The 124891-nt window shown below is 42.9% G+C and overlaps 1 protein-coding gene and 1 pseudogene across 6 annotated transcripts; one reads left to right on the top strand and one right to left on the bottom strand.

Annotated features, from left to right (window-relative positions):
- Positions 1–5838: 5838 nt before the first annotated feature.
- Positions 5839–96889, bottom strand: ACTN1 (actinin alpha 1). 6 transcript variants are annotated; one of them, XM_075282969.1, is made up of 22 exons: positions 96641–96889; positions 63092–63206; positions 62371–62490; positions 55931–56017; positions 55405–55492; positions 54988–55066; positions 54561–54642; positions 51014–51099; positions 36753–36845; positions 35604–35834; positions 33708–33855; positions 32442–32592; positions 31254–31362; positions 30288–30428; positions 27865–28047; positions 26488–26622; positions 26211–26390; positions 16815–16961; positions 13590–13670; positions 13187–13252; positions 8747–8905; positions 5839–6769 (listed from the first exon to the last, which is right to left on the bottom strand). In XM_075282969.1, the coding sequence occupies exons 1-22, from the start codon at positions 96737–96739 to the stop codon at positions 6611–6613; spliced, it is 2739 nt and encodes a 912-aa protein (XP_075139070.1). In that variant the 5' UTR covers positions 96740–96889; the 3' UTR covers positions 5839–6610. The 6 variants fall into 6 exon arrangements, with proteins under 6 accessions (XP_075139070.1, XP_075139073.1, XP_075139071.1 ...); XM_075282972.1 differs by lacking the exon at positions 51014–51099 and adding an exon at positions 43566–43651; XM_075282970.1 differs by lacking the exon at positions 13187–13252.
- LOC142213320 (paraspeckle component 1 pseudogene) lies at positions 24904–26165 on the top strand (annotated as a pseudogene).
- Positions 96890–124891: the final 28002 nt, after the last annotated feature.

Raw genomic sequence — 124891 nt, 5'->3', positions numbered from 1 at the left:
GGCCATTTTTTTTTTTATCAATGTCAGCTCGTGAGCGCCGGAGGAGGACGGGACCGGAGGACATCGGAGGAAGAAGAGGCGTGGAGGAAGAAGACGGCGCACCCTGAATGCCCGCCCAGCGTGTACAATGCGTAAGTAGATCACATTCTGTTTTAGGTTATTATTTTAAAACTGGGGAGTAATTTAATATAACATTTACGGTGCCTGAATAGCCTTTTTAAAGGCTATTCACGCATATGTGGGGCTCTATCAGCATGATTTTGCTGATAGAGCCCCTTTAACGTAATGTAGTACTGGTTGGTATACCCATCTGGTCCAGGGTTTTGTTTTGAATGAATATGTATATATAATGAATATGAATATGAATATAATGTATAGTTTTAATCACTTCTTCATTGGAGAATGAGGCATTTAATTTAGTTAATTGAGTAGGGGTGAATACTCTTTTCTTAAAAGACCCCACCCACGTTTTTATTAAATTTTGGTAAAATCGATATGTAAATGAGCCTGTCCGTGCACCCTGGGTGTTCCTCCAAGCCTCTGTGCACCCCCTGCGTCATACCTTCAAACCGCCCCCTCTTTTGCTTGAGCTCCGAAAATACCTCCTTCAACGTCTCTCATATTGCTCCTGTACATTGACATCTCGGGCATGGCTCCCTTCTGAGCGCTACTGCACATGCCCGAACGCCATTTTCTTGTGCGCTTTCTTCTACTGTCCCCAAGTGGTGTAAACTGCAGCGTTTCTAGCGAATCCCATTTACACATTACAGATAAATACACGCAGGGGAAATGCTGCGATTTTCTTAAAATGTTGCAGTTTTGGAAATCGCAGCATGTCAATTATACATACAGAAATGGCGCTGTTTTCCCTATAGGTATAATTGAAGTAGAAAGTTCACAGAGGAAACCTCAGCTGACTTTCCGTGAGAAACACTCAAGGAAAAACTGTGATGTGTTCCTGCAGTGGTTTTTCCCGCAGCAGCACTTTTTCACTGTGGCCTACTACAAGGGGCCTTAGCCCTAAAGGTTATAAATAGTATTCAATATCATATCTGTGAGGGTTTGACAGACAGCATCTCCACTGACGAGCTGGATCTTACACAGAGAATGAAGCAGAAAGCACTTGAATGAGAGCTCAGCTGCAGTAACCCAATCTGGCCACTATGTATAGAATGGAGCTGTGCTTCAGGTTCTGTTCTCTGTGTTATGGCGGAGGCTAGGAGCACATGAATGGTTGGGGATACCCGGGCATTTAACACTTCCATTGATCCCAAAGATATGTGATAAATATCTGTAACCTGGAAAAATCCTTTATTGTAGTGTCAAAAGCTTGCAATCTGTCATCATTTTTGTTAGGGTGCATTCACACTACGGAACGCCAGCGTGTATCACAGACGTACACGCCGGCGTTACAGCAGGGCTGCCGGACACTTCCCATTCATTTCTATGGGAGCCGGCATGCGAGCGCTCCCCATAGAAATGAATGGGCTGCTTCTTTCACTGCGAGCAGTCCCATTGAAGTGAATGGGAAGTGCCAGCGTATACGGCAAGCTCTGCTCATGCCGAGCCGTGCACGCCGGCACTTCCCATTCACTTCAATGGGACTGCTCGCAGTGAAAGAAGAAGCCCATTCATTTCTATGGGGAGCGCTCGCATGCCGGCTCCCATAGAAATGAATGGAGCTGCTTTATACGCCGCTTATTCTGAACGTGTTTTACGTTCAGAATAAGCTTCAAGAAACGTAGTGTGAATGCACCCTTAGCCATTAAAAAGGTATCAAATACTGAAGACTCTCAATCTTTATGGTAAAGAGTCTAAGGGACCTTTTATGTATCACAACCATAAAAATGAGGATGTGTATGGTAGGTCAGTGAATCCCCCGGTGGGCCCTGAGTCCTGACTACTAGTGCACATGTTTTCAATGCAGATGCATTGGTCAGGGGCCCCGATTGGGATGGTCAGGGGCCGGGCCCTTGATCAATGCATCTGCCTACATCCCGCCGCCCTGTGTGTCTATATCACTCACTAACGGGGAATCCGGTACTCATTGCAATATCATGATATGCTTATTTATGTCACGTTTCCCTTTTGCGTGGATTTTTATGAAAATACACACAAGTGTGATAAACAGACAAGGACGGTGTAAACTGGTACTCTGGGCAAAAGCTGAAAACTCAGGCAGCTACCCAACCCCAAATACTCACCTCTGTAGTCCCTGCCAATCCAAGGAGGCGTGCAGTGATTCATTCCCTATTAAGATTTTCTGGCATGTCTCAACAACCACTGTTTGGGACCTGAGCACAAAAAAACAGGAGAGGCCTGCTAGAAGATACATGTGGATTCCTCCCCCCCCCCCCATACTGGGATTTGTAGTTCCACAACAACTGGAGTACCTATGGGTGCCTATCCATTGCCTCAGTTTAGCCTCTCATATCAGATGTACAACATATCATTATCTATTTACTAAGAATCTCTTGTGTACAATATGTATACATAATATAATAATATAATATATATATATTAGGCCTGGTTCACGTCTGCGTTTGGTATTCCGTTTGGGGAGTCCGCTTGGGGACCTCCCAAACGGAATATCAAAGACCATTAAAAACCGGTTAGCAAAAAAGCACAGGGAACCTATATACTTTAATGGGGTCTGTGTGTTTTCCACACGAATCACGCGAAGAGAAAAGTTCTGCTTAAAGTACTTTTCTCTCCACGATTCGTGTGGACACCGCGCGGAATACACACGGACCCCATTATAGTCTAAGGGGGTCCATGTGCTTTCTTTGCTTATCCGCTTTTTAATGCGTTCGATAATCCATTCAGGCGGTCCCTAAGCAGACTCCCTGAACAGAACACTGAACGCAGATATGAAACGGGCCTTAGTTATGGAATAACTAGGTTTTGACATAAAAAAGTATCAAATACTGGACGGTACTAAACTGAAATATTGTTTAAGCGGATTTCCAGGCTAAATAACTGAAAATGTATCCTTAGAATAGGCCATCAATTAGAGATTGTCAAGGATCCAAAACCCAGGCCCTTGACTGATCAGCTGCTTACTAAAGCCTAGTCCTGTACATTTGTGCAGCAGCTGTGCTTCATATTGCAGCTCATCTCGTTCACTTGAATGGGACTGAGCTGTGATCAGGCCATGTGACCAATAAATGTGACCTCACATGGCCTATAAAGCAATGCTATTGCTTCAATCAGCTGATCCTAGGGGGTCCCGGGTGTTGGACACCAACAAAACCCCTTTAATTCATCATAAACCCTATTGGTAAGCTCTTCCTTTATAAATCAAATTTTAGTGATGTCACATTGTTTGCACAGTGTACTAGGTCCTGCTGGTCAATACAATCCTCCATTTTTTACATGATCATGAAATAAAATAGCTGAAAAACCAGCAAGATAACTTAAATGGGTATTAAAAGGGGTTGTCCAGTTGGAAAAAAGTTAAAATAAATATATAACACAAAAAATTGCTACACACCTCACCCATCTCTATCTGTTCTGCTTCCAAACCTTCCCAGGTCTCCATTGGTCTCTACTTCCTGGTCCCTGTTATTGGCTGAGCAGTCATTTCCTGTGACCTGAAGGGACCCAGAAACAGTGGGGGAGGTGGAGTGCTATGGGTGGGGGGAGGAGGCAGAAGTAGGTTGGTGAGGAGGGTGTCACTTTATTCGGGTTATTTTGACCATTTTATAAAATCTTACCAACTAGACACCCCCTTTAATAATAACGGAGTGAGATGGAGTACGGAGTAGAGACCAACAGGGAGAATGCTGGAACCCTTGGGGTATGTTCACAGTTTTTTGGCAGCGGATTTTGACGCGGAATCCTCTTCAAAAGCCGCCTGCCAAAATGGCTCCCATTGACTTCAATGGGAACCGATCGCTTCTTTCCACTAGCTAGTAGTGGAAAAAAGAAGCGAGATGACCCTTCTTGCCACGGATTCCACGGGTGATTCAGCCATGGCGTCCACGGCACAAAACTCCCTCCCGATTAGGCCAATTCATTGAGGCCTAATCCGGAGAGGAATGCCGGTGCATTGCATTGGACGTGGAATCCATTTTCTGCTGTGTGAACATACCCTTGGAATGGGAAGAACAGGGAAGGGGGGAAGGATTATGGGACTGGTGAAGACAGTATCACTTCTTGTGTTTGTTAATGTCATCCTCACCCATTTGTAAAGCTATTTTACCATCTGATCACCCCCTTCACAATAACGATGCGTAAAATAATGAGTAATGTTCTACAGAAAAGGTTCTCCTGGCAGAAGAAACAATTATGGGTCTAAGAACATAACCAAGAAGGTTACAAGATGGTGCCACAAATCCTCATGTAGGCATTTCTATAGTCTTTATTACTTAACATATTTGACTGCGATAATTGAAACTTGCTAAAAATAAAAAGACTTTTTGAAAGAAACCAAAATAACCGATAACTGAAAGTGATACTGATGGTAAGAACATGCCGTACTGAGACATTCAGTGTAATAGAGCGCTCCTTTAATATCTCCAGTAACAAACAGTTCTAAGAAACCCCAAAGGGCTTTAAGTACTCTATAGAGCCTTTTTATGCTAGGAACTGGCGTTTACCCAAGATCACAAACTTTACCAATGTGATCTTTTCACGTGTATGAACGACATATCAGAAGACCTTTCTGACTAGAGGACCCCCCTTTGAAAACAAAAATATCAGCGGACGCCAGTATACGTTAGAAAAACAACCCTACACAAACGATTGGGATTAATGGTAATCGATACTCGGCAGACATGTTTATATGAGCCAGTGGTCTTGTGAGCAGGCTCATGTTCACACTAACTGTCTCCATTTGGGAAATTTGTTCCTCATTCCACTTGAAAAATGCATTTTTCGGGCAGAAACAGAGTGGAAATTATAGTCTATGGGGTTCACGGGTAACCACTTTTTAAGCGGGTTGGGTTTCTGTTTTTTGGACCTGAAGAACAGAAACCCAAACGCTAGTGTGAACTTAATGTAGGTGTCAGCAAGCTTCGGCACTCCAGCTGCTGTGAAACTACAACTCCCAACATGCTCCATTCACTTACACAGTCCAGTCATATTAATGTGACCAGCGCCTACTTTTGACATCAATGTTAAATAACCAATCGCAGACGGCACGTGTCATCAGCCATCTGGGTGCACTCATCATTGTGGAAGGCACGATGGATCCACACAACTATGTATCTATCCTTGCGGACCATGTTCACCCCTACATGTGAATTGTTTTTCCTCAGGATGATGGCATCTACCAGCAGGACAATGCGACGTGTCATAAAGTTTGCAGTGTACTTGCGTGGTTCGTGGAGCACCAGGATGAGTTTACCGTACTCCCTTGGCTAGCAAATTCCCCAAACTTGAACCCAATCGAGAATCTGTGGGACCACCTCGATCAGGTTGTTCGCACCAAGGATGCTCAACCGAGTAACCTAGCACAGCTGGCCACGGCACTGGAGTCGGCATGGCTCAACATCCCAGTGATCATCATCACAACATCCCCTCTCTTCCTGCACGTCTCGCAGCGGTCCGCTCTGCCAAAGGTGGTTATTCTGGATTTTGACAGGTGGTCTCATTACTATGACTGGACTGGAAGTTTCAAGAACAGCAGAGTAAATAGGCATGCTGGGAGTTGTAGTTCTGAAGATTACTTACACCTGATCTAACATATACCATTAATTGTGGTCATCTGACCATATGAAAGCAACCTCATTATTACGGATCCTCACACGATCCATAGACTAAAGTCAAAACATACAACGTCAATGCCAGTAGACCTACACCATTTCTAAAAAGAATTCCAAACAAGCCATAATATAAATTGTCTTATTAAATGTCATTTATTGGAAAGTAACCAATAACACAGATGATTAAAACTGAAACAAGAATTTCTTTAATAAGGTTTGTGACAAGCAGATATTGAGGACAATTTATTATCGAAGCTTCAGGTCTCAAACAAACCATGTTTAGCGACATTAAAAATACGTTTATGAGCCGGTGACAGGACGCTGCATTCCTTATATTACATTTAAATATCGAAAACATACTAAATGTTCTTGCTTAGAAAAATATGGACGCTTTCCGTGAGGTCGTATTTCCACCTTGACATAGTTCACTTTAACTCAGTTTGTCAAAAAATTGCATTTGGTGGATGAAAAAAAAAATCTCAGGCTAAGCCACGGCTACTAAACAGTCATCGCTCCCCTTATGTGGTAGCAAAAAGAAGACGGGTGAAGGAGCTGGAACCTTCGACTATACTTGTCAGACAAACTACAAAGAAAAGTTAATTGCTCATTTGTGTTGGCAGAAAAATACATTTCACTTTTTTTTTTTTACTCTCATAATAAAATATGCATTTAAAGGTCTTTAGTAAAAATTTTATTTGTAAACCATTGCTTTAAGGTCAAAGATGGTTACCCTTCCTGCAGCAGCAGAGTGGCAAGGGCTCTGGACACTAGAGGGGTGAAAGAGTGACTTTTCATCTGGTGAGCTATGGAGACACAGAAAAGGCGTGAAAGCTGAAACCACATTGCGTACAGGAGTGGTGGATAGTCGGCGCTGCAGTGACTTCGCGGTGAGGAGGAAGGAGTTAAAGGTCACTTTCACCATACAGCGCCGTAGAGAATGACATATAGTCCAGAGCTCCTGGGACGGCATCATGTCCTATGTAAGGTGCCATCCTGGCAATGCAATACTCTGCTTGGTCTGGAGGAAGTTCCCGACGCAGCTCATCTGCAGTAATGTAGTTCTAGAATAAAATATTAAGTACAAGAGGATTATTTACTGGTGCATTATATTCTACGTCCATTCACATCAGAGCAAGTTTGGATTTATATCATGAGCAGAGACGGAGGAGAGGGAGGAAGTAATATGCCGTGTGATGTGGCACGTATACGGCGTGTGAGACTTTGTGCGCCGTAAAAGCTCCCATTCATTTCAATGGGAGTTAGTATCGTATACACCGCGTTGTTTTGCGGTCGCAAAATCACGGCCGCAAAATAACGCGGCATATATGATCCAGGCTCCCATTGAAATCAATGGGAGCTTTTACGGCGCGCAAAGTCTCTCACGCTGTATATGTGCCACATCACGCGGCACGTTACTCTGTGTGAATGGACCCTAAGGCTAAGGCCCCATGTAGCGAACTGCAGCTGAAAAATGCGGAAAAAACTGCGGCGGACACTCATCGTTTTATTTTTTCTGCAGTGTTTTTCACCAAAACTCAGCAAAATTTTCTTCTACAGACTTTGTGTTTATTAACCCTATATGGAAAACGCCAGGACATGCTGCAATTTGCAAAAACACTCACATTTCTGAAATTGCAGTATTTCCGCTGATGAATTTTTTCTGCAATGCCTGGATTAGCCAGAATCCCATTCACTTTGCATATAATATAAAACACCATGGCCAAAACACTGCGTTTTTTACAATGTGTGGCCCCGGCCTTAAAGCTTTTTTTTTTTTTTTTTAATTAATTAATTTTTTTTCCCCATATAGGCCTTGGCCCCTGTATGTGTAGCTGTAGAACTACTTAATGCAGCAGATCATATAACAATCCTTTATTAGGGAATATATAAAGTTTGGACAACCCTTATTCACATTGTTGGTTCCACAGAGGCAAAATGGTGCAAGTGGTTCTGCTGTCTTGTAGGGAAGCTGATGTGTAAGGACTCTATATAATGCTGATAACAGGATATTTAAAGGATCTGTGTCTCCAGAACCCAGAATGTCATCCCAGTCCCGCAGATAGATAGGTTACGGTCACCTGAAACTAACAGTGTTTTCATGGGACTTGATGCCATTGCTAAGATATCGCAGTTTTGCCAATATGCCAACGATTTCACTGAGGGCATTGCTTTACTTCAAAGAAATAAGGCCGGGTTCACATGGAGTATTTTGGTTCGTAATGTGGAACGTAGATGCCGCGGGAGCTTTTGTATTCAATGGAAGCTGGTACCGTATACGCGGCGCTATTTTGCGGCGGCCGTAAAATAGCGCCGCATATAAGGTACCGGCTCCCATTAAAAACATGGGAGCGTATACGGCCTGCAAAAGCTCCCGCGATGTCTACGTTCCACGTTACGAACCAAAATACTCCGTGTGAACCCGGCCTAACAGGTAATGTCCGTGTTGTAATGTCAGATGGGCTAATTTGCATAAATGACAACGACAGCTGTATCTTGGCAATGGAGGAACCTATTCACAAGGGAAAAACACTGTTAAGATTCAGATGACCCTAACAGATCTATCTATCTATGGGGATGGGTTCATATGCTGGGTTCTGGTGACAGTCTCCCTTTAAAGCCATGCTTTCAAATCTTTTGGCCTAAAGGGGTTAATTTCTATCTTATGAAATGATGCCATCACTTTATGCAACTTCTGAGACCCCAAATGATCCTTAGAATGAAGGGATCACAGTGCTAGTTTTGCGCCAAATTCCTTTTACTGTTTTCCCTGCACATCTGTGCCCAGTGACCTCCTGTACAAGACACTGTACAGTATTTTTGCTGCGGCAGAACAATCAGGGGCCTCAGGAAAGGGACACAGGACGCCACAGTGTGGCACGGACTTGTGCCAGAAGAAAACACTGGAGCAGCAGGAATTCGGCATGTTGGCTGCCTTGAAGATCTAATTTACTTAATGGTACATTGTTTGTGGCCACAAAACAGAACGTAAAACAGTTCAATATAATGAAATACACAGCGAATGAGAAATGTGTACAAACCTTATCTCCAGCCAGGACCTTAAAAGAAGCCATAACTTGGTCTGCGGTGTCTGTATCTGCGGTTTCACGAGACATGAAGTCAATAAAGGCTTGAAATGTCACCACTCCTAGCCTGTTGGGATCTACAATTCCCATAATGCGGGTAAATTCTGCTTCACCCTAGAGAGGAATGGAATAAGAATGAATACAAGCTGAAGTATATAGTAATATATAGGATCCATATGTGACCTAAACTTCACTGCAAGAAACTTACATTCAAGCTACCCATACATATTAGAAAATATCTTGTACAACGAACCAATGTATTCAAACCCAGACTGAACTGACCAATCATAGGACACCAGTTTAAAGGGGAACTCTAATCTGAAGGTTGCGGCTGATTACACACCTGTCGTGTGTGTGTGTGTGTGTATATATATATATATATATATATATATATATATATACACACATACACACACACACATACACTCACCGGCCACTTTATTAGGTACACCTGTCCAACTGCTCGTTAACACTTAATTTCTAATCAGCCAATCACATGGCGGCAACTCAGTGCATTTAGGCATGTAGACATGGTCAAGACAATCTCCTGCAGTTCAAACCGAGCATCAGTATGGGGAAGAAAGGTGATTTGAGTGCCTTTGAACGTGGCATGGTTGTTGGTGCCAGAAGGGCTGGTCTGAGTATTTCAGAAACTGCTGATCTACTGGGATTTTCACGCACAACCATCTCTAGGGTTTACAGAGAATGGTCCGAAAAAGAAAAAACATCCAGTGAGCGGCAGTTCTGTGGGCGGAAATGCGTTGTTGATGCCAGAGGTCAGAGGAGAATGGCCAGACTGGTTCGAGCTGATAGAAAAGCAACAGTGACTCAAATAGCCACCCGTTACAACCAAGGTAGCCAGAAGAGCATCTCTGAACGCACAGTACATCGAACTTTGAGGCAGATGGGCTACAGCAGCAGAAGACCACACCGGGTGCCACTCCTTTCAGCTAAGAACAGGAAACTGAGGCTACAATTTGCACAAGCTCATCGAAATTGGACAATTGAAGATTGGAAAAACGTTGCCTGGTCTGATGAGTCTTGATTTCTGCTGCGACATTCGGATGGTAGGGTCAGAATTTGGCGTCAACAACATGAAAGCATGGATCCATCCTGCCTTGTATCAACGGTTCAGGCTGGTGGTGGTGGTGTCATGGTGTGGGGAATATTTTCTTGGCACTCTTTGGGCCCCTTGGTACCAATTGAGCATCGTTGCAACGCCAAAGCCTACCTGAGTATTGTTGCTGACCATGTCCATCCCTTTATGACCACAATGTACCCAACATCTGATGGCTACTTTCAGCAGGATAATGCGCCATGTCATAAAGCTGGAATCATCTCACACTGGTTTCTTGAACATGACAATGAGTTCACTGTACTCCAATGGCCTCCACAGTCACCAGATCTCAATCCAATAGAGCATCTTTGGGATGTGGTGGAACGGGAGATTCGCATCATGGATGTGCAGCCGACAAATCTGCGGCAACTGTGTGATGCCATCATGTCAATATGGACCAAAATCTCTGAGGAATGCTTCCAGCACCTTGCTGAATCTATGCCACGAAGAATTGAGGCAGTTCTGAAGGCAAAAGGGGGTCCAACCCGTTACTAGCATGGTGTACCTAATAAAGTGGCCGGTGAGTGTATATATATATATATATATATATATATATATATATATATATATATATATATATGTTTTACCTAATATGTATGGGAAACTTCACATTATGGGATCCTATCATTGAAAGTCATATTTTTCTGAGTACCATGTAGAAATAGCTAAATTGCATACCGACAAGAACCGGGATTGTAGGCAAACGGGGGCGTGGAGAAGACGACGAAAGGTAGGAGATGAATAGCCTTTCTTAAGGCTATTCCTACTTGATACTCAGAAAAAAAAATGACTTTCAATGATAGATTTGGAATACCTCACAGCTTCTCTAAACAATACAGTTGAGAAGCTTCGAGTGGTTGGGGCACCCTGGGACTTGTATTGTGCTACCCGTGGTCTCTGATGCCCTTCCTTCCTCCTTGTGTCTCCCTGTCGTTGTCTCTTGTCAATTTTTCCTTTTTGCATTGGTTCTTATTGCAGCTTTGTATTGCAACTTTTTTCTTTTTTTTTGGTTGCTCTAATGCTAGGTTCACACTAGCGTCCGATCTCCGTTCTGTGGTTTCCGTCTTCTGCATGCAGAAAACGGAAACCTGTCAGACCGGGTCGGGGCGTGAGCGGCGGTGAGCGTTTTATGCTCTCCGCCGCAAAACTGTTTTTTTTAAATTGGACACAGAGTACTGCATGTCCGACACTGTGTCCGATTTTATAAAAAAACAGTTTTGCGGCAGCGAGCATAAAACGCTCACCACCACTCACGGCCGGACATCTTTCAAACCCATTCAAATGAATGGGCATGAAAGAGTCCTGCAGGTTTCCGTCTCCTGCCTCTGTTTTGTGCAGGAAACGGAAACCTGCAGAACGGAGACCGGGCGCAGATGTGAACGAGCCCTAATATGTGTTTTACCCGCCATTTCCGGCTCTGGCAGTAATCTTTACCTTGGTTTGTTGGTTTACTGTTTATTTGAAAATTTCAATAAAAATCAGTGTAAACCCCCCCCCCCCAAAAAAAAAAAAAAAAAAAAAACCCGTTGCCTTGCAGCATTGGGGTCCTGGGTTCATATCAAACCAAGGGCAGCATCTGAAAGGATTATACATGTCCTCACTGTGTTTGTGTGGGTTTTCTCCTACACTCCAAAGACTTATTGAAAGGGTATACTTTATTCCCATTGGACTGTTGCAGCCCAATGCGATCATTGGGAAGGGACTCCTTTTTCTTACATAATAAAATATGGGGTCGAAGGGTCTAGTACAACCAATGAGTTCTTACATTAAAAAAATCCAACCTCGTGCAAGGAGTGCAGGAAGCATCTAAATATTGAGGAGGCACTGACTCATCCCCAAAAGTGCAAAACTTTGGCAAATGTGTTTAGGGGGTACAGAAGGGGCCAGATGAGGCTTTGGTTTCAATATATACTATTGATTGTGGATAGGCAATCATTGTGGCTGGACAAAATCCTGTTCCTACAGTAACCAGGAAGTTAGACTGGTTGACCAATCTCCATCCCATGCATACATTACCCAGGAACCTGAATGCAGGAAGGTGAATGGTGTCTCTTCAGTGGCGTCCTAGATAGTCACCTACTCTATCTGCTCCATGCCATGGTCCTCAAACAGGCATTGATTAAAAAATATCCACTTAAAGCGGTTGACCAGGAAAAATGGGTAACCCTTTTAACTTTTAAGTTGGGCCAGAAAAAAAGATAAAAAAATGCATACTCACCTGTCCCCGATGCTCCTGTGTACTCACGCGCATCTCGGTTCTTCTGCTTTGGTGGGTTCTCCTTGGTCTCTTCCCGAGTCCCTCTGAAGTTACTGGTTGGCCTCAGCAGTCACATGATTGCTGAGGCCAATCAGCGGCCTCAGGAAGAGGACCCATGATGTCACATTGTAGGCCCGTCACTGATTGGCCCCAGCAGTGCCAATCAGCGGAACTTTGGATGAGACCCAGGAAAAGCCGCCGAAACAGATGAACCGGGATGCATTGAGGACAGGTGAATATGCATTTTTTTCCAATGCCCCTAGCTGATTTAAAATTTAAAAGGGTTGTCCGTTTTTGGCTGAACAACCCCTTTAAAGCCAGGGCCCCACATAGCGTAAATGCCACGATTTTGCCACGGCGTTTTACAGTAACTGCAAAATACATGGATTAATTCCATCCATACATGGACATGCTGCAATTTCAAAAACAGAAGCAAAATTGCAGCATGTCAATTATACCTATGGAAATGCTAACTTTTTCTGTATAGGTACAATGGAAGCAAAAAATCTGCAGAGACAAACTCTGTGGACTTTGGGGAAAAAAACTGTGATGCGTTTCCACCATGTTTTTTCCTGCATCACTTTTTGGCTGCAGCTCGCTATGTGGGGCCTTAGCCTTAAACCATTTTTGCTACAATTTCAGAATTCTGATCTGATATGCGCAGTTCTGAACAGCAGGATTTTATTTTTTTTTTTTAAAAAGGTATGGCTTTATTCACATGGCCAAAAAATCCAAAAAGAAACGTAGGCCAGTCTGTGTGTTCTTCAGATTGAGATCTCCTTGGACTGCACATTGAAATGTACTATTCTGATATATCTGAGCAGCAAGGGTATACAAAACAAAACCCAATAGGTCTATGTGCAGTTAGAGCCTTGGAACGGACGCCACTCAGTTGTCTATATCGGCCCTTGCTATACACTTAATAGTGGTCACACTTTCTTAAAGGCCAAGATAGAAAATCATGATGTATAAAATATTATCACACAGTGTTATTGAGGTCCTAGAGGAGGTTTTACTTTACCATGTTGTACCCCATGGAGATAAGACAAGCTCGGAAATCATCACCTTCCAGCATACCAGTCTTCTTCTGCAAGGTATCCAGTGAAGGAAAGGACAGAATACAGGAAAGAGCAATATAGATCAGAAACAGGACAGTCAGAAAGGTAAAGGGGCAGCAAGATATACATAGTAAGCAAGAAGACATAATATAAGAAGTTATTTATAGGAAAGTTTATAGCAGTTATGAAAGTGGAAGGGAGAGAAATTAGTGGAAATAAGCAAGATGTGAGAAGAGAAAACATAAAAACATCAAGAAAAAAAACACATTATTTCTTCTCAGTATGCAGTAAACCCATACTAGTCCAAGGTGCCTGGGAAGGGAAACGCGTAGGTTATTACACAATGTACATGAGATTTTTCAGTACCTGAGGATCGTTTCCAATATCGTAACCCAAGCTGATGAGGCAGGCCTTAAACTCCTCTGGGCCAAGCGTGCCGGTGTGGTCCTTGTTACAGTAAGTGATAGTTCAGGTGTCCGGGACATGCCATGCCAGTGGTGGGTGACAGGGTGAAAGCACAGGGGTAAGGAAAGGCAGGAAGAGTGGGTTGTGAATTCAGAGTCATGCAGAATAAGCAGAGGAAGACATGCACGGGGCAGAGGAGAGAAAAAAAAACACCATTAATACTTGTGATAAGGATGTGCATTTTACCAGTGACTACTTCAAGTTTCATGCACATTGAGCACATTCATCCTCCTCCACAACCACAGTGCATCTGCCTAACCTCAACAAGTGGTTATTAAGTATATAGTATATACCAAGATGGGAACTCTATAAACTACAGTCTAGGTTATTGTCTGTTACATTGTACTGATGACCAGTCCATCCTATGTGGAACAGACAGACTGCCCACTGCGGCTATCAGTAAAGTACATACATACACTTGCAAACCAAATTGTCACTATACTATGTGTACAAGTCTCCTGCCGCCCACAATATCTATGCTAAGGAACAATATTTAGACCTGTCATTATACCGGGTATATCTATTTTACCAAATGCTTGCATTCTCCATATAACAGCAATTCTGGAATATCATTTCTGTGTTATGCTTATGGAAATTTAGGAAAAATCTGACAATTGGTTATTATCATGTCTATCGTCAAATGTGAAAACACACAATTCTATCATAGGTTATTACACTTTGTTTTTATGGTGTTTACTCTGCAATAAAAATGACATGGCAGCTTTGTCCGGTGGGTCATTAGGATTATGGCGATACCATATTTATAGTATTACATTTTACTGCTTTTACGAATGCAACATCACTTTTGGAAAATGAATGATTTGGGGGTCACCTGGGGTCCCCGTATTCTGACGACTATAACGTTTTTACTGTACTGTTGATGAGATACGTCAGGGCTCTTTATTTGCGGGACAAGTTGTACTTTTTATTGGCACTGTTTAGTATGTATGACTTTTTGATTACTTTTTATTGCTATTTTTTTGGGGGGGAAAGTGAGGTGACCAGTATACGTTATTTTGCGCATTGTGGTTTACTTTTTTTTTTTTTACGGTGTTTACCTTACAGGATGAATAACTAGTTTTGTCTAATGGGGGCTTATATGTACATGGGAATGCCTGACATGCTTTGTTTTTGATTATGTTATGTGTTTTTTGATTACAAAGCTTTTTTTTACATTTTTTATTAATTGTTTATTTATTTATTTTTTTTTAAATACTTTTTACATGTCCCTTAAGGGGATTTGAATCGGAGATGTCTGACCCCCAGTGCAATGTACTGCATAGCACTGCAGCACATCACACATAGGTTCCCTTTGTGAAATGTGCATAGGCAGTCTGGTGGCTGTCGCTTGGCCTCCTGGCTGCCATGGCATATTCTCAGACCCCACAATCTTATCGCAGTGAACCTTGATTGATGGAGGCTGGGGGTTCGATCTTGACCCCGGACCCCATGGATGCTGTGATTGCTACTGATCTAGATATAAACTATATGTGTGGTAGGAAATATTACATGCTAACCTTTCTACAATTAAAACCAACACGAGCTTATAAAATAAAAGTATTAGGTGGTAACCGAATGGGTCCACCTATCAGAACACTCAGGGCTATGTGGAATGAATGTTTGTGCATGATTTTGGCAAAGTCATGTACAAAACTGAAGAATCTGAAAGCTTCTATGTACTAAAAGCCATAACGTAGAGATTACAGGGCGCCTCTGACCTATCTTTGTTGGGAGACATTTCATGTACGCCCTGGTTTCTGCATGGAGGAGTTTCGAGTTTCATCAAGATATAATTATCCTTAGAAGTCGCTCGCGCTCCCCCCTATATATACGCTGTGAGGAGTGCCTACACTACTTCTAAAAGGTGCACAAGGAGGGGACGTAGGCTTTTACTTTAACTACCTATTAACAAAATAACCAGGAATGATTCACTGCATTATGTAAGATGGATTCAGTGCTAACAAATCATTAGCAGGAATCATGTGAACAAGTGAAAAGCGTTCTTATGTTAACACAAAAGAGTAACACTTTAATAGAGAAAATACAGAAAATCAATATATAAAACCGATTCGGAATATGAAAGAGAAATAGGACAGTGCTTTTACTTGGAGGTGCATGCTTACGGTACTTTATACGTGTAGATGCATGCATCCTATTCTGCAAATAGCAGCGCTCTGAACACTCATGCAAGGTTCTCCTACATCCGGGCAGGTTGTGCTAAGTGGGTACAAGAGGCCTTTCTGGGGACTAACACTATGTTCACATCTACATTGTAGATTTCTTCAAAAATGATGAAAGAAATGGCTATTGTATTTTGGCAGGTGAAATAAAGGGTGCCATGATGGAAACCCAATGAACCCCATGATAGTAAATGGGATCCATCAATGCAGTCTTTATCCTCATGTGTCAAATCTCCAGATAACATTCCATCTTTATGTTCTAGTGATAGAACAGGAAAATGGAAAGCACAATGCAGATGTGAACCCAGTCATAATATCCTGCGTGTTCTTTATAGCTACTGTCATTTTCACTATGGGCCCAGCAATACAATGATTTAGGCGACTTTATCAAGTATACTTTATACTCTTATAGATCATTTTGCAGTATATATAAATACAAATTTGCTAACAATTTTCTTTAACATATTTTCTAGAAAATTCCTAGCAACTATACAAGGCACCATAATTTTCCACAGCAAAAAATTTGCAGCATTTACATCCCATGTAAATAACCCTAAAATCCTCAACTTGTTGCTGGTTTATATGTCTGATATTTTTTAATCAAGTGAATATTAAAATTCTAAGTATATGTTGAAGTTTCTTTTATTGAGGTGATCCATAACTGCATTATAAAATGGTACAAAATAAAAAAAAATATAATAATAATAATAATAAATAATATAAAATAAATAAATAATAATACTACAGTATGCATACCATGGCACTAAATGTGTTCTTGTACAGCCACGTCCTGCTATTTTAGGCCCCCTATAGCTACAGCTATGCAGTGAATATACATACTGCTCAGTTTGAAGTCACCTCTATAAAAAAAACATTCCCCACTATCAGATATAAATACTCTAACCATGGACCATGAAGATAGGTCTACTGAGCCATGGCTTCTTACCCTGTCAAAGTGGTTGAAAGAGTTCCTGAATTCATTCATCTGCTCTTGGCTGATTCCTTTGGCATCTCTTGTGAGAATCTGGTTCTCTACTTCATTGATGGTTCTGGCAATGGTGGTGAGGAGTTGTTCCCATCCCACACGGATGTGCTAGATTATGGAATAAGCATAAATATTAGGTCAATATTGTATAGTGGAGACTGACACATATTGATTGATGCTCAAAACCGTTCATGGTCACCATGGTCCTGTCAGACAAGCCTTCCTACATAGTCCTAATATGGGGGTCCTAGATTGGTACTATACTGGAAGAACAAGCAGGAAGGCACCTGTGGGACTTCTGTTTCCTTGGTGGCGCTCAAATCCTTCACCACCTTCTTGTGAGATCCTGCTCGATCCTTTTCTTTTATGTACTGGTCCTTTAAACTGAGCCTCCTCTTCATCATGGTTGCGACTAGAATGGAGTTGCTCCTGGTAGGTCCTCCCTCCAGCAACTCCAATGTAGTCACCTCACTAGTGAACGGTCTAAAATGAAGTTGCTGGAGGGAGGACCTACCTGGAGCTGCTGTTTCTCCATTTCTTACAGAGCTTTCCATCTAGAAGCGTATTCAAACTCAAATTTTTCCGTCTGAGCAAACCTTGGTGGCTCTTCCCTTTCCTTGAGGTACTGCTTCTTGAAATCCTCCTCTGTGATGTCGGTTGGCAGATTGTCCACGAATAAGCAGCACTGCAGGGTATACACATTATCTATCTATCTATCTATCTATCTATCTATCCATCCATCTATCCATCTATCCATCTAATATATGTATGTATGTATGTATGTATGTATGTATATATATATATATATATATATATATATATATATATATATACATACATACACACACACATATCCTATTAATATTATAAAGGTGAAAGTTTGTGAGTTTGGATGTTTGTGGATTTGGATGTTTGTTCCTCAATCACGCAAAACCCGCTCGACCGATTTGGCTGGAATTTTCCACAAACATAGTTACTACACTGGATTGCGCAATAGGCTACTTTTCGTCACAATAGCGCACATACATTTTTCCCCAGGACCCCCACAAAATCCAAACTCACATCACTATCTCTGCAATCTTACATACTTTGGACCATAGCAAGCCACAAAATTCATATTACCCTCTACAGCAGAGGTCAGCAACCCCTGGCACACGTGCCAAGAGTGGCACTCTTGCCATATTTCACTGGCACACCAGCAGCACAGGACCTGCAAGAGTTAAATGAAGTCCGAGTGTCCCTTCAGTGCTCTGCTAGAGCTGAGGCATAAGGACACTCCCCTTTGAGAGGGGTGCAGGAAACCCAGGGGGTGGAGCTTAATCGCTCAGGTCTGTGCCTGCTATAGTGGTCTGCATCCTGCAAACATTCCCCGAGGAGAAGAGGAAGCTGCTAGCAAAGTGAAACTGAAAAACACACAGGTACATAGGATTACTGTTCTCATTAATGTCAGGCATTTGGGGTTATTAGTTTAGTCTTAGTAACTCCATGTGCCTCACATTAATAGGAATAAACCCCATCATGTCCCTCATATTAACCCGTGTTCCCCATATAAAGGTTACTACTATGTGAGACATATGTAGGTACCATACCTCCCAACTTTTGAAGAACCGAAAGTGGGACAAACTGTGCGGCGCGCATAGCGCGCTGCGGCAAATTTAGCCCCGCCCACTTGTGTTGACTCCGCCCACTTGTTAAATTTTTATGTGCCCGCACACAGTATGATCCTCCTACTGTCACCCGTAAATTATATGTCCCCCCTCTATCTCTCCCCCAGTTTCATATACACCCTTCATCTGCCCCCAGTTTCATGTCCCCACTCCATCTCTGCCCCCAGATTCATGTCCCCACTCCATCTCTGCCCCCAGATTCATGTCCCCACTCCATCTCTGCCCCCAGATTCATGTCCCCACTCCATCTCTGCCCCCAGATTCATGTCCCCACTCCATCTCTGCCCCCAGATTCATGTCCCCACTCCATCTCTGCCCCCAGATTCATGTCCCCACTCCATCTCTGCCCCCAGATTCATGTCCCCACTCCATCTCTGCCCCCAGATTCATGTCCCCACTCCATCTCTGCCCCCAGATTCATGTCCCCACTCCATCTCTGCCCCCAGATTCATGTCCCCACTCCATCTCTTCCCCCAGATTCATGTCCCCCCATCTCTGCCCCCAGATTCATGTCCCCTCCATCTCTGCCCCCAGATTCATGTCCCCCCATCTCTGCCCCCAGATTCATGTCCCCCCATCTCTGCCCCCAGATTCATGTCCCCTCCATCTCTGCCCCCAGATTCATGTCCCCTCCATCTCTGCCCCCAGATTCATGTCCCCTCCATCTCTGCCCCCAGATTCATGTCCCCCCATCTCTGCCCCCAGATTCATGTCCCATCTCTGCCCCCAGATTCATGTCCCCTCCATCTCTGCCCCCAGATTCATGTCCCCTCCATCTCTGCCCCCAGATTCATGTCCCCTCCATCTCTGCCCCCAGATTCATGTCTCCTCCATCTCTGCCCCCAGATTCATGTCCCCCCATCTCTGCCCCCAGATTCATGTCCCCCCATCTCTGCCCCCAGATTCATGTCCCCTCCATCTCTGCCCCCAGATTCATGTCCCCTCCATCTCTGCCCCCAGATTCATGTCTCCTCCATCTCTGCCCCCAGATTCATGTCCCCCATCTCTGCCCCCAGATTCATGTCCCCCATCTCTGCCCCCAGATTCATGTCCCCCATCTCTGCCCCAGATTCATGTCCCCTCCATCTCTGCCCCCAGATTCATGTCCTCTCCATCTCTGCCCCCAGATTCATGTCCTCTCCATCTCTGCCCCCAGTGTCATGCCATCCTCTCCATCTCTGCCCCCAGTGTCATGCCGTCCTCTCCATCTCTGCCCCAGTGTCATGCCGTCCCCTCCTTCATCTGCCCCCAGTGTCATGCCGTCCTCTCCATCTCTGCCCCCAGTGTCATGCCGTCCTCTCCATCTCTGCCCCCAGTGTCATGCCGTCCTCTCCTTCATCTGCCCCAAGTTTCACGTTCCACCTCCACATTACACTTACCTTCTCCTCCGCTCCCTCGCTGCGCGCCTCTCTCGCTGACACATATGCGGCTGAAGCAAGGAGCTGACACAGGTCAGCTCCTCGCTTCGCGCCTCTCTCACTGACAAATATGCGGCTGAAGCGAGGAGCTGACCTGTGTCAGCTCCTCGCTTCGCCGCTGCCACCGGCTACTGGCTTGTAGACGCAATCATCACATCGCGTCTACAAGCCAGTAGCCGGCGGCAGCGGCGAAGCGAGGAGCTGACACAGGTCAGCTCCTCACTTCAGCCGCATATGTGTCAGCAAGAGAGGCGCGCAGCGGCGAAGCGAGGAGCTGACCTGTGTCAGCTCCTTGCTTCAGCCGCATATGTGTTCAACTCAGATCTGCGTCCTCTGGACGCAGATCTGAGTTGAAATCGGGACATACCTCCCTCCAACCGGGACCGCGGGACATGTCACCCAAATCGTGAATGTCCTGCGGAAATCGGGACGGTTGGGAGGTATGGCGCTGATTCTGCCGTGAGTTATCATGGCAGAATCAGCGCCACTTTACTCCATGTGAATGCCCCCTAATTTCCACATCCCCGCACACTACACATGTACAGCTTCAGCCACCTCCCAATATGCAGTCTCATGTAAAAATCATTACCCTCTCCCCTCCCCCACCTACAACATGGGACTGCATGAAGACAGCACTATCCTCTCTCTCCTTGCTTCAGCTCCATCCTGCAGGCAGTCCCATGAATAAAAAAGCCCTACAATTTATGCAGTCCCATGCATTTTAATAAAAAAAAACAAAACACAAAAACACGAAAAACCCCACAAACACCAGCCTCTCCAACGTGCAGCCACTACAACATGGAGATCCATATAACTTATTACAACTTCTTCCAAAGTATAGAAAAATGCAGTTTGCGTTTACATTTTGCAATGCGTCTTCCACTCGCAGACCACCTCCTCACCACGTCCTCTATCTGTAGGTGTCCCCCAGGGCTCCGTCCTAGGACCCCTCCTGTTCTCCATCTACACCCTTGGCCTGGGCCAACTCATAGAATCTCATGGCTTTCAGTACCACTGCTATGCCGATGACACCCAAATATACATCTCTGGACCAGACATTACCTCCCTGCTGGCCAGAGTTCCAGATTGTTTAGCGGCCGTAGCCTCCTTCCTCTCCTCCCGCTTTCTCAAACTCAACATGGAGAAAACAGAGTTTATCATCTTCAGCCCATCCTGTATGGCCCCTCCACCTGACCCATCTATCAAAGTTAATGGAACCACAATTACCCCTGTCCCACAGGCCCGATGCCTTGGGGTAACCCTGGACTCTGACCTATCCTTCAAGCCCTCAACACCTCCTGCTGCCTCCAGCTCAAGAACATCCACCGAATTCGCCCCTTCCTCACCCAGGAAACTACCAAGATGCTTGTCCAGGCCCTCATAATCTCCCGCCTAGACTACTGCAACACCCTTCTCCATGGACTCCCAGCAAACACCCTCGCCCCCCTCCAGTCCACCTTAAACTGCGCTGCTCGCTTAATCCACCTCACGCACCGATCTTCATCAGCTGCTCCCCTCTGCCAGTCCCTCCACTGCCTACCTATAGCCCAGCGAATTGAGTTCAAGCTACTAACACTAACATACAAAGCCATCCACAACCTGTCCCCTCCATATATCTCTGAACTAATCTCCCGCTACCTGCCCACACGTAACCTCTGATCCTCCAATGACCTCCTACTCCGCCCTCATCCACTCCTCACACAACCGTCTCCAAGATTTCACCTGTGCATCCCCCATACTCTGGAACTCCTTACCACGACACATAAGACTGACCCCCACAATCACAGGATTCAAGAAGGCCCTGAAGACTCACCTATTCAGGAAGGCCTACAACCTCCAATAACACTATCACCACACCACCATCTGCACAGTCTCCCCCTCTCCTTCTGTCTCTACCTCCTTCCCCCATAGATTGTAAGCCCTCGCGGGCAGGTCCCTCTACCCCACCGTGCCATTCGGTAATTGTTAGCATTATATCTGCCTGTATATTCTGTGTATTGTATGTAACCCCCAAATGTAAAGCACCATGGAATGAATGGTGCTATATAAATAAATAATAATAATAATAATAATAACAACAACAATGCCTACCCTGTCTGCCATCTCTTCTCTAGTGCACAGGTTTGCAGGTTTGTGAAGCACTAACACCGGACACCTGATGATGCATTCTCCACAGACACTTGTTAGTGTTTACACAGGAGACGCTGCGCTGCCGGGTAGTTCAGCTTCTTTCTTTGGGATGGACTTGATTGTAGAGGAGGAGGGGGAGGGCTCATAGGTCACGTGTTCACTCTCCTCTCCTGGCTCAACAGCAGTGGGGGGAGGAGACACAGCAGAGAGCCGGGAGATCGGGGGTGAGGGGGAAGTGAACTTTTAAAGCGACAACACTCGGGGGAGAAAGCGGGACAAGCTGTAAACTGTCGGGACAGCGGGACAGGACTGCAAATGTGGGACTGTCCCACTAAAATCGGGATGGTTGAGAGGTATGAGGTACTAATAAAAGACCTCAATAATGAAAATACTTAATTATTACCTCCAAGTCTCTCAGATATCAGTAACTCTTACACTGGGGTTAATGTGAGGGACATGATGGGGTTAATTGCTATTAATAAGAGGCACATGGAGTTACTAAACTGTCATGCACAGGGCCAGACTTTATGTTGCTTGCTCAAGAGTATCCTGTGCCCAAAACTTACATGTACTGGCGGAAAATAACAAATCATACAATGTCGTATATCAAAGTATATTCACTTGTAATCCCTCTGTCCCAAAGACACTATGTACAGTTTCTCAGAACACCGTATATATAGCAGCTGAAATACAAATTAACTTCAACACAAAAGTCTCATGTATTCTCAGAATTACGGCAAAAACAAGATACAAAGTTACATTTCATATCCCATACCTTATACACACTACGAAAACCTTACCCGCGCCTGTATATACCCACTTCTACAATCACCGGAGACGAAGTCGCAGGTACCAGCTATAATTTATAATTGCCATATGGTCTGAACAGGGCAGTGACACCGCGTCCTGATGTGTTTATTATAACTCTCGCCATTTTGTTGTTGATAGTGGAAGTATATGGCAATTAATAACTGACATACAGCTAAATTCTGACGTATTGTGGTGCGCCTGATTTATCAGTATATAGTTACTGCAGGCATTCCGCTCCGGTTAGTGGCAAATGAATGGGCCTAGTCGGGAGGGAGTGTCGCGGCGTGGACGCGCGTGGCTGATTCAGCCGCAGAATCCGCGGCAAAATAGGGCAGCCCCAATTGAAGTCAAAGGGAGGTGTTTTTGGAGCCAGAGTCTGAGGTGGATTCCGCTTCAAAAATCGGTCGAAAAAACCCCCAGTGAACTTACCCAAACAGTGGTTACCTGTGAACAGCGGACCCCACTTACTATAATGGGGGGTCAACAGTTTCCATACTGAAAGGGGCAGAGAGAAAAGTCCTCCGTCCAGGACATTTCTCTCTACCAATTTATGCAGCCGATGTGAACTTAGCCACAAATTAAGTCTAGTGACCTCCTTCGTTATTTAATTGAGCACCAGAATGTGAGACCTCCTCCTACTGAAAGGATAGTATCTCAAGATAGGCCATCAATATTAGATGTGCAGGGGGTCCCGTGCAGATCTCCGGTGCTGTCCAAACTGTAGTGGTAAATGTAGGTACCGCAGCGCTGCCCCATTACAGTCTCTGTACCGGAGATATTCAGGGGTTTCACGTGTTGGGTGTCCCTCTGCAGGTCTAATTTAACCGTAATACTGTGCTGATCCACAATTGCAGACCCACAAATTACAGTCATGTGAATGGGGCTTTACTGAGCTTTCAATGAAACAAACAACTTTAAACTGAAAGGTAGACATTTACTTTTGGTACTTTTGAACAATTAATGTTAACTAGTTACAGATCACTGGATCTGTTTTATAGTGATTGGCAATGTGATTACAGCCTGGACTAATATCACCTCTGCTATAAAACAGACACTTTGTGATATAAGTAGTAGGGGCTCTACAATCTGCCCTACAATGGCCCCCACTCAGTACAATCTGCCCCACAGTGGTCCCCAGGCTGTACAATGTGCTCCACAGTGGCCCCCCTGCAGTATTTAATGCTCCATTTTGGGCTCCCACACTTTATTATATGCTCTACAGTAGGGCTCCCCAGACAGTATTATATGCACCACAGTAGACCCGTCACACAGTATCCCACACAGTATTATATGCACCAAAGTAGGGCCCCCCCACACAAAGTATTTTATGCTCACAGTAGGACCCCCACACACGATAAGGCCCCAACGAGTATTATACTTACCTGAAGAAGTCCCACGAATAGCAGTGGCACGTCCTCCATATTCTGACTGCAAGCACTGATGACTTACGTCATCACACCTGCGTCAGGGCAGAGGTCACACTCTGCAGTCAGTGCAGGCCGTGGTCGCAAATGCACATACCGCTGAAAGCAGCGATCGCTCACTAACGGGGAATCCTGTATCGATTTCCCCATTACTGAGTGATATAAGCGACAGATGCACGGGAAGGCGGGAGGTATGCAGATGCATTGGTCGGGGGCAGGGCCCCTGACCATCCCGATCGGGCCCCTGGCCAATGCATCTGCTTCAGCAAAATGAGTCGGGACTCGGGGCCCACGGGGGGATTCACCAGTTCCCCGGAGGGCCACTCCCACCCTGTCCATTAACTCAATACAGTCCTCACTGCTTTCCGTTCTCCAGCTACATGTGCACGGCTCCTGCATCCTCTATACAGCACAGAGCTGTGATAGGCGAAACCCCACCCTCCTCAGAGCGTCCGCGCTCAAACCTATCAGGAGCAACTCTACTCTAGTCACGACCCTTCATCACCGCATGCTTCTTTGCTTGCTTCAATTTTTCCAAACTGCCGGTCTCGTGTCGCGCTTTGATGACATCACGATTATCCACAGTTGCTTCTGTTATAAGATGGCAATAACGGTACCGCCGGGGAAGAATAGCAAATGCTGTGTAAACTTGTCTGAGGAGGAAATGGCACTAAGGCCTCCAAAGATGGAAGAAGGGGGGGTGACCATTGACACCAAGAGCTTTCTGAAGCCGGGGGAGAAGAGCTATACCCTGTGATGCCGCTTATTTGTGGACAATCTGCCAACCGACATCACAGAGGAGGATTTCAAGGAGCTCTTCAAGAAGTATGGAGAACCCAGCGGGTTGTTCATCAACCGAGAACAGGGATTCGGCTTCATCCGCCTGGAATCCAGAACGCTTGCTGAAATAGCAAAAGCAGAACTTGATGTTAAAAACTTGTCTCCTGAGGTTTCAAATGAGCTCCTTGAAGAAGCTTTCTCCATGTTTGGCCCAGTTGAGAAAGCAGTAGTCATAGTGGATGATCGTGGCAGAGCAACAGGAAAGGGATTTGTGGAAATTGCAGCAAAGCCCCCAGCACGAAAAGCTCTTAGGGAGCATTCACACGGCGTAACATCCCGCGAGATTTGGCACGTGTACGCCGCGTGACCCTTTGCGTGCCGTACACGCTCCCATTCATTTCAATGGGAGCGGGGAGCGTATGCGCCGCGCTAGTTTGCGGCCGTGTATTTATTCACGGCCGCAAACTAGCGCGGCGCATACGCTCCCCGCTCCCATTGAAATGAATGGGAGCGTGTACGGCACGCAAAGGGTCACGCGGCGTACACGTGCCAAATCTCGCGGGACGTTACGCCGTGTGAATGCTCCCTTAGAGAGGTGCAACGAGGGAGCATTTATACTGACAACGACCCCTCAACTAGTTATTGCCGAACCAATGGAACAATTTGATGATGAAGATGGCTTGCCCGAAAATTTTATGCAGAAGACTCAGCAGTACCTCAAGAAAAGGGAGGAGCCACCAAGGTTTGCTCAGACGGGAACATTTGAGTTTGAATACTCCTTTAGATGGAAAGCTCTGTATGAAATGGAGAAACAGCAGAGAGAGCAGGTGGACAGGAACGTAAGAGAAGCGAAGGAAAAAATAGAGGCAGAAATGGAAGTAGCTTGCCGTGAGCATCAGCTGATGCTTATGAGACGAGTCCTAATGCGACGCCAGGAGGAGCTGCGAAGGCTAGAGGAGCTAAGGGATCAGGAAAGAGGAAGCAGTTTCCGCAGTTTCACACGAGACATGAAGAAGAGTAGAGGCGGCGTGAGGAAAAGATGATTTAAGATGTCAAGAAGGTTTCAAGTCAAATTACATGGACACTCGAGTTTATTTGAAAATCTTAATAAATAAAAAAGAGACTTACCTCCATGGTGTAGTTGGTGTGCTTGTTATCAAATATAAGTGCCTCCTGTATCTGCTGGTGATCGCCTTCTAGCTGGTCAATCTTTGGTTTGTAGTTCACAATACTCTTCTCATACTGTCGCAGATGATTGAGCTGATCCTCTAGTGTGCCATGCATTTCTATGGAAATACGCCCAATCTCCTATGGATGGCAAACCAAATGAAATTCATTTTAAAAGAGAATTAAAAATTGTCCATCTATATTTTATAAGGGGAAATACGCCCTTATAACTACACACCTGCATCTTTGTTTGTATCCATGGACCGATGACATTGGCCTGTGCTGCAAACTGCTTTCGCAGTCGCTCGTTCTGCTGCTGCCGCGCATGCTCCTCCATCAATGCTTGATCTCGACGGGGAACCAACTGTCTAACCTGCACATCAGAGAAATTATATCCATGAAATAGTAATATATGGAGCAATATCTGGTGACAAAACTATTAGTTATAACCATGAGAGATTTTCTTTCAAATTTAATTTTTCCATGTCATGTCATTACTAAAAAATTGCAAAAACTGGATGACAATTTTGGTATCAAGACTTCGCATAAATAAAAGACAAACAAAAACCCCAAAACTTCCCAGAATAAATTTAGAAATAATCTAACAAAAAAAATCCTGTTTTTTAGTATAACATATGTTCATGCTCCTACACGGAATAAAGCCTTGCCCTTATTATGCATCTACAAGACTGTAACAAACCTAATAATTAATTTAACCAATTATTTAGTGTGAAGCATGAACAATATAAAAAATAAACAAAATGATTAAAAAAATAGCTTTCTCTATAATGCCACAAAAAAACCCAAACACCAATTTATATGTATGCAGAGAAATGAATGCATAAGCCATGTCATTAAAAAAAAAAAAAAAAAAAAAAAAAAAAAAAAACTTGGCTGCAAAAACAAAAAATTAAATTGTCATTCAAGGGATTCTATCATTAAAATGCATTTTTTTCTGGGTACCGCGTCGGAATAGCCTTAACAAAGGCTATTCTTCTCCTACCTTTAGATGTCTTCTCCACGTCACTGTTCAATATAAATCCTGGTTTTCGTTGATATGCAAATAAGTTCTCTCGCAGCACTGGGAGCATCCCCAATGCTGCGAGAGAACTCTCCAGCGCTGCCTCTATCTTCTTCTGGAAAGGCCTCTCTTCGCTTCTTTCGGCGCTGGCTTCAAACTTCTAGGCCTTCGGGCAGCAGACTGTGCATGCCTGCTGGCCACAAGAAAATGGCCATTTGCAATACTGTGTAAGCAGCCATTTTCTTGTGGCCGGCGGACATGTGCAGTCGGCTTTGCCCTAGGCCTAGAAGTTTGAAGCCAGCACTGGAAGAAAACACGTGAAGACTCCTGAAGAAGTTGGAGGCAGCGCTGGAGAATTCTCTAGCAGCATTGGGATGCCCCCAGTGCTGCAAGAGAATTCATTTGCATACTGAAGAAAACCGGGATTTCCACTGAACAGCAGCCCGGAGAAGACATCTAAAGGGAGGAGGCTATTCCGACGGGATACCCATAAAAAAATAGCATTTTAATGATAGTTTCAATTCCCATTTAAGCATCGTATCAAATATATTAGACTGAAAGAAAAAAAAAGTGACTGAAGTCGTGTAAACTCACATGGTCCCACTTGCTGTTAATTTCTTGCGGTGAGATAGTGGAATAGGGGTTGGTTCCAGCCATGTTGACGTGGTAAGTCTGAGCTATCTTGGTAACCTCATTATGTATACCAAGGATTGCCATCCGTTCCTTATCAGCTTCTGGAAGTGTCGCCTTGAACTGTTCATGTGCCGTGCTCAGTCCCTGGATGGAGAGGTGATCATTTAGGTTATGAGTTATAGTTTGTATTTATCATCCCCTATCCTTACTCCTACTCCAATGTACATGGCTCTTGTATGTCTACAAGCTCTCTACATGGCCCTGCCATTGTGTAGCTGCTACCCCTACGATCAATAAAGGAGAGTACTCCATTAGGCTCTCTGTAATTCTATAACACATTAGTGAGTAAACCTATTAATTCCTGGCTTTAGGAATATTCTATTCTGATCATTTATCCTAATGGTATCCTCTGCACCTGGAGCAGAAAGTCATAATACAGTATATACCTGTAGCACAAGTTGGTTGACTAATAATTAGAGATGAGCGAGTACTGTTCGGATCAGCCGATCCGAACAGCACGCTCGCATAGAAATGAACGTAGCCGGCACGCGGGGGGGTTAAGCGGCCGGCCAGCGTCAAAGCGGAAGTACCAGGTGCTTCCATTCATTTCTATGGAGCGTGCTGTTCAGATCGGCTGATCCGAACAGTACTCACTCATCTCTACTAATAATACCTTAGCTTACAACATCATGCTACATTATTTTTGTATAAGGGTATCTGAAAACATTTCGGTGGTAAGACTAGAGAAGATAATGTAGGAAACTGATAATACCACCAGTGCAAGACAACTGGAGAAGAGGAGGAAATTGGTGATGTTAAGAGTCAGATCGGCTGCAATGTTCATTTTTTCATAAAATGTGCATTTTTAATAAACTAAGAAATACTACAGTATCTTTTCTATTTGTTATCCCTCTGTTATTCCTCCAGAAAAAATAAGAATCATTGACAACTCCTAGAGATGAGTGAACACTGTTCGGATCAGCCATTCCGAACAGCACGCTCCCATAGAAATGAATGGAAGCACCTGGCACAGCGACCAGCCGCCGGCAAAGTGTACGTGCCAGTTGCTTCCATTCATTTCTATGGGAGCGTGCTGTTCGGAACGGCTGATCCGAACAGTGTTCGCTCATCTCTAACAACTACGTTAACCAGTTGGGGTTGTAGTTATGAATTTATTCATAAATATTCAGGAGGAATAACAGAGGAACAGCACATCACACAAGTGTAGAATTTCTATATTATGGGTTATTAAGTTATATACTAAGACAGACATGTCAGGAGTGCAGGTAGAGGCTACACTAATGGCAGAATAAAAAAAGGAGAAACATAGGGAACGATCCAAGTCAGGCACATCACAAAGGTGACACGTACAATGTATCCTGTTATTTGTTCTATTTGCAGATGGATAAATCACACAATTATAATAATATATCTCAATTCTTATATGTTTATCCACCGGGTGCCTCTTATGTTCTGTAGATGGATGAATGCACACAGTAGTATAAGCTTACAGAGCAAACAGAATCAAGTAGGTGACATTATTGATACAATGGGGCTTTATAAAAACTTTCGAATAGCTTATCTCTGTCACATCCTTAGATATACAGGACTGATGTTTTACAAAACAGCGCCACATCAGTTCACAGATAAACAAAAAAGCAGAGGCAGCACCGAGCTGCACATTTTAATGTTGATTCTTGCTGCTCTAAGGTGCTGGGTTTGTGCGGACGATGTTGTTTAGCAACGTCCACCACTTCCTCACTGACTCCCGGTCTCACTGAGTCGATGAGGACTAGTATAGATAAACAAAAAAGCAGAGGCAGCACCGAGCTGCACATCCAGTTTGCTGACACCAAGAGTGGTACAGACCCCGCTGTCTCATCATCTGGGGAAATAACCCCCCCCTCTAAGTCCCATCCAGTTTGCTGACACCAAGAGTGGTACAGACCCCGCTGTCTCATCATCTCGGGAAATAACCCCCCCCCCCTCTAAGTGATTTTCGGTCCCCATCCACATCAGTTCACAGGATGTGAGTGGTATTACAGATAACCCATTCACTTCAATGTAGCAGTGCAGTGATACTAGACAACCTGTGGACAGGTGTGGTGGTATTTTTGGAAGAAAGAAGTCATGTTTTTCTAACAGAAAGCAAGGACAACATCTGTAAGGAGTTTGGATATTCTGCTTGTGTTTGTGTGGGTTTCCTCCCACACTCCCAAGAAAGAATACAGATAGTGAATTTACATTGTGAGCCCTACTTGGGACAGTGATCGATAACGCCTGTAAAGCGGTGCAGAATATGTTGGCTCTATACAAATAAGAGAAACTTGTCCATGTCCATCTACATAATTGCTTATTATCTTGCGGGTTAACACTGGGAATACCTGGATCTCCTCAATGGTATGAACAATGAAGGTGTCCTGCAGATCTTCCATGGCTCCTTCCATCCAGTTGTTAAATGGTGCAGCTCTTTTGGCATATTCCAGGTAAAGCTGATCAATGGTTTCCAACAACTTCTCTGTTCTCTGTTATAGACCAACATGAATACAATTATATATAGGTAAATTGCAAAGGCGATTTACACTATTCATAGAGTTTCCCCCAAGAATGTCTTCAACGAAAAGCTAAGACGTTTCATGCAAAATGCTCTGTACTATAGAAACAGGGCACAAGGGCTTTATTGAAATGTTTTTCCTGGACTTACATATTGATGACCTATTCTTAGGATAGGACGTCGATTTGTGACTGATGGGAGACCTACACCGGGGGCAATACTGTTCTTGGTATTCAGTGAAGAGGCTGCTGCACCCTCTTCAACCAGCTGATCAGTGAAGGGTCCTGGTCTCACCCAACGATCACATATTGGTGACTATGCTCAGGATAGGCCATCATTTAAGTCTTGGAAAAAGCTTTTAAGTATACTTTAAAAATGGAAACCATGCACGCACTTTAGCAAAACAGGACTCTTATGGTTGGGGCTCCATGTGGCGTAAACACAGTGGAAATGGCGAGGCAAAAACTGCAGCGTTTTACATTCAATTCAATGCAATGTGAATGGGATTCTAGTGAATCCACACATTGCAGAAAAGTACACATGGCAGAAGCGCTGCAATTGTCAAATCCGTCACAGTTTTGGAAATGGCAGTATGTCAATTATACCTACAGAAACGCTGGCGGTTTCCCTATAGGAATAATGAAAGCAGAAAGTCCTCAGAGGAAACCTGGTATATGGTATACTGATGCTTTCGAGGTTTTCCCAACTCCCAATAGCTATCATAGAGGTAATACAGAGGAAACTGGTGGATTTTATTCTGAATTGTGGTTTTTGTAAAAGTATGCCGTTTTCCTACCTCCAAGGCCTCTCTACGTTTCTGGGTGAGGGCACCAAGGTTATCCCACTGGTCACAGATTTTTTGGCACCTAGCATTCACACTTGGAGAGTCGTAGTAATCCAGCTCACTACATGAAAAAAGGAGACAGAGTTCAGTGAGAACTAAGAAAATCAATATTGTGTCAAATACAACATCGAGCCGCAGAGTCCCAGCACAAGCGTGCCGACAAGTCGAGCAGATTACAGGGATTGTTTATTGACTTTTCCATTGACACAATTCTCATCTGCTACAACAATTCAATGAGTGCTGCCAGATACGTAACATCCATTACCCTATAAAGTCAACGCCTCAACTATTAGCAAATATCTAATACTATTATAATCTAAGCATTAGGGTGAAATGCAGAGTTTGAGGAAGATGTTATAGGGAAACAGATTACAAAAAAGGAATTAAAGAGGTTATCCCACTTATTAAAATATTGTTCATATAATAGGATTCCTCAATGTAACAACTTTCTACACATCATGTTAAAATTCAGCACAGTTTATCTGTTTTACATTCAGGTTATATGACCACATCTGTGACGTTTCGTTTGCAAGCTCCTAGCAAGCACCGAGGCCTGGAAGTGAAATGTCACAACACCACGTGACCTGTTGGAAGCCAAGTATCTCTTCAATCCCCCCGTCTATCACCAATTCCAGCACATTGGAACTGATCTCAGAAAGGCAGTATATACCAACAGCCTCTAACTCCACCCAATTGCCTATTGTTGCAGCCACACGCATCAATGTCATAGAGGCATTTAAGAAAACGCACATCAGTAACCCAGGCAGAAATATTTTACTGTGAGCTACCAATAGTAACCCAAATCTTACCCTTATCATAGAAATGATCTCCCAATCTTCTGCCTAATTTGCACTCTTTCATGGGGAGTGCTGGCATTTCCGGGACCCAAAGCAATTAACCACAAATAGTTAATCGATCTTCAATTAAATGAGTTGACCTGAATTAGAAATAGACGGCAGTTCTTTCAGAAACAGCACCACACTAGCGTACAGGGAATGGAACATTTTTGCAAGAAATTTGCCATCTTTTTCTAATTCAGTACAACTCTAACACTGGATAGCAGAAATATTTATCTCACATATGTTGCATAACATCTACAAAAAAAAAGCCACAAAAGAATAAAAGAGGTGCCAGACATACTTGAGTTCCTGGGCAATGGCTGCTATCTGCTCTACTCGGTCTTGGTGAGCTGCCAAATCACTTTCAAAGGCCTCATGTTTCTTCAGCAAAGCCTTGATTTCTGAGAGACTTGCCGTTTCATAGTCTCTCTTCTGTAGCATGCTTTCCTTTCCTGTTTAGAAAGCAGAGAACGCTGAGCGTTAGCACCACAACATGAAAGTATAACAACCATGGCGGGCAGTATAACAATCACGAGGGAGAGTATAATAATGATGGCAGACACTAACAACCATGGCGGACAGTAAAACAACCATGGTAAAAGAGAAAGGCACTGAGCCGTACCTTGTATAACACCGTTTGGTATAATGTAGTACAAGAATGTGGTATTATTCTGCTCACCTGGTTTGGTTCTGAGGAGGTCACAATGACCAAAACCACATGTAGATAATAACCGAATGGATGGATAGCAGCTGGGTCTCCATCACCAGGACGTCAGGATGCAGGAAAACAACAGGACCGAAATCAACCCAGAAGAACAAGAGGCACTAAACGCATTGTGTTTGGTACCAATAAAGAAGGAATTTTATTACAACCACTGGGTAAGTGCTGATCATTCAATCATCCTGCCATCTGGGTTGATTTTGGTCCTGCTGTTTTACTGCAGTGTAACAACCATGGCGAACTGTGTAAAAACCATGGTGGGAAGTATAACTAACTAACTAGCATGGGGGACACTGTACATCCATGGGGGACAGTATAACAATGACGACTGCTTTAGCAGTCTTCTTAGGGGCCCCTATCTAAGTTCCAACGAACCCCAGGGTTCTACATGGTGGGAACCATTGGTTGCATTGTCAAGCCTGACCATTATACAAAGAAGAAAGTTTCTCCTTCTGCTAGCTTATTCACACAACTGAGCTAATCTGCCATGTGGTGCCCATAAGCTATAAAAATACATTTTTTCAAATATCGGCCACATGGGTCAATTTTTACAGACCTGATTAACCAATGCTACATGGAAAAAAAGTATACATTTTAGGTCATGTAAGCCAAACCAGACTCGGGGTCAGACTTCATTATGGAGAGGTCTTCGGATTGGCTGGCATCCGCTAATCTGAGTACTTAGTGGTCCTATAGTGTATCTGATATATTTCTACATCTTTGTGCAGTTATTATTGCTTTATCCTTTTCCAGACTAAATCCGAATGTTGAGAATATTGAACACGCCTGAGAAGAACTAGTGACATGTCAGCTGTGGGATAGATAGGATGAGTGTGATCATATTACCATCAGTCCAGGCTTCATGAATAGAAGCCTTTTGACGAAACTTTTCAGCCAAGTGGTCTAGTCTTTCCAACCTCCGGATCTCATTCAGCAGCCACTCCTCATAGCCCTTCTCTGCTTGCTCCAAACCACCCCAAGCATTGTTTATGTCCTGGGAAGGAATTGAGAAACGCCATCAATCCAGTAGCTACAAAATAAGTCAAATGAAAGAAAAACAAGCACAATGGACTAAGTAGTCCATCCAATGTATTTCAGGAAGAAACCGCAGTACATGGTACTTGGTATGGCTTATCCTAATTCCAATAGTTGCATTGGTCCAAAAAGACATTGGAGAGAACAGATTTTTTTTTTCTTTGCAGATGGTCAATATATATTGGATGGTGGTATGTAAATGACAATCTGCTGATATTTTTTATGTATTTCCAATGTTCCCCTTGCTGAGATTTAACACTATCCAAAGTCATACAGAGATATTCCAGTTATAAATTTGGGAATGGATACATAGGAGATCTATGATTTTAAATACTGTGTATATATTATATATACACACACTCAACTGCTCCGGTGTCTCCCACCACAGTCCGGTCCAGCAGTGCTCCAGGGCTTGTTCCGGCAGAAGACTTTACCCTATGTGACCGCTGAGGCCAATCAGCGGCCTAAGGAAAGGATCTGGGATGTCCTGTGACATCCAGTGTCCTTTCCTTAGGTCGCGGACTGGCTTCAATGGTCAAGTGCAATGATTGTCTTCGTAAGAACAAGGCCCCGGAAGTGGCAGGACGAGACATCAGTGGGACACACGAGAAGAACGAACAGGGGAGTATGTGGGGTTCTTTTTGGGGGTTTTTCACCTTCCCCAGCCTTCTTGCCAAAAACAGTTTCTCCTGGAAAACCCCTTGAAGAAGGTTTCATGGTAGAAATAATTGAAATCTCCAATTCACCCTATTTATTTATACGTGCACACTGTAGCATTTAATAAAACATTACTTTTAGAAGGCTGGAGTGGCATTTTATGATGTGCAGTGAGAGTGAACACAACTCATTTGTTTATCTATGGTGCGGAGTAGTTTAGTTGAATTTTTACAGGCTTGTCAAAACACCTTTTTATTATAGTACATTATTGTCACACCAGCAGATGTTTATAGAAAATGGAAGAAAAAGAAGCGAAAAAAATCGCTCTGCCACATATCTACAACATTACACAAAATTATTGGCTGACTTTGCATATACTTTGCTTTTTGTAATTTTTTTGGTACATTACGTTGTATTTTTCTTCTCTACTCGTGTTTCGAGCTGAATTCAAAATTGCCCACTTTCGATAATAAAGAGGGCATACATTTTAGGAGCTCAGATGAAAGATGTTACATATCTGGTAGAAGTGTGGAACACATGGATTGTCTGTTGTTAAGTTAGCAAAAGTAAAAGAAAAATATAAAATAAATTGATACAGAACAAAAAAAAAATTGTAATCATACCCTAATGGTGAAAAAAGGCAGAGGTAGAAGCAGTGTGCTGTGGATATTTGATATATTCAGCAGCGCAATCTGCTAGGTGAAGGTGCTAGACAGACTCTACAACAGCAAAATCAGAATAATGAAGACTGCTTGGAAAGTTGCTTAATTTTACGTTTAGGAAGCAAATGAATATTTAAAAAATTCATTACCTAATTCCTAGGTGTACATAGACTTTACATTGTAAGATTTACATAAAAGAACTGTTAAATTGCAAAAATGTTCAGCAGGAATACTTCCCTCATGTTGTGAACACAATAACAATGCTCTGGTGTCTATATAATTTACGTATTTAATTACAAGCCATTGTGGTGCAAATATATATAGGGTATAGATAGAGCTATACACACATGCACAATTTTTAATAACATGTCACTGTAACAATACTTACAGAGACCATCTTCCCCTCGGACGGCATGAATGCTGGCCTGTTGCTGAGCCTTAGCTTAGTCTGAAGAGTGTTAAAGTTGATCTCTAACTGGCACTTTTCTTGGACCTTAGGGGGCTTGTGAAGACGTCTATAATCTCTGAAATCTTCAAGCTTCTGTTGCATGGCCTGCATAGTATTTTCAGGTGCACGGTTCTCTAGCCAAGGAATGGTCCGTCTGATCCATTCTAACAGCTGCGGAATATAAAGAAAGTCATGCACCATACATTGCCTATATGTAAATATCACAAGAATACATCAGCTTGTTCCCAAAATTTATTATCTCAAAAAATGATCACGTTTTCACAAACAAGTTACACAAATAGCCTCTTTGCTATATTAATATTCTATTTTATCACATACTGCACCACCCATAGTTATGTAATTGATTTCCCAACAATATTACTGCTTGAACTTCCCACTTTCTGAAAACTATACATTTTTACTTTGTGTAATTATAAAGAAGCAAGGTCATATCATCCCCCAGAAAAAGCAAAATCAAGTATCGTAGGTGTGATCCATTTGATGGTCTCAAAAGCTGCATTTGAGGCCCCCAAAATATGCAGGGTAGATTGCATGTCGGGTTCACAATCTGTTATGTTAAAGGGGTTTATTGGGCATTTGATATTAGGATAGGCCATCAAGATCAGATCAGCGACTGGTCTGACCACTGGCAGCCCCTACCAATCACCTGACTTGGGTAGCAGCCTATGGCGGAAATATACAGTGAATGGAGCCATAGGTAGACAGCTCTGTCCACTGCGCAGTGGCCATTCATGATTACTGCAGCTCATCTCCCATTTAAGATGAGTGCTGCTGTGCAGGGAAAGACTGTAAAGGTGACCAACGCTGAATGATGGTCCTTTTATTCTCATGATTATAAGGGTCCTAGGGGTTCAGACCCCCATCGATCATAAAGTAATGGCGTAGCTCATGCTTTTACCATAGATGGAATACCCCTTTAAGCAAGATGTCAAAACAAGCCCAATATAGTTTCCATTTTCATCATTATCAGGGATTATGTCAATATGTTAACAAAGTTGACATTATTCAATCATTCAGCCAGATTTTAAGAGATTTGACCACTTTTCCCATTTCCATTCCAACACTTACATCACTTGCTAGTCTTTCATAGTCTTCCATAAGCTGTTCATTCTCCTGATTGACCGCTAGCACTTTACAAATACGATTGGCTGCCGTCTCCGCCTGTACAAAAAGAGAAAATAGTTATAACTGCAGAACAATAGCATAAAACATTCTTCATGTAATGGCAACAGCAATCCACAAACCACAAAATAAATTAGTTATAGTTAAAGTATGTGAGTAGGAGGTAATGTCCCCAAAAATAAAGAACAAGAACAACAATGACATGCCATTCCGAAATTCCCCTTCTAATCTGCACTTACTGGCACACGTTTAAGCATGTACTACGTGGTTCCCTAAATTCTAATTATAGACCAAGCGATCCAAGTAAATTAAAATCATATATAATACCGAGTACTAACAAAATATATCTATCTATCTATCTATCTATCTATCTATGATATTGAAAGCTTATGGGGTCTGAAGATTTGCATGCAACTACGGGCCCTAGTAGATACGATCTGAAGTCCTGATATCCAAGAAATCACCCCAAATTACACTTGCTCTAAACTCTAGGAGCTAAAAGGTACCCATGCATATTAGATAAATTTTGACTGTGCATATACATGAGGAAAGTCAGGTGAAACATGTATGGTCAGCTTAAAGAGGCCTTTCACATCCTCATCGATGTGTGGTATATACCACTATAAAAACGACAGAGCGCTGAATTCAGCTTTCCTGGTATATGTCTCGATGCTGGAGATAACAGTGCTGTTAATTTTGGCACCAATATCTCCCCTATGTCAGAAGCTGAGTTCAGTGTCATTGCTGGGCTGTGAGGAACACATACATAGACTTGTACTTACAGAGGGGGCGTTCCTCACCACCCAGCGATGAGACTGAGCAATAAGGCCCGCCCTTCTGACTGTGGGTAGATATCGGTGCTGAAACTAACAGCAATGATATCTCCAGCGCCAGGCCACATACCAGGAGGAATGTGAAAGCTACTCTTTAAGCTTATTAAGTCTTCATATGAGAAGTTCCCCTGTCCTGCTTTTGCTAGATCCTGACTATTTAATGGCCCACAAAGATTGATGTGAACATCCAGGGCATTTTCTGAAGGCAACAAAAGCATCAAAATACAGAGATAGAAAATCGTAGAAATCTCACAGATCTCAAAAAGTCAACTTATGCTGAATGAATCCCAAATAGTATTCAATACATGGACTGCCCATTGATTTCAATGCCATGGTATAATGCCTTGTGTTGCCTATAGCTTCATGAGCAGAGGGCATACAATATGGGCACATAGCTAGGGGACATTTCATGCATGTGTCAAGTTTGTCCAAATGAAAAATGCCTTTAAACCGTGACATCTGTATAAGATTCTGGACTAGTGGTTACGGCAATCTTATGGTTATGAATATCCATTGTGCAAGTACTCTAACCACACACGTTAGTTGTTAGGATTAATATCAGATATTTTATAAGTGAGGAAAGACAAGTATTAGTGTACGCAAGTTTGGAAGGATGAAACCTATACCTTTAACACTTAGAAGAGACAGGGTGGATCAAGAGCCTGTAAGCAGCATGAGAAAATGTAAAGTATGAAAATGAGAAGTATCTGAATATGAGAAAGGTGATAAGAGATACATATACGTATACAGTCTAACTATGGACACGATAATACATGCAGGGTAATCAGACAAGATTTACTATAGGTATTACAATCTAAGTAATATTACATAGGGCAATGGTGGCTTAAGAAAACTCATATAGTACTATAACAAATTCTCAATCTAAGAATGTCTGTAGTAGATTCTGTCAAAAATGCTACGGTCTTTTAGACACCATGTTGGAAACTTGATAGCTCCTTTTAGTGTCAGTGGGATCCATCAGACGCTGCTAGTATCAGTCATATGACTGTTCAGCCATAGCTCTTATTTTCATGAGCAATGGAGAAGATGTTGGTGTGAACCTAGCCTTACAGACCCTTCCAGCAGACAACAATTGTCACCTATTAATTTGATATCTGATTGACGGGATCACCCCCGATCCCTAGAGACCAACCTCATAGCAGTGCTGTTGAGAAGGAGGGAGTTAGTCACTGGGTTATGATTAGAGATGAGCAAACACTGTTCGGATCAGCTGATCCGAACAGCACGCACCCATAGAAATGAATGGAAGCACCTGTGACGCTGACTTTGCCGGCATCCGGCCGGCGTCACAGGTGCTTCCATTCATTTCTATGGGTGCGTGCTGTTCGGATCGGCTGATCCGAACAGTGTTCGCTCATCTCTACTGTTCAGTATAAAGTCATGAACTTGTCAAACAAAGGAGAAGACTAGTGACAGCTCCTCATCTTATAAGGCATGGGAAAGGTCTCCATCGCTCCCGAATATTTGGACATCTTCACAATTCAGTGTCGCAATCCACCGAGGGCCTTAATAAACCATTCAACTTCTATAGTCTACATATTATGGTTTTACATTTACAGAAAATGATTCCTTTAAGTTCCACCTTTTATAAAATCCAGAATTACAGGACAGACACAGAGGCGCTATGAAAAAACAAACAGAAATAAATCCTCCAGAAAGATATTAGCTAGCAAAAATTCCAATATAGATCTTAGAATGGATTATCTCCTATTACGTCCAGCGCTATAGGATTATGTATTACCAGACTGTACCGTACTGGAGGCAACTGGTAGAATTACAGGTCTATCTGGTGCCACGATGATATATTCTACTATATGTCCATTGTACACTATGAATCCCAGTCACTGTATAGTAAATGGAGGTCCATGTACTGCAAAGGTCACCCTTATCAACTGACAGAAGATGCACAAATGGCCATTTTATTAGAGACTCCTGCCCTTTTATCGATCCTTCTTTGAATAGACATTAAACATGTAACCCTGGATTACAGCATAAAATAAAGCGACCATGGTTTCCATGGACGTTGGACCTTAGCCTAATAGTGTTTTGGGGAATGGTTACATGGCACACCCTGGGTCCACAGGAAAATGCTGTAATTCTAAAGGTCAACAGAGGTCCAATGTCCAACTAGAGGAATATCTCTAATAAAGTGGCCTTTCATGGTACTTTTCACTATCTGGTAGAACTGAAGTGAAGTTGATCCGTCTAGGCCTCTGAACTGTGCAAAGAAGGATAACATAAGCTACTTCAGGACTCCTAGAAAGCATTGCTTCTAGAAGAGAATTTCTCTGTACCTACAACACTAGATGGAATCTGTATGGCAGCAAGAGACGGCCATGAGGCCCTTTACTAGGTGGCTTTATAGCTTCTAAAATCCTAAAAGGAGATATAATGTAAATATATTACGTATATTCTCCTCCTGCACATTATTATTTGTTGGTGCTAGTGCAAACTAAGTATCTTTGGTAAGGAAATGTATGGAATCCTGACTCATGATGTAATCTCGAAACATTGAAGATCTGTCTCCTACTTTAACCATGTCATCTAAATATTTAAAATCCTAAAAACATAACACTATGAAGAACAAGCTCCTCGCAGAGCCAATTCTCTGATAACACAGCTATATGCTGTTCTTAGGTACTGACGCCCACCTTAATATACGAGACAGCTGAATTCCACCAGGCTGCAGCTCTTACTAGACAACACTCAAGCTGAGATTTATAAGGCTATGTTCAAACAGCATTCGTACTGCGGTGTGCCTCCGAGACCTGCTTAAGTGGGTTTTCCCAAAGCACTTAGCTTTGACCAGGACTAGCTCTGTGCTCTTCTGTGTTTCTTCCTTTCCTCACTTTTTTTTTTTTAGTTTTTCTTTTCGCTCTCTATCCTTGCAGAGTCCCAGTATGACATGGACTCTCCTCCATTAACCCCAACGGCCTTTCTTCCTACTCCACCTCTCGGACTACTTCCTCCGCGCTTACTGTAAATCCACTTTACGAAACATGGTGAATGCCACCAGAGCATGGATTCTTGCTCTCTGGAAGTCGCCGATTTCACCTTCCCTCCTCCATTGGGTCGGTGGGGTGGAAGACATCCAGGGAATGGAGGATCTCACTGCATCTCTTCAAGACACACGAGTCTTGCACTGATGCCTGGACTACTTGGATATTCTTTCAAGTTGAATCCTACTTGATAGGTCCCGTTTCCCTGGAATAGTTGCTAGGAGCTCCTGGTTTATGGTCTCTACCCCACCTTTTTTTACCTCCTGTTTGTTGTTTTGCTACCCTTCCTCATGCTCCCCCTTCTTTCTTTCTTAGCCATGCTACAACCACTATGCGTCGGCTCTACCGATACGCTTTACTGTGCTGCATTATCACTATGCTCATTTATTTTAGGTGTTCGTTTTTTGGCCCTTGCTGTTTGGGGCTCGCTTTGGGATTTTGTATTGTGTGCTTATTTGTTTTGATGGTTATAAATAAAGAATTTATAAAAGAAAAATAAATAACTGAACAGAAGAGGAACTCGGAAGTTCTCTCTCATGTACTGTGTACTAGGGTGTGACCCCAAATCAAAGTCTTGTGTTTTTTAGTAGGTGTGCTTATTTTACAAAGTCACTGCAGTTGCTTAGCAACTATCACCTAAAATACACCACCATTCACATTATTATAATAGAAGCTGATAAAGTATGCAAACACATTCTAACATGAAATCCAAGCAACGGTACAAGAAATTTGACTTGCATACCTTAAATGAGATTACGTTACTATTCAGCGGTGTCAGTATTCAGGGCAGGGATGTGACAACCGCTCGGTTTAAAATGCATAAACAGGGGTTACGGTTGTTATAAATTGTGGAAAAGGAACTGGTATATCTCATGAGCATATAGAATCCTGGTAAACTAAACTAGTAACTAAATAGTTAGATTGTAAAGGGTAACAAAAGACAGATAACAGCACATGGAGAGCCCCTATTCATAGGAAATCAGGGACAAGCAGCATGTTATAGAGCAGGAGCAGCAGTTTGGTGTAAAGCTTCAATATACATTGTCATTTATTCATTTTAATGTATGCTAATTCTGGTTTTAGGAGTCCAGTGGGTGGGTAACTGATTAAGACCACCCACTGGACTCCTCAGCCCACAATAAGCAGAGTAATACTGAATCTTTACCTGCAAAACAAGATACCAATTTGCTCCGCTTCTCCGGATATGTAACATGCTGCCTGCAGATTGGACTTCTTTCTTAAGTCCATATAAAGGGAGTCTCCTACCTCCCAAATTATTATTAAACTGTTCCAAGTTGTTATATGGAACATACCTTTGGATTTGATTGAGACTTCAGCTCAGGACGGAGGTGTCACACAGAGCATTAGCGGACGGCACTGAGTGGCAAGTGGAAAGGACCACTCACGAAAACTGGTGTTCTAGCTGGAATAAAATTGGCATAAAAATGGTGGAATTGGAATAAAAATTCAGACGCCATTGGTAGGCATTGTGCACAGTACAGCAGCCAAGTTTTTGGGGGTGGTCCCTTCTCCTTGCCACCCCCTAACTGAGCATCACCTCGCTCCTGAGCTGGTGTAAAAGCTCTCTAAACCAAATCCAAATGTGTGTTAGTAGTGGCCCCATGGGGGCACTTCAAAGACAGAGGTGGGTAGACTGCCTTTACCATTCAGCCACCGCCAAGAGGTATTCTAAAAGGCGGTGGAAGGAGGACATGGTCCTGTGTTTAATGAGCGGACTCTCAGTGCAGACGGCTGTACAAAGTACCAAAGGTGAAGGTTTCATTTCTACAGTAAGTAACATATAGATAAGGAATAGCTGATTGGAAGCAGCAGGAAATATGGAATGAACAAGAGCAGGAAGAAAGGGGAAGAGTCATTGTGGAGACCAGGTCACAATATAACAAGGGCTTGGTAAGAGTCCTAGTCATTGTAATATGCCTCATACGCAGTAATAAATAGGATATACCAAATTAAATAAATCTGAAATGATACATTTTATAACCACAGAGGAATAAAGGTGTTTTCCAGTAGTACATCTATAAAATATAACCCATGGCACGTCCTACATTATTAAATTGGTTTTCTAATTCATTGACGTTCATAACCTGCCATAAGAGTCATGAGAAGGTGTTTAGCAATGTAAGCCCCTGCAGATGATAAAATAATAGTGCTGGCTGCAGAGGCTACGCTTACATGGTGACTTCTTTACTGAAATTGGAGTGTTCTACCATTTACATGGCGTGGTGTGATGGGACGGCCAGCAGCCAAGTGTCAATGTATCCAAGCAATGCCATATCAATCAAGGAGACCAGGATCAATCTTCTGCGGAATAAGTAGTGGACCAGTACTAAAGATAGTTTACGGACATCACAGTCCAGATATCCACAGCATATTTGCTTATATGTGTCAGATTAGCAAGTGTCCTCCATATGACTCTTATGTCAGAAATGGCCATGATTTTTTTTTTTTTTTTTATGTGTTCCTGGATAAACCCTTCATTATATGAGCAATGTAAAACATGAGCTAGCATGTAGTCCCAGTCTGCCTTGCTAGGCCAAATAATACTTTAATGGAAGCTTTTCGTAGATAGAAGACGCTGGTCAGATTGTAGTAGTTTATATAAAAAAATAAATAAAACAAATCAGGAATACTGGGACTAGTAGCTATGTGGAGAGTCACAAATTGCCACCTCTGATATAGATGAATAACACGTGTACATGCCCATTCAATGGGTAGGTGGCACACATTTAACACTTAAATGTCATGAGAACAATGAGGTAGGGCACATATGCACCATTATATAGAGAGGTGTAAAGCACCTTTGCATTCGCTCCTTGAGACAAGACATAAGGTCCTTTTGTGAGGATGCAAATTTGTGCATAGTCAGTTTTATTGTTATATCTCACCTTCTGAGCACCTGAGAAGGCATGGTAATAACATGACACATAGGTCATTAAAGCCTTCATATCCGGCCTTAGCGTCCCTATAATATCTGTACAGGAAAGGAAAAGAAGAGGTTTGAAAGGATAAAGAGAAGCAAAGAGCAAAGTGCAAGAACAGTCACATGGAATGAGGAGAGCAGGGTTATAAATGGGGAAGGGTTCCCAGCATGCACTGCAGGAATGACCGAGAGAATATAAGTCATACTGTACAAGAGGGGTGCAGTGCAGACCCTTTACTGGTGGGGTATACAGTACATTTGTGTGATAGATCAGGTTACTATCTGTCTACAACAAGCCAATAAAATATGCTTGCACCCGGCCATCATAAAACAAAGACAGCAGCGACAAAGTTATACAAAAACATATTTATATTGCTAAATCACACAAAAAAGGTAACTATTAAAAACACAGTTTTATATTTTTTTGCCTCTATAGTGTAAAGCTGAGCTAAAACAGAAGATATATATTCACAGAGTGTTGGTAAATCCAGATAAAGGCGTCTATACATGTAAGCAACGTTGGCCAAACCTGTGGGGGTGAGCATACTGTTCCCCTGACAATTGATATTTGGGTATTGGGTGATGACAACATACCCGACCCTCTGCTGTCATGGGAAATAAATTGCTGATATCGGGAATAGGCTTACTTCATTTTACTCATTGACAACACAGTCAATGTCACACTTGGTCGATTCAAGCATGCAGGAGTACAGGGCATTCAGTTACATGGCCAACTTTAATTTGGTGAAATGTGCCATCACTGGTGTCTATGGTGGTCACTGAGATTAAGATCAGGTGCTCCTAACATATACTGCCAATAGGGTTGAGCGATTGGGATCAGGAAAGATCAGATCCCGATCAGCGATTGAGCAAATTTCACGATTGCAATCGGGATCGGCTGGAAAATTAATCGAAAATCGGATTTTGAAATCTCAAGATCGGCTCAACCCCACTGTACTGTATATATAATATACAATTGGGGTTAAGTGATCGGGAAAGATCGGATCCCAATTGGCGATCGAGCAAATTTCACGATCGCGATCGGCTGGAAAATGATCGGAAATTGGATTTTAAAATCGATCCTGAAATTGCAAGATCGGCTCAACCCTAACTGCCAACCATCTGTAGATAAATATATCTTGCCTACGGTCAATCTAATGTCAATGTTTGTTCTGCTAACTCATCACGAGAATACCAGCTGCTATACTGTATCACTGGTCATAGGCTGACTTAGGCTGGGGCCCCGCGTGGCGGAAACACTGTGGTTTGCCTGCGGCCTTTTACAGTCACAGCAAAGTAGATGGAATTCTAACGAATCCCATCCTCACTTTGCAGAAAAATATGATGCAAGACATGATGCAATATACTGAACATTATAGGTTTTACTACACTACAGATGCCTTGTAAAAAGACCCTTCGCAGTACGCTGGTACAATACTATAGCCTCTATTATGTTCATGGCTCCGCATGGCAAGGACACTCCTGTAGCAAATGGTAAGGTTTCTAAGAATAATTTTATGTGGAGATTTTTATATATGGCTATACAGAAGGAACATAAAAGTTTGACTTCTTTTAAAGGGAAACTCCAGAAAAACTGGCACAAAGATGGAGTAGTAGCTTACAGCAAGGCAGTAACCATAAAATGTTTAGCTCTGTTTATTAGACATTACATACATGATCACTACAGTCCTGATACCAGCGCTTGATATGTTACAGGGAACAGTTTTATGCCCTGAGCTTTAGTGTGGGGGGTAAAGTAGTGGGAACACTTCAGATAAAACAGATACTAATGCAAGTCCTAAGGGATAGTTCACACGGGGGTTGTGACCGCGTATTTTGGTCCTGATTTTGACAAGGGAAGCTCTGGAGTAGGACCTAGTCCGGAGGGTGCTGCTGCGAGCCGGACACCGGGGCTGAATTAGCCGCGGAATCCGCCTAAAGAAAGGACAGCTCGCTTCTCTTTATCAGTTTGTTACCGCTCATGGAAAAAAGGACGCTAGCGGTCTACATAGACCTCTATTGTGAGGGGGCGGATTTTGAGGTGGATTCGGCGTCAAAATCCGCCCTCTCTTGCCCCGTGTGAACGAGCCCTAAGGGGGCACTGCATGACTTCTGTCTTTGCTGTTCCTTCAGTCATGCAGGACTTGCACTAGTATTTGCCTTACCTGTTACCTTTACCCCCTTCTGTCCAATGGCAATGTAAATGAATAGTAATAAAACATGCTACACTAAAGCTCTGAGCACAAAATAGGTTACAGGGAACTCTGCCCTATCAAGTATACAGACTGTGATGACCATGTATATAATGTAGGAGTCTAATAAACATACACAACCACTTACTGGTTATACTTAGTGTGTGTTGGTTGAGCAGCTCTGTCTATTGAAGTGTTACATATGTACATAGGACAAAGACATTTATGCAGGCTACAATACAACGTACAATCAAAAAGGAGTGTGAATAAGGTTCCTAGAAAAAAACAAACTGGTGTAGACATTGGCAAATGACACAAAAGGTTTAATGGGTGACAATACTTAATGGACGCTGTAAACAAACTGGTATTTGTTTTTTAGCAGAAATAATTTGGCATAATCGATAGGGGGATATATACAATTGTTAGGGCCTGATAGTGACTATACTCTACACTGAGCTCATGAAGGTTCGGGGTCTTGTGAGGCTCCAATGCTCAGTATTCTAGAAAACAAAAAGTCAAAACCTCTGAATTTGGGGACACAAGGTGGTCATCTTATGTGCATGGGTGTGTGTGTTAATGTTAAGGGATGAGAAGATCAGACCTGTTGACTTTCCAAGTAATAGGTGTGTGGTACTGGCTTACTGTGCACACCTGGCTGAACCAAGTGCACACAAGTGGTCGAATCCAGGCTGATCGCTATTGAGTTATAATAGAGTTTATATGGTAGATTGAAAAAAGTGGAAACCATGCAATAGTTAATTTCCACTTCAAGTACTTGTGTGTCCTCAGTGGTAACAGCTGACTATGGGAGGTCCCATCTAGAGATTTCTGATGTGGGAAGAGATTGTCCAACAAATTCCTAATACTGTATATTGTTAGTACCAGGATCACTCTGCCATCAAAGTCCCAACAGACGTCATACAAAACAAATAACAGATTTTTTAAAGGCAGAAATTTGGGAATTGCCCTCAGACCTGTGCTTTGTCTTAGGAGAATATGACACAGGATCAGAATTCTATAATGCTTATGGCCAGGAGTATAGGCCCCGGGACGTTTGTCCTAAGCCTTGAATGTGAACTGACATTGTCATCAACTGTACTGGTGTCTGTAACGTTGGGTTCAGACTAATGTTCATCCCTCTGTTGTTCGGGTCCATATGGGGACGCCACAGATAGAGAGCCTGTCCGCTACCCGTGGACCCCATACATTATAATGTCTCCATGTAGGACTTTTCTCTCTGCTGATGGCAATCTAGCCTAAGGCTCTAACGTTCATCCTCAGATCAAGGGCATTATTACTACTGGGTGCATGCTGGTGATTACTATTGGGACATGGTCGGGATGAATTATTATTGGGGACACGATGGTGTCTACTACTACTAATGTAGGCACAGAGAGCATTGTTACTATTGGGACAGTATTGTTCTGACAGAGCTTTATTACTTTAGGTGCATTATTGCTATCGAGGGCAAACTGGGAAGCATTATTACTATATGGGGCACACAGGTGGAGCAATGAGAATTTGGTGTATATACATTAGAGCTTGGACCTCAGATCTTGTAAGACCTTAGCAATGCCCAAATAGTGCTACTTACACGTAATGGATTGATGCCGTGATAGGAAACTGACAGAAAAGTTAAATGGTCTAGTAAAAGCCAGGATTGACATGGCTAAAATAAAGCTTTCAATGCGACGTAGAGCAGAATAATATAAAATTAATATATATATATTATATATATATATATATATATATATTTATTGAGGATGTGATGCAAGTAATAGGAGTCCAGATTTGGTTATGTACATTGATTCTCATGTACCAAAATACTGTGCTTGCAGTGGATGTGCTCACTTTGCTCAGATGCTTTGTGATACAGTTTCATGTATGTAAACATACTAAAACTGTATATATACCAAGAAAAATGCTGTAAGTATTTCTTTTTATCTCCTAATAGGATCATATTCTAGAGAAAAAAATATACCGTATTTTTCGGACTATAAGACGCACTTTTTTTCCCCCAAATTTGGGGGGAAAAGAAGGGTGAGTCTTATAGGCCGAATGTGGCACCTGGCATCCGCTGTAATAGAGAGGCGGAAGCCGGCAAGTGATAGACGCTATTACAGGTGCCGGGGCCTGCGACATCGCTGCGCTCCTGTGCCCTGCATGAAGCCAGCAGCGGGAGGAGTGATGCTTCTATTCCGCTCCTCCGTCCCCCCGCCGCTGGCTTCATGCAGGGCAGAGGAGTGCAGCGATGTCTCAGGCCCCGGCGTCTATCCCTCCCCGGCATCCGCCTCTCTAGTACAGCGGATGCCGGGTCAGTATCAGCGGCCTCTTCTCCCCCGGGGCCGGTCCCCACCGGCCCCGTACCTGTAAAGTTGCAGGCCGGCTCCTGCGCGACGATATCGCAGGAGCCGACCTGTTCGGGTGACAGCCGGGAGCCTAATGAGGCTCCCGGGCCTGTCACTGCTGTATTAGTATTGCGGCTGGTCTCTATGACCAGCCGTAATACTAATAGACAGAATGTCCCATAGACGGCAATACAGTTGTATTGCCGTCTATGGGACTTGCAATCAAGTGACCGCAGGTTCAAGCCCCCGGGGGGAATAAAATAGTAAAAAAAAAAAAAAAAAAAAAAGCTTTAAAAATATATAATAAAAATATGAAATAAATAAAAGTTCTAAATCACCTCCTGTCCCTAGAATATATATATAAAAGTAGAAAATCATATATCATAAACCACCGGTTTTTTTTTCAATAAAAGGTGATCTAAGAAATAGATATTCCCCAAAATGGTATAACTAAAAAGTACTTCTGGCCCCGCAAAAAAAACCGCCCTATACATCCCCGTACAGCTGCAGGGTCACCTGTCAATGTGGCCTTGCAGCTGTTGCAAAACTACAACTCCCATATATTAAATATTTTACCATTTTTTGCTTCAAAATTTTTTTTCCCTATTTTCCTCCTCTAAAACCTAGGTGCGTCTTATAGTCCAGTGCGTCTTATAGTCCGAAAAATACGGTAATTTTCAACACTTCCTCTTCCTAATATTCCTGCCCAAAGTAAAGCACAAATTACACTGCACAGTAATCCATCCTTATCGCCACCTAGTGCCCCTTAAACGATACTGCAATAGGTTGTTTTTTTTGGCTTTGATATTGTCCAGTGTCACAAAGTGTATTCATACCGATTAAATTAAAGTAAAAGTAATGAATGCAGTAGAGATAAAGCTTCCATCTTAAAAATACACATATACTTTACTGTACAAATGTACAACCTCTATTGCCACCACAAAAAGTGGCCGGTTCCATGGTTGCAGCCATAGAAGCTGTAGTATGATATGCATGGAGTGGTAAGAAGCATATGATCTCTCAACCTAAAGATTTGCTTAAAAACCAATGCTTTGCCTATTGGCCAAGTGTTAAAACAGTGATATTTTGCAGGATAATAATAATAATAATAATAATAATAATAATAATAATAATAATAATATATGCCTTTTCATGTGTCAAGGGATTTTGGTCCTATCAATTCTATGCAGCATGAATACAAGGGGCTGCATGGATCTATTTAATAGAATCCTGTGTATCCATTTGTAACATTTTATTACGCTATAAATGGCTCATAAAAGTGATTTACAATATAATCCACAAATACAAAGCTCCACTTTCAATCTATTTTCTGTATCACTAGAAATAACAAAAGCACCTGTAACAATGCAGAATGTTGATAGGATATATATGGTAAAATCTGGTCAACAATCCCTGCTAAATAAAGGTCAGTAAGACTGAATAAGGCATTTGTGAAGCCCAAAACTAATACATCATGTGCCCTGATATTGTTAATGGGAATCTATCAGGTCTAAAATGCCTTCCAAATCACTAAACAGTGCCTAAGCACTTGCACCTTTCTGTAAGTAAATCATTAGGCCTGTCCCCGGTGTACTTGCAGGCTGTTTGGTATATCCTTAAGATTAAAATTTCTGCATTGCTTTATCTGTTTGTGCCCACAAAGGATTCTGATCCCACTAAGGTGGCTCCTAAATGGAAAAGTTATTAGTTTGGGGGACATTTTGGACATGACAAACTACCTTTAAAATGTTCTAAAATGCTAATAAGCAAATGAATAACTATAGCAGAGTGGCTGTTACTGATCTATACTTCAGCCACAGAAGCCTATATCAGTTATATACTTTACCTTACACCAGAGAACCCCATTAAAATTCTTATTTTCTCATTTTATTTTCATTCCATTATGATAAGTTGCGCCCTTACATTGGACGGTTACTTCTGTTGGTGCCCCCTTCCCTCTCCAATGTATTATGTATAGTGATTATTTTAAACGGTTTCTATACATTGCCCATTTTTTAAATATCCTGGAAGAAACCCCTGATTCTGGCACAGTTGGATTTTTTTTTCTAGCTCACAGCTGTTCCTGAGCAATCAGTGCTGTTAGTTTTGGTGCCTGATAGGCCATGTAGTCTCTGTGCTGTTAGGAGGGCGGTGTCAGACAGGAGCAGACAAGGGGTTATATTCTGAGATGTGACACTGGCTGCCTCTGACTGGAGCTCTGAGTCACACCCCCTGCCTGACACTGCCCCCCTGACAGAGCTGAAATAGCACATCAGACACCAAAATTAACTACTCTTGTTGCTCAGGAATGGTGGGGGCTAGAAAAAAATTCCAACTGTGTTGGAATTCAGTGGAGTGGCACCTATTAACAGACAATAAGAAATTGAATTGGTAGAGGTAGTGAAAGGTCCCCTTTAAATACTAATTCTATACAGTACTGCTACCAAACACACCTTCAAATATTATACTATACTTCAAGCAAAAGCGACCATAGAGAGCTTATATAATATCAACATACAGGGCCTAAATAACATCTCCATAAATAAAAGTAATCCAATAGCAAAGCTATACAATATCTGAATAATGCTATAGAAGTAATACTGAGGTTTCTGTAGGTATATGCTTTAGGGCCAGCCCTGCTTGTCAATGGCTAACTCGTATACTAAAATGAAGTGTTTAGATGTAGCTACAGAGAGATAAAGACAACTACAATGTACTGAAAGAAAGAGCATTGATGCTTAGTGACTAGCCTGAACAACCCTAAGAAACAAAGGAAGGATATCCCGGTGCTAAAACAGAGAAAGGGAGAAAGATTTGCACATTAGCGACAGGAACAAGGTGCTGATTGGAGAGATACTGGAACCCTGGGATACCTTCTGAGCTCCTGAAAAGGCGTGATAGAAGCTAGAAACGTAGGTCATGATGGCCTTCTCATCGGGGCGAGCTGTCCCAACAATGTCTGTCAAGAAAAGGGTTAAAGCATGTTGATTCAGTAAATGAGATGGAAACACAATCAAATGTAAGACAATGACATATATGATGTACAGATGTAAACTGGGATTGTGAATGGAACATTTACCCTTTCCTCAGCTTTTCCAATACATCACCTTGTGGATATCTGATATTACTTGGACAGGCATATGATGGGTTAACACTGTACACACATAAACAGAAGGAATGTTTTGTGAAAGCGGTCAGCTGTCTTGTATGTCTGGGGGATCCACTTCTACTATGGCAGATAGAATGGATTGGACGTGTAAAGTTTCAACATGCCCAATCCATTTATCTCATGGGATATAGATTGGAGAGGCGAGTAGCAGTGGTGTATTCACTTCATCCTATGTCTATGGGGGGATTTGAGCGGAATAGCTGTTTTCCAAAGGTGCATTCAGTTGGGTTCACTTGTAACCCAAAATGTGAGCCTGTATGTTGTAACCCAAAATGTGAGCCTGTACGTTGTCCTCTTGTGTGAGGTCCTCTCTGTTTTATTCCATTCAACCTGTACAGGTTTTTACCAAACTTTTCACAGATCCTATCTGTCATAGCTGACAAGGACATTCATCTACCTGAAAAATGTGCATCAATATAGATTTATAAGAAAGAGAAAAAGTGGGGGAAACTATTATAAGCAATGTAATGGCATCCGGGACCTTGTAATGTTGTTTTTTGTTTACCATTCAGTGTGTGCACCCCTGAGTAAGACCCCTCATAACATGCTAATCCCAACCATTTGGTTTTTTGCCACCAAACGGTACTCCAGAAATACAAAGATGGATTGTTTAACCCAGTAATATATAAAGGAGGCTTGTAAGAAGGTTCATTTTTTGGGACCTCACTGAAGGATGCAGTATATCCATTTGTCACATTGACACCACATTTATTTCAATGGGTACCATGTAATACTCTGTTTCCTCTGTGGGGGCGCTGCAGGAGAATTGAGCACTTCTCCCCCCTCTTTAGAGCATGGCCTCAGCTAAGATCCTCAGCAATTCTTATATGGTTATAATTGGGGGAGGAAGGCCTAATTAGAGGTTATTTGAGCAGATAATTAAGGGCTCGTTCACATGGGCACAGAGGGGGCGGATTATGGCACGGAATCCACATCATAATCCGTCCCCTCACAATGGTGAAGCGAGCTGCCCTTTCTTCAGGTGGGTTCTGCGGCTCATTGAGCTGCGGTGTCCATCTCGCGGCAGCACCCTCTGGACTAGGCCCATTCATTTTGTCGTGGCCCATTCATTTTGTCATGGCAAGCATATTTTGTTTCCAATTTTGACGCAGCTTCCCGCGTCAAAATCAGGACTGAAATACGCCCCCTTTGCCCCGTGTGAACTAGGCCAAAAGGCTCCACACAAGAGGAAAACTCCAGGATTTCTGGAGTTTTTTTTATATTTTTGGGTGAAATGCTTGTTTATCAGATGTAAGCATTTGTGTGGTTGATTTTTTTTTTTATCAATCTATCAATCAATGCAAACATTTGTATTCACTGCACTAAAGAAAAGATGAAATATGCATGACACACTCCACATAAAAAGACATGCATTCAATTGTATGGGACGGGGTTAGCCAGGTGTTTCATGTTCACACTGTCCAGAAATGATGCAGATACTGCTCATTTCCTGTACTGAATCCTGAAGCACAAAAATACATTTATGAGACATGCTGTTAATCTCATGTGTGTTCATCCTGAGAATCCAGTGGGCAGATAACCTGTAGTATTGTATGTAAAATTCAATTGCAAGCTTAGATGTCAACACATTAAATGTATATCAAGTCATATGACTGGGCTAAAAATACAAAACAAATTCGATAATTGTGATACAAGATCCCTTTCCCCATTTAGATATTTAGGACTATACCATCAGTGATAAAACCACAACTTATTCTTCTACCTATCCTAAGCTATAGGTTACTATATACATTTCATTGCAAACCTGTTACCTTTACTGTGTTAAAAAAGTAATGCAAGGAAAATATCATAGTAATAATGAAAAAGAACATGACAGATCTCTTAATATATCATATTACATATCCCTGTAAGCTGGGAATGTGGATAGGGGATAAGAATTATTGGTAACATTATGGAATAGGGAACGACTACTAGTCCACGGCTAGCACCATAACTGACTTAAAGGGACCTCAAAGTAAATGCTGTTCTTCTAGCCACTGAAAGTAATGTCCACTGGAATCACCAAATATTTGTTATGAACAACCTGAAGTCCTCTTGGATCTTTGGGTCAGACTGGTAGGACCTAAGGATTCCTGTGTATAAGCGAAATATGCCAAACAGCCCTTGTGCTCAGTAGTGTCCATCCTGAATGAGGCACAGACTGTGGAATCCCCAGGACACAATATATACCACTGAGCACTAAAACAAATGCAATCGCCAATATGCTAGTGATACGCTAACAAACAACTAGCCAAGATCATTCAGCGACCACTCCAAACTGGATATGTCATGTGCCATAGCCAAAGGGACACGCAACAACACCAGCATCCCCTAAAACAGCATGTAAGTGATTTACAGTAGATTTTAGTGGTGGGAGACTCTCTTGTAGGGCTCGTTCACATGGGGGCGGATTTTGGCGCTGATTCCACGTCAGAATTCGCCCCTTCACAATGGAGGTCTATGTAGACCGCTAGCTTACTTTTGTACGTGAGCAGCATGTTGTCGCTCACAGAAAAAAGAAGTGAGTTGCTCTTTCTTCAGGCGGATTCTGCGGCTGATTCAGCCCCGGTGACCGTCTCGCGGCAGCACCCTCCGGACTAGGCCCATTCATTTGGGCCTACTCTGGAGCGGGAAGCTGCGACAGTCATGGCAGGCGCATTTTGGCCCTATTGTGAGGTGGTTTCCCGCATCACAATCAGAACCAAAATCCACCAATACGCCCCTGTGTAGCCCTAAGAGACCCTGGCTTCTGTGATATATTAAAGCTGCTACAGACAGTGACTGCTGTATGGTGCACACATCTGCAAATGTCAAGTGCATAGGTTTAAGCCCAAAATATTGGTGACACATAGCAGTAATAGTACAATCTACTGGTTTTATTAAACTTTTATTGGCCATTCATATAGTAAGTGGGGCTTAGATGCCAACCTATCCTGTTAGCATATCATAGAGAAAGAGACAGTTCTGCATTTACATGTGAGACTATTCATGCTGGCCCTTCCAGAGTATCAGACACCAATAACACCCCTTATACAACCCTCACTGGTGGGCTAAGGAAACCTTATTCAATGGTACCTGTGCTGGACAATGTCTTATAAATGTAACATACTCAGTGTTGTCATACTCAGAAGGCAGGAGGTGCAAAGAGATTGAGAGTGAGCAAGAAAAAGAAGATATGCTGTTTTTTTTCCTGCAGAAAACGATGATTCTTGTAATTTTTTTATATTGTAGAATAATATAGAGAGATTTACCTTCAGCATCCAACATCTTAGGAATGTCCAGGAACCTTTCTGCAACATCAAATGCAGTGTTCAGGTTTGTGTAGGGATCATCCTAGAAACACAATATACAGAATTTTCAAAGTTTTCTAGAAATAATTTTTCGCAATCCAGCAGAGATCATTCACAAATACATTACATATTAAATGTCGTGGAGGATTTAAAAGGAAGGTGTCCTAAATAAATAAGTTTCCAATACTTTTTTCACAGGGGCATGTCATATATCAAATCAGTGCCGATCAGACACCCTGCACCTCCACCCTGTTCAATGCAGGACTTGCACATATGCAGAGAACCCCTTTAAGTCAGAAGGAACTCTATACCCCATGTGTTTCGTGTATCTCAGTATTTAAAATACATTCCAAGTGCACTTCATTTATGTCATTAATTCTCTATCTACCTTCCGTAACTTGCCGTAGTCGATAAGCTCTGGACGATGCCTATGGATAAGCGCGCAGAAACCAAGGCCATCCTTCCAGCTGTAATAGAAACATCAAAGTAGGTCACTAAGAATTATACTTGATAAGATAATAATATTACATGAACAGAACAGATGACAGAGATTCATCTTCTACAGGAAAGGAGTGGACAACGTAGATTTCAACTTGACATTTATTGGATGAGAGGGAACAGAACCCCCAATTAAGTTAATGGAGGATAGACGGCACTTGGTTGTCATCCGAGTGTATTCCGTTAAAAAAATTGGACCCCCCCCTCCCCCAGGTCAGCAATTCAGTTGTGTGCATGAGACCTGACAGAAAAACGCTTCTAAATTTTGATGCTGTAATCTAAAATATCCCTTCTGAATGTCACTCACCTGATGTGGAAGTTTTGTATATTCACATTCTTATAGGGTGCAGTCTTCCTCTGACACCAAAGTAGTAGCCCTTCTTTGGCAGATGTTTCTGAGGGGCAAGTAAACCAAGAATACATTACTATCAATAGATTACCAATGTCTGGGTGTCACAGAGCTGCCGGCGCTGGAAACCGAGGCTGGTGGAGAGGCGAGTGGCGGTTTGTCATATTTATAGGCCCACTAGCAGCAGTATTACACAAAATGAACCAGATAGCCCCTTTAAGTTAGCCTAAAACATTGCCGCGGTGTCCATATAAAATCTTTTCAGTCTTTAAAAACTACACTATATCCTGTATAGAGGCTATGGAGCTTCTGAACACCAGTGCTAAATGTATACTAGGACAATTGTCAATTCATAAAATTGGCGTTTTAATACAGTATATAGCAAAAGAGTCTACCCCAAATACAAACCTTGCACCTCCTATAGCTAAATCCTTGCCAGTTTGGCAGCTGCAACGTCAAGTTTATTGGGGAAGGGGTAAATTACCTTCAACAGAAATGTCTTGAATAGCAAAACGGAGGATAATTGTCCAAATCATTCCGAGGGTCATTTTAGCGTTGCCGTCGACAATTTCTGCAAACAATAAAAAGGGGTAAGTAAATGTGGAGAACCTGAGAAGAGATACTGAAAGAGAATGACCGCTTACTAGACTTGAACTTTAAGGTCATACTATTCCCAAGACCCACACCAGGACATTACCAACAGGGTCTCTTTAAATAGGACCTGGCTCCATTCTTGATGTATTTTTTATTTTTGTAAATGCTTCCTTGTGAAATTACAATTCTGAAGCATCTTTCCCCAGAAATCTGCAATGTACTGTTCCTCTGTTATTCCTCCTGAATATTTCTGAAAAAAAACGGAATCCCTTGTCCACCAATCCCTTGTCAAAAGGCTGCGTCCTTGTCCACAGTTTGGACAATGTTGAGTGTGAAAGACAACCACCAACTGATAAGGACTGGTTCACATCTACGTTCGGTATTCTGTTCCAGGAGTCTGTTTGGGGACACCTCGAATGGAATACCGAACGCATTAAAAAGCAGTGAACAATAAAAGCACACGGACCCCATAGACTATAATGGGGTCTGTGTTTTCTGCGCGGTGTCCTGATAAATAATACAGGGAGAGAAAAGTAGCGCTTGAAGTACTTTTGTCTCTGCATGACTCGTGCAGACATTGCGTGGAAAACACATGGACCCCATTACAGTCTATGGAGTCCGTATACTTTTATTGCTCACTGCTTTTTAATGCTTTTGGTATTCCTTTCGGGGGGGTCATAAGCAGACTCCCCAAATGGAATACCGAGCGCAGATGTGAATCGGGCCTAGCACCCAGTTGTCAATTTAGTCATACATTTGTAAGAGGAATGGAGTAAAGCAAAGAAATCTAAGAAACGATTCTCCAGGGTCTTAAGGGTCTGTTCACAAGTTGAAACATGAAGAAGAAGTTGAGGTGGTCTTCTGCCTCAGATTCCTCTCCACTTTCCGACTCTCTGCATCCTGTTAGGGAAGTTGGAAGTATAGCTTTCTGTAGCAGGTTTACTTGCGGATTAGTTTCAGAAACCATGCTAATCCGCTTGAGGCTTGTACCACAGATTCTGCAGCTGAATAGATGGGAAGAATGAACAGGACACTTACTTTTTTAGTGTCTGTATTTATCTCTGCCTCCCACTGAAAACAAGGAGATGAAGATTCCAGATAGAATCTGGAGCTTATTTTGAGTCAGAATCCATCCCAAGACTAGTGCCAAATTCCTCCATGTCAACTGGGCATCCTATTTGTACATGGGCTCCATATTATTGCACCTCTGGGCCTAGTAGTTTACTCCCAGTCCAACGAATAGTCTGAGCCAGGTCACAGCCGCCATCACCTCACAAGAGGCTCTGTTCTACACTTATGGCTGCATGTAGAGGAAGAATATAAAGAGGGGTCTTTCTTTCCAGACAAGGAGTCTACTTGGTCTAGTGGCAGAGCCAACTATTAGACCTGGCATCTTGCCACTACAAATTGAACTGCTACTGAAAAACAGGTATAGAACTACTATGTTGTGGAAAGAATGGGCGGCCATTGTTTGTGTGCGTTTTAAGGTAATCACTACCGCCGCCAACTAAACAATATCTGCGCCAACAGACACAACCGTACAGAGATAATACAATACAGGTAAAATACAGTTCCATACCATAGAAAATACAGATCACCATCTTGTCTCTAAAGAGATGATGGCTCCTCTACAATGATAAATTTTACACTTCTTGCCGCTTGTCCATCCACACAAACTGTTCTACCAAAGTTTGTGTTGTCCATAGTAAATTTATGTAATACTAATAGAATACCTGCGGATTCGCTCGCGAACAATATGTTAAATTGTTGCTTATGCTAAAGTAAAATTTTCAGTGTCACATTGAAATTGACATTTTCTGAGCGCTACAGTAAATCTTTTTTTCCCCACTTTAAATTTTTATTATTTTGGCATTTTACCCAATTTATCGTAACATTGATGTGAACAACAACTTTTATTTTTTAACTTCCAGCATTTTTATTGATTTTACATATTCAATACATATTATGTAGTATAAACTATGACCCTTTAGTATTCACCTGACACTAATAAGAGATGTAATAGGATGAATAGTAAATCCAGAGCAGCCCTCACCCAGTATTACTATGACCTGAAGGAGTTCAGATTTCACTTTACCTCAGCAGCTTCAGTGATGAGAGCTCCTTGTATTGTAAGCAATAATGACAACCTTACTATGAGGTAGTTTTCGCCTGACCAATATTGCTGCTCAGTAAGGCTGCTTGCACACTACAGTATTCTTCACGGGTCTCTGGGCCGTGGATTCTACAGCTCCATAGACTTCTATGGAACCTGCAGACTCACAGCTTTGTGAACAAAGACGACTATGGAACCGCCAAATCCATGGCCCAGAGGTCTGTGAAAAATACTGCAGTGTGCAAGCAGCTACTAAGGATACCAGACGTGTTTTGTCAGTGCATGCGTGTATGTGTGTGCACGTGTGTGATCCATGTGTATGTATGCGTGTATGTATGCGTGTGTGAATGCACATGTGTGGTCCATGTATATGTATGCGTGTCTGTGCACATGTGATCCATGTGTTTGTGCATGCACAGTGCAAGTGTCCTTGTATGCGGTAGTTGTGTGTGAGTACGAATATGCTCCTTTCGTCCGTGTGCGTAGTGTGCATCCATCTGAATGTGTCTGTGTGCGTGCGTGGTCCTTGCGAGCATGTGCGTGTGGTGTACATGTATTTATGGGGTGGTGTTGTGATATGTGTGGTCTGGGGTTTGTGTTTTGTGTTGCGGTATTTGTGTGATGCTGTGCTTGTGGGTTGGTGTATGTGTGCTATCTGTGTGATGTTTATATGGTGTTTGTGAAATGTTTGTGTGTTGTGTGTGGTGGTGCGGCCCCTTTAGCAGCGAATCTTTGGTGCCGTCACTATAATCCGTCCCTGTCAGTCACAACTGTTGTTTTCCCCTCAGCACTTTCACCTTTCCTCATTATATGTATAGGGCCTAACTTCGAGGACCCCAATCTCATGACGGGGAACGCTAGCGAGATTTAACGTGCACAGTCTTCTGCTTCTGTGGGTGGAGAGGGGGCGTGCCAAATTTCACCAAAATCGGGCGAGAACTGTGGGTTTATGTAGAGAGGACTACCACAGATTTTAAGTTTTATCAGTATAGATGGACTGCAAAAAATTAAACCTTGGATTTTTGTTGTTTGCCAGTTGGTACATTTTTATACCCTTGTGATGGACCCTCAACATCCTGAGGTTGGATTCAACATCTTCAGTACAATGGTATGCTCAGTGCACAACAGCTGTCGGATAGGCATTTATCCCATACATAAGATTTGCATCTATCCAAACTATAGGTGCCTGTATATAGGGCAGCTGGGGATTGCAATGGTCAAGCGAGACCTAATAAATGTCTCAACTAGCTTAGGGATTGTCCCAAAACCAGGTGGTGCAGGACACTACTTTGCTGTACTCATATTGTGTATACCTTATTAAAGGGGCTCTATCATTGGGAAAAGTCATTTTTAACTAATCACATCCTTGCATAGCCTTTAGAAATGCTATCCCACACTTATCTTTAGTATGTAGATTGCCTCAGGGGTTTCTGAATAAGCCCTTTTTATTCGTATGCTAATGAGCCTCCAGCCAGCACAGGAAGTTCCCAGCAGCACTCGTCTCTGCTATTATCTCCTATGTGTATGTGCAAACAGGAAGCTGAGTCATCAGCAGCAGCCTGTGCTGTATACACCCATAGGAAACAATAGCAAAGGGGGTGCACGATGCATCGTGAACCAGTCTAATTAGCATATGAATAAAAACAGACTTATTCAAAAACCACTGAGGCAATTTACATACTAAAAGTAGGAGTGGAATAGACTTTCTAAAGCCTATGCAAGGATGTGATTAGTTAAAAATGACTTTTCCCAGTGATAGAGCCCCTTTAACAGACAAGAGATTTGTCATTGAAAATAGCATTGTGTTCTAACATTTCACCAGGACCCCAGTGTATAAATCATTGTGAATCCAATACGACAAGAAACAAACAAACAAAAAAATCATTATGTGTAAGTCAAGCCTACGCTATTATGTCAAAATATCACTGTATGTACCACAGATACATCATATAAAAAATTCTATTAGGTCATAAAATTTTATTATCTTGCTATATTGATATATGACAAACACACACCCACTATATAGTGACAAGTTATTGACCCGGTACACAGCAGTTACTGAACTTCACTCACATCTATCCCTTTTACTGGGAGTAAACGTGAGTGACTACTCCAATCAGACGAGATAGAAGATGGTATAGCATTAGATAAGTATTGTAAAGCTGCCTTATGATATTCTGTAAGTACATGACTAATTCAGCTTTGATCTCAATGGGGCAGATGTATTAGGCCTTGTAATCTAGCTCATACTATTACCATTTACATCAGAAATCTGAAGCTGGTGGGATATGGAAAATGGTTGGGTTGGGGGGGGGGGGGCGTTGGAGGGGCTGGACTCCCCAGGCCATTTTTGGCAGTCAGGTCTCATTGGAAATTTGGGTTAAGTGGAATGGAGGCTGAGCACCAAGGAGTGAGAACATTGGTGCCCCTGAGCTAGAGGAACGGCTGGGGGTAAGATGCTATGGTGCTACTGGATACGGTGCTGGTCGATTAGGACCATAATATTGTGGGCTTTGCGGGCCTCCTTCGGTGGATAGGGGAGAGAGACACAGGTTGTGTTAAGGGTGGGTTTATAGTTGGGATACGTTTTATAATTGTTGGCACTTTAAAGAGAATTTAATGTTTATTATTTTATCAATAAAGACGGCTGCTGTGGCCGATTTAATCCATTTCCGAGTCCTGTCATCTTTTAACAATGGAACGACTTGATGTGCCATTGTCATGTGATTGGAGAATTAGCATACTAATAAAGTTAATTCAATAAGTCTGAAATAAACAGAAGAAAAGGAATGACTGCTAGATCAGACTACACAGGGTTTGTTTGTAGTCTGTAGCCCTGAAGACACATAGGAGCTGCAGATTCTTGGATATTCTGAATAAATCCTGCACAATTTCATTTATTTTAGATATATACTCGAGTATAAGCCGAATTTTTCAGCATAGTTTTTGTGCTGAAAAAGCCCCCCTCGGCTTATACTCGAGTTTTTTTGGGGGGAGGGGTCTGTGACCAGCAGCAATAGTAAAGTATAGAATCTCCCATAAAACAGTGAGAAAAAAAAAAAGCTTTACAAAAAATGTGATAAAAAAAATTAAGTAAAAGTTGTAAATTCCTCCTTTCCCTAGAATACATATAAAAGTAGAGAATGACTGTGAAACACATACACATTAGGTATCCCTGTGTATGAAACTGCCCGGTCTACTGAATATAGGGGATCTGCAGTGTTCTGCACCTGTTCCATCGGGAAGGGGTTAATAGGAGCACTGCAGATACCCTATATTCAGCCAGGCCGAATTCCAAGTGTGGGGGGGGGGGAAGCAGTCCTCAAGCTCAGGGAAGGGGCAGACAGACAACCAAAACACCCCCTCCCCCATCCCAGCATCCAGCAACTATTGCACCCAAAAACTCCGACCATTTTAATTTTTGAAATTTTCCAGTAGCTGCTGCATTTCCCCCCCTCGGCTTATACTCGTGTCAATAAGTTCTCCCTGTTTTTTTTGGTAAAATTAGGGGCCTCGGCTTATATTCGGGTCGGCTTATACTCGAGTATATAGGGTATCCATCCGACCACAGCTTTTTCCCCTTCTTACACTGAAATAAACATGCAGGAAGTAGAAGTAGGACTGAAAATGAATGTACTTTGCACTTCTACAAGATGCTGTAATTGTTAGCATGTTGCTAAGAACATGGGGAATTTCTTATCAGATAACTTTGCTATAGCTTCTGGAAACCTGCACGAGATAAAATATTACCATGTAATTCTGTTTAACTTATAAAGACATCCCCTTGGAGCTGGACAGATATCAAAGACTCTAGTTATCAGCTATTATTGCTGGGGAATAATGTGACTGGCCATTGGCCATGTTAAATAATGGCCAACTAGGTAAAATATAGGAAAGGACTGGGGCTGTTCTTTGTTGGGGGTCTTGGCTCTTTCTAATAGACTGGGTTCCACACACAGCATAAACCTTATGAGACAACAAGGAACTTAAATATAAGAGATTTATATATATATATATCTGAGCATTTTCTCCACCAACATATGAGACACAATTGAAGATCCCATACTAGGCCTCCTATTTCTGCCATGTTGGAGGACTGAATCTGATGTATTTGTGGATGAGGTGTCACAGTCCCGATGTACAGTACTAAGAACCGGTTCGGCCAAAAAAAAAGTTTTAGAATTTGCATCATAGGAGGTACAATAATAAACTCTCACCTTCTGCACCTATGGACACCAGTTTTACCCCTTTACTGGCAATAAAGTCCAGAGCTTTGTTGACGTTGGAGATCTTGTGAACTCGCATTTTGCCTCGTTCAGGTTTGGGTAAACGTTCCCCTGCGGAGAGTTATAAACAGAAATATTTAGTATGTGAGGCGTAAACCATATAACTCTCAACAGGTATCTGTAACCTACAGTATATAGCTTGTAATGAGGATCAGGCTGGAGGTAATATATATATATATATATATATATATATATATATATATATATATATATATATATATATGCACAATTCTATAGTTCAATTGTGGTTAGTACTGCTCACTCCCACTCACTTAATTGCTAAGTCGCTAACTTTTTTCTGATTCTGATGCCACTGTCCCACTCCATTTAGAGCCAACCCTGGGGCAATCCCAAAGTCTTGGGGTGGAGCTTAAACATTCTTATATTACCAATGCAAATGTTGGTAAGTATTCATACATATGTACTAAGATACTGTTTGCACACTGTGGTACTAAAAGGAATAAAATGGAAACCACAAAGGATTGTGGGGTTGTGCAGGAATTCTTTTAAATTTATTATCAGATCCACTAGAGATCAGAATCTGTCATATCCTGACAACAGCATATTACAAGGGAACTAGTCCATACTAGACAAAATATTACACGTATATCATAAGTATACAGCTATATGAGTCACACATAAATATTCTTACCTGAAATGACTTCAAGTAATAACATGAGTTTAAGGCCATCTCGGAAATCTTCATCGATATTCTCAATCTGTGTTCCAGCCTTTCGGAGATGTGAATTACACCATGCTGTGAAGGTCTGCGGATAAGAAGATACACTTGTCAATTGTGATGAAAAATGCATAATATAAATGAACTATAATCATATTATTATTAATGATAGTCATAATCATATCATTAAGAATTCTGATAATAATAATAATAATAATAATAATAATAATAATAATAATAATAATGAGTAGGGTTGAGCTGATCTTGAGATTTCAGAATCGATTTCAAAATGTGATTTCTGATCATTTTCCAGCCAATCCCGATCTTGAAATTTGCTCGATCGCCGATCGGGATCCGATCTTTTCCGATCACGATTCTCAACCCTAGTAAATGCTTCTCTATGGGAAAAGTCACTTGAGGGTTGAGCCAATCTTGAAATAATCTCAGACCTCAATCCCGCTGGAAAAGATCGGGTCGGAATTCCGATCGCGATCGTGAAATTTACTCGATTGACGATCGGAATCCGATCCCGATTGCTCAACCCTAATAATGAGGATTTCAACAATAATAATAATAATAATAATAAATTCTATTAATAGACACAAATTACAAAAACAGTGACAACATAAAAAGAAGAACTTGGTCTTCAGAAGTTATATACATCAATCCCCTATCTGTATCATCAGCAACTTGGATGAAGATCAAGGGTCTGCCTAAATGCCATCACCTTTAACAAAAAACACTGTGCCCACTTGTAAGATGCAGGGCAACTTCTGCAGCTCAATATTGTATTATGCTAATTGTACAATTGCAAATGACATTAATAAATTTCTATCGCCTTCTAATCTTCAGTGTCATAACATTGCAATGACTGATCCGAATAGTCATATCTGAATCTCCATGCAGTCCTACGGGATACAATTTATGCTGCATCACATCACAGGCCAAAGGCCGGCACGTGGCTGGGATTTTCACAGTGTAATCTTGTCTCCAAGGAGTGTTTAAGCAATACTGCAGAACAACTGACCGTCATAAGGACTATTACGAAATCTACTTATCCTACTCTGATCATTGGAACAATGGCATCACCGGCTTTCCACTAACCTATTGGCATCAATTACTATTGCTTGTATTCAATGCACCTCTTCAATTCTTTCTGAACAGACCATTAATCATCATTACACGGCTTATATACATTGTTTTATTGCTCCGTGCTGCCAGCTATTGATCAAAGCATTAATCTTTTTATTACATTCATTCTTCGCCTGGATTCCATTTTACCATGGACAATGTTTATACCTTTTGGCATTTTCTACTTCCAGTACAATGGCTCTGCTTTTTGTCACAGCTGTTATTGTTGGAGCACCTCTCTTGTTTTAGATGATTATTTTATTAAAACCACTAGAATCCAATATTCTTCACTTTCCAAAACAAGGCAAAAATCACAAAAACATTTCACTTTGGCAGCACAATTTCGATCAGGTCATGAACCATTTCAAGCTAAGGCTCCACGTAGCAGGCGGACTTTCTGCTTCAATTACACTTATAGGGGAACCTTTGGCGTTTTCATGGGTATAATTGACATGCTGCGATTTCCAAAAACGCAATTATTTGGGAAATCGCAGCATTTCTGCAGTGTGTATTTTTCTGCAACGTGTGGATGAGGCTCACTCTACAGCAGACCTGGGCAATGTATGGCCAGCGGGCCATATCCGGCCCCCTGACTGATTCAGTCCAGCCCGCATAGCTTGACTAAGGAGGCATGTATTAGTGCTGGCAGGACAGTGCAAGAAGATGGAGACGTGGTGTGTGACCTAAGTTACTGAGAGGGGAGGGGGGATGTGAGATGCAGTGTGGAGAGTGTGTGTCTGTCTGTGTCTCATTAACCTAGAGGCAGAGATGGAAGGGGAATGTTATACTGGGGGCAGATATGGAGGGGGAATGTTATACTGGGGCAGAGATAGAGGGGGGACATGAGATAGAGGGGGGAACATGAAACTGGGGGACAGATGGAGGGGGGACATGAAATGGGGCAGATGAAGGGGGATATGAAACTGGTAGAGAAATGGAGGGGGGGGGCATGAAACGGAGGGCAGATTAAGGGGGCACTTAAACTGGGGGGACATTAAACTGGGGACAAATGGAGGTGGCATTAAACCGTGCAGGTGACTGGAGGGGGACCTGTCTGCATCTAATTTAACGTCACCCTACAGCTACCCCTATGGTTTAATTGTTGCTTCCAGCTGCCCGAGTTTAATGTCCCCTCTAGTTTCCACCAGTTTAAACTGGGGCATCAGGAGAGGGACTTAATACTGTGGGGCAGTTGGAAGGGAACATTATAATGTGGGGGTATATAATGTACGGGTGACTGTAGGAGGATTATACTTTGTGGGGGCACATGGAAAGAAGATTGAGAATGGGCGGCGTTAACATAGAAGTGGATGGAGCTAAATTTGCCACAGCGCGCAGGGCCCTCTAGAATAGTTTCAATATCTTATGCGGCCCCATGGGAAAATTAATTGCCCACCCCTGCTCTACAGGGACTGTTAAAAAACAAACAAACAAACAAAAAAAGTTCTGCGTGGCTATGCAAGGTATTATACTTTCCCCACTACAATAAATGGGGGGGGGGTGTAATACCACTCACAACCAGTGCGGAGGGTGGCAGCGCACCTTCAAACAGCTGAACAGTAAGGATGCCAAGAGATGAACATCCACCAATCTAGTACTAATGGTCTACCTTGAAAATAGGCCATGGATTTTATTTGGCTCTATGCATCTGACTGAGACGCTCTGACTTTTGAGGACAAGCACGTATAATAAATAGGCTATTATTTTAGCTACAGTTCAACCACACATCTGTTTATGGCAACTATACAAAGAAAAGAACAATGACTTCTCTGTGCTCTCCTCAGGACGGATTATGGAGATGTAAACAAGTCACATTCGGACCAGTCATTTTTTGCCTGTCACAGTCGCTGATTACTAACAGTCGCTTTCGGTCACTGCGCTTCCTGGGTATATGTGAGACAGAAACATGGTTATGAAAGACGCAGGCTGTGCTTCCTGTACCAGGCAAGAGCGGTTACTTGGAACACTCCAAGATGCCACAAGCCTAATGAAGACACCATAAAAAAACAAGAACAGGTCCAAGAACGCCACAAAGGAAGCTGATAAATTGTGCCGCAGCAGAAGGTTAGAACGTGCATGGCTCATCTGTACCATAAATTCACAGGTTTTGGCCATGATCATGTGGCTTATTGTAGAGTACTTACACAAGATGTCTGACTGAGGCCTCCTTCATACAATTGTGGAGCCATGGTTGCAGATCAAAGCACAGACAAATGCATCTTTATGGCTATTTTTTATGGCTTTGGGTCCATGCCATATGCAAGGACCAAAAATTACAAAGCATGTCCTATTTTTGTCCACATTTGTGGCACATACAAGTCTTTGTGGATTGCAGATCAGTGTATGTGGACACTAAAAACTACTACGGTCATGTGAAGGAGGCCTTGGAAAAACCATTTTTAAACGCTATATTAGGGAAATAACATAGGGGAGATCCCCATTCAGGCCACGTATCTACTAGTGATTAGTGGATACAAAGAGCGTCTCTCCTTTTAGAGGTCCCGACATGTCCATATCATATTGATTTTAGCCCACAGATTACAGGATATTGCTGCTGCAGTGTACATCCCCTTTAATAAGGCAAGGCATGGTGGTCGGGGGAATCACTTATTGGAACCAGTCTTTGTTCAAGTACCAAGGCTACATCCAGAAAATTTCTCAGTATTAGATGATCACTGGACAAAAGATACAATAAGATTTTTTTTTTCTCCGAGACCCATCTATCTTGCATTAGGGATGAGGGCATACAATGTGGTTTCCTTACTTCCAATAGGTGATGGAACCATAAGTGTTCCCCCTTCAACCACCTTGCTTTAGGTGAGTTATCTTTAAGGGGTTGTCCAGGATTTTAAGAAATTTGGATAAGTTATATAAAATCTATTAAAAAAAAAAAAAAACACAACAAAAATTTGTGAAATACCATCCTGCTCCACTGCTACCATTTTGGTGAACCTCACCAATCCTGTCCTGATGGAAGTGCATTCACCATTCACATGACTGCTTAAGCCAAATACTTGCATGTACCACGTGATCTCTAGCGACAGTCTTATAAATGGTACATAGGATGTCCTTGCTGCAGGACTGGTATAGACCGCCATAGTGGCAGCACTGGGGCAGTACAGGATTTTGCAGGTGAAGAATCGTGACTAGAGATGAGCGAGTAGGTATTCGATAGAAGACTATGGTATTTGAAATACTCGTACTCGATCGAATACTACTCACTATTTGCAGTAAATATTCGATTCAGAACCAGCAGTCTCCATTGTGGTCTGATCTTAGACTCCGCCTCCTCACAGATGCGCCTCCGGCAGAACCAACGTTGATTGGCTGAATGCTGTACACTGGCCAATCAACGCTGGTCAATGCATTCCTTTGAGGAAAAAGTCATCTTCCTCGTAACAGCAAGCTGCCAGCTCTCCTGACTAGCAAGGACGAGTCTGCTGCAGAACCAGCATTGATTTGCCGCAGGCTCGTCTTTGCTAGTCGGAAGAGCTGGTAGCTTGCGGTTACGAGGGAGCTTACTTTTTATCAGCGCAACTGCTGTGCAGTTAAAGCGCACGGACCCCATAGACTATAATGGGGTCCGTGCGCTTTAACTGCACAGCGCTCCTCCTAAACACACTCCTCCTGTTACTCGTGGACTTGGTGACTCTCCTTTAGTCGAATAGTGGTTTCCCCTGAAACAAGCATTTTTTCCCATAAACTATAATGGGATTCGATATTCGATCGAGTAGTCGAATATTGAGGCTCTACTCGAAACGAATATCGAATCTCAAATATTTCGCTCATCTCTAATCGTGACATTTCTTAGATTTTATTTAAAAAAATCTCTTTACGAAAATATTTTAAAATCCCAGAAGATTATTATTATTTAAATATTATCTAATCTAGTATCCATTTACCTATGAACACAGACTAATACTGCTCAGGAAAGCCATAAGCAAACAGATTCATCTTCTCTCCTGCCCACACACTGCTTTTCAGAAGCGTTGTCAAGATTTAGGATTATATCACGGAAGACTTACACAAATATAGAACTGTTACCTAAATAGTGTGCAGGTGTTGTCAGAGAGACAGCCGCCCATATTCTACCTCCTGATCACAGTGGGAATAACTCAATGTTATTAGGAATTGTTGGATAACAGTTAAAGAGGACCTTTCATAAGATTGGGCATAGGCAGTACTATGTACTGCTGTAAAGCCGACAGTGCGCTGAATTCACTATCACTATCACGGACGGTCACTTTACAAACCCATTCAAGTGAATGGGTTTGAAAACTGACTGCCGGGTTTCCGTCTCCTGTCCAGTTTCTCGGGGCAGAAGACGGAAAGCCGCCGGATATGCGCAGACCGGATACCGGGCCCACCCTTATTCTCAGGGAACCCAGGAGAATAATGCAGCATGAAGACATATTGGAATAAATATGGTCCTGAAGAAGGCAGGACAAGGAATGACTAAAGTAGGGATTTACTGCACATCCTTTGTAATACTTAGAATGAAAACTAGGGCAAATCCACAAAATCTACAACAAACATAGTGTGATTTGGTGCAATATTTGCCACGCCGCCTCTGTTAAAAATTGGAACCCTCTTGGCTTGCATACTTGGTCGTGTACAAAACAGATTTTGTTTTCCTGCCAGACAAGTGTGACCTTACCATAAAAAAAAAAAAAAAAGCACACGTATTGCTTTTCTTTTCTACAACTTCATCAAAATTTACCGACCAACGTTTGCGGTTTTTGTTTGATGATCACAATCTGAATCGCTAAAACGACTGACGTACATGCACAATTGAAAATGAAGGCAGCCGATGACACTGGCACATGGCGAACCTCTCATCTACCAAATGAAAAGCAAACAGAAACATAAAGCAGCCAAATGAACAGAGCCATCCAGTTGCTCAGCAACATGAAGAGTATACAGGAGCCGTGAATCAAAAGCACTTAGCGTGCAGACCTTTAAGTGCCTCCATGTAAGCCAAGGTATAGATCCTAGGTAAATTATCTCAATGCATAGAACAGCAGGGAGTGTGGATCTTAAGTACAATGTAGATGAATATTTACAGGATAATGCAGAAAGCCGTTAAGGATAAGACATCTGTACGCCCATGTAACAGAGTCTATGAGCGTATACACAGGCAGAATCCTTTAATATTGTACTAAAACCAAGTCATACAGCTATACCATATAACATCTATCCCATATTAAAATAAATAACCCACAGGGGGCCACAGGTTTGTGCAGTCGGCTCTGCCCGAGGCCCGATGGCAGAGCCGACTGCGCATGTCTAGAAGATCGAAACCCAGGACGGAAGAAGACACAGGGAGAGGCCGTTCCAGACAAAGATGGAGGCGACGCTGGAGATTTCTCTTGCAACATTGGGGACGTCTCCAATTTGCATACTGAAGATAACCTGGATTTCTACCGAATGGTGGCGCGGAGAAGACATCTAAAGGTAGGAGAAGAATAGCCTTTCTTAAAGCTATTCCTACGTGTTAGTCAGAAAAAAGGGTATCCAATGATAGGATCCCTTTAAGCATAGTCCCTAGATATTTCAGTTTTTTTTTTTGTTCTATATGTTTTCCTGTGTACTCGGTTGACACTCTTTGTAATTGCTGTGCTATGATGGCATTGATCCCAAATTCTGTGTCGCTGACATTTCTGGGCAGCCGATTTGGATCAGTTCATAAAATTGTGCATAATGCTGCAGAAACCGCAGAAAGCATAAAAACACAAAAAAATAAAAATGGTTTATTTTTAGGATTTAAAGACACTCGCCATCATTTATAAACAGTATAAAAACTAGTATATGTATAAAGACAAATGCATCTTTATAATGTGCAGCTTCCAGCCGAGCGGAATCTGGTTTTTAAGGCCGTGTTGGCACAGCACACTTGCGGCATGGTGGGATCAGATCCAAGAGTGAGTAAGTAGAAAGCTTTCCTTTATATATCGGTCTTTGGGAGTCCATCGTCTCTACGTGCGGCAGATCCTGCACCAAAGCAGCGGCAGCAGCGTCACGCATTTCCCAGCACGTGTTGCCGTATACATAGAACGATCACCATCTGGAAGTTCTCTGGCTGATTCTATCACTATTACAATCGTCTCTGTGACATGGCTCTCATTGCAGGCAGCAATAAACCGAGAACAACCAGAAAACTGACTCCATCGTCTCCACCTGTAATATGCATTACCAATATGTAACTATAGGAAGGAAAGGAAGGAAAGTCAAACTCTCACTAGATTTTTCTTAAAAGCGGACAGCTTTCTGGTTGCCAAGCAACTACTGTACTTAAGATGAGGATTAAAAAAGGTAGAACCAGGGGGGTAGACAAGGAGGGGAGGGGGACACCATGAGTAACTGCAGCTGTTATAGGAAATGCAAAGCAGCGTGACAAACATGTGTTAATGGAGTTGTTAATGTCTATGTAATAAAGAAACTATAAAACAATGCCAGACAATTATACTATATTATAGCAGATATAATGAAGACCGCTGCGGAATGTGGGGACAAAGTGGATTTTTATGTAGCTAATAAAACACAAAGTAATCACAGAAAATAGTAAATGTATTGCCTATAAACACGTAACATGTACCAGCCGCAAACATGAAATGTGGAATGTCTGAGTTACATTTTATGACTGGAGATTCTGCAATGCGGAGGCCTTGGGCAGTCGCCTAATCGGTAGGGTTGAGCGATCAGGGTCGGAAAGGATCGGATTCCGATCGGTGATCGAGCAAATTTCATGATCGCGATAGGAATTCCGACCCGATCTTTTCCAGCGGGATCGAGGTCGGAGACTTTTTCAAGATCGGCTCAACCCTAAAGTGACTTTTCCCATAGAGAAGCATTGACTAGGGTTGAGGATCGGGATCGGAAAAGATCGGATCCTGATCGGCTAGAAAATGATCGGAAATCGGATTTTGAAATCGATCCTGGACTCTCAAGATCGTCTCAACCCTACTAATCGGTCTCCACCAGATTCTGACAACCTGGGGGACTGCTAGAAAAGTTGTCGTGGTCACTGCTGTATCCAGCAAAGGAATAGACAGAAGATATAAAGAACATATATTAGAACCAAGGTTGGACAAAAAAATACCATATAAAGCGGGTCCATACACATACGCTGTCTGCACCTGTTAGATGTATTTTGGGGCCTAAAGTGATTAGAACTCCTCCTGAATCTACCCTAATGGTTAGGGGAAAGAAGGATCAGACATGTTGAATTTCAACATGACCAATCCGTTTGTTGTAAAACTGCTCACAGAGGGGTCTCACAGTAGCTTAACCCCAAATTTCTACTGAGGACATACAAATGATCGGCCAAACTAAGTGTCAAGAAAAATGCTTGAAACCTGAACGCTCATTTGGCCGTTTCTCAAAACGCACAATTTCAACCAAGATGATTGTTCACCAGGAGAACAAAGTTCTTTTTGAATTTTCGGCACATAGTCCCTAGTTTATAAACAATCCTTTTGTGAAAAAGAATATGCATGGAAAGCTCCATCGTCCTTTGGTAGCAGTCAATGAACTGTAACCAATATGGGTCAACATATTATAGCTGTGTCAGCAGTTTACTGATCGCCCACCAGACATTTATTCATTCAACCATCAACCTATCTCTACTTAGGTCTGAGTTCACATGGGCATACACAAGTAAAAATAATACATTATTATTATTATTAGTGAAACTTAGGGTCCATTCACACAGTTTTTCCGTGCGTGAATTCTGACATGGAATTCACGTCAGAATCCGTGCGGAAAATACAGCCTCCCATTGACTTTAATGGGTTCCTTTTTCTGTGAGTTGGAAGGCTTTTTTCTGCTTGGATTCTGCCGTGAATTCCACATCAGAATCCACGCATGGAAACTCCGTGTGAAAGGACCCTTAAAGGGAGTTCCAACATGTGCCCACCAGAGGGTCCTCAAGTACTTTGGTGGGTACCCCAACCCTGTGTGAATCTATTTTAGTAGGACTTTTTATACCACAAAATGCCACCTAAAATAGTTGTTAGCTTTTAACCCCAAATCAGGGTGTGTACGGACCACCATTATACCTATACATAGCCCCTTAGACGTACCATTTCCTTGAAAACGTCATTTTTAGAAATATACAACTGTGGCTCAATTGCAATGAGAGCATATGAGGGCCTTCAAGGTGTCCAGCTCTGAATCACTGACCATGTTCACTTTTGTCAACAGACCCTTCCTGTCCTACCACTATGAAGCTGCTTGTTGAATGCCCACCCATTCACCTGGCATGTCCTTGCTAGAGCCCCTGTCAATGCACTACATCTGGTTTGATATCAAGTTTCCTGATGAAAGACTTCCTTTAATCCATGCTTCATTTATGTTCCCAGTGGGAAAGTAACCAGAGAAAGACCAGGCCATGTTTTATAAGAAAGTACCCCAACAGGTACATAGATGTACAGTAGGATATGAAGAAGATATTACCTTATTACATTGCTATAATAAGTAAACTTCACGTTTTTACAGTTGTGAAGACGTTTGCTTGCAGAAGATAAGGACCATGAGACTGGTAAAAAAAAAAAATGGTGGCTACTATACAAAGGACGACACAGCAGAATATAGAAGTGATGTGCTAATAGTCATCTTACTTCTCCAATTCTATGCATGAAAAATCAATAACAGAACATGACCAGATGTGTTCGTGTGTTGGCCAAGAAACAAAGTACTGTATATACTCGAGTATAAGCCGAGGCCCCTAATTTTACTACAAAAAAACTGGGACAACTTATTGACTCGAGTATAAGCCGAGGGGGGAAATGCAGCAGCTACTGGAAATTTTCAAAAATTAAAATGGTCGGAGTTTTTGGGTGCAGTATTTGCTGGGAAAGGCTAGGGGATGTTTTGGTTGTCTGTCTGCCCCTTCCCTGAGCTTGAGGACTGCTTTTTTTCCACCCACTTGGAATTCAGTCTGGCTGAATATAGGGTATCTGCAGTGCTCCTATTAACCCCTTCCCAACGGAAGAGGAGCACTGCAGATCCCCTATATTCAGTAGACCGGGCACTGTCAGACACAGGGATACCTAATGTGTTTGTGTTTCACAGTAATTTTCTACTTTTATATATATTCTAGGGAAAGGAGGGATTTAGAACTTTTAATTTTTTTTTTTTTTTTTTTTTAAAGCTTCTTTTCCCCCCCCCCACTATTTTATGGAAGATTCTATACATTGATATTGCTGCTGGTTATAGACCCCCCGCCACCTAAAAAAATAAAAATAAATACATTTTCTTTTGCTGACTCGAGTATAAGCCGAGGGGGGCTTTTTCAGCACAAAAACTGAGCTGAAAAATTCGACTTATAGTCGAGTATATATGGTAGCAAAGATCTGGACTATGTAGACTGTAAAAGGATCTCCTAATCTGATTGATCCTGTGTGATATAGATGTATACAGCATCCGATATTAGATGTATCTTGTGTAAGGCCAGCTATTCAATCCTTTATATCCAAAGGGTTTCATACAATGACACAATTTACACTATGTAAACACTTTTTTTAAGCGCCTTCGTATAATACAAAATATGCATATGAAAAAGTACTGAGTATGCCAATAGCAATTCACAGCCCGTGGTGGAAACCACAGCGGCTCCCGTGTAACCCAATAAGCACAAGTCATCTTTTGCACTTTGTATTTCATTTTCCTCCTGGCCGCAGCCCAAGGGATGAAGTCATTCCTCGCACTCAGCCTTGGTTATAATTATATAAAGGTCACACATAGCTAAAACTACATGAGGTCTTCAGAGAGGCACAAACCTATCGGCGTCTAGTCTGGGATTTGTTATCAAAGCTCAAGCAGTTATCTCCATCCTCATGAGTCACATCACTACTGCAGGTCCAAATGTTTCCAGATTATCAACTGGGATGGAAAGCTATCTGTTGGCATTAGGAAAGGGTCAAATTGGCACAACATCTCGTGGCAATGTGCTTGGCTGCATATAGGCAATAATGGGTTTTTCCAAAGCCGAAATAAGCCGGTTCAGATTTGTAGCAAAGACAAGTGACCCAGGCCGGAATGCACCAGACGTCTTGAGTTGCCATCCAATACAAGTCTGTGGCAGAAGATTTGCAATCGTATTATGCCACCAATTTCTAGGCATTAGCATATTTTCTTCTATCATTATTCTACATTGGTACAATAATCTTATGGCTATGACTGCAGACCTGCAAATTCAGTGACATAATGCAAATGTACAAAACGATTGACACATGATCCCTTATGTGTATATAGGACTTTAAGAGGCCGTATTCAGGTTTCATTGTCAATACAAATCCAGTAAGTGCCTTGTAAATACATTTATTGTAAAGGAAAGCCTCCATCCGCCCCCTCCTCCCATGCATGGATGTGCAATGTGTAAAATGCATTTTCCAGCTGGAACCAAAAGGATTTTGCCTATGAGACAGCACCCTGTATTTATAGTCTTGTACGCTGAATATATCCGGTCCTCGTAATGTAAAATACAGCTCTGCTATAAAGTATTACAGCCATAGCCCGCAGTATGCTAAATACATTTACAGCCCAATACCACAAATAGACGCTGTAACCCAAATGTACACATTTTATACAGGAGGATTAAGTGGTCAATAAGGAAACCAGAGTCTAGATGACAGGTCGTGGAATCAATATATAAGAAATACATCTGTGGCTGTCTCGTCATTGTGTATGTCGTTTCTGTTCCCGTATAGCGGTTGTCGCTGCTTTTCCCTCTCCACCTCTTTTCTCTTTTTTGCTCTTCTACATGTGGCCTGGATTTGGCCTGTTTTTGTTACTTTGTTTCCCTTATTTTTGTGATCACGCGGCCCATGTGGTCTTTCAAGTTGCGGGGCTGGGGGCCTCCCCCCCCTCCCCATTTATACTGTTTGGGGCCTGCGTGCCTGATTTGTCAACCCTTGTTTTTTTCTTGTATCTTATTCTGTTCAACTGTAAAAATTTCAATGAAACCCGATTATACATAAGAAATACATTGTCACTATAGAACAAATCTATCCTAACTAATGGGCAATTACTTGGAGACAAACAAGTTTCTTTTTGTACCTGCATTCATACGTGACTGTGAGAATACACAAAGGTGAAATTTATAAGGAATGTCTCAAATTCTAAACACTCAAAAGAGAGAAAAGGGGGACACCGAGCAGCCACAATAGTGTAGTATTTTTGGAGATCAGAAGATCGTGAAATACACAGTCCAATCATATTAATGTGACCACCGTTAACATTAAATAACCAATCACAGAAGGCACGTGTCATCAGCCATCTGGGTGCACTCATCATTGTGGAAGGCACGATGGATCAACACAAGTATGCATCTATCCTTGTGGACCATGTTCACCCCTACATGTGAAATGTTTTTCCTCAGGATGATGGCATCTACCAGCAGGACAATGCGACGTGTCATAAAGCTCACAGTGTACGTGCGTGGTTCGAGGAGCACCAGGATGAGTTTACCATACTCCCTTGGCCAGCAAATTCCCCGGGCTTGAACCCAATCGAGAATCTGTGGGACCACCTCGATCGGGTTGTTCACGCCATGGATGCTCAACCACATAACTAGCGAGTTGGCATGGTTCAACATCCCAGTGATCATCATCATAACATCCCCTCTCTTCCTGCACGTCTCGCAGCGGTCCGCTCTGCCAAAAGTGCTTATTCTGAATTTTGACAGGTGGTCACATTAATGTCACTGGACTGTGTATATATATAAGCAGTAAGACCAGTTGGCCTCTCACCTGATGGGGTTGTGAAATTGTCACAACCTCAAATCCAGCTTATATAGAAATACAGGTGGAGGGGGTAGCAAATCACCACTGACAACACCGGGACTGTGGACGGGGATACAAAGGATGAAGACCAAAAACAGTCAGGGTGGTGCACCATTGGATGATCCTTCTTAGGGGTTCACAGCGCAAAACTGAACGCTGTGAACCCCTAAGAAGGATCACCAAAGAGTGCACCACCCTGACCATTTTTGGTCTTCATCAAATTCTAAATAGTCTCAATATAATAAAGTATCATGGTGTACCCCATTTTATTTCACAAGAAAATGGCCGCAGGCATGCACAGTCGGGTCTGCCCGAGGCCCGACGGCGCATGCCCAGAAGTTTGAAGTCAGCACCGGAAGATGCAGGAAGAGGCTGTTCCAGCCGAACATAGAGGCGGCGCTGGAGATTTCTCTCTCAGCATTGGGGACACCCCCAGTGCTGTTTGAGGACCGGAGGACCGCTCCCAGTGCTGCGAGAGAAATCATTTGCATACAGAAGAAAACCGTGATTTCCACCGAACTTTGGCGCGTAGAAGACCTCTAAAGGTAGGAGAAGAATAGCCTGTGTGTTAGGGACAAAAAATTGTTTTTAATGATTGAATCCCTTTAATGTGAACAAAGCCTTACATGCAGTTTGAAATGAAGGTCCATACGCCAATATTGCCCAGTCAGTAAGTATTGACGCCTGGTGCGAAAGGAAAACCAAGAGTCACGGCACAATGAACTGCAATGAACTGATCTAATAAATTTGCTGGTAAATTATAGTCCTCAAGTTATGATCTCTTTGGGCACATACAAAATCTACATCCTATTATTCTCAATGGGAATTCATTTTGCCGTTCAGATCAACAAAAATAGTTTCAGCCTTGATAAGTGAATCAAAATCCACGATATGCCCTATGACTATGTAATGTAATATGCCCACTCTTGTTGTGACATATAAGACAGTACATGTATCACACACAGTGGGCAGATCTATCAATCCCTCCACTCCAGAAAACGGGCTTAGATGGAAGATATTATGGCAAACATTTCTTGTAAGGACCTGTCTTGCACCAAAGATTTATAAATCTACCCCAATATTCCTTTAGCATAAACTTTTGCAAAAAGTTTTATGTTCCCATTACATTGAAAGGTAACCCTAAATCCGCCTTGCATTTAACATATCGGCTGTCTCATGTAAAGAATAGTTTATTTGCACTTAAAGCTAAACACATAAGGGAATAAAGTTAACATGGAATGAATCCGACAGCCGGGGCCAGCTCAACCTGTTTATCTTATGCTCAATCTTGTCTTCCAATTGTGTAAACTTACATCTGGATATGTTTAAATGGAGCAGTCAACAGCTATAAACAATGCTAAAAGACAAGGCCTATAAGTAGCCATTATTTCTCCATAAATGGACAGAAACGCAGCATATAGGTTTTTTTATTTGCAGAAAATCTTCATTCATTTTGCATTGGCAGGCTTATTAGACATGGATATACACAGGGCAGCAGCTATAGATCTAACCACAGACAGAATACCATATGGTAGGTTATCATGCCCTTTTGCATTTAGGCTGGGGACACACGTTGTGGTTGTCACATGCTACCGGAGCTCCGCCTACCCGTGAAGGTCAGTGATGGCATGATTTTAAAGTGAAAACCTTAAATTTACCTTCAAAATCATCCTGTCATTGGCCATCTTGCTCTACCAAAATAAGCGCATGTATGTAAAACCTCCTAAAAACAGAATCATTTTACAGGTGTGACAAATAGTATTTCTCTTGGGAAAAAAATGCAGAATTGCAACAAAATGTGGTCATTCATATTTAGTTTTGGTCTGAATAAACATAAATGTGCAAGTTTACCATATTCATAAAAAGAACGCTGAAACCGGAATCATAAGGAGGTATAGCAGAGGCGTGCACGAGTCCTCATGATACCGTCGTTAATGTCCGTTGCTCTCATCCGTCACATGACATTAAATGACAGATGCAAACAGAGCCCCCTCCATCGAGTGTCAGTCTGCATTTACCCAAAGTAAAACAGGACAGAAGACTTCTCCCATCATGTTTTTTTTTTCTAGTAGTGCATGTAGGACATTTTTCTTCCATTACAAAACTAAACAAACTTGACGGACTACAGCGTCCATCTTCTTTACATTACAGTCACTAGGAATGGACAAAGAGGGTCTCTGCCTGTGCCATTACTCTAGGTTCACACTAGTGTTACCTATCCATTGTTCTGGTCTGTCAGAGTACCAGAACAATGGAAAGGTGCACTGTTAAAATAATAAGACAGAGTCTGATGGGCCCCATTGAGTCCATACTGTAATGATGACAGACTGTAGTCCCATGGTGAGGCAGCGACTTGCAGATAACTAAAATACTGTAAATCCAGGTTTGCGGACGGAACGCACCCTGGGAAATATATGGACAGCCATTGCTGCGGTGTGACCTTTACGCCACATGGGGCCCTGGCCTAAAGGGGTTTTTTTAGCCCGAAATTGAATTTTCATACTGTCCACAGGATAGGTCTGTTGATGTCTAAGACTTAGACTCTGCATAGATCATATGTTTGATCATTCTCCGGGTGCCGGAAGCTGCTTGTACATGGGCAGCAAGTGCAATACTGCTCCTATAAAAGTAATACAGCAGCCCCATCCATAGTGTAACACTGGTTCAAGTGAACTGCAGCACCGTTCCCATTACTTGTATAGGAACAGCGATGCATGTGCCACCCGTCCACCAACAGCTTCCAGCACCTGGAGGCTGCTAGAACTGATGATGTCTGTGGGGTCTCGGACCTGTGGATAGGTCATAAGTATTAACATTCCATTTGGGGACAGACAACTCCTTCAAAGGAACTGTACTACAACACTTAAAGGGGCTCTATCAGCAAAATGATGCTGATAGAGCCCGTAAATAGCCTTTAAAAAAAGTTATTCAGGCACGCTAATGTTATATTAAACTACAAGAATATGATAATCATACCGTATCGTGCACGCTGGGTGGGCACGCACAGTCCAACGTCATCTTTAGCCACGCTTACATCTTCTTTCAGCGATGTCATTGGGTCCTGTCTTCCTCATCTTCTTCTTCCGGTAGCAGGGGAACTGAGTATGCTCAGTTCCCCTGCTACTGCGCTGGCGCGGGATTGAAGACGAGGAAGACGGGACCCGAGGAGTAGCAGGGGAACAGTAGTAGGGGAACTGAGCATGTTCAGTATGCTCAGTTTCCCTGCTACTGTTCCCCTGCTACTGCGCTGGCGCAGGACTACAAGCAATGATGCCGGAAGAAGAAGACGAGGAAGACGGGACCCAAGGACATCGCTGCAAGAAGAAATAAGATGTAGGCGTGGCTAAAGATGACGATGGGCCGTGCATGCCCACCCAGCGTGCACGATATGGTATGATTATCATACTCTTTTTTTAGGGTATTATTTGAAAATGGGGAGGGGGGTAGTTTAATATAACATTAGCAATGCCTGAATGGCCTTTTTAAAGGCTATTCACGCATATGTGGGGCTCAGCATGATTTTGCTGATAGAGCCCCTTTAAATGCCATAGTGTAGAAAAGGTGACACTGCTTCACGGGCAGGGCACCAACAAACGCCAAATAAGTTTTTTTCAGCCAGTCTGTACTATAGGAGCTCTGGTGAGAGTCACTGATAAAATGCTAAGTCCAGGATTAATGTGCATGCTACCATAATGATGATATCATTCAGACTGGAAAGTGCTGATCCCATATACAAACAAATGGTGCACCAGCATACCAAAGATATTAGATATGAGAGCAGAGTATAACACAAACAGGTAGACATGTATAACTGCAAATGATGACTTCATTGTAAAACGTGCCAAAATCTTAAAACTGATCAGCATATACATATCTCCTCTGCTGGATCATTAAATAAGGACCTATTTCCTCTCTTGGTTCATCTGCTTTATAACATACTAGATCATAAAATACCAATCACAGATAATTTTTGTGCTTTTTGTTGTTCCGCTGCAAAAATTCACATTTGCGTCAGTCTCCATTGGAGTCTCCGCGACATAGACCGCAAGAAATTGACAGAGAGAAAAGTCTTGTATGCAAACCTTGTTTTTCAAGAGCCCATGTTGGGGGCTTTGAGCCCAAAGACAAAATTTAGGAAAGGCCCAATACTTGTCTATTTTGTGCTTCAGGTTCATTCTTAGAAGTGCATAGATTGGTGGAAAGCACATGGATACAACCCATGGTGTTGTCCATTCAGTTTGCTCATAGAACCATATATACCTTTTAATGGGGTCAACTGGATTCTGTCAAGGTTTTGACAACACTACATGCAGACCTTTTTTCTTTCATTAACAAAATCCGCAATGGGAGCTCTGCACACATTCTCTAATCCGTAAACAGAGTCCTTACACCTAAATATACTTATCCTATTGTAGGAGGGAGGATTAATGTCTCCCAACAAAGAAATCACAGCAATGTATAAAGGGGAACAATATTTACTTGTCCAAAGTCCAATAGGGATATATGAGAACATGTTTAACAAAAAGGAGTAAAGGTGTAGAGACTGTTCCAGGAGTTGGAGGTATTCTCTATGGCAACTTAGGGTGCAGTTTACAGGTTTTCCTGATACAGTATAGTACCATGCTATCTTGCATATACACCCCTGTCTATATGTCAGGGCTCAGCAACCTTTGGCACTCCAGCTGCTGTGAAACTACAACTCCCAATACGCTCCATTCACTTCCATGGGAGCTCCAAGAACAGCAGATGAAATATGCATGCTGGGAGTTGTAGTTTTACAACAGCTGCAGGGCCGAATGTTGCCTTACCCTGCTATATGTAGTAGGGGTTAAATGAAGATCTTATAGAAAACAGATCACACCTTGACAACCTGAAAAGAACTGATTTTGGGTAGTGATCGTGTAATCCAAACTTTCACTTTATGTAAGTTATGAGAATTGGTTATAATTTTTAGATTACCAATATATGACAATTTAATGACATTATGGATTACAACTCTCATCATGCCTTGCTGGACTGAGTAATGTAGAGACATGGTCTGCACATAAGGACTGTCATTTATGGACTACACATCTCATCACGTCTTGCTGGATTGATTCATGTAGAGACTTGGCCGGCATTTTATTATTTATTGGCTACAGATCTCATCATGTCTTGCTGGATTGGGTAATGCAGAGACATGGTCGGTACATAAGGACTGTCTCATTTATGGACTACAGATCTCATCATGTCTTGCTGGATTCGGTCATGCAGAGACATGGTCGGTACATAAGGACTGTCTCATTTATGGACTACAGATCTCATCATGTCTTGCTGGATTCGGTAAAGCAGAGACATGGTCAGCACATAAGGACTGTCTCATTTATGGACTACAGATCTCATCATGTCTAGCTAGATTGGGTAATGCAGAGACATGGTCTGCACATAAGGACTGTCTCATTTATGGACTACACATCTCATCATGTCTTGCTGGATTGGGTAATGCAGAGACATGGTCGGTACATAAGGACTGTCTCATTTATGGACTACAGATCTCATCATGTCTTGCTGGATTGATTCATGCAGAGACATGGCCGGCACAAAGATTTTCTCATTTATTGGCTACAGATCTCATCAGGTCTTGCTGTATTGGGTAAAGCAGAGACATGGCTGGCACATAAGGACGGTCTCATTTATGGACTACAGATCTCATCATGTCTAGCTAGATTGGGTAATGCAGAGACATGGTCTACACATAAGGACTGTCTCATTTATGGACTACACATCTCATCACGCCTTGCCTCATTTGGAGATTCTCAGCAGCAGAGTAAGAATGAATGAAATGAATGGTTTCACATTATGACTAACAGGACATCATCTCTGGGTTCTGGATTCCAGGGAGTGATCTAATGCAGGATTCCTTTGGCTTTGTAATTCAAAGAAAACTCCTCCTAAACTCCGTCCCCTTAAGTTTAATAGGAATTGAAAAAAAGATGAACATTTCCATTTTTGGACATGAGGGAGCTCTTGCCGAATAGTCCTAGACCACAAGCTCAGACAGGGACATAAACTGAGGCTGGCTGTGATCAGCTGAGAGGAAATGATGGGAGGTAAAGTCTACTCCGCCGCAGGCACAGGGATTTAAAGGAACACCGACTTCTTAAACATTACGTACTTGGAAGGCTGGGAAGTTTCTGTAGCTCACAGAGAGAACAGAAATAACCAAAAAGATCATGCACAGCAAGGCATGAATGTAAGAAGAGAATACGTAACAACTATCCCACGCCTCCGGACCAGAATACTTACAGACCACACTTAATAGGAATAGTATTTTAGAATTGTTACAAGATCTAAGTTGTATGTATAAGTCATCCACACTTAGTACTAGTTCTCTACTGGATTCGGCAAAATATGTGTAAAAGGGAAGATAAAGAAATGTGTTTAAGGTCGGGAAACTGATATGAAACCGAAAATGATTAAAGGGAACCGGTGACTTTTTGCAGAACCAGCACTATGATGGGGCTTTGTAATACCCAGTAAAGTGATGCATGTCGCTGTGCTGGATCTAAGGGTAAATTCACAAGCGGATTTTGAAGCAGGACCCATTATATAAAATCCACTGTGGAAATCTTCCCGCTATCGACTCAAAAATTTCCTACTTCAATGGGCGTTTCAAGGGGACGCTTCTTTATTCTACTAGATGATTTTTTTCAACCAGCTGAAAATTAAGCAACTACTCCAACTGAAATGAATGATAAACTGAGATTTTGCAGTGGATTCTGCCACAAAAATTCCACCGTGTGACTCCATGACTAGTCACCACACCAGCACCAATCAGATGACTACTGGTGAGTGCAGCTAGGTTGCCACACATTTCTATTAGAGCCAGGACTCAATGACTATTCACCACACCAGCACCGCCCAGATGACTAATGGAGAGTCCGGCTAGGTTGCCACACATTTCTATTAGAGCCAGGACTCCATGACTAGTCACCACACCAGCACCATCCAGATGACTACTGGTGAGTCTGGCTAGGTTGCCATACATTTCTATTAGAGCCAGGACTCAATGATTATTCACCACAGTAGCATCACCCAGATGACTATGGATGAGTGTGGCTTGGTTGCCATATATATTCTTATTAGAGCCAGGACTTCATGACTAGTCACCACACCAGCATCAGCCAGATGACTATGGGCGAATCTGGCTAGGTTGCCATACATTTCTATGAGAACAACCTCTGCATGAATATGCGGCATACTCCAGGCACAGCAACTAATAAAATAAAGGGTTAAAAGGATTATAACATAATAAGGAAACCATTGCAGCTTCCCGCAGAAGTCACATTCATGTGGGTGGACAGAACCAAGTAAACAAAGACGAGAGAAAAGGCTCTAGTGCAACAGTAGATTTATCAGATGAGTATAGGATCTTCTGTCATGTTTTGCCATTCCTTCCATTTAATCAATGTTCCTATCTATATCTCAGACAGCCCCTTAAAATATTGGTAGAAATCTCCCTTTCTAATGCTTTACTTCAATCTTAGTTGCTGACAACTGCAAATATCTGGCCAAGTAAATTCTGCACATATTAGAATTGGGTCTCATCCAAAACCCATAAAATGACTGCAGCATTTACAGGTTGTGGGGGAACTGAAATGGAACAAAAATTCTAATTGTAATTATTCAAACGGACTACTGAATATTTTATTATATCAGCAGCAATGAAATGTTGAATTTTATCATGCCTGATCCTTTGTTCTCCTGGAAGATAAGCCGCTGCCAGAGGTGACTGCTAGTGGCCTACTCCCCTCTTCCCAATCCAAACACATGCAATTTCAGGCCTGGTTCACACCTGCAAGCAGCACTTTTCTCTCCCCATGTTTCGTGCAGAAACCACACACATAACTCCCAACTTTTGAACAACAGAAAGAGGGACAAAATGTGCGGCGCCCATAGCGTGCGCTGCAGGAAATTTAGCCCCACCCACTTTTATGTTGACTCCTCCCATTCTCTTTCATTTTCCGTGTCCCCCGACACAGTATAATCCTCCTACAGTAACCAGCACATTATATGTCTGCACATTGTAATGTTCCCTTCCAATTGCCCCACAGTATTAAGTCCCTCTCCTGGTGTTTAAGCATGAAACTGGATCAGCTGGAGGGGGACATTAGCAATGGGGGTAGTTGGAGGGGGCAATAAATAAATGGCAGATGAAGTGGGACATTAAGCGGTGGGCAACTAGAAGCAGGCATTAAAACGTAGGGGTAGCTGGAGGGTAATATTAACCTTCCACGGTTTAATGCCCTCTCCAGTTGTCCCCAAGTTTAAGTGTCCCCTTTATCTGCTCCATTTCATGTCCCCTCCTCCATCTCTGCCCCCGGTTTCATCTCCCCTCCTCCATTTCTCCCTCAGTTTCATATCCCCTTTCATATGCCCCCAGTTTCATGTCCCCCCTCCATCTCTGCCCCCAGTATAATGACAAACACACACAGACAGACACACAGATAGACAGAGACAGACACATACACTCTCTATCTCTCTCTCTCCATCCTGCATCTCACATCCCCCCTTCCCTCTCAGTACCTTACACGGATCTCTTCTCTCTTCACTGCACGGGACACTGACACGTATACCTAGTCACGTGATCATGTTATGTGACACAAGGTCCTTGAACCATAGTAAAGCGTTCCTCTGATCACTGCAGCCTTTTATCTGTTATAAGAGCAGGCGATGATTGGAGGAATGATTGATCAGTAAATCATTAAAGGGACATAGCGGGACATGTAGGGAGCTTTACAGGACCGCGGGACAGGGGTAGGAAAGCATGAGTGTCCCGCGGAAATCGGGATGGTTGGGCATTATGCACACGGGCATATGGGGGCTACGGGTTGCCTTAGGTGAACTCCCGGAACAGAAACCCGAACGCAGACGTGAACTGGGCCTCAGCTGTGATAGGCGTGTATGTTTATAAGGGCAAATAGCTAAGTGTTCAGATGACAGCTTGTGAAGGTGTATGGGCACCTTTAGATGAAGTTACCACATTCACAGTCAATTCTTACATTTAAAGGTGTAGTCTAATCCCCTATTCATAGGAGTGCTTGGCAGCCCCAAAGAAGTCGTCATACAAGCCCACTTCATTCACATGGAGGATATGGGGTTATTTTCGGTCCCTGGTTTATTGATCTCTAAGGGTCCCAATGGTTGGAGCCACAGCAATATGATACTTATCCCCTAGCCTGTGGATATGGAATAAGTGTCTCTGGTGCCACAACCCCTTTAACTTTGGCATGCCCTAACCATCATTTATATAGAACAGCATTGATCTGCTGTTAGGGTATGTTCACACGTCGCAGACTTATGAGAAGGCCTTCAGATGCAACAAGTTTGCCAAATGTGGATTTACCCTTTAAACAGCCAGCAATAGAGTATTCTCCCAAATGGGACATAGCAGTGGTATAGTAGAAAAGGTAACGCTAGCGGCGCATATGTCTGTGCCATACATAGTTGAAATGACAATTTTGGAAGTTGTCTAATCGCAGTCTGTAAACAAGGAGGAAAAAAGTTCCTCAAAATCCTTGAGCGTAAACCTTGGCATGTAATAAGAGTCTTCTCACCTCTCTATCCTGCTCACACCACACACACAGGCCGTGGCTGTAAGGAATTTAAGAGGGCTTAAAGGCTCTGGGGTCCGCTCATGTGGTCACGAGCCAGACTGCGGCATATCTTTCCAGGAGTGTCGCCAAAGAATAAAAGCTCTATAGAAATGTCCAACTCCAAACAAGGACAGTGTTACCTCCAGGGCCACTCGCTAATTTTCCACCCCCACCCCCCTCCCTGCCGTGAAGATTTAATATCCAGCAGATTGCGCTTCCGCTTTCCCTAGAAGAACAGAGGTAAGCTTTATATTGGGAGGGGGGCTGCACACGTGCTAGCAGCGCTCTGCTAGATTCATTTAGTTCCTGCCAAATATGTATCTATTTCAATCCCTGGATCCCATCATTAAATGAATGGATTACTTCTGAAACATGGGATGGGCCTGTACAACTGACTCTACGGCCCATGGGATCAATCATGAAGACTGGCCAGGAACTATATTTAGTCCACATATACATTATTACTAGACATCGGAAAGGTTCTTTCGTCTCTAAATGCTTCCTGCCGTTCAGACACTGGAAATCAATTTTAGCTTTAAAGGGGGTTCTTCAAAACTCAATATTAGTGGTCTATCCATAGCATTGGGGGTCCGACACACTTCACCCCTACCAAACAACTGTTTGAAGCACAGTATACAGAGCCTGAAACACACAGCTCCATGGACTACATATTCAATGATAGGACATCAATATCAATTCTTGGAGACCCTCTTTAAGCTGAGGCTCCACGTAGTTAAAATGCAGAAGAAAAGCAAAGTGAGATTCTAGCTACCGTAATCCTTTCCACAAACTGCAGAAAAAACAGCCTTGGAAAATGTTGTCAATCTTATGGCTGAGGCCCCACGTTGCGGAAACGAAGCTTTTTTTTGGTGCAGATTTTGCTGTAGTTTTTTGAGCCAAAGCCAGGAATGGATTGTGCAAAAAGTAGAAGTATAAGAACTTCCTATATATTCCTCATTCCTTTTGTAGACATTTTTGACTCTGGCTCAAAAAGCCGCAAGGGTTTTCCCTAAAGATTTAAAGAAGGAAGAGAATTAGAGATGAGTGAACACTGTTTGGATCAGCCGATCCGAACAGCACGCACCCATAGAAATGAATGGAAGCACCTGTGACGCTGACTTTGCCGGCGTCCGGCGTCACAGGTGTTTCCATTCATTTCTATGGGTGCGTGCTGTTCGGATCGGCTGATCCGAACAGTGTTCGCTCATCTCTAAAGAGAATATCGCAGAGAAAACATGGCAAAAAAAACAATGAAAGGCTAAGGCCCCACGTTGAGGAAACACACATTTTTTTGTAGCAGATTTTGAGGATTTTTTTGATCCAAGCAAAAGAATGGCTACAAAGGAAATAGAAAATGTATAGGAGGCTCTTATACTTCTACTTTCTGCTCAGTCCGCTCCTGGCTTTGGCAAAATCTGCAACAAAAAAAAAGCTGCTTTTCCGCAACGTGTGGCCTTAGCCAAAAACGTTTTTCTCACAGCTGAGGGTTCACTACAACTACAATGTATACAGTCCAGAAAATTTTCACGGCAAACCTCTTTCTTTCCAGGCTGATTCAGACAATGTATTCAGACAAACATACCAAGGCACAGGGGAAGGGGTTCATTCATTACCAGCAGGTGGACATATTGAATAAGGAGAGGAATTAAAAGTATATCAGAAAGCTATGCAACTTTTTATTACATCAAGTGCAAATATGTGCTTAATGTGATTAACAACAGAAAGTTGTTGCAGATTTTGGCACGTGATTGTGTGAATTCTGCCTCCCATTGATATGGATTGAAAATCTCATTGAGGACAAAATAAGTGACTTATAGCAATGCAATAGAAGTCTGCAGTATTATATGAAAGTGTTCCACAATACACGTAATTTTAAAAATTTTTTTTTGATCAAAATGGCCAAAATCGCCCACTTCGTCCGGCCAACTAAAGATTGTGTATGGCCACCTTTACATATGACTAGGTGATCTTGTACTACTGTGCTATATATAGTCAGTAATGTATATATTATATTATTGTGTTAAGTATATCCAGCAGACTAGTACCAGACACTTCCCTACTATTCAGACAAGCCCAGACCCCTTGACTCAAACAGAGGTCAACATACCATGCAAGCCTTTGTGAAGCTGTACATGAGCCAGCTTGTAAGTGCGCTACAGCCGACCTTACTGATGATATTGATGTGAGGAGCGCTCCTTATTTTATCTACATATGTTTCCCAGTAATATGTGGCAGATGGAAAGAGGGAGAGGGGAGGATATTTTGGATGTGAAGCGGAAATACTGCAAGGATGAAAAAGCAGCAGACGACTATTAGGTCATGGGAGGCTGGTGGGAATTTAAAGGGGGGAAGGGGGGATTTCACAACATACCATAAGGTACTATAATGGTTGCAAAGCATGTTATGAATTTCATAAAAAATTGGATAAAACTAGAAACCGCATCATAATTTAAGTAAAACATATGTTAACAAAAAAAGAAAAGGCGTTGTAGTGTATTAGCACTATTCTACTACTGCATTAATACATCATAGTCGGGTTTCTTAAGTGTATATCATGTCCTGCAGCGGATGCACCGTGACATTTCCATAAATTATTAAACATCTGTGACCGATTTAGGACTGAGGATCAGTGTCTTGAGAATACTTAATGAATCTCTCTCACTTTTGGGGTGTCACTGTGCTGTTTTTAAGGTATGAACATGTCCAAGGCTGAGGTCACACAGGGCACATTCTCAGTAGGGTAGCTGCTATGGAGGTTAACCCGCTGCAATGCACAGTAGTGGCATAGTGGATGATCTGGAAAATGGCAGAATTGTGACATTAATAATTTGTTCTAATATACCTTATTAGTGAATTTTGGCTCCTTTCTGTGAAATCCTGCACTGAAACCGTCTGTTTTTCTATTGCCTGCAGAAATATTTACGCTACTTCTTAGGCTTAGTTCACATCTGCTTTTGGGAAGTCCAATTGCAGACCCCCTGAATGGAAACCTATATGCATAAAAAATTGGTTACCTAAGGAAACCCGCGGACCCCATAAACTATAATGGGGTCAATGTGGTTTCCGTACTAAAATGCAGAGAGAAAAGTGCTGCTTGCTGGACATTTCTGTCCGTATATTTCATGCGGATAGACAAACAGAATGGCCCAAATGCAGATGTGAAGCGGGCCTTACTAGAGTACGGGTGGGCAAGCTCTTAAATAATATATCTCAGGCATTATAAAACCTAGAACAGCGATTCTGGTATCATATGAAGATGAGATTCCCAGGTCTAGTTCTACCTATATTATTTCTTGGATTGGCAAATTAACTACTCCCAATCCAGACTGTATTTCTAAGTGGTGATCTCTATGAAAACAATACAGTTAGAACTTGGGGTCATATGAAAGCTGAGAATCTCATCTTTCATATGACACCATAAACACTGTTCTATGTTTTGTAATGCCAGAAATATAACTGTATAAAGTAACTTCCCCACCCAGCATTAGCTTCCCTGCATTATACAAGAACCTACCTATCCATATTCCAGTGAGAAGCAGTGTACAGAGTTCTGCTGGCAACAGAGAAACAGAGAGAAAGCGGATTTCACAGAAAGGAGCCAAAATAGGTTGATAAAGTACATTTACAACATGCATTAATAACGCAAATGCTGCCAGAAAAGTTGTTTGCGGGTGTAGGTATGTTTTAAGACAATCTTATCCATATGATCAGGCAAAAACCTGCATTGCAAAGTAACCCACAGCATGTCAATTTTTGTGTGTTTACCCTGCAACTTTTTACTTTTGCAATATGAATGTTTAAAGCAATTTTGCAGTTGCACTGGCACAAAAAAACACCCTACTTTGGATTATAGGAAAATACAATGGAAATTCAGAAGCATGTCCACTCTACCACTCCGGGTCCTTAGCATTCACACGTTGTAACGCGGCTCTGATTCTTGCACGATGACTCACGTAAGAATCAGCACTGCAAAACAGAATCCCATTGACTTCAATGGGTTCTGTTTAGCGCGCGTAACACAATGAAATCAATGGGAGTTTTTAACCCATTGAGTTCAATGTGTTACGCGCGCTAAAGGGAACCCATTGAAGTCAATGGGATTCCGTTATGCAGCGCTGATTCTTACGCGAGTTATCGTGCAAGAATCAGTGCCGCGTTACACCGTGTGAATGCACCCTTAGGGTCGTCTTACAAAGACAGAAGTTGAAACCTTTTTTGGCTAAGTCTCCATGGGACGTCCCGCATGAAAAACTGCGGGGGCAACGCATCGCGGTTCTACCCACAGCGCTTTAGACAGAAAGCTTGCAGAGTTTTCATCCACTGACTTGCTGTTACAATTATACCTATGGGGAAACCGCCAGTGTTTCCGTAGGTATAATAGACATGCTGCGATTTCCAAAACCAAAGTGGATGAGATTCTGGCTAATTCCATACACACATTGAAAAATAAACTTGCATCACGTCAATTATACCTGCAGAAATGCTAGCTTTTTTTGTATAGGTTTAATAGGGGTAGAAACTTCGCAAAGGTACATGCGAAAATGAAATTAAAAACGTTGCGGAAAAAAAACGCAATGCGTTTCCTATGTGTTCGCTACATGGTGCCTTAATCTTATACTAGTGGATGAGTGGCTGCACACATAATCATTCCTAACTTAATTGTTCATGCAGCCATTGATTTTCATTACTGTCAGCAGAATATCCCCTCTTTACACGTGACAATATCCTGCTGACTTGAAATTATTTTTAATAAAGATGCGATCAGCACAGACACCAGCATTTGTCGGTGATCTCGGGGTCTTTTACATGGAGCAATGACTGGGAACAAACGTTCGGATGATAATTATATAAAAGGCCCTATGGGTTAAAATTAGTTTCTGAATTTTTTTGTGACCGAAATCAGCTCCATTCATTTTGTATGTTTTTGCAAGATGCTCTTGGACTTCTGAAAGCCCATTCAGATGAGTGAAATAGTCCTAAAAATTTATGCAACAAAAAAGGCATGTGAATATGCCTTTTAAGCTAATAATGGACGCAAGAAAAAAATGACATTCTAGTTGGTCTAAAGGAGAATAACACTGCACTTATGAGGGACTCCAACATGCCCAATCACTCTAACCCAACATCCACCATTTGGGTATGTTGAATGATCCCACCAACACTCATTGGATCATACACAGATATGTAACTAAAGTCTTGTGGGCCTTGGTGCAATCTTTTGTCCGGGGCCTCCTATCACATCCCTACAGGGAATTCTTTATAGTGATAGTTACGGGTGCTAAGGAGTTTAATCCACCTTAGTGTGGTTAGGGGGATCTTAGGGTCTCCTTGGCTTATGGGCCAGATGGAAGCTGCAATCTCAATACTGATGCCAGTGCTTATGGGATGCCTAAGGCTGCTGTGTCCGATGCGACTGCACCGCCTCAAGTTACGCCCCTGGTCGTACAACAGCGATCTAATGTGCACAGTTGGCTTAAGGAGGATCTGCTGCAATATATTATGGAGACAGGTCTGCTTTGCTACTGGCTAATATTACCTAAAAAAGAAGCAGACTCTTCCTAAGAGAATACTCTCATTTGCTTTAGTAGTGACTGACTGATGGCTGCATGTACACACGGCAATAGTCAATGGACAGGAGGAAACCGGGAACACGTCCCTCATGAAGTCGGCTAACTCATCAGTATGAATGTGCTATATCCTTCCTTAGGTACAATGTTTTTGTATGCCCTTTGGGCCAAAGGCACAGCAGCCCTAAAGACAGTCGTGTACAGCATGCCATATGCAGGATTAGGATATACTGACAGGCCGATTCTGTACTGTGATAAGGAGGTAAAATAACCAATCTCTGTGTAGAAGGCCGAAAAGCTGCCTCCCATCTGTAATGACATCACAGAGGGTTCCCATGAAGAGTGGGTCTGGGGGTATGCAGAGAGGTGATCCCTGTCTTCTCAGCATGTCCGCCTATAGATCAATCATGATCGTGATCTAGTGGGCTATTACCTCATACATTACATATATCTGATATCACTGTTTTCAGTGACCTGTATACTATGCAGCCCAATTTATCTCTGTACTTCCTTCTGTCCCTCTATACAGAACTAAAGAAAACAGCATAATTGAAAACAAATATATAATAATCATAATGAAAGTCTAAGAATTAAAAAGAATAACACAATTCGAAAATCGCCGCATGTCAATTATACCTGTGTAAACAGTGGCGTTTTCGTACAGGTATAATAGAGACAGAAAGGAATAGAGAAAAACGCTTAAAAAAAAAAAAAAAAAAAAAAAAAAAAGACAGTGCATTTTTGCCACGGTTTAACCCGCAGCATTTTGCTGTGGGGCCTTAGGCCTCGTTCACATCAGCGTTGGTACTCCGTCTGGGGGAGTCCACATGGGGACGGAATACTAAACACAATTGCAAGCGGTGTGTAGTAAAAGCACATGGACCCTATAGACTATAATGGGGTCCGTGTGCTTGCCACCAGATCTCCGCACAGAACATGCGGACAGGAAAGTACTTCACTATCTACTTTCCTGTCTGCATGATTCGTGCGGGCAGTGGGCAGTAAGCACACGGACCCCATTATAGTGCTTTTACTGCACACCGCTTGCAGTTGCGTTCGGTATTCCGTTCGGGGGGGGGGGATCTTCATGCTAACTCCCCCAGATGGAATACCAACACAGATGTGAACGAGGCCTTAATCTGTTCTATTGCAGTCCTGTCTACTTTTGCACCTATCCTTGGATTATTATCACCCAGATGTTGCAGCCAAAAGTATGGGAGGGAGATGCACTTAAATCGTGCTCTATAGTGACATCATTCATTACACATTGTACACATATTTGACACTGCAAAAAATGGGAGAAGAAAGCTAGACTTACACGGACGTGTGCAGGTATTATTGGTTAACAGCCATCACACTCCTGCATTATATACAATGCATGTGAATGGGGGATATTTACATGGCCGATATTGAAGGACGGTTGTAACAAGACAATAAAACTATAGGACATGTTCTATTTTTGTCCATTTTCCCAAATCCCTCCATGTACCCAAATGTATGAGGGATCCGTGAAAACAGATGCCCTATGGGTGCAAGAAGGCCGTGGAAAATGTCCAATGTTCACAGTCGTTTTGCACCTCAGTCATGTGAATGTAGTTATTATTGATTCCTTTTTGGCATAAGCATTACTCAATGGCCAATCTATTAGGAAACTTGGAGGTGGGATGTTATGCCATTCTTAATAATTGTGCCCCACTGTATTTTTCCAGTTTCTGACCATGTCATATCTGCAGCATTTCTAAATAAGGAGAATGACTGGGGGATAGAGGAAGCAATAAGTTTTTTAAAAAAATCTTCTTTAGGTTACATTGACACAGGACACGGACAAATCAGTGATGGATTTTCTCAAATTCTGCTGTGACAAGAACTGCCCCAGATGGGGCGATTCTGTGGTGGAATTCAGAGGATCACTACTGTAGACTGGCGTCAGCAATGCAATTCTGTATGCAGGAAACACTGCACAAAAATTGATATGCAGCAGCTTGAACACCCGCACCGCAGGTAGGTTTTTCTTGCGCAGCATGCGGATGAGATTTGTCTACATCAGATCTACATTGCTGCTACTGTACATTGCAGTGGATTAGTCACCAGCAATCCTGCGGTGGTTAATCTGCTACAAGTACAGTACGTCCGTTGTGGACATACCCATAGTATGCATCATTCCAAAAATGTAAGATTCTGCTGGCCCTGGCCTGGTAAAACAGGGCAGATCATGGTAACTGGCCAGCCTTATAGCAAGTAGTAAATAGGCGGGGACTTGGATTATAAATGTTGGAATGAAAACTACACTTTGAAGTTCTTTCCAGCTTTCCATCAGGATCTATAAATCAATTTCCTCCAAAACAATGCGGCTTCTTACAAGACAAACTGTATAAGAATAGGGGCAGGTGAGCTGTACCATAAGTCAACACCTCTACCCATATCCATAAAGCAAACCCTAAAGAGACAGAAAGCTGTGCAGACCAAACAACGTGATAAACAGAAGATAGAAAGGAGAATGATCCCACAAGTAGCGATATGACGGCATGCTGGGAGTTATAGTGTTGTGCATGCAAGAAATCAACAAGTTGTAGATCAATGTCATAGTCTATAGGTTCTACCATGAGTTAACACCTATCTATTACCTCCTTGAGATTATATATATATATATATATATATATATATATATATCCTTACTACACACCCATCCAGTGCAGATAACTAAATCTATAACACCTTGATATTAACCATTCATTGACTTCCGCTCCTATATACATAATAGTAATATTTGTCTAGATATAGTTACCCATATACTTTTAGTAACTATGCTGGCCACTAAGTCAAATAATTCACGGACACTTCCTGTTATTTCATTATCAATACGTGAAGGATCACAGGATCACAATGACATGAATCATCTATAAATAGATAACATGGAATCCATCATTCACAATTAGCAACATTGCAACTCATCTATTTCCCTCCCTCACAATGACCTCTGCACAGGTCACATTGTGTCTACAAAACACTCCCATAAAGAACATCTCTAGATGGCCTTCTGCTTATTTTACAGGTATAGCCTACACACATTAGCAGAGGTTTGTATATGCGAAAAGGTAGTCATACACCTTGAATAGCTGTCAACCAAACCATTCTTTACCCAATGGTTATTCTTTCTAACCCCATACTTCCAAGTCTATGTTCACATTTGTCCGGTGGGTGCCATTCTTGTCCGCCGCTTTCAGTCTTAAAATGATGATCACTCAACGGACCCCATTATACTCAATGGGGTCCACCAGGCTCCATATGTAACTGCTATTATAGAGGTTTGCCTATTCTTTGTTCTAGTCCTCCTTGGAACAGAGGAACGGAGAGCCAAAAATGGGAACTTAGTGTAACATGAATATGTTCCCACAGGACTCAAATACTGCAGAATTTCCAGGCAGAAAATATGCAACTTTTACAGTAACAACAAAACCGGATGAGATTTGCCGCGATAAAAAAAAAAAAAGCTTTGCAGAAATCTTTGAATCTGCTGTGTGTCAATTCAGTGCAGAGGATTCTCGACGTAAGGTTCTCCCTTTAAAATATACAGTTGTAACCTGTAGCAAATCAGCATCAAAAACTGCAGCATTGAAGTCTTGTGGGAATATACACAAAACCGTGCCATACACCTTCAATAGCTGTTTTTTGAGGCTTATTCCCATACACCTCAATGCCTGCTTTGCCCAAGCACACGTGTTAATGGGGAAAGGGGTGTAAGGCTGGATTCAGGACTAGGAGACTCCGCTGCAGAATTCGCTTAAAATCGGCAGTTTCAGTATAAAACTGGCGGAAACTGAGCAGAAACCTGGCAGATCCCATTATAGTCTATGGGTCCGTGGGTAACTGCTTTCTAAGTTTTGGACCTGAATGATGGAGACCCAAAAAACTGGGTATGTTAAAATTCAATGTACCCTTGCAATTTTATATACGGTACCTTGCAATAGACAAAAAGCTATGCAGGCCTCAGAAATCAATCTTATCCTACATGTTGTGCTTCAGATATGAAAGGACTGATCTTATTGCTATTGACAGCCACTCCCACATTGGTGTGCATGCATATATATCTCTATAGCAGGCCTCATTAGCATTTTGGGGTGGGGTACGTTTATGCAAATACCTTGACCATAGAAGTGGAACAGACACAACTCTACTGTGAATGCACCCAAAGTTGGAAAACACCTAGAGTCTGATTGGAGAACCCCCCAAACATAAAAAGGCTGAGAAATACCATTTTTAATCATATTTGTCACCCATTACCCAGAATGTAGGCGTGCCCCTAGTGCTGTCTTCTGCAAAATATATACTATATAATAAAGACTATAATCTGCTGCTTACATAGGCCAAGGACTGCTGTTGACTAGCTAGACAGATGAATTGCTCTGTCCTACTCATCTTGTACAATTCTCTGGCATATGTCGCTGCTATTCATAAAACAAAGTGATAACATTTCTATCCAACATCAATACCTAACCAGTGCACCATATATTTACACCATTCGAGGCCACGACAAGTCCTTAATAATAGATAAAGTCACTGGTCTCAGTGTCAGCTCTGCCCGCAGACCAGCTGCTCTCTAGCACAGGCCTTGGCCAGGGATCTGCAGTCTATAGGTGGGCTTTTCATGGCTCTCCTGAATGGGGCTGATGGTTTGTAGGGTCTATTTCAGAGGGCTCGACCTGTCCTATGATGCCAAGGTACCACTGAATGAGAATGGCTTTCAGATTGGAACAATCCAATTCACAGTAGCAGCATTGTACATCTATGTATATCCAGAACATTGAATACGTCACAATTACTAATCAAACTTTATTAAAAGCTGGTTCTCAAATAGCTGATCACCTCGGCTGCCATAGGTGGGACAATTTTTGCAGACCACATGTTCATACAAAGTTATATGCTGTATACTCCCACCTATAGGATCACATTTTGGCATCCTGAGTTACAGCGGTGTTCTATGCAATCCTTCGCTGCCTTATCAAACAGCAAAATGTTACATCATGGGCCAAATGACATGTGTGGTAGAGAGGGCTAGGTGTGCACAGAGGAAGGAGTGGTGACATCACCTATAGGTTCCGGTGCAATAGTGGCAGCACCCAGTCCTCTACCTGTATTACAGTACAGGGCTGCATACTGGATGTCTATATTAGGAATGGATTACTGTAACTGTGTAGCTTGGCCTCTAGACTCAGTCTGGAAATAGTGTAACCCTTTCCTAGCCCTGTACACTTCATGGATTGCAGAGGCTTCAGACGACCACTGGTTTTATAATGGAATACATGACTGGTCTCACTAGCACTGCAGCAGAACTTATACAAGACAGAAGAGGCTAGAAGTCTATGATGAGGCCAGTGAGTGGCCAGTGAGTGGCATGGTAGGGCTCACCTTCCTCTGCTGCTTCTCCCAGGCTGGATCTAATAGAAGGTCCCTGTCCCAGTCCTCCTCCGGCTGCATATAGTCATTATTCTGGTCATAATGATCCATCCCTGGCAGCGGCTGTTACTACTCAGTGTTGCTTGGACTTGTAGTGCTCCTGGGGTTCCCCCTGTACAGAACCAGGCGGCGGCGGCGGCAGCGGCAGCAGCAGATCCGAGCGTGGAGCCAGTGCTACAATGTAACCAAGTGAGAGCTGAGTGACTGCCTGGGAGTGGGGAGGGGGCATGTCCTGGGCCCAGCCCTCCTCCTCCATCAATAGGATTGGTCTCTACCCTTGCCCGAGGCTGGGAGTTCTGCTACTGGCAGCAGGAGCCATCAATCAGGGCTGCCGAGGGTATATACAGCGCTGTATCCTGCTCACAGGCAGCACAGGAGGGAGACATGTCTGGGAGATGGAGTACAATGGCATAAGAGACTCCTGTAATGTCCTAATGTGTTCTCAGTTGCCTGCACGGGTGGAGTCCCTTTAAGTTAGTGTATCGTCTGAGGGGAAGAGGTGGGAGCTATTGTCCATTGACTGGAGGAGGTCAGATGTCCTTACCCAGCTCATACAAGGCTTAAATTACATACTCACACCCCCTTCCCCATCAGATGGAGTTTGTAGCTACAACAGCATACTTGTGCTTCCCTCATCATGTCTGAGGATCCTCTTCTTGTCCTCAGCTAAGAAAAGTTGTCAGCTGTGGGGTCAAAGAGATCAGTAACCCCCAGCAGCGGTGGCCTTTTTGTCGCAACCCCCTGGAAAGTCATGTCCCCCCAACTGCCTTAGCCTATCTCCACCATGCAGGAGAGGTACAGGGCTGTCTCTTCCACTTTGAGTCCAGGCACTGCTCTGGCCGGACAGGATGACAGTTCTGCTGACCAGACCTCAGTGTTTGGCGTGGGTGCAGCACCTTCCCTGTGGTCGCAATAGCAGATACTGCTTCCCCTATGGTTCTTTCCCCTGCACTTAGTTCTGGAGAGGTTGTAGTAGCTAAGCCCCCCAGAAGTCATCTGGATGTCTGGTCCTTTGATCTGGAAGGAGGGATTCCCTCCCCCTTAGTATGCCCTCAGTAGTTCCTCCTATCCATGTCCCTAACATAACTCCTATGGGCAAAGTGCTACAAGCACAGTGGCTTCCCAGACTGGACGCAGCCATGGTTGATCCCGTACTCGGGCTTCTTGCAGGAGGCACATCGCTCCCAACGTTATCATTCACACAGCTGGCACAGTGTACGTAGATCTCAAGAGGTCTCCAGAGTCTGGTTCATCCAGTGACGGGTCACCCAACCAGTGTTCTAGGCGATTGTGAGTAGATGACAAAGGCAGAAAAATAGGTTCAACATTGGGGTCGGGTAGCTTCTTGGTTACCAGCCACCATGGCTCCTGACATCACAGCACAACCTTCAGTCTCTATTCATGCTGCACAGCCTCCAGTTCTACAGATGGGTGAGTCTAGGCTCGCAACAGTTTGAGGTACACACCTCACCAGATCAGGTAACAATAGGTTGAATTACTTAAAATTAATGGTTGAGAAATATGGAGGCAAAGCTGGTGCAGTATGGCAGTAATGGCTCCCATGGCCTGTACAGGATAAGGGCTATTTTTAGACCTTGAGGCGTCTTCTGAAGCAGTTTTTGGTAAAAGCTGCTTCTGAAAATGCCAGGCAGTTTTCCCCTCCCCTAAAGTGAATGGACTGTAAAAAAAAAAAAAAAATGCTAGGCGTTTTCGGTCACGGTTTTTTGTAAAAAAAAAAAGCTAGACGTTTTTCGCCTCCCATTCACTTCTATTGCTTTTCTCAGGCGGAATCCGCCTGAAGAAAGGTCATGTCGCTTCTTTTTTCTGCTAGCAGCAAAAAACTGCTAGCAGAAAAACGAAAGCTAGCAGTCTCCATAGACCACCATTGTATGGAGGCAGATTTTGAGGTGAAATCTTCTGTCAAAATCTGCCTCATTGCCCCCATGTGAACTAGCCCTAAGGGAACTTTAGGTCTTTTGTTTTTGGATTCCCCTTTTTGTAGTGTTTTGTAGGGAAAAAAAAAAATGACGAGTTCATTGCTCTTTTGTCTCTGTTGTCACTCAAACTCAGAGTAGATAAAAAGAGGAAATTCAAGATGTCAAAAAATGTGAGGTAACAGGTTACAGACATTTACGATTTTGGAGAGCATATTGTGCCAGTACAGGCCTGAAAAAGCTTGGGAGCTGTTTCTATGTATTGACACGATCTGTGCAACTTAGAAACTGCATGGTGGCGTTACGATTAGAGATGAGTGAACATGGTATTGTAAGCGGCCATTTTCTCGTGGCCTATGGGCATGTGCAGTCTGCTCTGCCCAAGGCCTGAGGTCTTAGAAGCTACAAGCCACCGCCAGAAGAGGCTGAAGATGACGTTGCTGAAGAAGAGGAGGCGCGCAGGATAGTTCTCTCGCAGCATTGGGGACGCTCCCAGTGCTGCGAGAGAGCTAAATTACATACTGAGAAGAAACGGGATTGTAGGCGAACGGCGGCGCGGTAGGAGAAGAATAGCCTTTCTTAAGGCTATTCCGACGTGGTACCTACAAAAAATTGTCTCTGACTGATAGGATCCCTTTAAGGTTATTGTAACTGTTAGCTATACTGGTTGTTTTGGAATTATGGACTGGAGACACATAGTTGGACAGTGACAGCATGATTATTACTAGAGATGAGCGAACAGTGTTCTATCGAACACATGTTCGATCGGATATCAGGGTGTTCGCCATGTTCGAATCGAATCGAACACCACGTGGTAAAGTGCGCCAAAATTCGATTCCCCTCCCACCTTCCCTGGCGCCTTTTTTGCACCAATAACAGCGCAGGGGAGGTGGGACAGGAACTACGACACTGGGGGCATTGAAAAAAATTGGAAAAAGTCATTGGCTGCCGAAATCAGGTGACCTCCATTTTAGACGAATAGTGGATTTCAAATCCGGGTCATATGAGAATGTGAACTTTGTGACTATGAGACAGGGATAGCTGTACAGGCAGGGATAGCTAGGGATAACCTTTATTTAGGGGGGAATGTTATTAAAAATAACTTTTTGGGGCTCTATCGGGTGTGTAATTGTGATTTTTGTGAGATAAACTTTTTCCCATAGGGATGCATTGGCCAGCGCTGATTGGCCGAATTCCGTACTCTGGCCAATCAGTGCTGGCCAATGCATTCTATTAGCTTGATGAAGCAGAGTGTGCACAAGGGTTCAAGCGCACCCTCGGCTCTGATGTAGCAGAGCCGAGGCTGCACAAGGGTTCAAGCGCACCCTCGGCTCTGATGTAGGAGAGCCGAGGGTGCACTTGAACCCTTGTGCACCCTCAGCTCTGCTACATCAGAGCCGAGGGTGCGCTTGAACCCTTGTGCACACTCTGCTTCATCAAGCTAATAGAATGCATTGGCCAGCGCTGATTGGCCAATGTATTCTATTAGCCTGATGAAGTAGAGCTGAATGTGTGTGCTAAGCACACACATTCAGCTCTACTTCATCGGGCTAATAGAATGCATTGGCCAGCGCTGATTGGCCAGAGTACGGAACTCGACCAATCAGCGCTGGCTCTGCTGGAGGAGGCGGAGTCTAAGATCGCTCCACACCAGTCTCCATTCAGGTCCGACCTTAGACTCCGCCTCCTCCGGCAGAGCCAGCGCTGATTGGCCGAATTCCGTACTCTGGCCAATCAGCACTGGCTAATGCATTGTATTGGCTTGATGAAGCAGTGCTGAATGTGTGTGCTTAGCACACACATTCAGCTCTACTTCATCGGGCTAATAGAATGCATTGGCCAGCGCTGATTGGCCGAATTCCGTACTCTGGCCAATCAGCACTGGCTAATGCATTGTATTGGCTTGATGAAGCAGTGCTGAATGTGTGTGCTTAGCACACACATTCAGCTCTACTTCATCGGGCTAATAGAATGCATTGGCCAGCGCTGATTGGCCGAATTCCGTACTCTGGCCAATCAGCACTGGCTAATGCATTGTATTGGCTTGATGAAGCAGTGCTGAATGTGTGTGCTTAGCACACACATTCAGCTCTACTTCATCGGGCTAATAGAATGCATTGGCCAATCAGCGCTGGCCAATGCATTCTATTAGCGTGAACTGAGTTTGCACAGGGGTTCTAGTGCACCCTCGGCTCTGCTACATCAGATTGCTACATCTGATGTAGCAGTGCCGAGTGTGCATCAGATGTGTAGTTGAGCAAAACTGACTCAGCACTGCTAAGTCTGCATTCGCATAGGAATGCATTGGCCAGCCTTCGGCCAATCAGCGCTGGCTCTGCCGGAGGAGGCGGAGTCTAAGGTCGGACCTGAATGGAGACTGGTGTGGAGCGATCTTAGACTCCGCCTCCTCCAGCAGAGCCAGCGCTGATTGGCCGAATTCCGTACTCTGGCCAATCAGCACTGGCTAATGCATTGTATTGGCTTGATGAAGCAGTGCTGAATGTGTGTGCTTAGCACACACATTCAGCTCTACTTCATCGGGCTAATAGAATGCATTGGCCAATCAGCGCTGGCCAATGCATTCTATTAGCGTGAACTGAGTTTGCACAGGGGTTCTAGTGCACCCTCGGCTCTGCTACATCAGATTGCTACATCTGATGTAGCAGTGCCGAGTGTGCATCAGATGTGTAGTTGAGCAAAACTGACTCAGCACTGCTAAGTCTGCATTCGCATAGGAATGCATTGGCCAGCCTTCGGCCAATCAGCGCTGGCTCTGCCGGAGGAGGCGGAGTCTAAGGTCGGACCTGAATGGAGACTGGTGTGGAGCTATCTTAGACTCCGCCTCCTCCAGCAGAGCCAGCGCTGATTGGTCGAGTTCCGTACTCTGGCCAATCAGCACTGGCCAATGCATTTCTATGGGGAAAAGTTAGCTTGCGAAAATCGCAAACTGACAGGGATTTCCATGAAATAAAGTGACTTTTATGCCCCCAGACATGCTTCCCCTGCTGTCCCAGTGTCATTCCAGGGTGTTGGTATCATTTCCTGGGGTGTCATAGTGGACTTGGTGACCCTCCAGACACGAATTTGGGTTTCCCCCTTAACGAGTTTATGTTCCCCATAGACTATAATGGGGTTCGAAACCCATTCGAACACTCGAACAGTGAGCGGCTGTTCGAATCGAATTTCGAACCTCGAACATTTTAGTGTTCGCTCATCTCTAATTATTACCATTTACAAGCGTATATTTAGCTATCTTCCAGTATTCGCTCTGTTATGCCACATAGTGTTGAAATGTTTACTATTTAACATTGTGTTCAGTGTCTCATGTGTCCAGTAAATGTTACAATGTTGCTGATACTATCTCACGTTATCATTGGTATCGTTTCAGGGACTTGCACCCAAAAGTGGATTGAGAGGTGTCCCCTTACCATGGGACCAGCCAGAGAATTGCTGACACCACTTCTTCAGAATTCAGTGGCTACCTCTATGGGCGTTTTTCATGGAGTGTGCACAAATGGAGGCGGCATTACTGCTACAGAACTGTAGAGAGGTTACCTGACAAAATTACTTTCTATCTTTCAGGTATATCCTTATTGGGTTGCCTGATATTACCAAAAATAGTTTTCCTTTGCTATTGAAAGGGTGGAAGAAGTCTTCTATGGTGTTAGATTGAAGGTGACCAGAGTTGTATAAACTTTTGCGATGTCTTTGCAGCAGTGCAAGTACAGTTCCTTTGAGACAGACTTGTTGTCGTCTGCCATTGCTACTGCCTTTTTTTGAGCTGTGTTTTGAGGACATCGTTTTACTGGATAAGTCTATTAAGATCAAAATTAGGTGTTCATAGACGGACGTTTTCAGTAATGGCTGACAATAGTGCAGTCAGGTGCTCCATTCTGTAATGATAAATGAAGAAATTATAAAGAAATGTGTGTTCCAGTGTCTTATGGCCACTTATGGAGATCCACTGACTGCTATTAATTGTCATTTATCTGTCAGCAGTGGGAGTTTCGCCTTCCGAATTTGCCACCCATTCCTTCAGAATCAGTGGCGAATGCGGTGGGTTTGCCCAACGCGGCAGTCCAACAGTCAGGAAGATTGCGAGGATCACTGGGCACTCCTATATGGGGTGAAATCCTCATGTAAAACATATTGATTTTCCTGTGGATTTTGCCTTAAATTCTGCAACAAATCCAGATTTTTTACATTGCAATGTGGACATGCCCTTAAAGTGACTCTACCAGGATATGTATAAATGCAGATAACGGAACATGCTGCATCACATAGGGCAGCTGAGGTAACTGTATAGTGGCTAAAATCTCTATAGGAGTAGCAGTGAAGCGCCCTGTCTGACGGCACATTTCGGGAGAAGATGCAGCTAAGCACATAGTGATAATAATGTCACTTTAAAGTTACACTTTAACGCCTGTTGCTAGGCAACCGTGAGAATCTATTTTAGTGGCAGGTAAGAAATCAGCCAAATATAAATTCGGAAGGATCCCTGGGTGACTAATGTTAATGGGACTTCCTATTTTTTTTTCTAAGATTTCCCTTTAATGCAATGAAAAAGAAACTAACAAAGGCATATAAGGCAAAAGTCATCCATGTTTGAAAAACTGACTTTCCTTGCCTAAAACATGAAGTATTTTGGCTACGGTCAACCAAGCATTTACAGTCCTATGAAAAAGTTTGGGCACCCCTATTAATCTTAATCATTTTTAGTTCTATTTTTGGTGTTTATAACAGCCATTTCAGTTTGATATATCTAATAACTGATGGACACAGTAATATTTCAGGATTGAAATGAGGTTTATTGTACTAACAGAAAATGCGCAATATGCATTAAACCAAAATTTGACCGGTGCAAAAGTATGGGCACCTCAACAGAAAAGTGACATTAATATTTAGTAGATCCTCCTTTTGCAAAGATAACAGCCTCTAGTCGCTTCCTGTAGCTTTTAATCAGTTCCTGGATCCTGGATAAAGGTATTTTGGACAAACAATTCAAGTTCAGTTAAGTTAGATGGTCGCCGAGCATGGACAGCCCGCTTCAAATCATCCCACAGATGTTCAATGATATTCAGGTCTGGGGACTGGGATGGCCATTCCAGAACATTGTAATTGTTCCTCTGCATGAATGCCTGAGGATTTGGAGCGGTGTTTTGGATCATTGTCTTGCTGAAATATCCATCCCCGGCGTAACTTCAACTTCGTCACTGATTCTTGAACATTATTCTCAAGAATCTGCTGATACTGAGTGGAATCCATGCGACCCTCAACTTTAACAAGATTCCCGATGCCGGCATTGGCCACACAGCCCCAAAGCATGATGGAACCTCCACCAAATTTTACAGTGGGTAGCATGTGTTTTTCTTGGAATGCTGTTTCTTTTTGGACGCCATGCATAACGCCTTTTTTTTTATAACCAAACAACTCAATTTTTGTTTCCAAAATGAAGCTGCCTTGTCCAAATGTGCTTTTTCATACCTCAGGCAACTCTATTTGTGGCGTACGTGCAGAAACGGCTTCTTTCTCATCACTCTCCCATACAGCTTCTATTTGTGCAAAGTGCGCTGTATAGTTGACCGATGCACAGTGACACCATCTGCAGCAAGATGATGCTGCAGCTCTTTGGAGGTGGTCTGTGGATTGTCCTTGACTGTTCTCACCATTCTTCTTCTCTGCCTTTCTGATATTTTTCTTGGCCTGCCACTTCTGGGCTTAACAAGAACTGTCCCTGTGGTCTTCCATTTCCTTACTATGTTCCTCACAGTGGAAACTGACAGGTTAAATCTCTGAGACAGCTTTTTGTATCCTTCCGCTGAACAACTATGTTGAACAATCTTTGTTTTCAGACCATTTGAGAGTTGTTTTGAGTAGCCCATGATGCCACTCTTCAGAGGAGATTCAAATAGTAGAACAACTTGCAATTGGCCACCTTAAATACCTTTTCTCATGATTGGATACACCTGGCTATGAAGTTCAAAGCTCACTGAGGTTACAAAACCAATTTTGTGCTTCAGTAAGTCAGTAAAAAGTAGTTAGGAGTATTCAAATCAATAAAATGATAAGGGTGCCCATACTTTTGCACCGGTCAAATTTTGGTTTAATGCATATTGCGCATTTTCTGTTAGTACAATAAACCTCATTTCAATCCTGAAATATTACTGTGTCCATCAGTTATTAGATATATCAAACTGAAATGGCTGTTGCAAACACCAAAATATTTAGAACTAAAAATGATTAAGATTAATAGGGGTGCCCAAACTTTTTCATAGGACTGTATATCATCCAATCATTTTCCAGTTTGTACAGGGTCCAGGGAATCTCTGGTCGGCCGTTTTAGTCCGCCATGTTGTTGGTGGGATTGTTTTTTATATACAATCCCATGGGTAACTGATAAATCACAATGATATTGATCATCACCTCATGTATATAGCAACTTTAGGCTCCATTTACCTTTGTATTGGTAGCACAAGCCAGGCTACTATATAATAATCCTTACAGGAGTTCTCTGGATTTACATGGATACCTGTTGAGTCTCCTTGGGAGGAAATCTTAGGAGTTGCAGAACTGTGTTATTTTGTTGCAAATGTTTTTTTTGCATGTGTATTATTTACAGATGTCCTAGCAAGGATTGCATTCTGGAACATTATCACAATGCCTCCCCCATTTTGCATCCTGGTGCCATTTTATTCCCATGTAAGCAATGCATTAGCACCAGTCCATCCATATCAATTAAAATAAAACAAAACATGATTTATGACCCCACACCAACTTTTTCCATTGCTCTGTGCTCCCGTTCTGATGGGTTTTTTAGTGGGAGTCTGTCAGCAGTGAATTGGCATAAAACCATATCACAGTACCTTATAGAGGCGATTCTACAGTTCCCAAATATAGCTCTGTTATTCAGCTTTGGAGTCTTGTTTTCTTGTAAACTGTTGCAAATGAGGGGGAAGTATTTTAGGCTGAGGTCCCACATTGCGGAAAAGATGCTTTTTTTTGTTGCAGATTTTAAGCCTAAGCCAAGGGTGTCTTCAACAGGAATGGGAAGTATATAGAAAGTACTTATACGTCTCCTTTCTACTAAATTCACTCCAGGCTTTGGCTCAAAAAACTGCAGCAAAATCTAAAACAAAAAGGCTAAGGACCCATGTGGACGTGTGATGCACTCACGTCTCCCCGCCCTGTATCCGCCCACACTCTCCTAAGCCACTACAAGCCCCGCCTTCTCCCAGCATCAGTCACACTATCCTGGGAGGCGGGGGCGTGCATAGCGCTCTGCCGGCGTTCGAAGAGAGGAGAGAACAACGGCTCGGAGCCCCGGGGAGCGGCGTACACATCGAGAGAGGAGGCAGCAGCAGTTCTGTGCAGGTAAGTGGGGAGAATAAGTAGCCGGCGGATTTTTTTAAAATCCGATCTTTGATCATTAAAAAAAATCCCATTGACTTACATTAGGATCGGGATCGGGTTCGAATGGAATATGATCGGAAATCAGATTTTAAAATCGATCCTGAAATCTCAAGATCGGCTCAACCTTAACCAAAAGCAGTTTTTCTGCAACATGGGGCCTTAGTCCTAGGGCTTGTCTTATCTTGCCTTGGCTTTGGTCTCAGATACAGTTTCTTGTGCAAAGCACAAAAACGGCTCCAAAGCTGAAGAGCAGAGGCATATTTAGCTGTAGAATCACCTCTACAAGATACGGAGATTTCGATACCAGTTTACTGCTCACAGACTCCCTTTAAGTGCTTTCAATAGTATATAGTGGTCTAAAGCTATGCCATTCCATATGCTTCAAGCTGTGATGTGTTTTCTGATGCTTTTTTATCAGTGCCAGTAGTAACATTTTCAGTAATTTGTGCTGTTCTGTAGGATCGTACCTGAAGGGTCAGCCTCCCCTATGCCTTTCAATGAGCCTTGAGCGCCCATCACCAGTTGACAGGTTGGCCCTTTGTTAGACCACTTTTGGTACTTACTAAACGCTGTATACAGAGAAAACCTCTCAACCTTTCTTCATTCACAGGTTGTGTTATTGACCGTTAAACCACAGACAATAATGAAGGAAGTGCAGACCTCCTCCAGATTACATATCAGCACATAGAGAAACAACTATGAAACCTCTCACAGCCAATAGCCAGCTTTTCTAGAATAAGAATAGAGATAAGTGGCAACAGGAACATCTGCTACCACTTATCAGTGAAGAAAATAGTATGCAGTCTTATCCACAATTAGATAGATATAATAAAGACTAACTTATGTGTTTTAGGCCGGGGCCCCACAAACGCAGCGGCACGAAACATTACCTGCAAGGTGAATAGGATTCTGGCTAATCATTGCAGAAAAAAATTCTGTGGCGTAAAAGCTGCAATTTCAAAAACACTCTCATTTTTACACAACGCATTTTGAGCTCCACAAACTCTTATTCAGGTGCACAATTACTGGTTTGCAGGTTCTGCTATACAGATCAGTCTCTTCAGTGTAAGTGTCACTTCTGTTTGACGTTCCAATTTGTGGACCAGTGAGTGCAGATCTGCATCCTGAGCCGCGGGCTTCTTCCCTCTGACTACCGTCTGGTCCTCGGTGACCAGTCTGTGGACACCTTCACCTTCTATGCTTCTATTGGTGTTGTGACCTTTCACAACATCTGAAGGTGAGGAACCAACTGGTCCATTCTTCTGTTCATTTCTATTTCCACAATTTATGGTCAATACATCTACACTATAAGCTTGCCTGGTGTTCTCCTCTTTTTTTACATTTATCTTCTTGGCCAACTTGCCTTATCTGGTAGTTGTCAGGAAACAGTTACGCTACCCTGTACACTTTACGCTGGGTACACACCAGCGTTCGGCACTCCGTATTAGGTTTCCGTCTTCTGCCGGCAGAAGATGGAAACCAGTCATGCCGAGTCCAGCCGTGAGCGCCGGTGAGCGTTTTGAGCTCTTTGTGGCGAAACTGTTTTTTTTTAAACCGGACACAGAGTACTGCATGTCCGACTCTGTGTCTGGTTAAAAAAAAAAAACGGTTTTGCCGCGGAGAGCATAAAACGCTCAACAGCGCTCAGGGCCGGACACTTTTCAAACCCATTCAAATGAATGGGTTTGAAAGATGCTGGCAGGTTTCCGTCTCCTGCCCTGTTTTGTGCAGGAAACGGAAACCTGCAGAACGGAGTCCCGGGCGCAGATGTGAACGAGCCCTTAGATTGTTAGAAGAGTCTGTCAAAAGTTATCTAATATTAGTGGTCAGTTTTAGATGAAGAGAATATAATGGAGGATGGTAAAGACAACTTCGGATGTACACGTAGATCCATGGCATATAAGATCATGGGACGATTGCGTGAGCAAGTGGGCTTAGTGTTCTTTAGTGCTATGGTATCTGTGAGTTCACACTAGTGTGTAAAGACCTAAGTCATAACCAGCACTCCATACAGCATCTAGTATCACCAAATACATAATGATAGCCCTTGTCCTCCAACCAGCACAGAATACTTTCTTACATATGTATGGTAAATGGATATACCCTGTGGCAAACTGACTTGTGCCTGATTGACGTCTTAATGCTTCCTGGCAATATGCCAAAATCCAGTTTCAAAACAGTAAACTCTTAAGAGGAGAAGCAAAACTCGCCTACGATAACATACCAGAAAAACACAGACAGCTCCTCGACCATCATGTTGAACTACAATCCTTCTGGTGGTGCATGAAGGGAAACCCTGGGCTGGCTCTCAGGTGAAGTTGTCTGAATTGGTTTGAAACGTGCAAGTGTACAATATTGTGCAGATTTACAATTGTGGTTCCAACATGACTTTGTTGTAAATTTTTGTGCATGCGGTTCTAGACCAAATTTTTGCTCGCTTAAAAGTGGATACGGCTTCATGAAAGAATGGGGTTTGAATGCAAAATGGCTGTGACCTAAATGCTCCAACATTTGAAGTACAACTCTGTCCTAAACTCTGCCAACTTCAGCTTCAGCTTCCAAGTACCTTCATTTACCTATTAGAGAAGATCTTATACTTCATTTTTTTGCATGATAATGAAATAAAATACTCAAAGTCTTTCCACTTAAGGCCTCATGCACACAACTTTATTGTTTGATAGAAAAATATAATAGGTGTTCATGTAGATACATAAGGTCTCTACTGTACTGCATGGAGGCAAAGCAATATTCTCATACACTTTTTCCGACAGAGAAGTGAGTGAATATATAAGGACATCATTGTGAAACTTTTAAGAATTTGGTGATGGTTTGGTGGATAAATTTGCATGACAGGTTCCCATTAATATGGAAAACTTGCAGCACAAAATGATTAATGCTTTAATATAGTTCTCGGGTTTTCTGTGCAGGAATTGGAACATTGTGACTTACATCTAGAGGTTGTGAACTTGAACAGGCTATATACTTCTGCAAGTTTATGACACTAGTACCCAGTCTATAGAATCCTCTGTGAGCCTAAACAATTCAGTAGCCTGTAAAACACACTATGCTCCCTCCATGACATTCCAGCTATAGACAATTGACATTTTACTGTATTTACTTTACTCCTCTGTATAGCACTGGCTGTATTCTTATGGAGTAACGTTGCTCCTCAGACTGTCTGGTTTATTACCTCCCACTTCAAATTCCATTTTTGTTATCTTGTCTGCCTCTATAAGTACTATATAAGCATGACTTGAGCGTAAGCTATTCCAAGTATGATGAAGGAAACCTCACAATAATGTCACAATACATGACTTTACATGCATCGCACTTACTGTGGTAGTAATGGGCGTAACTACCAAGGTAGAAGGCATTGCAGCTGCTATGGGTCGCAGCAGATATAGGGGCTCAACTGAATTAACAGAGCCTCTGTGGTGAGTATTACGGGCGGCATTATGTAGTGGAATGCAGAACACTGAGTCCATAGAGAGCAGGCGGGAACCAGAGGACCATATGCCTGAGGCTCAGTACTACAGAGCCAGAGGAGTAACTTGAAGCTTCAGTGCCCCAATGCCAAATCTGCAATGAGGCCCCTCCCTACGTTAGTCCTTTAGGATATTGGTATCTTTTGGGACTCCCTCAGAGTCCACGGCCCAGTAGCGCCTGCTACCTCTGCACCCCCTATAGCTACGCCTCTGTACAGAGCCATAGGGACTCCCATTTTTCATCATTCATTTTCTTTCACATGGCTTTTCCAACCAAATAAGCAAACCCAAATCTGGAGTTAACATGTATCCTCTACAGCAGGCCTTCATAATCCATAATGCTGAAAGCTCCCAAGCTCCACTGTGCCTATAATAAATATATGCTTATGGATTATACACATTGTGATGTGAAAGACCTCTAGTATACACGTCCTCATCATCCGTATGAGGATATAGTCAGAATCTAAGAAGAATTACAGACTACTACTACTATCTTATTCACGTAACCGGACTGTTTACATAAGGCGATTACTCCATTTTGATTCATCTGAGAATATTTGAATGGTTTTGCAATGACTTCAGGAACGTACATGCAGTGACTATCATGATCACAGCTAACTAAACTAAACCGTAAATTATACATTTGTACTAGAGGACTTTAGACAGCTTTATGTTGTTAAATGGCTTTTTTTTTTAGCTTCCTACCCTGATACATAGATTCATTTCCTATTTGTCTTATTACACATTTTGTGGATCTTTCAACAACCTCCCTTAAGGATGCCAGGAACTAATATCAGTGACAGTCTGGGTCTTGAACGTCCTGCTAAAAATCACTTTAAATGGCATTTCTAGATATGTTGTAAATTGTAAATGTGATCTAATAGGAGCTAAAATCTCAATATAAGGCCGAGTTCAGATGGGGTATTTTGGACTGGGATTTGACGCAGAGGCCGCCTCAGGTTCCTGTCCAAAATATGGGTAGCCACGACTGGATGCCGGTATCCAGTCACTGCACTTCGATCTGGATTAGGCCAAAATGAATGGGCCTTGTCGGGGGGAGGGAGTGTCTTCAGGCGGATTCATGAGGCAAATCCGCCTGAAGAATGAGCATGTCGCTTCTTTTTTCCGGGAGCCGGAACAAACGGTTATAATAATAATAATACATTTTATTTCTATAGCGCCAACATATTCCGCAGCACTGTACAATTTGTAGGGTTCAGATACAGACAGATACATAACAAAGAACGTCATTTCACACAATGGGACTGAGGGCCCTGCTCAAGAGAGCTTACAATCTATGAGGTAGAGGGGGTGACACAAGAGGTAGCAGGGGCGGCATTGCTTATACAGAGGTCAGACAATTCTGTAATAGAGGTGACTGTCATTACACAAATAATACTGTATGAGCCGTCACTAGTGGTGACCTTTAACATGTGGATGGAGCTTGAACAGATAAGTTAGGCTGAAAAGGCACCATATCAAGTGGGGTAGTGTGGGAGCGGGGACAGAGGAGGGTTAAAATTTAGGGATTCTAATTGTAGTACAGAAGGGTTGACATTAGGAATTGTGATAGGCCTGTCTGAAGAGATGTGTCTTTAGTTTGCGCTTAAAGCTGTAGAAATTGGGAGTTAATCTGATTGTCCGGGGTAGAGCATTCCAGAGAAGTGGTGCAGCTCGGGAGAAGTCTTGTATACGAGCGTGGGAGGTTCTGATGATAGAGGAGGTAAGTGTTCCCGGAAAATAGAACTGATTGGCTCCCATTGATTTCAATGGGAGCTGTTTTTTTGTCAGGATTTTGAAGCGGATTTGGCCTCAAAATCCTGACCAAAATTCCCCGTATGAACTTAGCCTTAGGTTCACAGAGGTTCAGCTCAAGTTCATGAAGTTGAACTAAGTGTATAATAATTTCTTGCCCTATAAATTAACAGGAATTATGTACTAAGTTGTGGAAACAATGGCTGGCAGTGGTTTCATAGACAGACAGATGATTCATAGGAGCCTACAGACAACAGTATTTAGCTTAATAGCGTCTCATTTCTTCTTCTTATCCAGCTCTTATGTAGCTTTATTCCTGCCAGAAAATAAAATATTGGCCATAGGTGACTGGATTACCATGACTAGAAAGTAAACCAATACACCAATACCTAGATGATCAAAATTATTGCACTGTTCAACAACATCTACCATCGTAAATACGGTCAGATCTGCAGGCCTCATATTAGAAAGTCGGAGGAGCAGAGCAGATGGACAAATAGCTTTGTAGGAAAAGATTCAGTATAAATTGTGATTTGTTGATCTCAATCCAATTGTGGACCCTATTACTATGTGGGGTACAAAAGGATTGTGTGGGATTAGGTGGGGTCAAAGGGTGCAGAGTGGGACAAGGCGGGTTTTATAGCTGTAGCTTATTATACGTAAATTTGCCTTGACATGCTGCTTGTGCCAACGTTTTGTCCCTTTCTCTGTCCTCAGAAAGTTGGGAGATGTACAGATAAGAGCTATAAGAGGTTTCAGATGTTCAATCTACAATAGTCGGCTCCAGTAGAAAATCAGTTATCATTGTGGTACAATCCCTTTATTATAGCTACGTAGTCTGAGGGCCCTCTATCACATCTCCTTAGGATGGCATAGAAATCAAGTGACTCAAGACACCTTAAAGTGACAGTGATATAAATGGATTGCTTTCATTATAGTCATTATAGTGTCCAGCTAAGTTCTGGGGTTGTATTAACTTCCTATGAACAAAACAATTTTGTAATTAAAAATCTTGCAGTAATAAAACTTGCAAAAAGATTTGCCTTTAATAAGACCACGTATTCAATTATGTCACAGCTCAACATTTTCACTACATATAAACATATAGCCTCTGCCCGCGACTTCGTCCTCGGGTTGTTGGCGTCGATGATCCGCCTATATTTAGCAGATTTGTGCCGTCAATGGTTTGCCTGCTCCGGCATTTCGGCAGCTGTTCTGCTGCTGAACTTGTTCCTCACACCGTGCCTGTGATGGTTCCGGCATCTCAGCAGCTCACTAGGACACCATATTAATGAGCGTGTTCTTGACGTTGATGATCCACCTGCACCAGCGTTTTGGCAACTTTCAAGCTGACCTGCCGCTGAACTCATTCCTGGCACTGTGCCCGTGATTGTTCTGGCATCTCAGCAGCTCACTGGGAGGCCATATAATGAGCGTGTTGTTGGCGTTGATGATCCGCATGCTCCGGCGTTACAGCAGCTCTCAAGCTGGCCTGCCGCTGAACTTGGTTCTTGCACTGTGCCTGTGATTGTTCCGGCATCTCAGCACCTCACTGGGAAGACATATAATGAGCATGTTGTTGACGTCGATGACTTCTGGCTACCTTCATAGCTGTAGTTGTTTGCAACAAATTAGATTCTCTTTTACCAGGCATGTTAAAAATTGGCAAACTGACAATTTGGATTAAAGGTGTTTGCCCATGTTTATCAGCACTGGAGCAGATCAGATAATATGCAAATGTGTCTTCTCACTGAGGGTTAGCATGTGTTTACACAGTGAGATAACAGCCCTGGCTAAGATAAGGCTGCTGCTAAGAGCTGTTTAATATAGTATGTGAACATAAATTCATAACTGTCATGAAACCATGTAATTTACTGGGATAAAAAGTAGCCTATATTTTAATCGAGGTTCCAATTTATCTGTGTGCCGAACTTAATTCAAAACCATTCAGTCGTTTTTGCGTGATTGAGGAACAAACACACAAATATCCAAACTTTCACATTTATAATATTATGATAGGATAGGATTGTCCATCAGCTATGAAACTATATGAATGTATAGACAGAATGCTTTTATGGTTTGGCTGTATTTGCTGGGGATATGAGTGAGCAGGAAGGAAGCCTGAGCTCACATATAATAACCAGCTCACCAGTAAAAGTTGTCTCCAGCCAGCCTTACGGAAAGGGATGTTAGGAATACATTTGGCTGCAAAAAGAGCAGAGAGAGTTTGCAAAAGGAAAAGTCTATTTTGCTATTTAACTGCTTTTGGTGCAGATACTATTTAGTTACGAGTATAATGAAGTATTCTGACTCGATTTGCAGGAGTTGCCTGAGGTTGTGGAATTTACTGATCCCCTGAGAAGAATATAATGAGAGGTTTCTTCAAGCTTAATAGGTGGTACAATAAAACTGATGAAGATGGTGCCAGCATTTCTGTCCTTTTAGTACTTTTTGCTTGTAATCTGATGAATGGGGGTGTTGTTACAATACCATGTCAAATGCTAGTGCTGCTTACTGTGATACTTGAGGTGGGTCAACATGATTAGAAAGGCGATAATAGTACAGATAGTAAACTTGCAATGAAACACTCTATTGTTATGTATTTATCTACATAGATATAGACATCAGAGGTGGCCATAAACATGACAGATACAAGTGGGTTGATAATTGAAGGACTCTTACAACACACAATTGTTTGCTGGTCTATTTTGCAGACACACCCAGGCCCAGGAGCCTTAGGGGGCCCATAAGAACTTGCATGATTATAGAGTATAGAGGTCACAGCTACCATATTTCAAGTGGACCCATAGGTTATCCGCACCACACTAAGGCTGATTAAAGAGGACCTTTCATGGATTTGGGCACAGGTGGTGTTATATACTGCAGGAAAGCTGACAATGAGCTGAATTCAGCGCATTGTTGGCTTTCCCGATCTGTGCCCCGGGTGAAGAGCTATCGGTACCGTTACCATAGCTGTTCATCGTCAGAAGGGCGTTTCTGACACTCTGTCAGGAACGTCCTTCTGCACAGCAGAACTGTCAGGAACGCCCTTCTGACTATGAAGAGCTAAGGTACCGGCAATGATAGCTCTTCATCCGGGGCACAGATTGGGAAAGCCGACAGTGCGCTGAATTCAGCACACTGTTAGCTTTCCAGCGGTATATAACCGCACCTGCCCAAATTCATGAAAGGTTCTCTTTAAACATATTTGATGACATTATTTTTTTCCAATTGCAGATCACTATTTGCAGATATTAAAAACCATTACGGTTGTGAGCATGTATCCTTAGTCTAATGTGTATGGGCACTTTAGGGTTATGTTTGTGTATACTGGAAAGCATTCCATGCCAAAATCTACAGTCATGGCCAAAAGTTACAAAGTCTACTGCTTCAGCTTTTCTAATGGCAATTTGCATATACTCCAGAATGTTATAAAGACTGATCAGCTTAACAGCAATTATTTGCAAAGTCAATATTTGCCTAGAAAATGAACTTTATCCCCCAAAACACATTTCAACATCATTGCAGCCCTGCCTTAAAAGGACCAGCTAACATCATTTCAGTGATTGCTCCATTAACACAGGTGTGGGTGTTGATGAGGACAGGGCTGGAGATCAATCTGTCATGATTAAGTAAGAATGACACCACTGGACACTTTAAAAGGAGGCTGGTGCTTGGCATCATTGTTTCTCTTCTGTTAACCATGGTTATCTCTAAAGAAACACGTGCAGTCATCATTGCACTGCACAAAAATGGCCTAACAGGGAAGAGTATCGCAGCTAGAAAGATTGCAGTCAACAATCTATCGCATCATCAAGAACTTCAAGGAGAGAGGTTCCATTGTTGGCAAAAAGGCTCCAGGGCGCCCAAGAAAGACCAGCAAGCGCCAGGACCGTCTCTTAAAAGTGTTTCAGCTGCAGGATCGGGCTACCAGCAGTGCAGAGCTTGCTCAGGAATGGCAGCAGGCAGGTGTGAGTGTATCTGCACGCACTGTGAGGCGGAGACTCTTGGAGCAAGGCCTGGTCTCAAGGAGGGCAGCAAAGAAGCCACTTCTCTCCAGAAAAAACATCAGGGACAGACTGATATTCTGCAAAAGGTACAGGGAGTAGACTGCTGAGGACTGAGGTAAAGTCATTTTCTCTGATGAATCCCCTTTTCGATTGTTTGGGACATCTGGAAAACAGCTTATTCGGAGAAGACGAGGGGAGCGCTACCACTAGTCTTGTCTCATGCCAACTGTAAAGCATCCTGAAACCATTCATGTGTGGGGTTGCTTCTCAGCCAAGGGAATCGGCTCTCTCACAGTCTTGCCTAAAAACACAGCCATGAATAAAGAATGGTACCAGAATGTCCTCCAAGATCAACGTCTTCCAACCGTCCAAGAGCAGTTTGGCGATCAACAATGCCTTTTCCAGCATGATGGAGCACCTTGCCATAAAGCAAAGGTGATAACTAAATGGCTCAGGGAACAAAACAGAGATTTTGGGTCCATGGTCTGGAAACTCCCCAGATCTTAATCCCATTGAGAACTTGTGGTCAATCATCAAGAGACGGGTGGACAAACAAAAGCCTACAAATTCTGACAAAATTAAAGGATTATCTTATCTTATTAAGATCCTAGGTGGGATCTACCCATGATCTAATGTGTCTGTGGGGACCCTAGAAGAAATATGCTTTATTGTTATGGACTATCCTATTTTTTTCTTCCCATGATTCCTCCTAGGAATTAACCTGCACTTTGTCAGGGCTGAACATTCATGATAATGGGGGGATTGAGGATAACGCAGGGGAGGAAATACCATTGGTGCAGCTGCACAAGGGTGCTTTAGGCTAGGGGGCCCTATTACCATAACAAGAGCTTTCTACTGTCTGCTAGATTGAGGCTAAAGGCCTAACCTAATGAACTTCATGAGTAGCCAGTAAATTGTTAGAGAGATATAAGCGGGGCGCTCTAGGCTGAGATATGATGCTTCCTGCACCTGAGCTGTCAGCTATCTGGGCCCACCCCGGGATAACGTGTATGACAAGTTTTGTCATATTGTGACTGCTTTGCAGAAACACTTGGAAAACACTAAATAGGTTTATTTTGGTCTGTGGTTATGAATTGTAATGATATTTGCTGAAATGTTTAGACAGTGACCCTAGCTATGCTGTTATTTTTAGAGCATGCGTTTGACGGGTTTGCAGTGTTTTGCCAACTACAGTAGCTTGGGGGATAAGAGGATATGACGAATCAGATAGTAAGGCTACTGTTCTTACCAAGTCCATGAAATGCACATAAGACACTGGTCAACTTTTTCTTTCTTCTGATGCTCTTTAGTTCTTGGTTCTGTAATTGTACAAGATTCTATTACATGTTAACTCTCTGTGCATATGTTATAGATACTTATATGGAGTACTGTATTATTCTTACATTACACTAAACCTAAAGTATGAACCAGTGGCGTAACTAGGAATGGCGGGGCCCCATGGTAAACCTTTGACATGCCCCCCCCCCCACCTTCCTACGCGCACTATTATGCCCTATAGTTGCCCCTGCACACAGCATTATACCCCATAGTGGCCCCTTCACTCAGTATTATGCCCCATAGTGGCCCCATCACCCAGTATTATGCCCTATAGTGGCCCCATCGCCCAGTATTATGCTCCATTGTGGACACCCATTAACAATTATGATACTCTGGGGTCTTTTCAGACCCCAGAGTATAATAATCGGAGACCGAGAGGGGGATACAAACATAAACACTGTTACTTACCTATCCCTGCGCTCCCTGCTGTCGGCTATCTTCAATGACGTCAGGGACGTCATGTGACCGGGGGCCTGCGTCGCGACGCATAAGGATGCAGGCCCCGGTCATGTGACGTCTGAGACGTCACATAAGTAGGCCCCGAAGCCTTTGCGGAGCGTGGAAAGGTAAGTAACATTGTTTGTTATGTTCGCTTACCTCTACCGGGCCTCCGATCATTATACTCAGGGGTCTGAAAAGACCCCTGAGTATAATAATGATGTTTGTGGGGCCCACGGTGTCACTTACCGATCCCGGCCCCTGCCAGGATCGGTAAGTAAGTAGGGCCCGTTACTGACTGGAGTAACTCCAGCCGGTAACAGCCTATAAAAAAACAAAAACAAAACGCAGCTGTAGCAGCTGTCACCGGGCCCCCTAATGTCCCGGGCCCTGTGGCAGCTGCCTCCGCTGCTTCCCCGGTAGTTACACCACTGGTATGAACAGAACATCTTGCTTATATAGTGCCAATAAATTCGGAAGCACTTCATAGACTTTCCCTCACTGTCCCCAGTAGGGCTCACAATGTAAATTTCCTATCTATGTCTTTGATGTATGGGAGGAAACCCACAGAAACACAGAGAGGACATACAAACACCATGCAGATGTTGTCCTTGATCAGACTTGAGCCCAGGACCCCAGTGCTAACCATTCCTGTATAAGATTTTATACAGGTTTGCATGTACAATTTCAGCATGCCTAATCCTTTGTTATCAAGGGAGATAAGACACTGCCCCTATCAATATTAAGAACACTTGCATGCTTGGCTGAACCAAGTATTCGTTTGTATGGAGAGGTGGAAAAGGTTAACTACATGTGTACGGCCTGCCTTCATATTCTGGTATCCATATGGATGTTACTTAGACATGTACTATGTACTGGAAAAACTTATAAAAAGCTGATATATGGAAGCACAACTTTCGCAACTTCATCTTGGTGCCAGAAACAACAGAGGTCTTGTGGAGGAGACTTTGCAACATATTATTAGACAGCTGGTTTTTATGTTATGGCTGATACATGTATGTATAAACTTGTTTTTTTTTTTGTTTTTTTTTAGGGAAAGTGAATTTCTCAAAGCATACATAAACTTTCATACAACTTTTGATTTTCTGGCAACATTTGCATACATTTTGTAATATCGTATTAATATTATAAATGTGAAATGTTTGTGGGTTTGTGACTTTGGATGTTCGGATGTTTGGCGGTCAATCACGCAAAACCCGCTCCACCGATTTGGCTGAAATTTTCCACAAACATAGTTACTACACTCGATTGCGCAATAGGCTACTCTTTGTCACAATAGCGCACATACGTTTTTCCCAGGACCCCCACAAAACCCAAACTCACATCACTATCTCTGCAATCTCACACACTTTGGACCATAGCAAGCCACAAAATTCATATTACCCTCTACAGCAGAGGTCAGCAACCCCTGGCACACGTGCCAAGAGTGGCACTCCTGCCATATTTCACTGGCACACCAGCAGCACAGGACCTGCAAGAGTTAAATGAAGTCCGAGTCTCTTCAGTGCTCGGCTATAGCTGAGGCATAAGGACACTCCCCTTTGAGAGGGGTGCAGGAAACCCAGGGGGTGGAGCTTAATCGCTCAAGTCTCTGCCTGCCTGCTATAGTGATAGCTCCTACCGTCTGCACCCTGCAAACGTTCCCGAGGAGGAGAGGAAGCTGCTAGCAAACTGAAAGTAAGAAACACACAGCTCCATGTGCCTCATATTAATAGGAATAAACCCCATCATGTTCCTCGTATTAACCCCTGTGTGCCTCACATTAATAGGAATAAACCCCATCATGTTCCTCATATTAACCCCTGTGTGCCCCATATAAAGGGTTACTAATATGTGAGACATATGGAGGTACTAATAAAAGACCTCAGTAATGAAGATACTTAATTATTACCTCCAAGTCTCTCACATATCAGTAACTAGAGATGAGCAAGTACTGTTCAGATCAGCCGATCCGAACTGAATAGAAATGAATAGATGCACCTGGTACTTCCGCTTGGACGTAGCCGGTGCGCTTAACCCCCCGCGTGACGGCTATGTCCATTCATTTCTATGCGTGCGTGCTGTTCGGATCGGCTGATCCGAAAAGTACTCGCTCATCTCTATCAGTAACTCTTACACAGGGGTTAATGTGAGGGACATGATGGGGTTAATTGCTATTAATAAGAGGCACATGGAGTTACTAAACTGCCATGCACAGGGCCAGACTTTATGTTGCTTGCTCAAGAGTATCCTGTGCCCAAAACTTACATGTACTGGTGGAAAATAACAAATCATACAATGTCGTATATCCAAGTATATTCACTTGTAATACCTCTGTCGCAAACACACTATGTACAGTTTATAACAACACCGTATAGCAGCTGAAATACAAGTTACCTTCAACACAAAAGTCTCACGTATTCTCAGAATTATAGAAAAAAAAAGATACACAGTTACATTTTATATCCTATACCATATACCTTATACACACTACTAAAACCTTACCCGCGCCTGTATTTACCCACTTCTACAATCACCGCAGACGAAGTCGCGGGTACCAGCTATTACTTTATAAATATAATTTAGCTCCTTTCTGTGAAATCCATAATTTTTTTTATTCCCTCCCTTCATTCTCTATTGGGAGCTGTACACGGCTTTCACTAGGAGTCCAGGGATTGGGCTATTGTGTAATGCAGGGAAGCAGAGGCTGGAGGAGGAGGTCACTTGAAACTGTTATATCTATGGCATTATAAAACTTAGAGCTGTGATCTTGGTATCACATAAAAGATGATCTGTTCTAGCTGTAAAATTTCAAGAAGGATTACCAATGGAGTGGGAGCAACTGCAAATAAATCTGCCAGTCTAGATTGTGTGATTCCTGTAATTTTACAGGTGGGACTGCAAGCAACCTTTCATATGATACCAAGATCACTGTTCTAGGTTGAAGATAAATATGTTTTATGCTTAAACGGGTTTTATTAAAGATTTTTCAATAAAATACAGAACGAGCAAAAGAAATGCAGTCGAGCAAAAATGCAGGAGCATACATATCAGCGGGCAGGGAAGCCAAAAAGACCCCCCTCCGCACAAACCATATACAGCCCAACAAAAGAAAGGAAAGGGGAACAAGAAAGGGACACAGAACAAACAAGCGAACACAAAACATAGACGGAGAAACCACAAATAAGACAAGAAAAGCAAGGAAAAAAAGGAGAAAAGAAAACAGGAGAAAAGAAAACAGACGGCCATGTTACACTCATGCGAAGGCAGTAGAGAAGGCAGACGATTCCTGGAACATAACCCAGGGACGCCATCGAAGTTCAAGCTTGGAATAAGCGGGAGAGTCCTCCGCCACCAAAGTCTCCATCCGCTGAATAAGAAGGAACTCCTGGAGGAAGTCAAGCATAGAGGGAGGGGTAGGGCTGCGCCAGCGTCTCGGAATGACAGCCCTGGCGGCCGTTAGAAAATGCCCCAGAAGGTCCTTCTTAATCTCCGACAGACGGCCAGGGATGACCGACAGAAGAGCCAGCTGAGGAGAAACAGCCACCGAGCGCCCACTGACCCTGGAATACAAAGAAAACACCGCGTCCCAGAAGGGGCGCAGAACGTCACAATCCCACCAAATGTGTAGCATGGTACCCCTAGCGGAACCACAGCGCCAACATAAGTCCGAAACAGTAGGAAAGATCCTATGAAGAAGTACCGGACACCTATACCACCGGGACAGAATCTTATAATTTCTCTCCTGAGCGCTACACGGGAGGGCCATCTTGTGAGAAAGCAAGAAGGACCTGTCCCAATCCGCAGATGACAGACTCACAGGAAGGTCGGCATTCCAGGCGGCGACGAAGGGGGGGAGTTCAGCAGTGACATCCGAGAGGAGCACGTCGTACAACAGTGAAAGGGCACGAGGGGGGGGGGGGGGGTCCGGTGCCCGACACAGGATTCTAGAGCTAAGGCTGGAGAAGAGAGGCAAGGGGAGAGCGAGAACCGCTTCAGAAAAGATTGAAGTTGGGCATACTCCAACCATGAGAGGCGCAAATCAGGGTGAGAGCTACATAGTTGGGCAAAGGGAAGGAGCGGGGAATCACCCGCCACCTCCTGAAGACAGGTACAATCCAGTCTGTCCCAACAAAGGAACCGATCAACCGAACAGCCAGGGGGAAACATTGGGTTGTCAAAGAGGGGAGTCAACGGGCCCGGGACACGGGCCAAGCGGCCAGAAGAACAAACCAGATCCCACACTTTCAGGAAATGCGAAGGGAGAATGTAAAGGCCAGGGGATTTGGGACGAAAATGCGGCGGAATCCACGGCCGATAAATATGTTTTAAATGCCTTATACAAGAGCCTGTACATCCCTACTTCAGTGACAAGCAGTATACAGATTTCAACTCTCAATAGAGAAACATGTGAAAGAACAAACAGATGCAGGATTTCACAGAAAGGAGCCAAAAATTTGTTATTAAAGTATATCTCCAGGGAGTAGTCACAGGGTGCTTATACTGTGTAAAGATATAAGAGGAAAGTTGGTCTGCACTCCTTTATATTTCTAAAACTTCTTCTTTATTTCATCCTTTAATCATTTATTACAGGTACAAAAAGTGCCAGTGAACAAACTCCCCAAAAAGTGTCTAAAAAATCATAATGGCTGATGCGTTTCTGGGCGCTCTAGCCCCTTAGTCGTAGCCTAAGAATACTATTTGAAACGGCAGTTTCGAATAGCACGCTCCCATAGGAATGAATGGACGCAGCCGGCACACAGGGGGTTAAGCGGCCAGACGCCGGCACCAGCTGTGTGCCGGCTGTGTCCATTCATTCCTATCGGAGCTTGCTATTCGAAACTGCCGTTTCGAATAGTATTCACTCATCTCTAATGGTAAATAGTAGAGATGAGCGAGTACTGTTCGGATCAGCCGATCCGAACAGCACGCTCCATAGAAATGAATGGATGCACCTGGTACTTCCGCTTTGACGGCGGCCGGCCGCTTAACCCCCCGCGTGCCGGCTACGTCCATTCATTTCTATGCGAGCGTGCTGTTCGGATCGGCTGATCCGAACAGTACTCGCTCTTCTCTAGTAAATAGATGCCACAACGGGGTATCCTCATTAGTATTTATGGCATATTTACGGGATATTACGCAAGTGTCTGAGAGATATGACTCCTACTTCTCACACCCCAGGAGAAAAGTCCTCCATGCAGGACTTTTCTCACTGCCAATTTTTTGCAGAATCTGCGGCAGACTATCCTATGGAGACTCCAATGCAGATGTGAACCTAATCTTACTATGTTCTCTTGTGCTCAGTTTACATTGCTCACAATCAGTGTTTGGTGACAAAGCTTCCGATGACCTCACATTGTTATATATTTAACCACTCCAGTGTGGCCAGTTTTTCATTGAAACTGGACAACCCCTTTAATTACACTTTCTTTAATCCCTCTAGGCAGCTAGAAATTTTGGAATACAGTAGTTAAAGGAGTTGTCCAGGAATTGAACAAATCACACAGGAGGTCAGGGGAGGAGTTACTAAAAAAGAAAAATCATATTCACCTATTCCTGGCATCGCCTGTTCTTGCCATGCCTTTGCTACCTGAGATCCTGTGCTGCACAGGACTTCTAGCAGCCCAAACAAACAGCGGCTATGAACATCTCTGTGGTTTGGGCAATTTCTGGACAACTCCTTTACGTTTCCCGTACATATAAGATAAATCTCAGCCAAAATGGCCCATTTTGACCATTTCAGCCGATTGCTGAAAATTGGTGGAGAGAAAAGTCCTGCTGGGTGGATGTCAATGGGGTCCACCGGTATCCATGTGTAACTGCTATTTTGACAGTCCGGCTTTCTGTCGTTCAGTTTCCCCTGTTGACCCAGGTGACGGAGAGCCTGCCGCAGATGTGTACCTAGTGTACACAGTATAGAACAATTTCAGGAACTCTTCTCCAATAAGGTCAATACCATAGGAGCTGGGGGAGAAAGAATCCTGTATGTCTATCAAGGTAACAGTATGACAATGATAGGAAAAGAAGAAACAATATAAAAACAAGTGGGAACAGGGGTTGAGTAGGACTAAAGGGTTCCTATGGGGCAGTCAAAGTTGGTGATATGAAATGGAGCAATTGATTACTATATGTAGAGCTTTGGGTGAGGTTGGATTGGTTTTGTCTATTGTAACCTGAAAATGCAAATGTATGGCATGACCTGCTGTACGTGGCATCTCTTAGTTTACTCGAAATACGTTCCCAATCCGTCAATTTTATCCGGTTTATTGATAGTTGGATTGTTTAAGATGTGCAAGTGTCCTGGCCAATTCTTATAAGTATATGGATACTTTAGTATTCTACAACATTATGAATCAGTAAAACTGATCTATTCACACAACCATGTGAACAGGCTCGTGACGACAGCACTCCCAGACCAACCACAGCTCAACTAAACTGAACTCCCAGCATCAGGGTGATTTATAATGCTTGAGTGTACCGAGATACTGTCCCGTACTGAAATAATACTGTAAGGATGGACAGTAGACAGGAACTTGAGGCATTATAAAACACTATAACGCTGGGAGTTCAGCTCTGTAGAGCTGTGGTCAATTAGAGGAATACAATCATCACACAGAGCGTGTTCACATCTCCATGTGAAGATCGAAAATCAGTTTTATTTTGTCAGACAATAATGCTGTGGAATCCTAAAGATAGAGTCAACCGTACACATACGTTAAAGGGATCCTATCATTAAAACGCAATTTTTTGTGACTAACACGTAGGAATAGCCTTAAAGGAATTTTAACACTAAACCAACATTTTTTCTAATTACCACGGCGGAATAGCCTTAAGAAAGGCTATTCATCTCTTACCTTTAGACGTGGTCTCCGCAGCGCCGTTCCTTAGAAATACCGGTTTTAACCGGTATGCAAATGAGTTCTCTCGCAGCAATGGGGGCGGGCCCCAGTGCTCAAACGGCAATGGGGGCGTCCCCACTGCTGCCAGAGACCTCTCTCCAGCGACGCCTCCATCTTCAACAGCAACCGCGTCTTCTTCCGGCTGGGGTCACACTCCGCTCTTGCGTGCATGCACAGTACGCTCCTGTAGTTCTCCGTAGAACTACAGGAGCGTACTGTGTACTGAGTGGAGTGTGTCCCCAGCTGGAAGAAGACGCGGTTGCTGTTGAAGATGGAGGCGTCGCTGGAGAGAGGTCTCTGGCAGCAGTGGCCTTTTATTGCTGCGAGAGAACTCATTTACATACCGGTTAAAACCGGTATTTCTAAGGAACGGCGCTGCGGAGACCACGTCTAAAGGTAAGAGAGAAATAGCCTTTCTAAAGGCTATTCCGATGTCTAACGCACAAAAAAAAAACGATTTAGTGGTAGAATCCCTTTAAGGCTGTTCTTCTCCTACCTTTAGATGTCTTCTCCGCTGGCATAAATCCCACAGGCCATAAGAAAATGGCCACTTACTTACTGTGTAAGCAGCCATTTCTCTTGTGGCCGCGGGCATGTGCAGTCGGCTCTGCCCAAGTCCTAGAAGTTTGACCCCCAGCGCCGGAAGAAGAGGTGTGAAGAGGCCGTTCCTGAAGAATATGGAGGCGGCGCTGGAGAGTTCTCTCGCAGCATTTAGGACGCCTCCAGTGCTGTTTGAGCGCTAGGGTCCGCCCCCAGTGCTACGAGAGAACTCATTTGCATACCGATGAAAACCGGGATTTCTACCAAACGGCGGTGCGGAGAAGACATCTAAAGGTAGGAGAATAGACTTTCTTAAGGCTATTCCAACGTATTAGTCACAATAAATTGTGTTTTAATTATAGGATCCCTTTAAGTGTGTCCTGCGATTCTGATA

This window comes from Leptodactylus fuscus, chromosome 7, assembly GCF_031893055.1.
Source record: "Leptodactylus fuscus isolate aLepFus1 chromosome 7, aLepFus1.hap2, whole genome shotgun sequence".
In the NCBI taxonomy this organism is placed as follows: Eukaryota; Metazoa; Chordata; class Amphibia; order Anura; family Leptodactylidae; genus Leptodactylus; species Leptodactylus fuscus.
This window is presented reverse-complemented; position numbering and strand designations above follow the sequence as displayed.

Bases quoted from the DNA above. Each gene is read 5' to 3' on its own strand.
- ACTN1 (XM_075282969.1), bottom strand. From the start codon at position 96,739: ATGGATCATTATGACCAGAATAATGACTATATGCAGCCGGAGGAGGAC. The intron at 55,067-55,404 runs GTGAGTGACATT...TTTCTATTACAG, and splicing joins ATACAAAACTTCCACATCAG to CTGGAAGGATGGCCTTGGTT. The intron at 28,048-30,287 runs GTATTCCCAGTG...CTCTCCATCCAG, and splicing joins ATACCATTGAGGAGATCCAG to GGACTGAGCACGGCACATGA.